A 141113-nucleotide genomic window follows, 5' to 3' on the forward strand; every position below is an offset into this window, starting at 1 on the left:
TAATCTGTTATGGCTCCCCTTTCCTATTTTCCTTGCTGTTTGTTTATTGATGAGGCTGAATGGTACTGAACGCTATTTGGGTCCACTTGCCTGCGCACAGTAAAGGCAATTTGCTGCCACCAGTTGCGGTGAAAAAAAGTTCAGCGTTTCTTGCAGGTGCCAAACAAGCGGTGTGGGCAGCTAATGCTCAAAAGACCTGAAGTTCTTGTTTGGCACCCGCAATAAAAGCTGCACTTTCTTTCACTGCAAGCCAGTGTCAGTAGATTGGCCTTACTGTGCGTGGGTGAGTGGACCCAAATTTGGGTGAGTGGACCCATCATCTCGGCCCCCCGCGTGCCTGCATGCCTTGCTTACAGCCGCCCTTTGAGCCAAATTCCCAAAGGAAGACAGGCACAAACTCACCTCCCACCCAACACGACGCCCTCCTCGCCACTGTCCCCGCCCCCAGGAGAGGGGACCGGACCTCCCGTCACTTCTGGGCGGGCTTCCCGGTCCTGCAGACCATGGGAATAAGGCCGGCCATTCCCGTCGCATCCTACGTGACCAGGGACGAGCAAGGAGGAGAAAACAAAAGCGTGCGGTGGATAAACACGCGGGCACGTTTCCATCAGAAGCAGGACGAGGCGCGGCTGTCACAGCCGTCACTCCACGACCCTCCTCCATGAACCCGTCCACGCTCCCTGGGCCCCCGAGCAGCTGCTGGGAGTTCGTGGCCTGGTGGGTGACCCAAACCTTTGCTTCTGCCGGGTCTGAGCCTCAGCCGTCGGGCCCGAGGGCATCGGTGTGGCAGTCCACCAGCCTGGAGGACGAAGAGGACCTGGGTTCTCCGGCTCCTCACGCTGGACAGTCGGGCACTGCCACCCCTGCTTTGGGCCTGAAGAGTCCCAAGTGGCCAGGCCACAGCCTCCACCGACAGCCCCAGGAAGCCTCACTGCGTGCCCGCGAGGAAGCTCTCTTCCCCTCGGGACTGAGCCCTCTAGAACCGAGAGTCCCAGGACAGGAAGCACAGATTCTGCGGGGCATCAGGAGAGGTAATAGGGAGAGGGGCCACCCCCTTCGCACCCCTTGATTCCAGATCCAGCAATCCTGGAGCAAGAGCACCACTGGTTGCGGAGCCCAGACCGTGTCCCGGGAGACATCGCCCCCGCCCTGGCCCGCACGGGGTTGCCACCTAGCCGGCACAGTAACTGAGTCTTCCAAAGGCCGTCAAGCACACCTCGTAGACTGCCCAAAGCATGCAGCCCTGACAACACCAGATGGGGCTGGGGATGCGGAATGACAGGAGCTCTCGTTCACGCCAGTGGGAATTCAGAATGGCGCAGCCTCTTTGGAAGATGGTTTGATTATTTCTTACAAAACTAAGCATCCGCTTACCATACGCTCCAGGAGCACACTCCCTGGTACCTACCCAAAGGAGCTAAAACCCATGTCCACACAAAAGCCTGCACAGGGATGTTTACAGCAGCTGTATTCATAGTTGCCAAAACTTGGAAGCAACCAAGATGTCCTTCAGCAGGTGACGGATAAATAAACGGTGTCCCACACAGACAATGGAATGTGATTCAGCACTAAGTGAAATCAGCTATCAAACCACGAAAAGACACAGAGGAACCTGAAATGCATTTAACTAAGTGAAAGAAGCCAATCAGAAAAGGCCTCATGATGCCACCTCTATGACACTCTGGAAAAGGCAGAACTATGGAGACAGTAAGAGGATCGGTAGCTGCCAGGGGGCAAAGGGGCAGAGGGTTGGGTAGGCAGAGCACGGGATTTTTAGGGCAGTGAAAGCACCCCGTATGCTATTCAACATGCATGTCCTATACGTATTCTGTGAAACTCACACCTCGGTGTGCGCTTGAGTGATGGTAGGCGCTACTGTACTTTAATTGCAGGGTCTGCATGTCCACCGCTATTGTATAGGAACATGACTGGTATTAGGATGTTGTTATGTTCTCCGACCTCGCTGAACTCACTGGCTTTTGTGTAGGTTCTGTAGGAGTTTCTCCCTAGGTCACCGTGCTGCCTAGGGAGAAAGTAGACAGTTCCACTTCTGGTCTTCCCACCTGCATGCTCTTCTTTCTCTTGCCCTGTCACGCCGAGCAGACCCTCCAGCACAAGGCTGAATAGAAGTGGCGACAGTGGGTATCTTTCCTTTTTCCTCATCGAGAGGGAAAACATTCCGTCTTTTGCCATTTAAGTATGATGTGAAGTGTGGTAATTTCATGTACGCCCTTTATCAGGTTGAGGAACTTGCCCTCCATGCTTGGTTTGCCGAATTTTTATCGGGAAAGGATGTTAGATTTGCCAGCCACTTTTTTGTTTTCATTTTTGAGGTAATCATATGGGTTTTCACTTTGCTCTATGAATATAGTAATTTACATTGGTTGATTTTCCAATGTAAACAAAACTTGCATCCCTGGAATAAACACCACTTGGTTACGATGAGTTATTCCTTTTAAGAAATCTTGTTGGATTCAATTTGCTAAGCTTTTGTTAAGAATGTGTGCCTATCTGTTCATGTCCATTATTGCCTGTAGTTTTAATTTCCTGTAAGGTCTCTATTCTCTATCTGGTTTTGCTATCCAGCCCTGCTGGTTCCACCGAATGCATGTATTTGTACAGCGGTGTCATGTCCGACGCTTGCCCACATTCCTTGAGGCTCACATGGATGCTGTGCTTGGGTCTCTGGCCGTTAGTCCGGAGCCACTAAACTGACTTTGCCACCCACTGGGGGTCTCCCCCTGCACGATGGCCTGTCCACAGAGCAGCTCCTCCTGTTCTCGAAAGCCAGCCCTTCGCATCGGTCCATGATGCTGTTTACTTATTCATTGATTTATTGTTCTGCATGTTTAGTTCTTAGCTCAGGGGAGCCCCGGTGGGGCCTTTCTCCCGCCCTGACCTGCTCCGCCGGGCTCTGCCTGACCCTACAGCCAGGGTCCTCAGCTAAGGAGGGCTACCCCTGGAGGGCTACACCAGAACCACTTGGAGCCACGTTTAGAGTTTGAAAAAAACATGTTTTATATTTTCTTCACATTTTATTTATAAAATAAGTCCCACTAAAGCCAGATCATTCTCACGTTTCATGTCTAAATAAAAGAGGGCTCAAAAACTGTTATCTGCAAGGGATCCGCCCAAATCAAGAAACACAGAAAACAATGTAGGTGCCAAAGGTCTTTATTTCCAATAAGCGAAAAACCAAGTCGCATATAATCTTGATTTTATTTTCTTTTGGAAACATTGTAAATTTCACCATACTGCGTGATTTTGCTGCTCAAAGTGGGGTCAACTGATCAGCTGCACACACGTCAGCTGGGGCCTCCTTAGAAAGGTGGCATTCCGGGTCCCACCTAGGCCTGCTGAATTAGAATCTGCTTTTAAACAAGATCCCCAGGGCGAGCCTGTGCACATTACGGTCTGTGTTGATGTCACGCTTAGAATCTTCTCAAAGATTTTATCGATATCATTCTATATATTTAGTAGTTGTATAATTTTCTTTTTAAATGTAGGTATTTCGATGACCTGAAACTACTTTTTATGTTAGGTGTGAGAAAAAGTGCTCTTTCCCCCCCCCCCACACCTGATACCTTTTCTTGAGTAAGTGGTCCATCGTTATCCTACTGGGGACATATTAAGTCGACAAAAAGAAAAGCAAATTTATATATATTTTGTCTTTTTACTTTTTTTTGTGTGAAAGTTTTTTGGCTGTGCCACGTGGCACGTGAGATCTTCGTTCCCCTACCAGGGATTGAACCTGCACCCCCTGCAGCGGAAGCACGGAGTCTTAACCACTGGTCCTCCAGGGAAGTGCAGGATGATCTTACATTGTTCAAAGAAAAGATACTGCAGAAGAAATGAATAGCACTCCATAGATGTCTGAGCTCTGACAGAATGAGCGATTCAGAGCCTGATGGAAGAAAACTGTGCCTAAATCACAGGCCTTTCTTTAAAGCACGTGGTTCCCATACAGAAAACAGCCAGTGGTTGAGATGGGGGTAAGGGTGAGAGGTGGGTACAGTCATCATTTTGAGCCTGCAAAAATAATTCTTCTACAGACCACCTCTTCTATGCTACCATTTATAGGACGTACCCAGGGTTGGCAAACCCATAGGGACAAAAAGAAGGTTAGTGTTTAGGGAGTGCTAATGGGTATGGGATTCTTTGGGGTGATGAAAATGTTCGAAAACTGGTTGTGGTGATGGCATGTGAACACACTACCACTGAAGAGCGCACTTTAAAAGGATGAACCCACATGGCACGTGCATTCCAGCTCATCAGTGGCCAGTGTTTGTCCAGTGCATTGATTACACGAGCCCTGCCGGTTCTAGGAGGAACCGTGCACCACGTGTATTGATTTACCTGCCTGAGTTTTCACCTCCGTACAGCCTGCCTTGTCACACCTGTATTTGGGGCCGCTGTCTCAGCTGTCTACTGTTCGGGCTTACTGCAGGCCTCGTGTCCCGAGAAGGGGGGGACCGCAGGGCACCCCGTGGATACGTGGACTGGTGGTGAAGCGTTACCTAGAGAGGTGTCTCTTGCGTGCGCCCTGATACCCGGCCAGGCCCCGGGCGGCCCCGCGGACACTCGACCCAGGTGTGTCTGACCCTCGGACACTGGACTCGGGCGTCTGGCCCCTTGGACATTGGGATCCGGGCGGCCCGGCCCTGCGGACACTCGACCCGGGTGGTCTGGCCCCTCAGGCACTGGACTTGGACGGCCTGGACCCGCGCGCCGCGCCCCCGCCAGCAGAACGCCGCGCCCCCTACATGTGCGCGCAGCTCGGGACGGGGCGCCGCGGCGGGGGCGGGGCGGGCGGTGGGTGTGGGCCGCCCTCGGGGTGGGGCCTCCGGGCGGGGTGGGGCCTCCGGGCGGGGCGGGGCGGGGCGGGGCGAGGTGGGGCCGGGGAGGGTCCGCCATTGCGGGCGGGCGGCGCAGGCCCGCCGCGGCCGTCGGTGTCTGCGTACCCGGCCGCCCGGCCTGGCCCGGCCTGACCCAGCCGGCCCGCCCGCGCGCCACACGCCTTTGGCGCAGGCCTGTCGGGCCCCGGGCAGCAGGAGGCGCCGCAGGCGGGCGGGCCGGCGGGCCCCGAGGGCGCGGACGCGGCGCTCGGCGAGGCGGGGCTGAGTTTCTGGACCAGCGACCTGAGCCTTGTGGAGATGACGGAGATCGAGTACATGCAGCTGCAGCACATCCTCTACTCGCACATGGAGGCGGCGGCGGCCGCCGGCGAGCCTGAGACGCGCGTCAACTCTTGCTTCCTGGCGGCGGCGGCGCCGGGCGCAGCGGCGGGGGGCTTCGCTGCGGCCGTGGGCGCGGCGGCGGGGTCGCGCCGCCCGTGTACCCGGTGCTGTGCCGCCTGCGCTGGCCGATGGTGGCTTCGCGGGCGCCAACCAGTGCCTGGGCCACATCGACTTCCAGGAGCTGCGCATGATGCTGCTGAGCGAGGCGGGCGCGCCCCGCGCCGCCGAGAAGACGCCGGGCGCCGACGGGCCGGGCGCCGGCGCACCCCGGCCCAAGGCGCCCGACGGCGCCGGCAAGGAGAACGTGGAGGGCGCGACCGAGGTGCGGGCCAAGTCGGCGGTGCGCGTCCGCCTGGAGGACGGCTTCAACAGCATAGCAGCCGAGCCCCCGCCAGCCCCGCGCGGTGCGGATCCCCCCGAGCCTGGCATGGCGCTCAACCAGTGGGTGCATCCCCCAGGGAGCGAGCCCGGCTGGATCAGGGTGTAGACCAGGGTCCTGTGCAGAGAAGCACCAGCCTCGGTCTGGATGTAGACCAGGGTTTTCTGCAGAGGCCAGCGGCGTCACTGCAGCTTGCATCTTAACAGGGAGCAGACCTCAGTGGGTCTGGAGGCTGAGCTGAAAGTTTGTGTGCTCTGTGCAGGCACAGCAAGCAGATATCAAGTGCACAGCCTGCAGCATTACCTTTGCGGCGTGCGCTCTGCGTGTGCATGTGGAAGAGAGAGGAGTTGAGGTGAGTGCACACATGTTCCTGAGGAAGAAAGGTTTTGTCCCCAAATCGCCCACCTAAATGTCAGGAGAGACCTCTGCTTCCCGGTCTGTTGACTCAGGTTGAGGCTGACCTGATCTTGCACAGATGCATCCCCTGGGAGGACAGACGTCATGTTGTGAGGCTTTGAGTGTAAAATGCAGCTTCATCCTTGAGCCAGACTGCCAGCCCATAAGTGATCTCGCAGCAACAACTATCGGAGAGGAGTAGCCTGTCTGCTAGGGTGTCTCCTCAGCTTTCTGTGTGTCCCCACCCTGTAGTTTTCCCCATTTTGCCCATAGTCGTCAGATTTTGGAGGATGGCCAAAAAAAAGCAGAGATGGGTGTCAGAAGTGTAATGGGAAGGGAGGTGTAACTAAAAGATGACACACAGCCACACCTTCCAATGTGAGGAAGAAAGTTTGAACTTGTCCCCTACAACACTAGCTGATAATTGTTTTGTAGAGATTTCCGTGATGGGGGGCATTCATGGTAACAGCTTCGAGTTCCTATCCAGAAAATCAAGTGTTAGTGATTGTGGTGTTTCAGGAAACTTACCTGCCACATACTCTTCATGTGCTTCTGGGTTTCTCTTGTCTTGGCAGTTTGGTAACTCTTACTCGCCATCCCTCCGAATTAATGAATGTTCCACTTCATCAGCCACAAAAGAACTGTAGAAGATTAGTGAACAACAAAACCGCTGCTGCAGCTACTGCTCTTCAATCTACAGGCCCTCTGTTTACTGCAAAGAGTTGCTCTACTAGTGGAAATTCTAATCTTTCACAAACACAGGTAGGGAGAAAGATTTGCGAAGCTTTGCTCTTTTGTGTTAAATGGAGAAATTGTATTTTAGTTAGGTCCCAAGGATGTTTCTTTCTTTCATTGAGCTCGATAACTTGTTAAAATCGAGAGTATTTATGTGGTTCGGGGATATTTAAAAATCCGTCGTGCACCTAAAGTTCTTCAAGTTCATGTGAATAACTTTGACGTTACTTCTATTTAAGTGCCTTTTATTTGTGCGTAGAGAGGAGATTGTCACCTGTTGATAACGTTGCTGTTGCTTCATTGTTTTCCAGAGTTCTAGTAACTCACGTTGTGTACTTGAAGCTACCAAGCATCAGGATATTGGATTGCCGAGAGCATTTTCTTTCTGTTATCAGAAGTAAATTGAATCCACTAAACAGACTTTGGGTAGTAGAAACAAAGCTTTGCCTGAGCAGGTTCGGATTAAAGTAGGAGGTAAGCGATAAAACAGAAGCTGGCAGGTGCTTTCTCCTCCTGCCTGATGTCTCTGTCCCCCCCTTTTTTTTTGGCCACGGGTGTGGGAGGGGAGAGCGGTGGTTTATAAACCAATGAAAGGATCTGGGAAGCCTGCTTGCATCTTAGGAATCCTTCTGTCCCTCTGCCCAGTCACCTCACTTGGAACATCCTTGCGAATTTTGAACATCACTTTTATCCTTGGCCTGGAAACGTTGAGTTTAGGGGCTGCTTTTTCTTAACAGTAACCTCCTTAAACAGAAACATGATAGACTTAGGTACATTTTCGATACTGACTGCAAATTTAGGGTTTTTTTTTTTTTTTCTCTCATTTCATACTTCATGAGTGAGGCAGGAGTCTGAAATCCGCTCAGAGCTTTAGGGGACCATCTGCAGATGGGCAAAGGATTGAGTTGGGAGCAAGAGGCCATAAGGTGATACAGAAAGTCTTAGAAAGAAAGAAACTTCTGAAGGCAAACTTTGCTTACCCCTGATGTTAACCCTCAATCCGTTTTTCCCGGAAAACATTCTTTTTCGAGTTATCCAACAATAACACAGCTTACACTCAGCTTTTCAAGAGCTGATAAAGACAGGGTAGGGATGGAGCTCTCCTTCTTTCTCCCACGCCAGTGATTAATTTTCCATTGTTCTTACGACATTGCTCGTGAAAGTATATGTGAGCATTTGTAAGGTATAAAGGTTAAAATTAAAGTAGTCCCTGTACTGACTACTCAGCTGAGGAACCAAAATATTACCAATACTTGTGAATTCCTCTCTATGTCTTTTGAAAAGCTATCACCATTCTGAAATGTGTGTTAAGTGATTCTTTCACCGTAGAGGGTTTGGCTTTGTACGGTACCTCGGGAATGCACATCACCACAGGTACTTATTAGACGCCTGCTGTACTGTGATGGAAATTTGACATATTTCTGTAGCACAGGTCAAAGCTATGACGTGATTACTCCTTTTGTGGGGGGAATCTCACTTGTAAGGTGAGGGCGTGTTTAATCCTAAACCACTTAGGTTCAGTCCTCTTCTGAGCATTGCAGTTAGAATATCAGTTGTCATCTTAGAATAATTGCATCTCAAGAAAATCTTTTGGAGAAAATATTTCTAGGTTTGTTTTTTTTTTTCCCATTCTGAGTATCAGAAAAATCAAACAACTTCTTGTTTTTTTTATTCATAGATGACAGTTAAAATGGCTCTTGATTTAAAAGGGGGACTTTTGATTGTATTGCTGTATAAGCTGCATTGATTACATAATACCTGGGGTGTTTTTTTTTTTTGCGGTACGTGGGCCTCTCACTGTTGTGGCCTCTCCCGTTGCGGCACACAGGCTCCGGACTCGCAGGCTCATTGGCCATGGCTCAAGTGCCCGGCCGCTCCACGGCACGTGGGATCTTCCCGGACCGCGGCATGAACCCGTGTCCCCTGCATCAGCAGGCGGACTCTCAGCCACTGCGCCACCAGGAAAGCCCTCTGGGGTGTTTTAATTTAGTTTATGTTCAGTTGTATAGTTTGAAACCTAGAGCCTTGTGCCGGATGTTTCTATGGAATTTTGGAGCGCTTCTTGTTTGGTTCTGTGTGCTCCTTACCCATTCATGTTTATATCTTGGATCGAAAATACCAAAAGATATATTCAGCATTCACGAGGGTAAGTTTAGAAGAACCGAACAATTAAAATACCACTTTTTCCTTCTTTTGCAAAGAAGAAGCGCTATGTAAACAAGCAAGAAATAAGAGGAGTCGGAGTAGGATACATCAGTTGGACACAAACATAGAACGAAGAACCCTTGGAGAGCTCCGGAATGTGGGTGAAGGCTCCACAGCAGCGCAGGGTGCTTGGCCGTCGGTGGAGTCGCCCCAGGCCGCCCTCGGGGAGCAGAGGCAGAGCGGGCCCCCGCGGGGCAGGTCCCAGTGGAGGGAGAGGCACAACCGCATGGAAAGAGATAGAAGGTAATGCGTGCTGTCGGTGGTATACAGTTGTCCTAGACGCCAAGCTGATGAGAGTCAGTGCTGGTAACAGGCACCTTTTTGTAGAAAACAATGGTGCAGGCACTTCTGTGTTCAAGGGAGGGAAAGCTGGCAAGAGTCAGTGGTCACCTTGCTTTGCTAGGTGGATGGGGGTAGCCAAGACCACCCCCAGGTTTGAAGATTCGTTAAGAGGACTCATGGCTTTGATTTATTTTGGGCAAAGAACCCAGCAAAGTCAGCAGAGGCGCATGGGGAGAGGTCTAGGGGCCCCAGGCGCCAGCTCCCCAGAACACCTCTCAGTGGAGCCACTCAGGATGCCTGTCACCCCCCAGCACTGGTGACATGTTCCCGGACAGCAAAGCTCCTTAGAGACTCGGGGCCATGGATCCTACTGGGGGCTGGTTGTGGGGGGTATTCCCTAGGTGGCACGCGGCCAAATCCCAGACGCCCAGAAGGAAAGCTGGTGTTTAGCATAAGCCAGTGACCAATGGTGGTGGGAACCCCCCCGAAATCTAAGTTCCCAGGTGCTGGCCGGGGCCCCCTTCCTGGGAGGGAGTCCGCCTGCACACTGGGTTACTCCGTTTTGCTTGGTTCTTTTAAGGATATTGAAGAAGGAGGAAGTTACAGCTTATATAAGTTGTTTTATCTGTGGATTTTATTTGTGCTGTTCTGTGTAGAAGCAACAGGTGGTTACTTTTTCTGTTATAGCTGGGTACGGGATGATTCCCTAACATAGAGTTAATTAACTTAGTCATTTATTGAGTACTTTGTACCGGTTTCTGTTTTAGGCTCAGGAAATAGAGCATTGAGCAAGACAAATATTCATCTCTGAACCTACAGTGTGGAGCGGTGGAAATTTATTTCTTTAAAGGGATATATTAAAGCTAGGCATCTAGATCCCTTTCCTAAGGGTGTGTCCGCACATACACGCCAAGTGATGGGCATCACTGAACTCACCGTGAATCATAATGGGCATGGTTTATATTTATTTAATAAACACTTGCTGAGCACCTACCGTCTGAAGAAAAGCCTTATATGTACTACGTGTTGACGGTAAAAGTTTAAATTCTTGCTCTGCTCTTCTCTAGTTTAACAACTTCCTACACATTCTTTACCTCTCCACCTGAGTCTCTCGTCTGTAAGATAGGTATATTACCTAGTGCGTAGATGGGACACAGGAAGTAAAGGAGCTGAAATGTAGTGTCTGGCCCAGTGCCTGCAGTTACAGAGCATCTAGTGAATTCCTGCTGTTGTTGTTACCTTAGAAAGTTGCTCTAAAGTTCTGAGCGTACAGGTGGGGAAATAGAAACAAGGGCCGTATTATCTGAAGGTAATACGTAAAAGTTAAAGATGGTCTAAGACTCCAGTTGTGATGTAAATCATCCCTAAAAAGACCAGGTTTGGGGATATTAACCGGCTGGTAGCCTGTGGTCCTTTATGAACCGGGACCCCTGGAGGATCAAAGCTGTGAATCCTAGCTTCTGTGACTTTCTTGGCACCTGGAGGGCAGGTGAGTGAAAGAATGTCCTGCCCAGAAGAAACGCACACACAATTTTGCGTCCAGTTTCAGGGGGTTTGGGTCCATCCTTGGTCTAGAGACTTGGACCTGGTCCTTGCTCCTGGCCCAGGAGAAGTAAACAGGAAACTTTCCAGGGAGCGCAACTGGGCTTAGTGGGCCACTGAAGTGGGGCTGGCCGCTGTAGATGAGGCCTTAGTGAAGAGCGTCCGGGTTTTGCTGCTGGTCCTGGCTGTCGTGTAGTCGCTGCCATTGACCGCAGCACGGGCCTGGTTAGAGAACCGAGCTGAGGCTGGCACTGTAAACGTGGAACCTTTTGCAAAAGAGCCTTCCGTATCTAGATCCTGGGGCAGCGGCCGGCCGAGCGCCCCAGGCCGCCTGGAGTGAGGCCCCTGGGGCTGAGTGCTAAGAGTTTGTCTTCTCCGTTTCCCTTTTCTGTGCCTATGGGCATTTCCATCTTGTGTATTTCGTAAGTTCGTCAAGTTCCTTATTTTCCTTGTATATTTAGTTGCCTTTGAAAGCGATCCCTGTGTGCAGTTTGTGCTGATTGGATCATTTCTGGTTATTTATAGTGTGGTTACTCTTTAACATTAATTTTTAGCGATAGACTTGGTTTATTGTAAAAAAATAAAGCTTTTCTTTTTAAAACAATGATTTAATGGTTGGCTGTGTGTACGTAATAGTGGTAAACTCTTATTTATATGATTCCTTCAAATATGCTGAAGGTGTTTACAGCAATAAAAAAACTTAACTGTCACTATCTCTACTCAAAGATTAAATGGGTTAAAAACTTCCGGCCATTAATTTTTATGTGTCTTAGGCTTCCTGAATATTTGTGAAATTTAGTTACATTGAAGTTGTAGATTGTTTCTGGGTCGGATTACAAGACCCATCAGGAAACAGGCTGAAGTGACGTCAGTAGCAATTTGGGGGGGAATTAGAATGTAGGTAGCTTAAACCCTTGTGTCCTTCCTGTTTCCTTAGTGACTTTCCCCCTCTTCCTTGCATGAACATTTTGAAAGATGTGATACACAAAAGTCTTCCGTGATTTTCCTAAATTATTTCAGTACACATGTCATCCCACAGGTCTGTTCCGACTCTACCCAGGCTTGTGTCCCAGACACTGGGGGCACCTTGAATAAGACAGAGACCCCGTGGGCTGGAGGGAAGCGGCTAAGAGGTCGAGGGTGAATGGACCACCTCCATCCCGGTGTGGGGTCTGGTTGACAGGCTGCAAAGATGGCTCTCCCTGCTGTGCAAAAGGGAGACGGGACTCCAGGAGGAGAGGTTGGGGGTGGGCAGGAGTGGAGAGACAGAGCCTGGTCAGAGGCCGCAGCCGCTCTGCTGAGACTGGCCAGGGCCCGCGGTGCTGGATGTAGGGCTGCTGGGCAGAGGAAGTGGGGATCACGGAGGGGCGTGTGGCTGGAGCAGGGGGGCGGGTGGCGCCGTTTCCTGAGATGGGAAGACGTGTGGACGAGCAGGATGGGGTGGGGCGGAATCCACGTTCTGTGTCCGACGGGCTAGGATTTCAGTGCCCAGGAGGCGTCAGGTGGAGAAGTTGAGAATGAGTAAACGAGTCTGCTAGCAGGTGGTTCGCTTTGTTTTATTTTTCTAATGAGCACAGAGTTCACTGAACACCTGCCCTCCCCTCACCTAGTCTGAGCCGTCAACATTTACCATGTTTAACACACACGTGCACGCGCACAGCACAGTTTCAAAGACAATGACAGATGCCATGACCCGTCACCTCTAAATATTTACGCCTGCGTCGCCCACGTAACGCCAGTGCCGTTTTCACACCTCACAAGGTCGATAGTCATTGTCTCGTACCATCTACTACCCAGTCCGTATTCCCATGTCCCCCAGATGTTCTAAAGGTGACTTTTATGGCTGCGTGTTTTTCCAAACCAGCACCCAGCCATGCTCCTGTGTTGCCTTCAGTGACGTTTTTCTGTCTCTAAGCTATAGCAGTCCTTCCTACCCCACAGTTTCTACTACGGCACTGAGATTGTGAAGAGATTGGGCCAGACAGGTGCCTGTAGAACCCAGGATTTAGATGATTCGTTGTATTTATTTATGGTAATTAAAATTTTTATAGAATTTTAAACTTGCAGGAAAATTCCAAGATGAGTGCTAAGAGCTCCTTGTGTGCCCACCCAGCTTTACCCAGAACCCCCAGTTGTTCACATTTTGCCCCATTTGTTCTGTCTCTCGCAGTCTCAACCATTTGATGGTAAACTGTGGGCACCATGCCCCTTGATACCCAAACACTTCAGTGTGTGATTTTCAAGAATATTACATTATCTTACATAACCAGAATACAATGGCCCAAATCGGGACACTTCACATTGCTGTAATACTCTTATGTAATTCAAATTTTGCCTCGTGTCCCAATAACATCCTCTACACCATTTTCCCCCGTCCAGCCCCAATCCAGGATCACTGGTGACACAGTTGTTGTGAGGTGACATTTTGGGTTCATGACCTTGAACCCTAGCCAGGCTCTGGGGCTGTGGGGCAGTCTCTCACTCTCTGGGGCAGTGCTCCCCTCTCCTCTGTCGTGTCACCATCAGAGTCATTGGGCAGGACGGTGGCGCTGCCCCCCTGCTTTGTCTTCCCTCCTCCACCTGAAGAGGGGCTGGGGGCCGCCCCGCACCCACTTGTCCTTGCGCACCAGCCCCAGTTACCAGGTGCAGCCGTACTATTGCTTCTCCCTTTCCTGTGCAGTAGGAATTCTGTCCTTTTTATTTTAAATTTATTTTATTGAAGTATAGTTGATTCACAATGTTGTGTTAATTTCTGCTGTAGAGCCAAGTGACTCAGGTGTATATATATGTATATACACATATATATACACACACGTATATATATATATATATATATATATATATGTATATACATACATACATTCTTTTTCATATTCTTTTCCATTATGGTCTATCACAGGATACTGAATATAGTTCCCTGTGCTATAGAGGGAACTGTAACCCTATATAGGGTTAGGACCTTGTTTATCCATCCTATATGTAATAGTTTGCATCTGCTAACCCCAAGCTCCCACTCCATCAATCCCCCACCCCCACCCCCTTGACAACCACCAGTCTGTTCTCTATGTCTGTGAGTCTGTTTCCGTTTTGCAGATAAGACTGTTCTTTGTAAGGACAGCATTTTATCTATTCCTCCCATTTATTTATCACATTGTGATCAGTGAAGATGGCAGTTTTTTAAATCTTGTTGAGACTTCCATTGTGACCTCTTATGTGGTCAATTTTTTAAAATTCTGTGTTTATTTGGAAAGGATGTGCATTCTCTGTTTGGCGAATTCTGTATGTTTATTAGGTTGAGGTTACGAATTGTGGTTCAGGCCTTTCCTGTCCTCTCTTGTCTGTCAGACCTGTGGTTCTGAGAGCCCCCGTGGCATCTCCCGCCGTGACTGGCCTTGTCCCATCTCTGTGGGGCTCTCAGCGTGGCTGAGTGTCGGGGGCACACCCTCCCACCTGGGCCCCGAAGTTTGTCACCCCTCTTGGTTTCATTAACCCTTTTCCTTTAAGTCTCTCGTCTCTCTGTACAGATGACACCAGTTTTCTTCCTCTTCCTGACTTCCTGGTATAATTTCTTGACATGTAATTGGAACAGTCTTTCTTTTTCCTACGAAAAATAGTTTTTATTATTGACCTTCTCCTATTTACAAATTTAATGTGAATATCCAACTTTGACCAGAGGTCATCTCAGGGTGTCTGATGAGTTGTAAAAATCCCTTCAAACTCAGCTATTTCACTTAAGTTTCATTGAAATAGACGCTACTTGAGAGAGCAGAGTAACAATTAGTAGCTTCCCTTTGAGGCAGTCAAGGGCGGGAGGTGTCCACTTGTCTCCCTCTTTCACGGTCACCCCAAGTTCCCATGAACTGAGTCGCAGGGACCTCGTGAGAGTCTAGATTGAGCCACACCTTAACCCCACTGCTGGCAGAAGTATTCAAAATAAAGACGGGTGCCCAGGGCTATCCACCTCATTTTATGACGATTGTTTAGAAAATCTCTTGAAGTACTTTCTTACATCTGAGAGATGATTCTTGTCTTCCTTCGGACTTCTATTTAGGTATTCTCAAAGGTAAATTCTACCTTCTCCAATATAGGCAAATATTTTATAGTTGGGCTTTGGGTGTCAGAATATAGACACCAATATATCAAACCATGGTTCATCTTACATTGCATTAAGACCCGTTGAAAATCTTTTAAATTTGGGGAAGGAAATTAGAATGTATTCATGTGCAGATATAGCTTCTGAGCATAGACAGTTGTTGCAAATGGCAGATGGCCTTGGTTGGGATGCCACTTAGCGTGTGGACAGGTGGAGTGCTCCAGCCGTTCCAGATGACTCAGAAGTCAGCGCAGTGGCAGCAGAGAGAGCGCTTATACTTCCCTTCCTGGACACAAATTAAATATAAACCTATTGTAGTCCAGCAACAAAGAGGCAGCACAATTCAAAAATGGGCAAAGGACTTGAATAGACATTTCTCCACAGAAGATAAGCACATGGCCAATAAGCACATGAAAAGATGCTCAACATCACTAATGATCAGGGAAATGCAAATCAAAAGCACGTTAATGGATGTGAGATAGCAGTTCACACCCATTGGCTGTGGCTCTTAGAAAAGAAAATAACAAGTGTTGGTGAGGATGTGGAGAAATTGCAGCCCTCGGGATTGCTGGTGGGAATGTAAAATGGTGCAGCTGGTGGGTCCTCAAAAAGTGAAACACAGAATTACCATATGACCCAAAAGAATAGGAATTACCCAGAAGAATAGAAAGCAGGGACTGAAACAGATATTTGTATACCAGTGTTCGTAGCCGCTTTATTCATAGTCACCAAAAGGTGGAAACAATCCAAGTGGTGGAAACAATCCAATCAACAGACGAATGGATAAGCAGAATGTCTGTATAGCCAATGGATTACTATTCAGCCATGAAAAGGAATGAAGTTCTGACACATGCCTCACACTATAGATGGACCTCCAAAACAGGATGCTGACTGGGAAAAGGCAGACACAAAAAGACAAATACTGTATGATTCCACTTACATGAAGTACCTAGAGTCATCAGATTCATAATATCAAAAAGTGGAATGAGGGGGGCCAGAGACTGGGGGAGGCAGATGGATGGAGGGAACATGTTTCACAGGGACAGAGTTTGAGTTTGGGGAGATGAGAAAGTGCTGCAAATAGATAACGGTGATGTTTACACAACATTGTGAATGTACTTAAGCCACTGAATTGTACACTTCCAAATGGTAAAAAATGGCAAATTTTATGTTATATATATTTTACCGCAATAAAAACATATAAACTTAGACTTAATTGTGTAGGAATGCTGTGCTTAAAAACAAAAACTTACAGAAATGTATACATGCACAAAAACGGAGAGACTAGAATAATGAACTCCCGTGTGCAATAACTCAGCTTCAGGCATAACTTTGTTTCACCTATACATCGCCATCCTCCCACCGTCACTGAGTTCTTTTAAAGCATTTCCAGATGTCATATCATTTTGATTCACAAATGTATCTCTAAAAAGAAAAGGGCTGTTTAAAAGCACAATCACGTCATTATCATCTTCCTTAATCTCCATCCCTGTCCAGATTTCTCTGATTGGCTCACAAGTGTCTTTTTACTGTTGACTTACTTAAATCAGTATCCAAAGACTGCATTGGGTTCATAGCTCTTAAATACCTTTTAATCTGTTATGGCTCCCCTTTCCTATTTTCCTTGCTGTTTGTTTATTGATGAGGCTGAATGGTACTGAACGCTATTTGGGTCCACTTGCCTGCGCACAGTAAAGGCAATTTGCTGCCACCAGTTGCGGTGAAAAAAAGTTCAGCGTTTCTTGCAGGTGCCAAACAAGCGGTGTGGGCAGCTAATGCTCAAAAGACCTGAAGTTCTTGTTTGGCACCCGCAATAAAAGCTGCACTTTCTTTCACTGCAAGCCAGTGTCAGTAGATTGGCCTTACTGTGCGTGGGTGAGTGGACCCAAATTTGGGTGAGTGGACCCATCATCTCGGCCCCCCGCGTGCCTGCATGCCTTGCTTACAGCCGCCCTTTGAGCCAAATTCCCAAAGGAAGACAGGCACAAACTCACCTCCCACCCAACACGACGCCCTCCTCGCCACTGTCCCCGCCCCCAGGAGAGGGGACCGGACCTCCCGTCACTTCTGGGCGGGCTTCCCGGTCCTGCAGACCATGGGAATAAGGCCGGCCATTCCCGTCGCATCCTACGCGACCAGGGACGAGCAAGGAGGAGAAAACAAAAGCGTGCGGTGGATAAACACGTGGGCACGTTTCCATCAGAAGCAGGACGAGGCGCGGCTGTCACAGCCGTCACTCCACGACCCTCCTCCATGAACCCGTCCACGCTCCCTGGGCCCCCGAGCAGCTGCTGGGAGTTCGTGGCCTGGTGGGTGACCCAAACCTTTGCTTCTGCCGGGTCTGAGCCTCAGCCGTCGGGCCCGAGGGCATCGGTGTGGCAGTCCACCAGCCTGGAGGACGAAGAGGACCTGGGTTCTCCGGCTCCTCACGCTGGACAGTCGGGCACTGCCACCCCTGCTTTGGGCCTGAAGAGTCCCAAGTGGCCAGGCCACAGCCTCCACCGACAGCCCCAGGAAGCCTCACTGCGTGCCCGCGAGGAAGCTCTCTTCCCCTCGGGACTGAGCCCTCTAGAACCGAGAGTCCCAGGACAGGAAGCACAGATTCTGCGGGGCATCAGGAGAGGTAATAGGGAGAGGGGCCACCCCCTTCGCACCCCTTGATTCCAGATCCAGCAATCCTGGAGCAAGAGCACCACTGGTTGCGGAGCCCAGACCGTGTCCCGGGAGACATCGCCCCCGCCCTGGCCCGCACGGGGTTGCCACCTAGCCGGCACAGTAACTGAGTCTTCCAAAGGCCGTCAAGCACACCTCGTAGACTGCCCAAAGCATGCAGCCCTGACAACACCAGATGGGGCTGGGGATGCGGAATGACAGGAGCTCTCGTTCACGCCAGTGGGAATTCAGAATGGCGCAGCCTCTTTGGAAGATGGTTTGATTATTTCTTACAAAACTAAGCATCCGCTTACCATACGCTCCAGGAGCACACTCCCTGGTACCTACCCAAAGGAGCTAAAACCCATGTCCACACAAAAGCCTGCACAGGGATGTTTACAGCAGCTGTATTCATAGTTGCCAAAACTTGGAAGCAACCAAGATGTCCTTCAGCAGGTGACGGATAAATAAACGGTGTCCCACACAGACAATGGAATGTGATTCAGCACTAAGTGAAATCAGCTATCAAACCACGAAAAGACACAGAGGAACCTGAAATGCATTTAACTAAGTGAAAGAAGCCAATCAGAAAAGGCCTCATGATGCCACCTCTATGACACTCTGGAAAAGGCAGAACTATGGAGACAGTAAGAGGATCGGTAGCTGCCAGGGGGCAAAGGGGCAGAGGGTTGGGTAGGCAGAGCACGGGATTTTTAGGGCAGTGAAAGCACCCCGTATGCTATTCAACATGCATGTCCTATACGTATTCTGTGAAACTCACACCTCGGTGTGCGCTTGAGTGATGGTAGGCGCTACTGTACTTTAATTGCAGGGTCTGCATGTCCACCGCTATTGTATAGGAACATGACTGGTATTAGGATGTTGTTATGTTCTCCGACCTCGCTGAACTCACTGGCTTTTGTGTAGGTGCTGTAGGAGTTTCTCCCTAGGTCATCGTGCTGCCTAGGGAGAAAGTAGACAGTTCCACTTCTGGTCTTCCCACCTGCATGCTCTTCTTTCTCTTGCCCTGTCACGCCGAGCAGACCCTCCAGCACAAGGCTGAATAGAAGTGGCGACAGTGGGTATCTTTCCTTTTTCCTCATCGAGAGGGAAAACATTCCGTCTTTTGCCATTTAAGTATGATGTGAAGTGTGGTAATTTCATGTACGCCCTTTATCAGGTTGAGGAACTTGCCCTCCATGCTTGGTTTGCCGAATTTTTATCGGGAATGGATGTTAGATTTGCCAGCCACTTTTTTTTTTTTCATTTTTGAGGTAATCATATGGGTTTTCACTTTGCTCTATGAATATCGTAATTTACATTGGTTGATTTTCAAATGTAAACAAAACTTGCATCCCTGGAATAAACACCACTTGGTTACGATGAGTTATTCCTTTTAAGAAATCTTGTTGGATTCAATTTGCTAAGCTTTTGTTAAGAATGTGTGCCTATCTGTTCATGTCCATTATTGCCTGTAGTTTTAATTTCCTGTAAGGTCTCTATTCTCTATCTGGTTTTGCTATCCAGCCCTGCTGGTTCCACCGAATGCATATATTTGTACAGCGGTGTCATGTCCGACGCTTGCCCACATTCCTTGAGGCTCACATGGATGCTGTGCTTGGGTCTCTGGCCGTTAGTCCGGAGCCACTAAACTGACTTTGCCACCCACTGGGGGTCTCCCCCTGCACGATGGCCTGTCCACAGAGCAGCTCCTCCTGTTCTCGAAAGCCAGCCCTTCGCATCGGTCCATGATGCTGTTTACTTATTCATTGATTCATTGTTCTGCATGTTTAGTTCTTAGCTCAGGGGAGCCCCGGTGGGGCCTTTCTCCCGCCCTGACCTGCTCCGCCGGGCTCTGCCTGACCCTACAGCCAGGGTCCTCAGCTAAGGAGGGCTACCCCTGGAGGGCTACACCAGAACCACTTGGAGCCACGTTTAGAGTTTGAAAAAAACATGTTTTATATTTTCTTCACATTTTATTTATAAAATAAGTCCCACTAAAGCCAGATCATTCTCACGTTTCATGTCTAAATAAAAGAGGGCTCAAAAACTGTTATCTGCAAGGGATCCGCCCAAATCAAGAAACACAGAAAACAATGTAGGTGCCAAAGGTCTTTATTTCCAATAAGCGAAAAACCAAGTCGCATATAATCTTGATTTTATTTTCTTTTGGAAACATTGTAAATTTCACCATACTGCGTGATTTTGCTGCTCAAAGTGGGGTCAACTGATCAGCTGCACACACGTCAGCTGGGGCCTCCTTAGAAAGGTGGCATTCCGGGTCCCACCTAGGCCTGCTGAATTAGAATCTGCTTTTAAACAAGATCCCCAGGGCGAGCCTGTGCACATTACGGTCTGTGTTGATGTCACGCTTAGAATCTTCTCAAAGATTTTATCGATATCATTCTATATATTTAGTAGTTGTATAATTTTCTTTTTAAATGTAGGTATTTCGATGACCTGAAACTACTTTTTATGTTAGGTGTGAGAAAAAGTGCTCTTTTTCCCCCCCCCACACCTGATACCTTTTCTTGAGTAAGTGGTCCATCGTTATCCTACTGGGGACATATTAAGTCGACAAAAAGAAAAGCAAATTTATATATATTTTGTCTTTTTACTTTTTTGTGTGTGAAAGTTTTTTGGCTGTGCCACGTGGCACGTGAGATCTTCGTTCCCCTACCAGGGATTGAACCTGCACCCCCTGCAGCGGAAGCACGGAGTCTTAACCACTGGTCCTCCAGGGAAGTGCAGGATGATCTTACATTGTTCAAAGAAAAGATACTGCAGAAGAAATGAATAGCACTCCATAGATGTCTGAGCTCTGACAGAATGAGCGATTCAGAGCCTGATGGAAGAAAACTGTGCCTAAATCACAGGCCTTTCTTTAAAGCACGTGGTTCCCATACAGAAAACAGCCAGTGGTTGAGATGGGGGTAAGGGTGAGAGGTGGGTACAGTCATCATTTTGAGCCTGCAAAAATAATTCTTCTACAGACCACCTCTTCTATGCTACCATTTATAGGACGTACCCAGGGTTGGCAAACCCATAGGGACAAAAAGAAGGTTAGTGTTTAGGGAGTGCTAATGGGTATGGGATTCTTTGGGGTGATGAAAATGTTCGAAAACTGGTTGTGGTGATGGCATGTGAACACACTACCACTGAAGAGCGCACTTTAAAAGGATGAACCCACATGGCACGTGCATTCCAGCTCATCAGTGGCCAGTGTTTGTCCAGTGCATTGATTACACGAGCCCTGCCGGTTCTAGGAGGAACCGTGCACCACGTGTATTGATTTACCTGCCTGAGTTTTCACCTCCGTACAGCCTGCCTTGTCACACCTGTATTTGGGGCCGCTGTCTCAGCTGTCTACTGTTCGGGCTTACTGCAGGCCTCGTGTCCCGAGAAGGGGGGGACCGCAGGGCACCCCGTGGATACGTGGACTGGTGGTGAAGCGTTACCTAGAGAGGTGTCTCTTGCGTGCGCCCTGATACCCGGCCAGGCCCCGGGCGGCCCCGCGGACACTCGACCCAGGTGTGTCTGACCCTCGGACACTGGACTCGGGCGTCTGGCCCCTTGGACATTGGGATCCGGGCGGCCCGGCCCTGCGGACACTCGACCCGGGTGGTCTGGCCCCTCAGGCACTGGACTTGGACGGCCTGGACCCGCGCGCCGCGCCCCCGCCAGCAGAACGCCGCGCCCCCTACACGTGCGCGCAGCTCGGGACGGGGCGCCGCGGCGGGGGCGGGGCGGGCGGTGGGTGTGGGCCGCCCTCGGGGTGGGGCCTCCGGGCGGGGCGGGGCGGGGCGGGGCGGGGCGGGGCGGGGCGAGGTGGGGCCGGGGAGGGTCCGCCATTGCGGGCGGGCGGGCGGCGCAGGCCCGCCGCGGCCGTCGGTGTCTGCGTACCCGACCGCCCGGCCTGGCCCGGCCTGGCCCAGCCGGCCCGCCCGCGCGCCACACGCCTTTGGCGCAGGCCTGTCGGGCCCCGGGCAGCAGGAGGCGCCGCAGGCGGGCGGGCCGGCGGGCCCCGAGGGCGCGGACGCGGCGCTCGGCGAGGCGGGGCTGAGTTTCAGGACCAGCGACCTGAGCCTTGTGGAGATGACGGAGATCGAGTACATGCAGCTGCAGCACATCCTCTACTCGCACATGGAGGCGGCGGCGGCCGCCGGCGAGCCTGAGACGCGCGTCAACTCTTGCTTCCTGGCGGCGGCGGCGCCGGGCGCAGCGGCGGGGGGCTTCGCTGCGGCCGTGGGCGCGGCGGCGGGGTCGCGCCGCCCGTGTACCCGGTGCTGTGCCGCCTGCGCTGGCCGATGGTGGCTTCGCGGGCGCCAACCAGTGCCTGGGCCACATCGACTTCCAGGAGCTGCGCATGATGCTGCTGAGCGAGGCGGGCGCGCCCCGCGCCGCCGAGAAGACGCCGGGCGCCGACGGGCCGGGCGCCGGCGCACCCCGGCCCAAGGCGCCCGACGGCGCCGGCAAGGAGAACGTGGAGGGCGCGACCGAGGTGCGGGCCAAGTCGGCGGTGCGCGTCCGCCTGGAGGACGGCTTCAACAGCATAGCAGCCGAGCCCCCGCCAGCCCCGCGCGGTGCGGATCCCCCCGAGCCTGGCATGGCGCTCAACCAGTGGGTGCATCCCCCAGGGAGCGGGCCCGGCTGGATCAGGGTGTAGACCAGGGTCCTGTGCAGAGAAGCACCAGCCTCGGTGTGGATGTAGACCAGGGTTTTCTGCAGAGGCCAGCGGCCTCACTGCAGCTTGCATCTTAACAGGGAGCAGACCTCAGTGGGTCTGGAGGCTGAGCTGAAAGTTTGTGTGCTCTGTGCAGGCACAGCAAGCAGATATCAAGTGCACAGCCTGCAGCATTACCTTTGCGGCGTGCGCTCTGCGTGTGCATGTGGAAGAGAGAGGAGTTGAGGTAAGTGCACACATGTTCCTGAGGAAGAAAGGTTTTGTCCCCAAATCACCCACCTAAATGTCAGGAGAGACCTCTGCTTCCCCGTCTGTTGACTCAGGTTGAGGCTGACCTGATCTTGCACAGATGCATCCCCTGGGAGGACAGACGTCATGTTGTGAGGCTTTGAGTGTAAAATGCAGCTTCATCCTTGAGCCAGACTGCCAGCCCATAAGTGATCTCGCAGCAACAACTATCGGGGAGGAGGAGCCTGTCTGCTAGGGTGTCTCCTCAGCTTTCTGTGTGTCCCCACCCTGTAGTTTTCCCCACTTTGCCCATAGTCGTCAGATTTTGGAGGATGGCCAAAAAAAAGCAGAGATGGGTGTCAGAAGTGTAATGGGAAGGGAGGTGTAACTAAAAGATGACACACAGCCACACCTTCCAATGTGAGGAAGAAAGTTTGAACTTGTCCCCTACAACACTAGCTGATAATTGTTTTGTAGAGATTTCCGTGATGGGGGGCATTCGTGGTAACAGCTTCGAGTTCCTATCCAGAAAATCAAGTGTTAGTGATTGTGGTGTTTCAGGAAACTTACCTGCCACATACTCTTCATGTGTTTCTGGGTTTCTCTTGTCTTGGCAGTTTGGTAACTCTTACTCGCCATCCCTCCGAATTAATGAATGTTCCACTTCATCAGCCACAAAACAACTGTAGAACATTAGTGAACAACAAAACCGCTGCTGCAGCTACTGCTCTTCAATCTACATGCCCTCTGTTTACTGCAAAGAGTTGCTCTACTAGTGGAAATTGTAATCTTTCACAAACACAGGTAGGGAGAAAGATTTGCGAAGCTTTGCTCTTTTGTGTTAAATGGAGAAATTGTATTTTAGTTAGGTCCCAAGGATGCTTCTTTCTTTCACTGAGCTCGATAACTTGTTAAAATCGAGAGTATTTATGTGGTTCGGGGATATTTAAAAATCCTTCGTGCACCTAAAGTTCTTCAAGTTCATGTGAATAACTTTGACGTTACTTCTGTTAAAGTGCCTTTTACTTGTGCGTAGAGAGGAGATTGTCACCTGTTGATAACGTTGCTGTTGCTTCATTGTTTTCCAGAGTTCTAGTAACTCACGTTGTGTACTTGAAGCTACCAAGCATCAGGATATTGGATTGCCGAGAGCATTTTCTTTCTGTTATCAGAAGTAAATTGAATCCACTAAACAGACTTTGGGTAGTAGAAACAAAGCTTTGCCTGAGCAGGTTCGGATTAAAGTAGGAGGTAAGCGATAAAACAGAAGCTGGCAGGTGCTTTCTCCTCCTGCCTGATGTCTCTGCCCCCCCCTTTTTTTTTTTGGCCACTGGTCGGGGAGGGGAGAGCGGTGGTTTATAAACCAATGAAAGGATCTGGGAAGCCTGCTTGCATCTTAGGAATCCTTCTGTCCCTCTGCCCAGTCACCTCACTTGGAACATCCTTGCGAAGTTTGAACATCACTTTTATCCTTGGCCTGGAAACGTTGAGTTTAGGGGCTGCTTTTTCTTAACAGTAACCTCCTTAAACAGAAACATGATAGACTTAGGTACATTTTCGATACTGACAGCAAATTTAGGGTTTTTTTGTTTGTTTGTTTCTTATTTCATACTTCATGAGTGAGGCAGGAGTCTGAAATCCGCTCAGAGCTTTAGGGGACCATCTGCAGATGGGCAAAGGATTGAGTTGGGAGCAAGAGGCCACAAGGTGATACAGAAAGTCTTAGAAAGAAAGAAACTTCTGAAGGCAAACTTTGCTTACCCCTGATGTTAACCCTCAATCCGTTTTTCCTGGAAAACATTCTTTTTCGAGTTATCCAACAATAACACAGCTTACACTCAGCTTTTCAAGAGCTGATAAAGACAGGGTAGGGATGGAGCTCTCCTTCTTTCTCCCACGCCAGTGATTAATTTTCCATTGTTCTTATGACATTGCTCGTGAAAGTATATGTGAGCATTTGTAAGGTATAAAGGTTAAAATTAAAATAGTCCCTGTACTGACTACTCAGCTGAGGAACCAAAATATTACCAATACTTGTGAATTCCTCTCTATGTCTTTTGAGAAGTTATCACCATTCTGAAATGTGTGTTAAGTGATTCTTTCACCGTAGAGGGTTTGGCTTTGTACGGTACCTCGGGAATGCACATCACCACAGGTACTTATTAGACGCCTGCTGTACTGTGATGGAAATTTGACATATTTCTGTAGCACAGGTCAAAGCTATGACGTGATTACTCCTTTTGTGGGGGGGAATCTCACTTGTAAGGTGAGGGCGTGTTTATTTTATTTTTTTTTATTTTTATTTTTTTTAAATATTTTTTTTTTATTGCAGTATAGTTGCTTTACAATGTTGTGTTAGCCTCCACTGCACAACAAAATGCATCAGCCATGCACATACAGATATCCCTTCCCTTTTTTTTTTTTTTTGCGGGCCTCTTCACTGTTGTGGCCTCTCCCGTTGGGGAGCACAGGCTCCGGACGTGCAGGCTCAGCGGCCATGGCTCACGGGCCCGGCCGCTCTGCGGCATGTGGGATCTTCCCGGACCGGGGCACGAACCCGTGTCCCCTGCATCGGCAGGCGGACTCTCAACCACTGCACCACCAGGGAAGCCGAAGGGCGTGTTTAATCCTAAACCACTTAGGTTCTGTCCTCTTCTGAGCATTGCAGTTAGAATATCAGTTGTCATCTTAGAATAATTGCATCTCAAGAAAATCTTTTGGAGAAAATATTTCTAGGTTTGTTTTTTTTTTTCCCATTCTGAGTATCAGAAAAATCAAACAACTTCTTGTTTTTTTTATTCATAGATGACAGTTAAAATGGCTCTTGATTTAAAAGGGGGACTTTTGATTGTATTGCTGTATAAGCTGTATTGATTACATAATACCTGGGGTGTTTTTTTTTTTTGCGGTACGTGGGCCTCTCACTGTTGTGGCCTCTCCCGTTGCGGCACACAGGCTCCGGACTCGCAGGCTCATTGGCCATGGCTCAAGTGCCCGGCCGCTCCACGGCACGTGGGATCTTCCCGGACCGCGGCATGAACCCGTGTCCCCTGCATCAGCAGGCGGACTCTCAGCCACTGCGCCACCAGGAAAGCCCTCTGGGGTGTTTTAATTTAGTTTATGTTCAGTTGTATAGTTTGAAACCTAGAGCCTTGTGCCGGATGTTTCTATGGAATTTTGGAGCGCTTCTTGTTTGGTTCTGTGTGCTCCTTACCCATTCATGTTTATATCTTGGATCGAAAATACCAAAAGATATATTCAGCATTCACGAGGGTAAGTTTAGAAGAACCGAACAATTAAAATACCACTTTTTCCTTCTTTTGCAAAGAAGAAGCGCTATGTAAACAAGCAAGAAATAAGAGGAGTCGGAGTAGGATACGTCAGTTGGACACAAACATAGAACGAAGAACCCTTGGAGAGCTCCGGAATGTGGGTGAAGGCTCCACAGCAGCGCAGGGTGCTTGGCCGTCGGTGGAGTCGCCCCAGGCCGCCCTCGGGGAGCAGAGGCAGAGCGGGCCCCCGCGGGGCAGGTCCCAGTGGAGGGAGAGGCACAACCGCATGGAAAGAGATAGAAGGTAATGCGTGCTGTCGGTGGTATACAGTTGTCCTAGACGCCAAGCTGATGAGAGTCAGTGCTGGTAACAGGCACCTTTTTGTAGAAAACAATGGTGCAGGCGCTTCTGTGTTCAAGGGAGGGAAAGCTGGCAAGAGTCAGTGGTCACCTTGCTTTGCTAGGTGGATGGGGGTAGCCAAGACCACCCCCAGGTTTGAAGATTCGTTAAGAGGACTCATGGCTTTGATTTATTTTGGGCAAAGAACCCAGCAAAGTCAGCAGAGGCGCATGGGGAGAGGTCTAGGGGCCCCAGGCGCCAGCTCCCCAGAACACCTCTCAGTGGAGCCACTCAGGATGCCTGTCACCCCCCAGCACTGGTGACATGTTCCCGGACAGCAAAGCTCCTTAGAGACTCGGGGCCATGGATCCTACTGGGGGCTGGTTGTGGGGGGTATTCCCTAGGTGGCACGCGGCCAAATCCCAGACGCCCAGAAGGAAAGCTGGTGTTTAGCATAAGCCAGTGACCAATGGTGGTGGGAACCCCCCCGAAATCTAAGTTCCCAGGTGCTGGCCGGGGCCCCCTTCCTGGGAGGGAGTCCGCCTGCACACTGGGTTACTCCGTTTTGCTTGGTTCTTTTAAGGATATTGAAGAAGGAGGAAGTTACAGCTTATATAAGTTGTTTTATCTGTGGATTTTATTTGTGCTGTTCTGTGTAGAAGCAACAGGTGGTTACTTTTTCTGTTATAGCTGGGTACGGGATGATTCCCTAACATAGAGTTAATTAACTTAGTCATTTATTGAGTACTTTGTACCGGTTTCTGTTTTAGGCTCAGGAAATAGAGCATTGAGCAAGACAAATATTCATCTCTGAACCTACAGTGTGGAGCGGTGGAAATTTATTTCTTTAAAGGGATATATTAAAGCTAGGCATCTAGATCCCTTTCCTAAGGGTGTGTCCGCACATACACGCCAAATGATGGGCATCACTGAACTCACCGTGAATCATAATGGGCATGGTTTATATTTATTTAATAAACACTTGCTGAGCACCTACCGTCTGAAGAAAAGCCTTATATGTACTACGTGTTGACGGTAAAAGTTTAAATTCTTGCTCTGCTCTTCTCTAGTTTAACAACTTCCTACACATTCTTTACCTCTCCACCTGAGTCTCTCGTCTGTAAGATAGGTATATTACCTAGTGCGTAGATGGGACACAGGAAGTAAAGGAGCTGAAATGTAGTGTCTGGCCCAGTGCCTGCAGTTACAGAGCATCTAGTGAATTCCTGCTGTTGTTGTTACCTTAGAAAGTTGCTCTAAAGTTCTGAGCGTACAGGTGGGGAAATAGAAACAAGGGCCGTATTATCTGAAGGTAATACGTAAAAGTTAAAGATGGTCTAAGACTCCAGTTGTGATGTAAATCATCCCTAAAAAGACCAGGTTTGGGGATATTAACCGGCTGGTAGCCTGTGGTCCTTTATGAACCGGGACCCCTGGAGGATCAAAGCTGTGAATCCTAGCTTCTGTGACTTTCTTGGCACCTGGAGGGCAGGTGAGTGAAAGAATGTCCTGCCCAGAAGAAACGCACACACAATTTTGCGTCCAGTTTCAGGGGGTTTGGGTCCATCCTTGGTCTAGAGACTTGGACCTGGTCCTTGCTCCTGGCCCAGGAGAAGTAAACAGGAAACTTTCCAGGGAGCGCAACTGGGCTTAGTGGGCCACTGAAGTGGGGCTGGCCGCTGTAGATGAGGCCTTAGTGAAGAGCGTCCGGGTTTTGCTGCTGGTCCTGGCTGTCGTGTAGTCGCTGCCATTGACCGCAGCACGGGCCTGGTTAGAGAACCGAGCTGAGGCTGGCACTGTAAACGTGGAACCTTTTGCAAAAGAGCCTTCCGTATCTAGATCCTGGGGCAGCGGCCGGCCGAGCGCCCCAGGCCGCCTGGAGTGAGGCCCCTGGGGCTGAGTGCTAAGAGTTTGTCTTCTCCGTTTCCCTTTTCTGTGCCTATGGGCATTTCCATCTTGTGTATTTCGTAAGTTCGTCAAGTTCCTTATTTTCCTTGTATATTTAGTTGCCTTTGAAAGCGATCCCTGTGTGCAGTTTGTGCTGATTGGATCATTTCTGGTTATTTATAGTGTGGTTACTCTTTAACATTAATTTTTAGCGATAGACTTGGTTTATTGTAAAAAAATAAAGCTTTTCTTTTTAAAACAATGATTTAATGGTTGGCTGTGTGTACGTAATAGTGGTAAACTCTTATTTATATGATTCCTTCAAATATGCTGAAGGTGTTTACAGCAATAAAAAAACTTAACTGTCACTATCTCTACTCAAAGATTAAATGGGTTAAAAACTTCCGGCCATTAATTTTTATGTGTCTTAGGCTTCCTGAATATTTGTGAAATTTAGTTACATTGAAGTTGTAGATTGTTTCTGGGTCGGATTACAAGACCCATCAGGAAACAGGCTGAAGTGACGTCAGTAGCAATTTGGGGGGGAATTAGAATGTAGGTAGCTTAAACCCTTGTGTCCTTCCTGTTTCCTTAGTGACTTTCCCCCTCTTCCTTGCATGAACATTTTGAAAGATGTGATACGCAAAAGTCTTCCGTGATTTTCCTAAATTATTTCAGTACACATGTCATCCCACAGGTCTGTTCCGACTCTACCCAGGCTTGTGTCCCAGACACTGGGGGCACCTTGAATAAGACAGAGACCCCGTGGGCTGGAGGGAAGCGGCTAAGAGGTCGAGGGTGAATGGACCACCTCCATCCCGGTGTGGGGTCTGGTTGACAGGCTGCAAAGATGGCTCTCCCTGCTGTGCAAAAGGGAGACGGGACTCCAGGAGGAGAGGTTGGGGGTGGGCAGGAGTGGAGAGACAGAGCCTGGTCAGAGGCCGCAGCCGCTCTGCTGAGACTGGCCAGGGCCCGCGGTGCTGGATGTAGGGCTGCTGGGCAGAGGAAGTGGGGATCACGGAGGGGCGTGTGGCTGGAGCAGGTGGGCGGGTGGCGCCGTTTCCTGAGATGGGAAGACGTGTGGACGAGCAGGATGGGGTGGGGCGGAATCCACGTTCTGTGTCCGACGGGCTAGGTTTTCAGTGCCCAGGAGGCGTCAGGTGGAGAAGTTGAGAATGAGTAAACGAGTCTGCTAGCAGGTGGTTCGCTTTGTTTTATTTTTCTAATGAGCACAGAGTTCACTGAACACCTGCCCTCCCCTCACCTAGTGTGAGCCGTCAACATTTACCATGTTTAACACACACGTGCACGCGCACAGCACAGTTTCAAAGACAATGACAGATGCCATGACCCGTCACCTCTAAATATTTACGCCTGCGTCGCCCACGTAACGCCAGTGCCGTTTTCACACCTCACAAGGTCGATAGTCATTGTCTCGTACCATCTACTACCCAGTCCGTATTCCCATGTCCCCCAGATGTTCTAAAGGTGACTTTTATGGCTGCGTGTTTTTCCAAACCAGCACCCAGCCATGCTCCTGTGTTGCCTTCAGTGACGTTTTTCTGTCTCTAAGCTATAGCAGTCCTTCCTACCCCACAGTTTCTACTACGGCACTGAGATTGTGAAGAGATTGGGCCAGACAGGTGCCTGTAGAACCCAGGATTTAGATGATTCGTTGTATTTATTTATGGTAATTAAAATTTTTATAGAATTTTAAACTTGCAGGAAAATTCCAAGATGAGTGCTAAGAGCTCCTTGTGTGCCCACCCAGCTTTACCCAGAACCCCCAGTTGTTCACATTTTGCCCCATTTGTTCTGTCTCTCGCAGTCTCAACCATTTGATGGTAAACTGTGGGCACCATGCCCCTTGATACCCAAACACTTCAGTGTGTGATTTTCAAGAATATTACATTATCTTACATAACCAGAATACAGTGGCCCAAATCGGGACACTTCACATTGCTGTAATACTCTTATGTAATTCAAATTTTGCCTCGTGTCCCAATAACATCCTCTACACCATTTTCCCCCGTCCAGCCCCAATCCAGGATCACTGGTGACACAGTTGTTGTGAGGTGACATTTTGGGTTCATGACCTTGAACCCTAGCCAGGCTCTGGGGCTGTGGGGCAGTCTCTCACTCTCTGGGGCAGTGCTCCCCTCTCCTCTGTCGTGTCACCATCAGAGTCATTGGGCAGGACGGTGGCGCTGCCCCCCTGCTTTGTCTTCCCTCCTCCACCTGAAGAGGGGCTGGGGGCCGCCCCGCACCCACTTGTCCTTGCGCACCAGCCCCAGTTACCAGGTGCAGCTGTACTATTGCTTCTCCCTTTCCTGTGCAGTAGGAATTCTGTCCTTTTTATTTTAAATTTATTTTATTGAAGTATAGTTGATTCACAATGTTGTGTTAATTTCTGCTGTAGAGCCAAGTGACTCAGGTATATATATATGGATATACACATATATATACACACACGTATATATATATATATATATATATATATATATATATATATATATATGTATATACATACATACATTCTTTTTCATATTCTTTTCCATTATGGTCTATCACAGGATACTGAATATAGTTCCCTGTGCTATAGAGGGAACTGTAACCCTATATAGGGTTAGGACCTTGTTTATCCATCCTATATGTAATAGTTTGCATCTGCTAACCCCAAGCTCCCACTCCATCAATCCCCCACCCCCACCCCCTTGACAACCACCAGTCTGTTCTCTATGTCTGTGAGTCTGTTTCTGTTTTGCAGATAAGACTGTTCTTTGTAAGGACAGCATTTTATCTATTCCTCCCATTTATTTATCACATTGTGATCAGTGAAGATGGCAGTTTTTAAAATCTTGTTGAGACTTCCATTGTGACCTCTTATGTGGTCAATTTTTTAAAATTCTGTGTTTATTTGGAAAGGATGTGCATTCTCTGTTAGGCGAATTCTGTATGTTTATTAGGTTGAGGTTACGAATTGTGGTTCAGGCCTTTCCTGTCCTCTCTTGTCTGTCAGACCTGTGGTTCTGAGAGCCCCCGTGGCATCTCCCGCCGTGACTGGCCTTGTCCCATCTCTGTGGGGCTCTCAGCGTGGCTGAGTGTCGGGGGCACACCCTCCCACCTGGGCCCCGAAGTTTGTCACCCCTCTTGGTTTCATTAACCCTTTTCCTTTAAGTCTCTCGTCTCTCTGTACAGATGACACCAGTTTTCTTCCTCTTCCTGACTTCCTGGTATAATTTCTTGACATGTAATTGGAACAGTCTTTCTTTTTCCTACGAAAAATAGTTTTTATTATTGACCTTCTCCTATTTCCAAATTTAATGTGAATATCCAACTTTGACCAGAGGTCATCTCAGGGTGTCTGATGAGTTGTAAAAATCCCTTCAAACTCAGCTATTTCACTTAAGTTTCATTGAAATAGACGCTACTTGAGAGAGCAGAGTAACAATTACCAGCTTCCCTTTGAGGCAGTCAAGGGCGGGAGGTGTCCACTTGTCTCCCTCTTTCACGGTCACCCCAAGTTCCCATGAACTGAGTCGCAGGGACCTCGTGAGAGTCTAGACTGAGCCACACCTTAACCCCACTGCTGGCAGAAGTATTCAAAATAAAGACGGGTGCCCAGGGCTATCCACCTCATTTTATGACGATTGTTTAGAAAATCTCTTGAAGTACTTTCTTACATCTGAGAGATGATTCTTGTCTTCCTTCGGACTTCTATTTAGGTATTCTCAAAGGTAAATTCTACCTTCTCCAATATAGGCAAATATTTTATAGTTGGGCTTTGGGTGTCAGAATATAGACACCAATATATCAAACCATGGTTCATCTTACATTGCATTAAGACCCGTTGAAAATCTTTTATTTATTTATTTTTTTTTTCCTATTCTTTTTGCGGTATGCGGGCCTCTCACTGTTGTGGCCTCTCCCGTTGCGGAGCACAGGCTCCGGATGCGCAGGCCCAGCGGCCGTGGCTCACGGGCCCAGCCGCTCCGCGGCATATGGGATCCTCCCAGACCGGGGCACGAACCCGTATCCCCTGCATCGGCAGGCGGACTCTCAACCACTGCGCCACCAGGGAGGCCCGAAAATCTTTTAAATTTGGGGAAGGAAATTAGAATGTATTTATGTGCAGATATAGCTTCTGAGCATAGACAGTTGTTGCAAATGGCAGATGGCCTTGGTTGGGATGCCACTTAGCGTGTGGACAGGTGGAGTGCTCCAGCCGTTCCAGATGACTCAGAAGTCAGTGCAGTGGCAGCAGAGAGAGCGCTTATACTTCCCTTCCTGGACACAAATTAAATATAAACCTATTGTAGTCCAGCAACAAAGAGGCAGCACAATTCAAAAATGGGCAAAGGACTTGAATAGACATTTCTCCACAGAAGATAAGCACATGGCCAATAAGCACATGAAAAGATGCTCAACATCACTAATGATCAGGGAAATGCAAATCAAAAGCACTTTAATGGATGTGAGATAGCAGTTCACACCCATTGGCTGTGGCTCTTAGAAAAGAAAATAACAAGTGTTGGTGAGGATGTGGAGAAATTGCAGCCCTCGGGATTGCTGGTGGGAATGTAAAATGGTGCAGCTGGTGGTTCCTCAAAAAGTGAAACACAGAATTACCATATGACCCAAAAGAATAGGAATTACCCAGAAGAATAGAAAGCAGGGACTGAAACAGATATTTGTATACCAGTGTTCGTAGCCGCTTTATTCATAGTCACCAAAAGGTGGAAACAATCCAATCAACAGACGAATGGATAAGCAGAATGTCTGTACAGCCAATGGATTACTATTCAGCCATGAAAAGGAATGAAGTTCTGACACATGCCTCACAATATAGATGGACCTCCAAAACAGGCTGCTGACCGGGAAAAGGCAGACACAAAAAGACAAATACTGTATGATTCCACTTACATGAAGTACCTAGAGTCATCAGATTCATAACGTCAAAAAGTGGAATGAGGGGGGCCAGAGACTGGGGGAGGCAGATGGATGGAGGGAACATGTTTCACAGGGACAGAGTTTCCGTTTGGGGAGATGAGAAAGTGCTGCAAATAGATAACGGTGATGTTTACACAACATTGTGAATGTACTTAAGCCACTGAATTGTACACTTCCAAATGGTAAAAAATGGCAAATTTTATGTTATATATATTTTACCGCAATAAAAACATATAAACTTAGACTTAATTGTGTAGGAATGCTGTGCTTAAAAACAAAAACTTACAGAAATGTATACATGCACAAAAACGGAGAGGCTAGAATAATGAACTCCTGTGTGCAATAACTCAGCTTCAGGCATAACTTTGTTTCACCTATACATCGCCATCCTCCCACCGTCACTGAGTTCTTTTAAAGCATTTCCAGATGTCATATCATTTTCCTTCACAAATGTATCTCTAAAAAGAAAAGGGCTGTTTAAAAGCACAATCACGTCATCATCATCTTCCTTAATCTCCATCCCTGTCCAGATTTCTCTGATTGGCTCACAAGTGTCTTTTTACTGTTGACTTACTTAAATCAGTATCCAAAGACTGCATTTGGTTCATAGCTCTTAAATACCTTTTAATCTGTTATGGCTCCCCTTTCCTATTTTCCTTGCTGTTTGTTTATTGATGAGGCTGAATGGTACTGAACCAGTTGTGGGTCCACTTGCCTGCACACAGTAAAGCCAATTTGCTGCCACCAGTTGCGGTGAAAATAAGTTCAGCGTTTCTTGCAGGTGCCAAACAAGCAGTGTGGGCAGCTATTGCTCAAAAGACCTGAAGTTCTTGTTTGGCACCCGCAATAAAAGCTGCACTTTCTTTCACTGCAAGCCAGTGTCTCTAGATTGGCCTTACTGTGCGTGGGTGAGTGGACCCATCATCTCGGCCCCCCGCGTGCCTGCATGCCTTGCTTTTAGCCGCCCTTTGAGCCAAATTCCCAAAGGAAGACAGGCACAAACTCACCTCCCACCCAACACGACGCCCACCTCGCCACTGTCCCCGCCCCCAGGAGAGGGGACCGGACCCTCCATCACTTCTGGGCGGGCTGCCCGGTCCTGCAGACCATGGGAATAAGGCCGGCCATTCCCGTCGCATCCAACGCGACCAGGGACGAGCAAGGAGGAGAAAACAAAAGCGTGCGGTGGATAAACACGCAGGCATGTTTCCATCAGAAGCAGGATGAGGCGCGGCTGTCACAGCCGTCACTCCTGGTGGCAGCCGCTGCGCTGGTACCGACGACGACCCTCCTCCATGAACCCGTCCACGCTCCCTGGGCCCCCGAGCAGCTGCTGGGAGTCCGTGGCCTGGTGGGTGACCCAAACCTTTGCTTCTGCCGGGTCTGAGCCTCAGCCGTCGGGCCCGAGGGCATCGCTGTGGCTGTCCACCGGCCTGGAGGACGAAGAGGACCTGGGTTCTCCGGCTCCTCACCCTGGACAGTCGGGCCCTGCCACCCCTGCTTTGGGCCTGAAGAGTCCCAAGTGGCCAGGCCACAGCCTCCCGCGACGGCCCCAGGAAGCCTCACTGCGTCCCTGCGAGGAAGCTCTCTTCCCCTCGGGACTGAGCCCTCTAGATCCGAGAGTCACAGAACAGGAAACACAGATTCTGCGGGGCATCAGGAGAGGTAATAGATAGAGGGGCCACCGCATTCGCACCCCTTGATTGCAGATCCAGCAATCCAGATCGCAGAGCTGGGTTCTAACTGGGCCGTTGGGCCAACCCCAAACAAATGTTCCATGATTTCCCCAGAGCTACGTAGTCCCTGCCTTCATGTTTCCAAGAAAGGTGCTTTAGCCCTGGATTTTTTTTTCCAACCTCTTTATTGGAGTATAGTTGCTTAAAATGGTTTGTTAGTTTCTCTTTTATAACAAAGTGAATCAGCTATCCACATGCACATATCCCCATATCTTAGTCATGGATTTTAAGGAAATAAGATCTGTGACCTTTAGAACGATTTCTTGTTGTATTCAACAAACATTTATTGCATCCTGTGTGCCAAGCACCCTGGTTGTAGCAGGGACCAGAAGGGTGGCCTTCCCAGCCCTGGAGACGTGTGTAATGGGGTCCTGTGAGGGTCGGCAGCCATGTCCCTGGAGCCTGGGGCCCCTTGTTGGCACTTGAGGGTGGCGTGTATTGACCATACACGTCTCCACGTCTAGTCCTCTGCTCTCCCATCTTAACACGGCAGAGACGTCTCAGGGGTCGCCTGGGGAGGCCCAGCCCCAACCCTGTTGTGAAGCGTTCTGCCTAATGCATTTCCTGAGCACCTTCTGTTTGCTAGCTGCCCGTGTTCTTGCAGACTTAGGTTAGCAGTGAGTTTAGGAATAAGGTGTATCTTTAATTTCCTTCTGATTTTCCACCGAGAACTGTCTTCTATTAGTATTCGATTAAAGTCAGGCTGTTCCAGGCGAAGCGAGTTATGCTCTGATAAGAAAGGGCAGAATTAAAAGTTGGGCAGTGGGCCCCTCCCCTGATTGTCTGCTGTTACCGGGGGTCACCATTTCTTTCTGGCGAGCAGTGCCCCTCCCAGCATGTATGCGTGTGTGAGCATCACCATGGCTTGTGGAGGAAATGCGTCACTGGAACCTGGACACGGGGCGACGCCCAGTGCTTCAGGTGGCCCTTCGTGTGGGTGGGGTTTATCTTCTTGGTGAGGCGGGGAGGGTTTGGAGTGGGGACTCGGCTCCCGTTTTCTTCTTGGCGGTGGAGTTGTGGGTCCTGCTGTTGACACAGGAAGTCTCTCCGTGACTGAGCACAGGGTGCCTTATAGGCGCGGAGCCCCTTCCCTGGCAGCCCGCGGACTGGGTCTTTTTTGTGTGTGTTTTCCAGATGTTCCAGGTACTGATTGTTTTTTATTTCTGTTAACATGACGTGTTTTACCTTTTTTATACACGTGTTGCAAGCTACCAAGTGACTTCCGTTTGGCTCTTACAGAGCGAAGATTGAATGTTTACAGGTCAGTTCACTGTTGTCCTTGGGTCCCTGCAGTTGGCACTGTGTCCAGTAGAGGCCTGATTTCTCATACAACTGGTGGCTTCGGGAAGTCCTTTAAGAAACACTTTCCTTAAAGAGTCCCTTTTGCATTTCTTCTTACTTAAATGGTGGCGTCAGGTACAGTGGAAACCTAATGTTACTCTCTTTAAGGCCAGCATCAAATGATGTGTGTTAATTCCACTGCAAAGGCTGTGTGACTAAAAGCTAATGGACATGTACTATTTGGGAAGGAGGAGGCCTAACGGTCTACATTGAGCTCCGTTGATCTTAAGCTCCCACACTTCCTGGAGTCTCTCGCTTAGGCCTTTTTTTAAAAAAATTCCAAACTCTAATTTATCCCCCTGCCCGAGCATGCGGGCCGTGGGATACACTTTGTTTTCTATGTCTGAGTCTATTTCTGTTTTGTAATAAGTAAGTTTATTTATGTCAGGTTTTTTAGATTCCACATATAAGTGATATATATTCGTCTTTCTCGGATTTCATTTAGTATAATAATCTCTGGGTCCATGTATGTTGCTGCAAATGGCATTTCATTATAGCTGAGTAATGTTTTGATGTATACATTAACCACATCTTCTTTATCCATTGCATCCATCAGTGGACATCTAGGTTGATACATGCCCAGGACTGGGATTGCTGGATCATACAGCAACTCTAGTTTTTAAAGGAACCTCCGTACTGTTCTCTTCATTTTATTTTTTTGAGTAGTGTAGTTGACCCTTGAACAACATGGGTTTGAACGGTCCGGGTGCACTTACACAGGGACTTTTTCCAATAGTAAATAGTACGGTACTGCACAGTCTGCTGTATACGGAGGCCAAGTATAAGTTATACACGGGAAATGGATGGGAGTCCAGTTCCTGCATTGTTGAAAGGTCACCTCTAATTTTGAGGGTAAGTAGTTGCGTGAAGTTGAATAGGTAATTGTACGCATTTTAATAAGAATTGTTGTAGCCGTGATTGTACAACCTACTTAGTCGGTGTGATTATCTTGGTTGTAATTTGTGAAGCAGAAGTTTCTCTCTTGAGTGTCAAACTTAGGTGCTATGGTTTTGTTTTTCATATGCTGATAGAGACACTCAAGAGGTATTTAATACACCTTTACTACAGGAAGGGAAGTGAGGTTCTCCCCCAATGTAAAGAGAGCTATACTGTGTATAGGTTGCAAAGATAACTTTATATATAGAGAAAATTAGGATATAAAGAAAGGATATAAAATATGAAAGGATATAAAGAAAGCAGAAACCCCAGAAATGGCACCATTTGGAAGCCCAGTTACAGCTGTGGATGTGTTTGTGAACTTGGTTGGGGCAGGGTGGGGGTGGGGGTCAAGATGTGCTGGGAACTGTTACCTGCTGGCTTCGCTCAAGGGTGTGGGGCTCTTTCCATGGCAGGGGCTGTGGAGTTCATCATCCTTTAATTACAGTCTTAAAGAATTGCATCATATGGCTGTTTCTGGGTTTTTCTCAAGCTGGTCGCCTGGTGATGGACATTGGTTTGTGTCCCTTAATTTTTTAAAAAAAAAAGGCATGCTGGGAGCCCCCTTACAAATGACACAGGCTATTTATCATACTCTGACTGGCACTTGACACGATGGAGTTTCACAGTTGTCCCCATTTCCCTGGGCAGCACACCTAGCTGTTAGGTTTGCAGTTGGGGTTGAAGGCAGGGACACCCTGGTGTGAAGCCTGCCTTCTTCCGTGGTGCTGCCCCTTGAGCCTCCCAGCCCCCTCTCTGCTTATCAGAGGACTTACCCTACTTGTTAGTGTGTGGGTGTGGTCATGCTGTGGTCAGCGGAGGAGGACGCTGGGGGCTGCCTTGGTCAGGACTTGGCATGCTGAGCCGGCACAAGGAGTGGTCCCCCTGAAATGCCCCCAGTGCCCCATGGAGACAGGGCTAGGTCAGTGCTAGCCATTGACTCTTTCGGTTTGTTAGATTGTAATTTAAACAGTATTTGTGTTTTTAGTAGTAAGGTGGCTTTCTTCTGCACTTTCGCGACCCGGGCAGTGGTGGCAGGAGTCGGAGAAGTTGCCTCAAGTTGAGCTCTGCGTGGATCTGTAAAATCCTGTTTTTATTTAATAACTGCTTTATTTAAGCTTGGACCTTCCCCACTGCCCCCCAAAGGTAGACATTGGCCTCTTCTAATCTCAGAGAAAGAAAGGAAGATTCCGGCTCAAGTATACAGTTGAATTCTTGACGTTTGCATTTCCACGGTCTCCAAGCATTACTTTTGCCCCTTGGCCTGTGGCATGAGATGCAGCTCCACTCATGAAGCACGTACTTGTGAGAAGCAGCAGGCCTTTGGTTTCTTCCTCCAGCCATTTTCTCTTTGGACTTGAGTGGCCGTCCTTCTGAATGCTGCCGTTTCATAACCGGTGCCTTCTCAGTCATCCGAGGAGAGGTGGGGAGGGTCTGGGAGAGCAGCCTCCTGGAGCGTCACTGTCACGGCCCTTCCGTCTCACTGGCCCATCAAGAGCAGCCCTTTGAAGTAGCCAGTAGTGTCAAGTCTGTGCCGTTGGCCATACTCAGACTGACCCCTTTGCACCTAAAATTAACAAGGACCCTAGAGGGCTTTTGTTTATGTTGTGTCTATTGATATTTTCCATATTTGGCATTAAAAATGAGACATTTAAATATACTTAAAAATAATAACGTAAATAACACTTTATGGAAACTGTGTTCCAAAAGAAAAACAATTTAATGAGAAAGGTAGTGTTGTCCTAGGGTTTTGCAGGTCTCCTGAACGTCTGGCTTAAGCGACAGTAGCCGGATTCTCTGGTCTCCTTCGTCCTATCTCTGTCATTTGGCTTCTGAGAAACCACCACGTCTCTGCCCTTAGTGTTGTGCAAAGAGTTTGACCTTGGGGGGGGCTCTCCTGAAAGGCCCGGGGGCCACACTTTGAGAACCTCTGCTGTAGGTCATGGTTAGAAATGCTCTTGTTGTTGAGAAATGGGAATTTCAAAAGGCAGTTGACTCTGAACTTTAACACCTGGGGAAATGGGTTACCTTTAAGAAGATAGGCAATGTTTTCAGGGGGCCCTCCACCACGTTCTCGCTTTTTGGGAAAAGCGTGGACTATCTGGCTAGTTTGTGGTCCCCAGTGAAGAGGGTTCAGTGCACACGTCCCCCTCAAAGTGGACCGGCGGGAACCAGAGCCCCAGAGTACAGCCGGGGTGCGCTGTGGGTGAGGAGGCCCCAGGGGTCTTTGGGCCTGAGGGAACGGTGGCATTTTGCCTTTATCGTAGGCTGTCTCACCCACAGCCTCTCACCGCATCCTTACCAACAGCTCTTGCCGCAGCGAGACACGGTGCACCAGGCCTGCACTGGGTGCTACGGGTGACACGGGGATCTGGCAGCAGTGCCCCCGTGGGTGCTGGAAGGGAGTAGCCAGCCCGGGTGCACTCGGGGCCCAGACAGACCACTGCGGACATGAAAGCGGTAGGGTGGGTGGTTAGGGGGGCGGAGCTGGAGGATCAGGGTCCCTAGGAAGCAACCCCTGAGGTGCCCAGCAGGGCTGACTGTCCTGGGGAGCGACTTACTGTGCCCAGGTCCCGTCTGTGACCCTCCCTCCCCCCCACCTCACAGTCACACCCTCTGTCTTGGTTGGGGAAGGATGGGGGAGGCTCCCGTTTGGGGGCCCATCCCAGTGTTGTCCTGGGCATTTAGCCAGACCTGCCCCATCTTGCAGACTCGGTGAGGACAGGAGCCTGTGCAGTTCAGAGGGTCCCTAAGACCCTGGCGGGGGCCTTGTCTTACAAGCACCAACCCCCAGGGTGTAGGATTCAGAGAGTCCCTTGCCAGTGTTTGAAGCCATGTCTTCTTGTTCCTTGAGAGACAAGAGGGAGCTGCCTCAGTGCCCTCGGGCTGCCGTGGCAAGGACCACAGGCTAGGAGCTTTGACACAGTGGACTTGATTTCTTGCAGCTCTGAAGGCGGGAGGCCCGAGGTCAAGATGCCGGGGCAGTTGGGTCCCGGTGGCAGGGCCAGGCGGGCTCTGGGGCCTCTTTTCCAGGGCAGATATCCCATTCAGGAGGGCTCCGGGGACACAAACGTGCAGACCCCAGCAGGAGTCCATCCAAGGGAGCAAGCGGTTCCGTAGAGGACAGGGAAAGCCTCGTTGCCTCCACCTTAACCCTGGACGCATTCAGGTGGCTCTGCTGGTTGTTCCTGAGGCGCTTTTGGAGAGCTGCCCACCGAGGTCACAAGCCTGTGTTTTCACTAGGAAGTGGATAGAGAGAAACCAGAGTGCCCGCTGCCCGCCCGCCAAGGGGGAGCTGGGGTCCCGGCCTCACCAGAGCTTTGCCGAGGCACCAGTCGTGGCGAGCTTTTCAGCCACAAGGTTGACTTTTTGTCTGCACAGACCCGTGAAGCAAAAACACCTAAGAAATTTTGAACAGCAGGTGGTTCCTAGATTTCTCTCTGTAGTTACCACTTGAGAAGCTTATCGTGCTGTGGGTCCTTTTGCTTCAGTGGAATTTGAATGACAGTGTTACCTGGCAAGCAGCAGACTTTGGATTGGCCACCTAAAGGACTGCAGTGCCACTGGGGCAGTCGAGTCAGGATGAGCGTGGGGTCGCTGAGAGGGACCGCTGCCAGGGCGGCAGGATGTCGCATGTCCTCTCAAATTCCTGGGCGTGGCCTCGTTAGTGACTGTCCCATTAATAAAAACGGAATTGTGCAAGAGGCTTGTGAACTTGTGAAAGCTTGCTGTTTTCAGTACTTCATAGAACTTTCAGCACCTTCTCAATGCCTCCTCATCCCCAGCAAAGGATTCGTCATGAGACGGACGACTCTTAACGTGAAATATCAGTAACTGTGAACTTTGGCCCAGCCTGTTAGAACCATAAGTTGAGTTAGCAGAGTCCGAAATAATGAGGTTACGTTGTAGCATTGGATATAATTTGTGACCGAAATAATGAGGTTCTGTTGTAGCACTGGATATAATTTGTGACCCGCAGGTTAGAATTGTTTCAAAATTAAAAGTGTTAGCCTTGAATGTTGTTTCGGGGTGTGAGATTCGGAGGACCACCTTGTTTTGCCGCTAGGTGGGCAGGGCAGGTGCACGCTTGTGTGTTATGTTTTTGAGAAGCCGCAACTGTTTTCTCGTGTTTGTTGTGCTGTGAAAATAGGAGCTTCATTGTGGTTCTGTATGACATTTTAAAGTATCTCAGAGAAATGAGTCTCCAGTCCATAGAACTAAGCATCTTCAGAGGGGTAAGATGCGGTTACTTACCTGTGGCGAGCTTTGTAGTAGTGGAGCCTTCAGATTTACGTGCTTGTAGAGTCGGGCAGCACCCACGTTGTTTGTTTGGGGAGCGTATTTTGGGTTTTGCTCGAAAGAAAATCACTTCTGGCAGCTTAACGTTTTCCAAGGGTTGTATAGTCTGAAGGGAAGACGAAGTGGGGCTTTAGAACAGTTTTGTGGAAGCAAATGTGTCCTCTCCTCGGACACTGGAGTGCGGAGTCGTGTGAGTGCTTGGCGTGTATCCAGAATGTTCTTGAGCTACCGGAAATGGGGTGTTTTGAAACCCTTTGGAGGCGAAGAGCTCAGAAGCCCTGTCCAGGGTCACAGTCGGCCTCGTGAGCCAGCCCTGCCGGGTCGGCGTTTGCACTGCTGGCACAGAGGTTCCCGGTAGTGCCCCTGAGGGGCCAGAGGCGCCCGCAGCCAGGGGCCGCAGAGCAGTGCCGATGGACTGCATTTTTCAGGTGGTGTGTGTCAGGCGTTACCTCGAAGATGCACAGTGTGAGACTCGAGGAAATCAGCTGACTATATTTGTTACTGATGACAAAATTCCGGTGTTAAAGGAAAATTAGCATTTGGAAAAGCTTTTATCTGCCACCCTGAGCTTGATGGCTTCCCAGTAATGAAAGACATTTCAGGAGATGGGCGCTCACATTAAGAGATGCGTCTCACGTCGTCTAATGAAATGTGCCAGCGTGTGGACTCTGCATGTGTCCAACTGGCCACCGTGCACATAGGCAAAAGATGTTTTCAGAGTGCGTTACGACGCAGGAAGGTGCGGAGCATTCATGGCTGTGGTTGCAGATTCGTGTCACAAGTGGTTTTCACGGCACTGCGGCCCGTCGAGGTTTGATGTGGTATCAGGGAACATCCACAATTCTGAAAGCCTTTCTCAGGATTAATTTTGGACATACATATCCCACATGAGCAACCGCTCTTTGGGGTCCTCAGTTTTTAGGGGTATAAAGGGACCTTGACAGCAAAACGTTGGAGAGCTGCCTGGGAGGTGGTGGGCTGCTTCCTGCCCTTGGGTGGCCTGGGGGAACCTAAGGTTTCGTGTTGGTGTTCCTAGGTCTGCTTAGGAAGTGGAGCCGTTTTCAGCTGAGAGGACATTTGCACTTAGAAATGTAAAGATACAAAACTATCTCAGTGCATCATGTTCGCCTCCAGGTTTTCTTTTTCCCAGTTTCAGGGATGACCGCCCACCGTTCTTTTCCTCTGGGGAAAAGTTGTTACTAGTACGGTGTGACCACCGTTTGGTGACCTGCCGTTGTGTGTGGACCCACATTTTAAGTTGTGTTGGGAACAGAACACAATTCTTCTCTTTTAACTTTTGCCTTGATCATAGGGGTTTGTTTTTGTTTCGTGACGTGAAATTTTACCTTAGAATTTCTGGGAAGAAATTATGGAAGCGATCTTGCAAATGTAAAATCAAAAAAAAGAACCAAAACGAACCAGATGATCTAAAATGATATGATCTATTCTGAATAAAGTACTTCATTCCACTTAACAGAGATAGCTGGAGTTTCCTTTTCTGACGATTCAGAAGTCAAATCCAGAGGCATGGGTTTCTTCTTGGGTGGGTGGTTCAGATTAACACAAACCTTAAAAACTTGTAAATTCCTGAGACCATCGTACTTTCTTTGCTTTTATAAATGTTCACTGTTTTGAACAGTTTCTCCTGAGAAGTTTCTCATTTTGAGATGGGTTGACCATATGTGAGAGAGGTGGTGGCCGGCCATGGGGGGCCGGGGGTGACCAGAGTGAGATGGTCGCTATCTCTTTAAAAGGAGGTGGGACGGAATGTTTGCTCTGAGGTCACCCAAGGAGACCACAGTTACAGGGGAGGCAGTTGGTGTGAGGTGAGGAAGAGGTGAGTTGCGGGCAGGGAGTCCTGGGTCTAGAAAGCAAAATGTGTTAAAATGTTAACACTGCGGACTTACCTAGAAACAGAGACACATTTGTGGAGCAAACTAGGTATCGTGATTGAATGAGGGCACAGGAGGAGAAACGTTCTTTAAATATGTCAATACACATAGATGAGCTGTACCCTGGTGATGTTCAATCATCATCACATTAGTCCTCTGAAATCTTCCTTAGATTTTTAACTAAAAGGCTGACATAGGTATAGTGTTCTAGGGCTTCCCTGGTGGCACAGTGGTTAAGAATCCGCCTGCCAAGGCAGGGGACACGAGTTTGATAGGTTTGTAGTTGGGACTGAAGGCAGGGACACCCTGGTGTGAAGCCTGCCTTCTTCCGTGGTGCTGCCCCTTGAGCCTCCCAGCCCCCTCTCTGCTTATCAGAGGACTTACCCTACTTGTTGGTGTGTGGGTGTGGTCATGCTGTGGTCAGCGGAGGAGGACACTGGGGGCTGCCTTGGTCAGGACTTGGCATGCTGAGCCGGCACAAGGAGTGGTCCCCCTGAAATGCCCCCAGTGCCCCATGGAGACAGGGCTAGGTCAGTGCTAGCCATTGACTCTTTCGGTTTGTTAGATTGTAATTTAAACAGTATTTGTGTTTTTAGTAGTAAGGTGGCTTTCTTCTGCACTTTCGCGACCCGGGCAGTGGTGGCAGGAGTCGGAGAAGTTGCCTCAAGTTGAGCTCTGCGTGGATCTGTAAAATCCTGTTTTTATTTAATAACTGCTTTATTTAAGCTTGGACCTTCCCCACTGCCCCCCAAAGGTAGACATTGGCCTCTTCTAATCTCAGAGAAAGAAAGGAAGATTCCGGCTCAAGTATACAGTTGAATTCTTGACGTTTGCATTTCCACGGTCTCCAAGCATTACTTTTGCCCCTTGGCCTGTGGCATGAGATGCAGCTCCACTCATGAAGCACGTACTTGTGAGAAGCAGCAGGCCTTTGGTTTCTTCCTCCAGCCATTTTCTCTTTGGACTTGGGTGGCCGTCCCTCTGAATGCTGCCGTTTCATAACCGGTGGCTTCTCAGTCATCCGAGGAGAGGTGGGGAGGGTCTGGGAGAGCAGCCTCCTGGAGCGTCACTGTCACGGCCCTTCCGTCTCACTGGCCCATCAAGAGCAGCCCTTTGAAGTAGCCAGTAGTGTCAAGTCTGTGCCGTTGGCCATACTCAGACCGACCCCTTTACACCTAAAATTAACAAGGACCCCGGAGGGCTTTTGTTTATGTTGTGTCTATTGATATTTTCCATATGTGGCATTAAAAATGAGACATTTAAATATACTTAAAAATAATAACGTAAATAACACTTTATGGCAACTATGTTCCAAAAGAAAAACAATTTAATGGGAAAGGTAGTGTTGTCCTAGGGTTTTGCAGGCCTCCTGAACGTCTGGCTTAAGCGACAGTAGCCGGATTCTCTGGTCTCCTTCGTCCTATCTCTGTCATTTGGCTTCTGAGAAACCACCACGTCTGTGCCCTTAGTGTTGTGCAAATAGTTTGACCTTGGGGGGCCCCTCCTGAAAGGCCCGGGGGCCACACTTTGAGAACCTCTGCTGTAGGTCATGGTTAGAAATGCTCTTGTTGTTGAGAAATGGGAATTTCAAAAGGCAGTTGACTCTGAACTTTAACACCTGGGGAAATGGGTTACCTTTAAGAAGATAGGCAATGTTTTCAGGGGGCCCTCCACCACGTTCTCGCTTTTTGGGAAAAGCGTGGACTATCTGGCTAGTTTGTGGTCCCCAGTGAAGAGGGTTCAGTGCACACGTCCCCCTCAAAGTGGACCGGCGGGAACCAGAGCCCCAGAGTACAGCCGGGGTGCGCTGTGGGTGAGGAGGCCCCAGGGGTCTTTGGGCCTGAGGGAACGGTGGCATTTTGCCTTTACCGTAGGCTGTCCTCACCCACAGCCTCTCACCGGATCCTTAGCAACGGCTCTTGCCGCAGCGAGACACGGTGCACCGGGCCTGCACTGGGTGCTACGGGTGACACGGGGATCTGGCAGCAGTGCCCCCGTGGGTGCTGGAAGGGAGTAGCCAGCCCGGGTGCACTCGGGGCCCAGACAGACCACTGCGGACATGAAAGCGGTAGGGTGGGTGGTTAGGGGGGCGGAGCTGGAGGATCAGGGTCCCTAGGAAGCAACCCCTGAGGTGCCCAGCAGGGCTGACTGTCCTGGGGAGCGACTTACTGTGCCCAGGTCCCGTCTGTGACCCTCCCTCCCCCCCACCTCACAGTCACACCCTCTGTCTTGGTTGGGGAAGGATGGGGGAGGCTCCCGTTTGGGGGCCCATCCCAGTGTTGTCCTGGGCGTTTAGCCAGACCTGCCCCATCTTGCAGACTCGGTGAGGACAGGAGCCTGTGCAGTTCAGAGGGTCCCTAAGACCCTGGCGGGGGCCTTGTCTTACAAGCACCAACCCCCAGGGTGTAGGATTCAGAGAGTCCCTTGCCAGTGTTTGAAGCCATGTCTTCTTGTTCCTTGAGAGACAAGAGGGAGCTGCCTCAGTGCCCTCGGGCTGCCGTGGCAAGGACCACAGGCTAGGAGCTTTGACACAGTGGACTTGATTTCTTGCAGCTCTGAAGGCGGGAGGCCCGAGGTCAAGATGCCGGGGCAGTTGGGTCCCGGTGGCAGGGCCAGGCGGGCTCTGGGGCCTCTTTTCCAGGGCAGATATCCCATTCAGGAGGGCTCCGGGGACACAAACGTGCAGACCCCAGCAGGAGTCCATCCAAGGTAGCAAGCGGTTCCGTAGAGGACAGGGAAAGCCTCGTTGCCTCCACCTTAACCCTGGACGCATTCAGGTGGCTCTGCTGGTTGTTCCTGAAGCGCTTTTGGAGAGCTGCCCACCGAGGTCACAAGCCTGTGTTTTCACTAGGAAGTGGATAGAGAGAAACCAGAGTGCCCGCTGCCCGCCCGCCAAGGGGGAGCTGGGGTCCCGGCCTCACCAGAGCTTTGCCGAGGCACCAGTCGTGGCGAGCTTTTCAGCCACAAGGTTGACTTTTTGTCTGCACAGACCCGTGAAGCAAAAACACCTAAGAAATTTTGGACAGCAGGTGGTTCCTAGATTTCTCTCTGTAGTTACCGCTTGAGAAGCTTATCGTGCTGTGGGTCCTTTTGCTTCAGTGGAATTTGAATGACAGTGTTACTTGGCAAGCAGCAGACTTTGGATTGGCCACCTAAAGGACTGCAGTGCCACTAGGGCAGTCGAGTCAGGATGAGCGTGGGGTCGCTGAGAGGGACCGCTGCCAGGGCGGCAGGATGTCGCATGTCCTCTCAAATTCCTGGGCGTGGCCTCGTTAGTGACTGTCCCATTAATAAAAACGGAATTGTGCAAGAGGCTTGTGAACTTGTGAAAGCTTGCTGTTTTCAGTACTTCATAGAACTTTCAGCACCTTCTCAATGCCTCCTCATCCCCAGCAAAGGATTCGTCATGAGACGGACGACTCTTAACGTGAAATATCAGTAACTGTGAACTTTGGCCCAGCCTGTTAGAACCATAAGTTGAGTTAGCAGAGTCCGAAATAATGAGGTTACGTTGTAGCATTGGATATAATTTGTGACCGAAATAATGAGGTTCTGTTGTAGCACTGGATATAATTTGTGACCCGCAGGTTAGAATTGTTTCAAAATTAAAAGTGTTAGCCTTGAATGTTGTTTCGGGGTGTGAGATTCGGAGGACCACCTTGTTTTGCCGCTAGGTGGGCAGGGCAGGTGCACGCTTGTGTGTTATGTTTTTGAGAAGCCGCAACTGTTTTCTCGTGTTTGTTGTGCTGTGAAAATAGGAGCTTCATTGTGGTTCTGTATGACATTTTAAAGTATCTCAGAGAAATGAGTCTCCAGTCCATAGAACTAAGCATCTTCAGAGGGGTAAGATGCGGTTACTTACCTGTGGCGAGCTTTGTAGAAGTGGAGCCTTCAGATTTACGTGCTTGTAGAGTCGGGCAGCACCCACGTTGTTTGTTTGGGGAGCGTATTTTGGGTTTTGCTCGAAAGAAAATCACTTCTGGCAGCTTAACGTTTTCCAAGGGTTGTATAGTCTGAAGGGAAGACGAAGTGGGGCTTTAGAACAGTTTTGTGGAAGCAAATGTTTCCTCTCCTCGGACACTGGAGTGTGAGTGCTTGGCGTGTATCCAGAATGTTCTTGAGCTACCGGAAATGGGGTGTTTTGAAACCCTTTGGAGGCGAAGAGCTCAGAAGCCCTGTCCAGGGTCACAGTCGGCCTCGTGAGCCAGCCCTGCCGGGTCGGCGTTTGCACTGCTGGCACAGAGGTTCCCGGTAGTGCCCCTGAGGGGCCAGAGGCGCCCGCAGCCAGGGGCCGCAGAGCAGTGCCGATGGACTGCATTTTTCAGGTGGTGTGTGTCAGGCGTTACCTCGAAGATGCACAGTGTGAGACTCGAGGAAATCAGCTGACTATATTTGTTACTGATGACAAAATTCCGGTGTTAAAGGAAAATTAGCATTTGGAAAAGCTTTTATCTGCCACCCTGAGCTTGATGGCTTCCCAGTAATGAAAGACATTTCAGGAGATGGGCGCTCACATTAAGAGATGCGTCTCACGTCGTCTAATGAAATGTGCCAGCGTGTGGACTCTGCATGTGTCCAACTGGCCACCGTGCACATAGGCAAAAGATGTTTTCAGAGTGCGTTACGACGCAGGAAGGTGCGGAGCATTCATGGCTGTGGTTGCAGATTCGTGTCACAAGTGGTTTTCACGGCACTGCGGCCCGTCGAGGTTTGATGTGGTATCAGGGAACATCCACAATTCTGAAAGCCTTTCTCAGGTTTAATTTTGCAAATACATATCCCACATGAGCAACCAACCGCTCTTTGGAGTCCTCAGTTTTTAAGGGTATAAAGGGACCTTGACAGCAAAACGTTGGAGAGCTGCCTGGGAGGTGGTGGGCTGCTTCCTGCCCTTGGGTGGCCTGGGGGAACCTCAGGTTTCGTGTTGGTATTCCTAGGTCTGCTTAGGAAGTGGAGCCGTTTTCAGCTGAGAGGACATTTGCACTTAGAAACGTAAAGATACAAAACTATCTCAGTGCATCATGTTCGCCTCCAGGTTTTCTTTTTCCCAGTTTCAGGGATGACCGCCCACCGTTCTTTTCCTCTGGGGAAAAGTTGTTACTAGTACGGTGTGACCACCGTTTGGTGACCTGCTGTTGTGTGTGGACCCACATTTTAAGTTGTGTTAGGAACAGAACACAATTCTTCTCTTTTAACTTTTGCCTTGATCATAGGGGTTTGTTTTTGTTTCGTGACGTGAAATTTTACCTTAGAATTTCTGGGAAGAAATTATGGAAGCGATCTTGCAAATGTAAAATCAAAAAAAAGAACCAAAACGAACCAGATGATCTAAAATGATATGATCTATTCTGAATAAAGTACTTCGTTCCACTTAACAGAGATAGCTGGATTTTCCTTTTCTGACGATTCAGAAGTCAAATCCAGAGGCATGGGTTTTTTCTTGGGTGGGTGGTTCAGATTAACACAAACCTTAAAAACTTGTAAATTCCTGAGACCATCGTACTTTCTTTGCTTTTATAAATGTTCACTGTTTTGAACAGTTTCTCCTGAGCAAGTTTCTCATTTTGAGATGGGTTGACCATATGTGAGAGAGGTGGTGGCCGGCCATGGGGGGCCGGGGGTGACCAGAGTGAGATGGTCGCTATCTCTTTAAAAGGAGGTGGGACGGAATGTTTGCTCTGAGGTCACCCAAGGAGACCACAGTTACAGGGGAGGCAGTTGGTGTGAGGTGAGGAAGAGGTGAGTTGCGGGCAGGGAGTCCTGGGTCTAGAAAGCAAAATGTGTTAAAATGTTAACACTGCGGACTTACCTAGAAACAGAGACACATTTGTGGAGCAAACTAGGTTTCGTGATTGAATGAGGGCACAGGAGGAGAAACGTTCTTTAAATATGTCAATACACATAGATGAGCTGTACCCTGGTGATGTTCAATCATCATCACATTAGTCCTCTGAAATCTTCCTTAGATTTTTAACTAAAAGGCTGACATAGGTATAGTGTTCTAGGGCTTCCCTGGTGGCACAGTGGTTCAGAATCCGCCTGCCGAGGCAGGGGACACGAGTTTGATCCCTGGTCAGGGAACTTAAGATCCCACATGCAGCAGAGCAACTAAGCCCGTGTACGACAACTACTGAGCCTGTGCTCTAGAGCCCACGAGCCACAACTACTGAGCCCGCGTGCCACAACTACTGAAGCCATGCGCCTAGAGCCCGTGCTCCACAACAAGAGCAGCCACCGCAATGAGAAGCCCATGCACCACAATGAAGAGTAGCCCCCGCTCACTGCAACTAGAGAAAACCCACGCACAGCAACAGAGACCAACACAGCCAAAACTTAAATAAATAGATTTAAAAAGAAAAGAATTTCTAAATAATGACTTTCATGTGTAATTTTTTTGTTCATCTTTTCATGTTTTGTTCCTTTCTCTCTGTCTCTGGGTTTTTACTGACCTGGGTCCGTCTTAAAAGTACGATTGTAATTGGAAAGCAGCTGGTACCAATGATCAGTTTTGAAACCCTCCTTCCCACTGAGGCCTCTGCCCTCTGCCCACCAGCTTCCTCCCCACCAGTGCGCAAGCGGAGGCCTTTCCGGCCCCCTGCTTTCAGAGTGTAGTCAAAGTATCTTCCCTTCTTTAAAAGTCCTTAAGGAAGCAGGGGACTTTGTTTTGTGGATATTGTTTGTCGACTCGCCCAGTGTCTTTGTGGGTCATGTAATGTACATTCAAATAAGAGATTGTTTGGAAAGCTTCATGCCTTTTTTTTCTTAAACATGATTTTAGTTATAGTTGCTTTAAATCTTTAAGCGGTTTTGTTGTCTTCTTTTAGGAGCTTACTCCGTGGTGACTGTCTCGAGATAATCTGCATTGTAATCTGTGAATAGTGACCGGCAGCAGCAGGGTTTCGGGGCTTGGCGCTTCCCTTGGACCCCACAGTTGCATCGGCCAGGTTTTCATTGTTTCTGGGAAGTCGGAAGAAGCGCCCAAGCTTCCGTGTGGGGCAGGTAACGTGGCAATAGTGTTAAACGCCAGCAACACAATTTTAAGTTTTAATGTCATGTTTTCTATTTCAAAAGCGGCATTATATGTAAAGAAACTGATGTGACATTAGTATTTGTTTGCAGTGGTTTAAGCTTTAGCCCAAGATTTCTTGAAGAGTGTCTAATTGTGTGTTAAGAATCTGATTCGGAGTACTACTTTATTTTTACATGGGTGGTTTCTTTAGTGCATTTACGATGACGTTGTATGTTGTCTCTGGTGAGAACTGTGTTTTGTAGAGGAGAGTCCTTCCTGCAGAAAGACTTGGGTGACCAGGACAGTGGCGTGGTCCTTGGTGGCACAGGTGCTGATGTCACAGCTACTCCTGCAAGCTTCCAAGTGGCCTGGGAGAGTGTGGGTCCAGGCCCAGGGTGGGGGAGTTGCAGGCCTGGACATGGAAATGGGAGGTGACCATACTTAGTGGGAACCAAAAAGAGAGTTCAGTTACGTGTGATTTTTAATTTTGTATGTTTTCTGTTTGAAGGTTTCCATTCTGTACTAGTCCTTCCCCTGGGATGGCTCATGGCATAAAACCTGAGTCATCGTTAGCATTTAAATGTAATTGAAGCCCGCGCAGCTTGGGAAAAACTTCCCAAGGTCTATACTATCTTTTTCAGGCTTTTTCATTTTAAACAGGAGTGAAGTTTTCACAAACACGACCGTTTAAACAGTCTGTTAGAAAGAGGAGAGAAGAAATAAATACCACCGGTGCTGCGTGGGTCAGAATTTTCTCAGTGTCCTGATCGTCTGCTGCTGCAGACCCTGCGTGCAGAGCTGGATGGGCCCATCTTGTGTCAACACAGTCGTGGCTCGGGAATCTGGGCAGGGCTCAGCGGGGGCTGGGTGTGGGTGTTCAGGGTCCGAATCCCCCATCTCCACGTGATCCCTCCAGCAACGTGGTCAGACGTCTCACACGCAGCTCGGGGCTTCCAAGCACTAGGCCCAGAGCCAGCACGGCGTTCTGTCCACCGAGCTCTGCGGGCAGAGCCAGGTGGGCCCCGCGTCTCTGTGCGGGCGAGGCCGAGGCACCCGCCACCCTGTCCTGTCCTGGCAGCACTGCTGCTCGCTTCCTCTTTCCCCGCTACCTCTTGTCCAAATCCTCGTCCTCAGCAGTTGACAGATGCACAGATTTGGTTTGTTAGCTGTGTGTTTCTGCTGAACATTAGCTCCGTAACTGTTACACTTTTCTTCAGAGATCACCTTGAATCCTCTCCGCGCACTTTAGGAAAAGCCTTCGGTTTTTGTAGGTGGAGAATTCTTGCGATTCACTGTGTCTGGGTTTCCTCCGTGTGGGTGGTGCCCCTTCTGGTGCACTCTCGTGGCTGGTGGGTGCCGGTCCTGGGCCTGGACCGCGGCCCTGGCTGACGCCTGGCGTGGTTTGGTTGCATTTCCCTGTTAGGTATGGACGAGGAGGATGACCCGAGTGGTGAGGACGCGCCCAAGGCCATCAAGCCCACCAGCAAAGTGTTCAGGAAGACGTGGAGGTTCCGGAGGAGCACCATCGGCAAGCGCGAGGGCGCCGGGGATGCGGAGGTGGATGCCCTGGAGCCGCTGCCCCGGCAGCAGCAGAGCCCGTCGCTGCGTCGCAGCGGAAGGCAGCCGAAGCGTACGGAGCGGGTGGAGGAGTTCCCGACCACGGTCCGGCGCCGGGGCCGGAGGGGCACCTCCGTGTCCCTAGAGGCCTCAGAGGAGCCGGCGTCCTGTCCAGTGACAGAAGCGGAGAGCGCCTCCGAGGGGAGCATGGAGAGCACCTCGGACGGGAATAGCGGTCCCAGGTCTGGCTGCACGGGTGCTAAGGAACGAACGGCCTCCTCGGTAAAGGCCAGAGGGCGTGGCGACGAGATTGACACCTCCAATAGCCACAGTGACGGTTTGACTTTGAAAGAACTCCAGAATGGCCTGCGGAGAAAGCGCGAGCAGGAGCCCACCGACAGGCCCCCAAAGGGCATCCAGAACCGTCTGAGGAAGAAGCATCGGGAGGAGGACCCGGTGGAGACCGTGGATGCTGAGGCAGGCGATGCGATGGAGGGTTCGCGGCCCGTCCCGCAGGAGCCGGAGGCCGACCTGGGGGCTGCGTCCCAGGTGGCGAAAATGGACAGAGAGAGCCAGCTGGAAGGGAGGGCGGCCCCAGGGGGGAATGCAGAGGAACCCGGAGACGCAGTCCGACACAAGCCCGCATGTGAGGTGTACGACCCCAATGCCCTGTACTGCCTGTGCCGCCAGCCTCACAACAACAGGTGGGTCGTGGGGGGATGAAGTGGCTGCCCAGGCTTCCGGGGGGGAGTCCGAGGTGTGGAAAGTGCCAGAGAGGGTTTTCCATTCGTCTTAGTTTAGAGAGTCCCAGGGTGGCCTGAATGAGGGACTTGTTCTCTTGGGAAAGACGAGCAAGTCATTGTCAAAAAACAAAAACAAATATGGCATGGGTGGGCACTGCCAAGAGCCACACCCTCCACCGAGGTGGGGGCTGGCGTGGGACATTGGCTGCCTCGGTCCCAGCAGCCACGGACAGGGCGGCCTGGACCAGAGAGGATCTGCTGTCCCAGAGAGCTCGCTGGGTGACGCTGCTCCAGAGCGGCTGCGACTGGGCTGTGGTGTGGACGTTGGGGCAGCTCAGGGAGGGGGCGGGTAAAGGCATGGCTGCCCTCCTGTGGACAAGAACTGTGGTGTCCAGGGCAGAGTGCTCCCCTGAAAGAAAAGAGGAAGCAAATTTGATTGAATGTTAGTAAAATTGAGAGGGGCACGTGGATGCTCTTTATTCTGTTCCGTCCACGTGTCTGTAATATTTTTGTTTTTTTCATAATAGAATGTTGAAATTTGACTTGTGTTTAAAATTGAGTTGGTCTCTCACTTTCCATTCGTAATACTAATAATAATCTCCATTCCTTATTTTATCATTCCAGGTTTATGATTTGCTGTGACCGATGTGAAGAATGGTTTCATGGCGACTGTGTGGGCATTTCTGAGGCTCGAGGGAGGCTCTTGGAAAGGAACGGGCAGGATTACATCTGCCCAAACTGCACCATCCTGCAAGTGCAGGACGAGCCCAGCTCCGAGACCACAGGCACGCAGGACTCGAGGTCGAGACCTGCAGATGCCGACGGCATGGACTGTACAAGTATAGGAATCGTGGAGCAGAAATCGAATGAAGACCAAGGAATTAAGGTTAGAATTGAGAAAGCTGCCAACCCAAGTTGCAAGAAAAAACTCAAGATACTCCAGCCCGTAAGTACCTGTCTCCCAAGGTCAGCGGTAGAGGTGACTGTGGAGCCCTCAGCTGCCGTTGGCAGAAACATCAAGACAGAAGCGTTTGTTTCCTGAGATAAGTTAGCTCTTCCCAGGAGTGGCATTGGGCGCGGGGCTGGGCTCTGCGAGCTCCCAGGTCCATGCACCTGCTTAAGGCTGGCACGCCTGTCTATTCTTTCTCTATGTTTGTTAATCATATCTATCTCCTATGCTGTTATTACTGACTTAACATTTTCCATAAGTGGACTCACTTTTGTAAGTCTTCCCTTAAGTTTTCTCATGAATGGATCCGGAGTTTGAAGTACATATGTGAACAAACAAAATTATTTTTGAGTCACAGGGGCACGTGTGCACCTATAGTACCCGTCAGCGCCTTGAGAGAACCAGTGGTCTAGTCCCTTCCTCGCAGCAAGATGCCAAGGCCAGCGGTGGTGACCGCACGGGTCCCCAGGCTGACAAGACAGCTGCGGCTGGCACGCCCTCTGTTATGGTGTTCTCCCACTCACCAGTGCTTGTGCAGCTGTGTTTTCTCCTTTCCCAACTCTGTTCACTCGTGTCTCCTGCCCAAGGGCAGGATTTTTTGTCATGGATTCCGTGGATCTTGAGAGCTGTCTGAGGCTCTCATGATCGTCCTACTCAGAGCATGTTTTCACCCCAGGCCTTCCTTGAATTGGGGGCCCATGCCGCCCCCACAGCCTGTGCTCTAGCCAGTGTTGGGCATGCAGACGCCCTTGCGGTGGCCGTGTCCTAGCTTCCCGCCGTCTCCCCCTTGCACTGAGGTAGCCTCGAGGGCTGGACCGTTTAAATTTTACCTATCATGGGCGTATGAGGAGGCATCGAGTGGAAGTATGATGAGAACTGGTAAGGAAGAGAATGAATGGAAATGGAAGTCAGTAGGAAACGTCCTGTGATTGCTGATGTGTTTGAGACTACCCAGAAACTTAAGTATTTCTCTGAGTAAAACTTGGATTCTGTGGAGGAAAAACAATTAAGTGCATAATTTGAGATTTAAGATTTTGCTCCAGTACATTGGAGGGGTATGTTCATGTATGTTATTAGTCTCGACCACCAGAACATGCTCTAGTGATCATGGACAGCTGTGTTCAGCCCTTGTAGTGAACCAGGTTCCTACCGCACGGCAGGCAACCACAGACTTGTTCAGCAGCTTAAACAACACACATTTATTAGCTCCGAAATCCAGGCCTGGCTTAGCTGGGCCCCCTCTGCTCTGGGTCTTCCAAGACTGCCCTCCAGGTGTCTGTGGGGCCTGAGGTATCAGAGGCTCGGCTGGGGAAAGATCCACTTCCAAAAGCTCTGACTTGGTTTAGCATGAAAAATATATCCCGGGCAATTTTTGTGGCCTGATAATAGCAAAAAGTGATCTGTTGTTTCTGAGAGCCACGTTTAACTGGGTGTCCTGGGTGTCATCTCCCAACCTTGCCCGCCGAGCCTAGGCATGGGCGCCCTCTCAGCAGAGGCAGCAGTGGAATCCTCTATCTTCTGGAGGCTCAGTTCCTCTTTGAAGGGTTTTCAGTTGATGAAGTTGGACCCTTTGGACTAACTCAGAATCCTCTCACTTGGGATCTTAATTCGTTGGTAAAATCCCTGCCCATTTGCCCGATAAGGGAACCTACTTGTGGTGTGAAACCCCATTGTGTTCAGAAGTGCGCAGCGTGAGCGCCGGGTCCGCTTAGGGTTCCGCCCTTCTTGCGTGGCTGAAGGGCAGGTAAGAACCCGAGGGCCTTCCTCAGGGGAGGTAGATTTGTGTGTTTTGAATAAACAAAGGTACATGTTTATTCATAGTTTTTTCATACATGATTAAAAGCAGTCATCTCGGTACCATAAATAGTTATGTTACAAAGTGCCATACCCACCCAGTGGGTGAGTACACTGAAGCCACGTCTGATCCTGCAGGTCCTAGAGGCGCCTGGTGCCGCCAGATGCGTTGGCCCCGGGTGCTCGAGCGTGGCGCAGCCCGACTCTGTCTACTGCAGCAGCGAGTGTATCCGGAAACACGCCGCGGCCACCATGCGCTTCCTGAGTGCAGGGAAAGAGGAGAAACCAAAACCTAAAGAGAAACCCAAGACAAAGCCGGAAAAAATCATTCTTCAGAAATGGAGCGTTCAGGTAAGTTGACTGAAACCAACCATTTGTGTAGTTCAAACCATGAGCGTCTGGAGGTTACAGGCTCGGTGGGTTGATTTGGAGAGTGTAGGGCACACAGGCCCGGACGGGATGCAGGCACCTTCACACTGCCCTCCGCCTTGCCCACCAGTGTTCTTGTCGAAATGACAAATAGGCACGTGTTCTCATGTTTTCCTTCTCCGCCTCCTGCCGAGGGATTAACTGATAGAAACGTGGGAACCGGCTGCTGCGTGGAATAGCTCTCCACCCACACGCCAGCCCCGCTGGGAGGAGAGTGGTCCCTGCTGGAGTCTGTGCGGGGAGTTGACACACAGTCAGCGGGGTGGCCAGTGGGTTCTGGGGGCACCGCACTGAGTGGTGGGGTACAGGGATGTCGTTTGTACGCCTGTCCTTTCTCCACGTGCTGTTGTGTCTGCAGCTCCTGCCTGTCCGTGCTGCTTGGGCGCGTTCTCACACGGGGCCCCGGTCTGCCGTGCTCTCCGCCTTGCTTCACTGCCTCACTCCACGGCCCCTCGGATATCCTGGCGGCCTAGCGCCTCATCAGGATGCTAGGTTGACGGGTTGTTGTGTCAGGGACCTTCTCATCGTTCGGATGTTGATGCGGGCCTGCTGGATGTCGGGGAGTAGCCAAGCCCTCTGCTGAGCAGATGCAGTGCATTGGGCTTAGGATGGTCCAGGAGCTGATTGAGTCGTGACCCTCACTGCAGAGTGCAATGCGCAAAGGTTAATTTCTGACCTCGTTCATGATTGTTGCTTTACTGATTATCCAGGCAGGCATTAAAATCTCTTCTGTGCACAAGAGACCGGCTCCAGACAAGAAGGAGAACACAGCGAGGAAGGTGGCGGTAGTGCCTCCAAGGAGTGAGGTCCTCGCTAAGGAGCCGCCCTGTGAGAGCAGCACGCCGTCATGGGCCAGCGACCACAATTACAATGCAGTAAAGCCAGAAAAGACTGCCGCCCCCTGGCCGCCACTGTTGTATAAATGTATGTATCACCCGGTGGGGGGAGCTCTGGACCCTTCCCGGTCTTTCTGGACGGCCGTGCACTCGGGCCTGTCCAGAGCTAGGAGTTCTAGCCGTGTTTTCTGCTGCACCTGCAGAGATCAAAGCCCTTGCCCAAGTCCAGGAGGCCTCCTGAGCCCCGCGTGCCCATCCTTAGTCTGTCGGGACTTCCTGTCCGTGTTTCCAAAAAGCTGTACCAGCCCCGTTGCTGAATGTCTCACCTCCGACGACTGATGTCTTTAATCGCTTTTCTTTATTATCAGGCTCTGGTAAGTATGTGTAGTATCTTCAGCAGAATCTGACAAGGGGGCGCGCTGCCCGGCACTCAGGGTCCGCCGTCATCCAGGTGTTCACCACTGCGCCGTCACCGCCGTGGGCTCTCCACGCGGGGGCCTTTCCACACAGTCTGCTCCCAGCACACGTGACCCTCACTTCTTTGCATATTGTGGGAGCCTATTACTATCAGCACAGTAGGGTTGTAGCTGATTTTCAACTGAAGCATGATTTGCAGGAGTTATATTATTCTTGACCGAACCGGAATTTTTTTTATGTCCAATTCACATACTACACACAACATAAACACACATGCCAGTCTTGAAGGCTGTTTACCCTGCTTCCCGTGCTTGAAAGTAAGTGAGCACAATGTCTCTCCACTCTGAGCAGCACCCAGACCAGGAGTCTTGGCGTGCACTGCTGGGTCATGCCACCCAGGCTTCAAGTTCAGACAGACCTTTGCAATCCCAGATGAGATCATGCAGCTTGAATCTTTTCTCTTTCTTCTTTTTCTCAGCTCATTCTCCAAAATTAAATTTTAGAAATTTAAATTGCTCTGGGGCACATCTTATTCTTATTTTTCTATGATTAAGGTCATTTTGTGTTTTTATTTATGCTATCTTTTATACTCTTGCAACTTTTTTAAAAAGCACAAGAGGTTAAATGGCCCTAAATTCCAGGATTATAGCCACGTGCTGCTTCCTCCTCTCAGCCGGCTGTTTAGGCCAGTGGCCTGAGGGAAGGCCTCGTGGATGTAGTGCGGTTAGAAGACTGCATAACTAGATGCATTTTGAGAATGTAAATGACCCAAGACCTAAGAAATGGCGTTGCAAGTAAACTGCCAAGCAATACTGTGTGTGTGTATGTCTATATACAGATTTATTTGTGTATTTATTTTTGGATTTTTGGAGTGAGTGGTTAAATATAGAATTAACCAGTTGCTGTATTAAAATGAGTCTCAGTACACCTCAGGTTGTTTGAACCAAGAACTTCATGCTAACAACGTGTCGCAAACATCCATCAAGTTATAGCACCTCTACACCGTAGCGCCTCTACAGGGGTTACGAGTGGACCTAAATATAAGCATCGCCCAGCTGTGAATGGGTGGGGAGCCGTCATGTTGGAATCCTGGGCTGAATGTTCTCAGTCGGTTATAGGCCCGTGACAGAATGAAAGGGAAACCGAGGTGTAGCCACAAAACCCTGGGTGATTGATTTCAATTCAGTTGATTTCCATCTCTGTCGACCAGAATCGGGAGACTGCCCCCAGGCTCGGAGTGTGGAGTCAGATGTAGGGCGCACAGTGAGAAAGGAAAGCTGGCGGGGTTTGGGGGAGGGGTGGGTGCTTACTTATCCCCAGTTCTGACTTCCCGGTTTTTGAGGGAAGATTGGGGTGGAGGGGCGGGGAGCCCGGCCTCAAGGAGGTGGTGGCTCTGCTCACAGGCCGGGTTTCTCTTCCCTCTGTCCCACCCCCCTCCTCTGCACATCACCTCCTCACTGACCACCTTCCCAGCGCATTTTTTTAAATTAGTTTCTGCTTTATAACAAAGCGAATCAGTTATACATATACGTCTGTTCCCATATCCCTTCCCTCTTGCGTCTCCCTCCCTCCCACCCTCCCTATCCCTCCCCTCTAGGTGGTCACAGAGCACCGAGCTGATCTCCCTTTGCTATGTGGCTGCTTCCCACTAGCTATCTACCTTACGTTCGGTAGTGTATGTGTGTCCATGCCTCTCTCTCGCCTTGTCACAGCTTACCCTTCCCCCTCCCCATATCCTCCATTCTCAAGTAGGTCTGTGTCTTTATTCCTGTTGTACCCCTAGGTTCTTCATGACGTTTTCTTTTCTTAAATTCCATATCTATGTGTTAGCATACGGTATTTGTCTTTCTCTTTCTGACTTACGTCACTCTGTATGACAGACTCTAGGTCCATCCACCTCATGACAAATAGCTCAATTTCGTTTCTTTTTATGGCCGAGTAGTATTCCATTGTATATATGTGCCGCATCTTCTTTATCCATTCATTGGATGATGGACACTTAGGTTGTTTCCATCTCCGGGCTACTGTAAATAGAGCTGCAATGAACATTTTGGTACGTGACTCCTTTTGAATTATGATTTTCTCAGGGTATATGCCCAGTAGTGGGATTGCTGGGTCATCTGGTAGTTCTATTTGTAGTTTTTTAAGGAACCTCCATACCGTTCTCCATAGTGGCTCTACCAATTCACATTCCCACCAGCAGTGCAAGAGTGTTCCCTTTTCTCCACACCCTCTCCAGCATGTATTGTTTCTAGGTTTTTGGATGATGGCCATTCTGACTGGTGTGAGATGATATCTCATTGTAGTTTTGATTTGCATGTCTCTAAGGATTAATGATGTTGAGCATTCTTTCATGTGTTTGTTGGCAATCTGTATATCTTCTTTGGAGAAATGTCTATTTAGGTCTTCTGCCCATTTTTGGATTGGGTTGTTTGTTTTTTTTTTTGCTATTGAGCTGCATAAGCTGCTTATAAATTTTGGAGATGAATCCTTTGTCAGTTGCTTCATTTGCAAATATTTTCTCCCATTCTGAGGGTTGTGTTTTGGTCTTGTTTATGGTTTCCTTTGCTGTGCAAAAGCTTTGAAGTTTCATTAGGTCCCATGTGTTTATTTTTGTTTTTATTTCCATTTCTGTAGGAGGTGGGTCCAAAAGGATCTTGCTGTGATTTATGTCATAGAGTGTTCCGCCTATGTTTTCCTCTAAGAGTTTGATAGTTTCTGGCCTTACATTTCTGTCTTTAGGCCAGTTTGAGCTTATTTTTGTGTATGGTGTTAGGGAGTGATCTAATCTCATACTTTTACATGGACCTGTCCAGTTTTCCCAGCACCACTTACTGAAGAGGCTGTCCTTTCTCCACTGTACATTCCTGCCTCCTTTATCAAAGATAAGGTGACCATATGTGCGTGGGTTTATCTCTGGGCTTTCTATCCTGTTCCATTGATCTATCTTTCTGTTTTTGTGCCAGTACCACACTGTCTTGATGACTGTAGCACATTTACGTCTCAGAAGTACGTGGATGGATAGCCACAGCTTGTAGCCTGCATAAGGGACATGCTGTTGAGCTAGTTGCTTCTGATCATTTTCTGTTATCCCAGAAATGTCATCTTCCCAAAAGATGATTGGGAGGAGTGTAAAAGGTCGAAGGTAAACACCGGACTTGAGCCTCGGTGAGCAGCAGCTGTGCCTCTGCCTCTTCCCCAAACCATTACTTGACAGTGGCAGTGGCTGTGGACCTTCCGCGGGTCCCCACACACAGGCACAATGGGAGGGGGCCCCCCGCACACACTCAGCAGAGCCCTGCATCCCCACCACGCCCCCACCCGCCTCCCTGGCTGCAGAGCGTGATATGTTTCTGGGTGCAGGTGATGCCGGGACCGCTCTTCGGAGGGGGCGTTTCCCATGTTGCCCTGGACTCGGGTCAGGGCTTGGGTGGATCCTTAGGCAGCCAGTGTGCGGCCCCTGGAGGTGCTCTGCCCCCACCCCACTTCTCCCAGGCCATTGGCACTGGCCTTGGGTTGTGGGTTCAGGGCAGCCTTGCATGAGCATCGTGGGCAAGACCTTGCTACACAGAGGCTCTGACCTGCTTCTCTCGTGGGGCAGTCAGTAGATCTTAAGGTCCTCACAGTGATGGGATTAACACCCACTTGTTCTCTGATGAGTTTTTTAAATTGTTTTTCAGACTTTCTGAAAACAAAAACAGTGTAACTTAGGGAAACAGTTGCCATTGTATTTCCCCCCAGGTCCCTGTGTCTCGTAGTCCTCCTCATGGTTTCTCTTCATTTCCTCTTCATCGCCTCTCGTTACTGTCCAGGCACAGGCACGAAGAGGGCTGAAGATGTTCTTCTAAAGTGGCCCTGGTTGCTTAGGGTTTGGAAGTGGAATTGTGTTAGGCATAGGTACATGTTCCCATGTTTGGGGCTCCCTAAATGGCTCCGAGATGACTTGGAACTCTGGGGACCTGAATAAATTTTGACTAGAAAATCCGATTTCTGCAGTTCCGTGTAGGTTTGAGAATTGAAATGGGGACCCCTGGCAGAACCTGTGCACCCAGGTCCAGTGATGTGTTAGCATCCTGCCCTGACGTAAGCGTTGCCCCGTGGTCTCCGTGTGCCACACGTCCGGTTCCTGTGCTGTGGCGAAGTGGATCTGGGGGCACGGGTTTCACAGGGATCGGTGGTGTGAGTTCCGGGAGCACGCTTCACAGGTAGTAAGAGAAGACAGGTCCCCATGGTGACATAGATGGGGGGCGCTGCCTGGACCAAGGGGTGTTTGGTAGGAATGGAACGGTGGGAGAGGCATGTTTTATCAGCTACACGAGCTGTTTTTCTCTGTCTCTTCCAGATCTGCAGTGGCAAAAAAATGTGGGTGGGGACAAAGCAGCCTTGTACATCTCACCAATTTCCTCCCCCCATTTGGAGAGAGAACCAAAACTTGTCCTGATGAGGATTTACCTTGACAGCTGTTTTTAATGTTATCCAAATACCTGGAATTTTCTTGGTCATTGGCATTCTCTCGTATTTTTAAGTGTTTTACTTTTTACAGGTTTTTTTTTTTTTAATAGACAACTGTTCAGAAAGTTAGTGCAGGGAAGGTTTTGCATGTACATGTACTTTTTCTGACAGAGACCCTCAGATGTATCCTGGCTGCCCCCCTTAGTTCTTGTGCTTTAGCGGGGGGTCGGGGTAGAAGTTTCTAGCAGGATTGGTCCTGCTCACCTCACCTGCCCTTTGGCCTTCATGTGGCCTCTGGGGCTCTGCATCTCCTGTGGCACTGTTCACAGACGGTCCCGCGGCAGAGTCCCTTAGGTGGCATCGAGTCCCATGGGATCTTTCTGAAGATGCAACTGTAAACCCTCCCACACGGTGTAGGAGTCTCAGGTATACTTGAAGCTGTAAAGTAATGTTTTTGATTTTTTGCGTGTTGCACCTCACCGTGCACATAGTCGTAGTCTTACCTTCTGAAAGTTAAAGAAGTAAACCTGGAAGATCGATAAGAAGGGTTTCCACTTTGATTTCTGTCAACGAAGGTCGGGGCGTTGCCATGCACCTGGGGGCGACAGCAAGACGAGCACAAAGGTAACGGCCGCTAAACCCGCCGGGGTCAGCAGGTGCCGCGGGCTCTGTGCCCCAGAGTCTTATCACGCCCTCGACCCCCTCATGTTGCTTGAAGTAGCAGATGGCGCAGGCACAGATAACAGTTACAGTTGAACCTTGTCAAAGTGGTGACAGTGCCTGTTGGCGGGTCTTGGAGATGAGGGAAAGCAGCAGCTCTACTTGCAGCTGAGCGTCAGGTCTGGCGGCCAGTCCCCGCCAGTGCAGTTGGCGTAGACAGGAGAGCGGAACGCCTGCCTCACACACAGCCTCGGCCCCGTTTCCTTCTCGTGGTTCGTGCTGGAGGATGATGTGACCATTTTTTTCATATATTACCAGTCCAGCGTGAATTGGGTTTTGGTTTTCAAAATCTGTGAAACTCTGAAAAGAAGGAAGGGTCCATTTGCCTCCGGAGGCGTACTTGGTTTTTTGCAAGCTTGTTACGGCCAGTTCTGTGCACCTCTCTTGAGGTGTAAGTCGCTCACATACTGCACATCAGTAAGAAGAAGTCAATCTGGACAAGCTTTGTGTAGCCCCAGATCATGGCAGTTTGGCTGTGGACTCACATACAGACCCCTAGCGATGGAGGGCAGCTGGCGTGAGGGCCCCAGAGATGGAGATCAGGCCTCCCAAGTCTTCGGTGGGGATTGTCTCTGTTTCTGTGTAAGCATAACTTCTACAGGAATAATTCACTGCAAACTATTTAAGCAAAGGCACAAAAGTAAAATGGTTCTCTCTTGCTACTTGACTTTTCACACTAAAGTCTTGACAGCCAAGAAACAAAGTTGTAATGAGAAACGTCTTCGTACACGTGTCAGGCTGAGCTGAAATTAGAACTGATGTCACAGTGAGCAGAGTCCACTCCCCCCAACCCCTGCCGCTGGTCCACTGTGTCCTCTGAGCCCTGGCTGGTCCCGTTACGTTACCCGGGCCTTGTGGCGGTAGCTGCCTCGGCCTCACCACTGAGCCTGGGTGGATCTGGGGCCCTGTGGGAATGGCGGGGGGGAGGGGACGCTCCGACCTGCACCACGTGGGCTTGCTTGGCACCTGGTCACATCCGAAGCTCTTCGATTCCTTTGGCATTTACAGCCAATCATTCTGAGTAGTGTCTCCCCCCCTGCCCCCCACCGTGTCAGTGTGACTGAAAGCCTCATATCTGGGGATTTTTAGGGTAACTTGGCACCTCTTTGGGGCAGGACGAAAGGTATAAAGCAGTGACCGTCCCTCAGGGTTTCTCACTGGTCCCTGTGAGGGCCCACCCCGGCAACGGCTGTCCCTGAGCTGTGACTGGGCGGGAGCCACGCGATGCTGTGCTGTGCGGTGCGACTCGGCTCTTGCCAGGCGCCGGTTCCTTGTGCTGCTGCACAGCACTGGCTGCTCCCAGTAACACAGCTTCCACTCCCTTTTCCTCCTGTCCCCTCGAAGGCCCACCAGTGCCACCCAGTGGCCAGCAATGCCATAGCAGCATGGCCCACCTTGCCGTGTGGCAAGGCCCCCAGTTTCATGCTTCCTGGGAAGTTAGCCAATTAGATTGTTGCTGGTCCCTGAGCGCACCGGCCTGCCTGGTTCCTGCCGGGCTTCACCACAAACAACTCGTTTCCAGTAGAAACCAATGGCCAGACGCAGCAGAAACGACGTCATCTGGGGCGGTGGCCTGGCCACCGGCCAGCCTTTCCTCCTGTATCTGCTCCCCGAGACAGCACCTGGCCTGGAACTTGGGCCACTCTTTTCCCCATCGGCAGCCCCCGGGATGGCCCAGACTGGGTGTACATTCCGAGGAGGCCGTCTCTGTCCGGCACGTGGGCAGGTGGTCACCCTGCCTCGAGCTGGCAGCACTGGGGGCCCTGCCACTGCTGGAGCCACTCTGCCGGGGGTGGGTGGGCTGCTGTCCTGTTCTAGAACTGGCGCTTCGAGGTCGGTTGGTTACGCCTTGCTCTTCTGTGAATGTATACACATAATACAGTTAAAAGGGAATTTGGATGAAGAATTTGCAGATGTGATTTTAGCTCTACTCAGAAGTAATGCTTCTGTCGCTGTCAGACGCTTTGGCACGACATGGTGTCACTGCCATTCCAGCAGCAGCTAACCCGCATCCAGCTGACGGTGGGACCACATGCACCTGTTTTCTGTTTTGAGCATTTTTCCTCAAAGTAGAAGAGGGATAGAGCTGACTTGTTGGGGTCCACCAGTTTCCACATTTTACCAACTTTTTATTTATGTAATCATACTCACATACGCTCTGAGACGCAGGTGAGGGATAATGAAAGTTGACTTTTAAAAGCCAGAAGCAGGGGCTTCCCTGGTGGCGCAGTGGTTGAGAGTCCGCCTGCCGATGCAGGGGACACAGGTTCGTGCCCCGGTCCGAGAAGATCTCACGTGCCGCGGAGCGTCTGGGCCCGTGAGCCATGGCCGCTGAGCCTGCGCGTCCGGAGCCTGTGCTCCGCAACGGGAGAGGCCACAGCAGTGAGAGGCCCGCGTACCGCAAAAAAAAATAAAACAAAACAAAAAAATAAAAAATAAAAATAAAAGCCAGAAGCAGCTAATCTTCTAGAAGAGCAGCACAATGGTTAAGGAAAGCCATCCCCTGCTTTTTAAATAGAGTACGTTCATTTGCCGTTACCACTCTTGGATAGCAGGTCACTTTAATCACCTGTACCGTGAATGTCCTAAAATTAAGCTCCTGGCTTCTGTTTTCCCTGAATGAGACAAAACACCGGTTAGACCAGTAGGAGCGTTGATCTTAGGGAGTGAATGTGTTCGGAGTCAACAGGAATTCTCACTTGAAACAATGTAAATGTCACATGGTAAGATGTGTTTGAGGCCCCATCATGGGTGCCTCATTGAGAATTCTGGAAGCACCTTAGGCCAGCTTTTTAGAGTTGCTTAAAAGTGTGCTACTAAAATAATCGCAGCAAAGTTTGTATAAAGTCAGTGAGTGAGCTGGTTTTAGGACTCGATTTTAATCCTGACGGGTTTGTTCCTTCATCCCCTGCTGGCAGTCACAGCTGGCACCGCGTCCCGCTCCACTCCACTCTCGTTCCTTCCCCCAAGAAGAGGGGCCTCTGTCCATTTCATTTAACTTAAGCTCTAGCAGTCTCTCCCCCCACCCCCCGCCTAGATGAGGTGCTGTGGACCCCGTTAGCCGAGGCTGAGCTGGTAAAGATAAGTTTCCGTGTACTGAGGTATGGTAGCGCCTTAGGAATATGGATTTGAGCTGATGAATAATATACGTAGAAACATAGTTCTTAGCTCCTATGACGTGGCCAGTTCCTCCTTTGTCAGACAGCTGTGACTTGCTGACGGGACGTGGGTGACAGCCAGCAGGGTGGATGTCGAGCACAAGCGTGCTGCTCAGCGGGGAGCGGGTGGTCTTGGGAAAGCCTGGACAGCATAGCCCGGGGGTGCCGGCACACGTGGGGCCAGTGATTGGGACACCGTGGACAAGGGGACATAAGGTTGGGGGGGGTGCTCTGTGAGATGAAAATAGGAGATTTGCAGTCAGGATTGTTGCTTGATGACAATGAAGTACTTCTGACAGGGTTCTAAGTTTTGGATGTGTGTAGCGCTGTTGCAAAGTTTCTAAAAATAGGTAATTTCACCTGTACTATGCAATGGAAAAATCTTGCGGTCCCTGGGCTTTTAACACCTGTGGCTGAACTGGCCTGACCAGTGCTGGAGGAAGGCAGTCCTGAGGGCAGCGCTCGGCCCTTCGCCAGGATGGTCACGCAGGGTGTAGGCTGTGAACGCCTTGGGGGCTCTTGTGGGGTCAGGCCTTATTTGTAGACAGGGTCTCACCTCTGTCCCCGGACTTCAGATTTTCTCCCTGCTTCACTAGGACAGTTGCAAGAAGCACCGGCAGCCGACTGGCATTGGTGGGTGTTCAACCCCTGCGTAAAATCGGAAGGCTGCTAGAGCATCTCGAAGTCTCCTGTTTAGGGGGCTCATTGCGCTGTGGGTAGTTTGAGAAAAGCCTGCGCCTGGGGAGGCGGCTTCTCCGTCGGTCCTGTGTGACGTAGCCCTAGGTGGTGTCCCTGTGCTCTCCTGGCTTGCTCCCTGGACCTGCCTGCCCCCCCCGCACCCCGTTCTGCCCTGGGTCCCAGACGTTCTGGGCGGTGGGCCTGAGCGGGGCCATCTGGGAACACGCCCCAGCTCTCCGTCACGGCTCCCCATGGACGTCTGCTGGGCCGCTCGCCCCTAAGACCGAGGGACTGGTCTTAGGATGAACCTCCTTGCTTGCCTCTGACTGTAATTCTGATGGTCTGATACAGGATTAAGCGGAATCAGTCCATGCGAAGTACTGGCATAAAGATTCTCATTTTAGCTTTGGGCTGTAATCCTTGTTTGCATTAAAAGTGCTAACCTACTGTCTTACCCCATAGCGAGCTACTACTAGAGGGGTGTGAATGGGAACGTGAATGACCGCAGGTGGCGTTCCTGCCACCCAGCTCCTAGTGTAAAAGTAACTGGTCTCCCCCCATGTTGCAGTTTTCTGCCAACATTCTATATATTTATTAACCGTGTCCAGTTGACTCTTGTCCAAGAGGACGATGAGCACCTGTGAGCCCCTAACCCCAGGGTGGACTCTCGCTAGTCCTTCCAGTGCCCCAAGGGCCCCCGAGGTGGGGCTTGGATATGCATTCGAAGAGAATGTGTCTGATCCACCCTGGAAAGAGTTTCTAAGCCCCTGTTCACCAAAAACTGCACTGGGACTCTCCATGCGAGTGGTCTTTGAAATCTATGCCTTCTCTTGATACAGCGAAATTTGGCCTTGGAGTTCCAAGCTAAGCTAACGGTTCAGATCAAGCCTTTGATCGCTTACTGGTTTATCGGTTGAAGTAAAAGTTTTAATACTAAAGCATTTCTCTCTGAAACAAAGTATATTCAGTAACGTAAATGTTGCTGGTAGCCCTGTTTACACCCCTTTTCTGAATTTAACAGTTACTTTAAAAATCCTCTTTAAATCTGTCTCACAGTGATGCCTGGTTACTAGCTTTGCTGGTTTCGGGTGCACATGCTGTGTGGGGTCCCCTGCACCCCTGCCTCACTAAGCGGCCCCTCTCCTTTCAGCCGTGAAGGAGGACAGACGCGCAGAGGCCAAGGCGGCGGTGGCGGCGGTGCCGAAGAAGGTGGCTCCTCCAGGCTCCTCGGGGGGCCTCAAGCAACCCTCGCCCAGAAGTCTCCTTCCAAAGAAGTCCCCTCCTTTTGCAAATGCGGCGGCAGCCAAACCGGCCATCAAAAAGTTGCCACCGGGGTTCAAGGGCACCATCCCCAAGAGGCCGTGGCTCTCGGCTGCCCCCTCCCCCTCGGGCAGCACTCCCTCGGCCAAGCAGGCAAGGCTGGCGCCTGTTGCTGCCACGTCTGCTTCCAGAAAGTTCCCCAGCTCCGCTGCTTCGGTGGGCGCCATCAGGAAGCCTGGGACCACCTCGGTTCCCCTGGCCTCTGCAGCCCCGGGACGCCTGGGCCCCGCGCGCCCCGCCTCGTCACAGCCAAATTCTCAAATTCGGCAAAACGTACGACGCTCCTTGAAGGAGATCTTGTGGAAAAGGTGGGCTGTTCCACTTTGTTTCTTATCTGTTGAAGTGGAAAATTTTCCACGTAAAGGGTGGTTGTTTCACGATGGCCCTGCTGTTTAAGAAAAATGTCACATGTGGGACTTCCCTGGCGTCCAGTGGTTAAGACTCCGTGCTTCCACTGCAGGGGGCACCGGGGTTCCATCCCTGGTTGGGGAGCTGAGATCCCATGTGGCATGGTAAGTGCAGCAGTTACCGTGGGGCTTTTTTCATTCCATCTAGAGTCACTGACAGCGATGACTTAATCATGACAGAAAATGAAGTAGGAAAAATTGCACTGCACCTCGAGAAGGAGATGTTTAACTTGTTCCGAGTCACAGACAGTCGGTACAAGAGCAAGTACCGCAGCCTCATGTTCAGCCTCAAGGACCCCAACGACCAGGTGCGTGTCCGACCGTCGGGAATGGGGGCAGTCCTGGCCAGGGGCTGCCCAGGCCTGGGTTAGGGCACTGGGTCCCCCTGCGGCTGCGGGTGAGTGGCATGCTGTTCCCGTGGGGCCAGGCGCTCGCCAGCTGAGGTTCTTGCCACCTGCGCGCCTGTGTGCCTGCCGGGGCCCACGCTGTCTGGACCGTCCTCTTGACCTCTTGCCTGTGTTTAGAAGCAGGGCACATACTCTGACTTTCCATTTCGCCTTGTTAACCCGCTGGCAGAAGGGATTTCTTCTACCTTTGTCCCTAACACTGTACCTTCTTCAGTCAATTGTGTTTTCTGTGAAGTGGTCTTTGTAGCAGGGTTAGTGCGGTGGGATACTGGAGATCAGCTGCCCGAATTCAGGGCCCTTGTTCTCCAAGCTTCGATGGGAGGCTCTGGGCCCTCGTCCTGCCGCGGGGCAGGGGCTTGCCTTGCTGCCCACATCCTCTCCAGTATCTTAGAGGGTTTTGAACGAGTGAACAAGAGATGTTTGTTTACAGGGGCTCTTCCATCGTGTTCTGCGTGAAGAAATCTCTTTGGCAAAACTTGTGAGAATGAAGCCAGAAGAACTTGTCTCCAAAGGGCTTTCCATGTGGAAAGAGAGATCGTCAAATCCTGTGTGTGCCGACGGGAGAGGCGGCTGCGGATGCCAGAAGCCTGACACCAACGCTGCCCCCAACCCCACCCCCGAGTGAATTAATAGCCTATTGGCATGAGAGAGTCCCCTTGGGAAAGAAGGGCTAAGGGTTCACGTTTGTCTGTCTTTTTCATCTTAGGTGATGGAGTCCGGAACTAACTTGCATAATGAGACTAAGAAGCCGACCGTTAAACCGGAAACTATTCCCGATATGGAAGATTCTCCGCCAGTATCAGATTGTGATGTAAGCGTTTAGGATTTCCAGTGCTCACGAGAATTGACAAAGATGATCCCGTTCCAGACGTTGTTAGGTGCCTGAATTACTGGGCAAGACACTGAGCTGACACAAGTGTGTGTGGTTGTATTGCTTCTCAAGTACTTGTGTTCAGTAGTCCTTTTCCTCTTTTTTCAGTGGTTCTTCATCACGTGAGATGTTTTTTCCATGGGTGCTGCTAATTTGGAGAGGGGGTGGGAAAGAGATGACCTCCTCTGCTTCTTGTGCTTTAGGAACAGCAAGAATCGGTGCGGGCGGCCCCCGAGAGGAGCGCGGTACCGCTGCTGGGCCTTGGCGGCGGCATGCTGCAGGACACGACCGGGCAGCACCGCACACACCTCTTTGACCGGAACTGTAAGATCTGCACAGGTGAGCAGATCCGGGGGGAGACTGTGGAGACCCTTCTCAGGACGGCTGCATTCATACCAAGTTACACAGTGGAAAGGCTAGAATTGTTTCTTCAAGCTTAGGAAGTGAGCCCCTACCTTTATAGTGTTGTTGTTTTAAAGCAGTGATCGTCTGTCTGCCCATGGGAAGGCTTTGCTCTCGAATGTGTGGGACTTCTCACGAAGGCCTGCCTTCTGTTCTCCAGGTCAGGTTCCATCGTCGGAAGATGAGCCAGCTCCGCAAAGACGAAAGTGGTCAACTTCTGCCAAGAAGGAGGACTCAAGGTCCAAGCGTGACAGCTCTGCCTCTGAGCCCGCTCTCAGCTCAGCCGATGATGCGGCCCCAGAAACTCTGCCTGAAAACACCTTGGAGCCAGACCTGGAAAGCGCTGCTCGCGCCCATTTGGAGGGAAAGTCCCTCCCGGTGCCTCCAGCGGACGGCCACCCCGAGCCCTCCGCCCTGGAAGGCGCCCCCTGCCCGGCCCCTGGTGGCGGCGCAGTGCTCACCACAGTCACGGTGTCCGGCCGAGACCCCAGGACTGCACCAGGCAGGCCGAGCACGGGCACGGCTCCCTCGGCAGCCCGCCCAGGCAGCGCCCACCCAGCAGAGCCCCGACAGGATGTCCCGAAGCCTCTGCCGACCTCCGTGACGGTGCCCAAGTCCATCTTGGTCAAGCCGTCCACGTTGCCCGAGCCCAGATACCTCCTGTCGGTCCCGCCGTCGCCAAGCATCAGGTGCTGCCCCCGTGTGTGTGGTCTGAGCAGCTGAGCTGTGGCCTTTCTTTCAGATGAACAAAGGAGCAGTAATGAGTGATTCAGTCGTTTGGCTCTGAAATCCACCCAGATATACAACTCTCCTCAATTTTCTATTTTAGAAAGGCATTTTTTTAAAGCTTCAGTTTTAGGATGACTAATTATCACCTTAGACATATAGTTGTTGAAAACTGGAATTTGAATTTACAGCCATCCAGTTGATTGCCTATATAGTTTATATTTCTTTGACCAGAATGTTCATATCATTATGATGAAGGTAATTAATTTGAAAAAGTAAGCTATCAAAACTTGCAGGAATTCACTTTGCTTTTATAAACACGTTAAATGAATAAATAAATAAATAAATCTTGGGGATTCTTTGGGCAGAGAAAGATTCACGTATTTTCTGTGGTTTTGTTTTACAGCATCTCGGAGTCCCAGTCCCCTCCAGAAGGAGATACCACCCTCTTTTTGTCTCAACTCAGCACCATTTGGAAAGGATTCATTAACATGCAGAGTGTAGCGAAGTTTGTCACTAAGGCGTTTCCTGTCTCTGGATATTTTGATTATCTCAGTGAGGTTAGAACCAGGAGGGAGAGAAGTGTGTGTGTGTGCATGTGCGTGCACGCGCGCGTTTTCCAAAGGCAGTCTGATCCCGCGCTGGAGTCAGGCGTGTGACCACCTTCCTGCTGAGTGTCTGGACGCACAAGCACCTCTGAAGGCAAAATAGGGGTTGCCGGGCCGAGTCAGCAGGTTACGCAGTTTGGACAGTGGCGAAAATTCAAATGAGAAATCAGACCCTCCCTCTTTTCTGAAAAAGCTGAAGCTTGTCTTCCTTCTCCCTCTGTTCCGCTAGAGCTTGTGCAAAAGCTGGGTGTGCATGTGCCCACTGCAGGTGTGGCCAGGCACGGGTGACCTGCCCTGGTGTGGAGGGGTGCACATGACAGGTCTTTTATTTTTCAAAATTAACGAAACAGCGCTAGCGTTTCAGACTTAACAAAGAGTGCTCAGTCTCTTCTGAGACATACCTGGATCTTTCCTGTATGTGTATGTTCATAAAAGACAACAGTAACACACTTTGCTAAATGTCATCCTATTTAGCAGAAGGTTATCCTCCTACCACCCTTGGGTTTGGTCACTCATAATCCCGGATGTTAGTCAACTAAGCAACATTTGACACAGTTATTGCCGCTGTGTTTGGGATAGTTGCAGTTGTCTTAGTTGTGAATCTCGGGTAGTTTGGGGTGTGTCTCTCTGTGACGGCCACGGTTCCACCGGCCATTGAATCAGAGCTCATTTCACTTAGGACCTGCCCGACACAATTCACATCGGCGGACGGATTGCCCCGAAGACAGTCTGGGATTACGTCGGCAAACTCAGGTCTTCGGTGTCTAAGGTACCTGCCCACAGTCTGACCTCTGCACCCAAGGGAGAAGGGGTTTGTTTACACACGGCTCTTTCTTTGACATCTCGTCTTGCGCGTTACTACTTAAACTGTCTGTAGTTGGTGAGATGTTTGCAGCTGGACGTTGAAGTTGACAGCTGGCTAACCTGTGAAGGGGGGTCTGAGTAGCACGACGGTGGAAGCTTTGTGAGAGCGCATGTGCGGTTCAGAGTTAGAAATACAGATGCTGTGTCCCTTGTTGTCTGAGCTGATGGAGGAGAGGTCGGGGGAGGCGGCTGGGCTGGAGTCTGAACCGCTGAGATGCGGACGCAGCTGTGTGTCTGCGTGTGCAGTGCTCTTTGGGGGAGGGGCTCTGGTTTTCACTGGGGTCACAGAAGGGTTACGACCCTGGTCTAGTTCAGCCCTCCCGTTTCGGAGGTGCGGGCAGCTCATCGCACGCTTAGTGGTCACTTAGCTCTGTGTCAGACGCTGCCCCAGACTGGCCCTGCACACAGAGTACCCCATCAGTACGAGAGCCCCAGGAGGTGGGCTCTGTGTTGAGGACAGTGGGGCTAAGTAGTTTTAAAGCAGGTCCTCCGAAACCAAGATCAAACCCAGCAGTCTTGAGACTCGGGCCTGTGTCCTCTTCAGCAGCTCATTGTTCTGATGTGTTGGGCAGCAGGGCTGTGACAGTCAGAATCAGGGCTGGTCGCTTCTCTCCTCGCTTCCCTCCTGCTTTTGGGGCTTAGGTGCAAGGAGAAGTGGCTGCCTTTCCGAGTGGCCGCAGGTCAATGCTCCCCGCCCTCTGTTTGTTGCAGGAGCTGTGTCTGATCCGCTTCCACCCCGCGACGGAGGAGGAGGAGGTGGCCTACGTCTCTCTGTACTCCTATTTCAGTAGCTGCGGCCGCTTTGGCGTCGTGGTAAACAACAGCAGGCACGTCAAGGACTTCTACCTGATCCCGCTGAGCGCCGCGGACCCCGTCCCCTCCAAACTCCTGCCCTTTGAGGGACCAGGTAGGCCCCAGGCTTCCGCCCACACGTCCCCCCCACGCCCTGCGGAGTCCGTCCCAGCGAGCTGCGTGCCTCACCTAGACCCGGCCTTTGGCAGCGGAACTTGGGAACAGGGGTGAAGCAGCGGATAGTGGAGGGTGGCACGGGAGGTCCCCTGAGGAAGGTGTGCATTGTCTTAGAAAAGTCCTGTGAAGAGGGACAACCCTGTCCGGAGCCCGCCCGCCTGGCATGAGCAGGGTGTTGCTGGCAGGGGCTGGGCAGTGCCGGGAGGGCGGGGCCTGGGCCTGGCCTGCGGGCTTGGCTCCTTGCAGGCGTCAGGCAGAGCCTCTTCGCTGCAGGCATTCGTTTTGAGGAGAAACGAAAAATAGCGTTGAGAGACAGGAGCTAGTTCTAGAAATAGTCACTTTGAAATCTGCTGCTCGAATTCTTGTCTTTGGCAGACCACGTTTTGTTCACTCATTCCTTAGAAAGTGCTGCTTCTAAAGAATTATTTCCAGGCTGACCAGAAAGAAAGTTCAGGCTTCTCAAGGGAGCTAAGGGTGATTCCAAGGGGGGGCGTGGTCTCTGGGGACCCAACTCCCCTTAACCCTGAGAAGTTGACGGGACTTAAGTCTCGCCTAAATGGGAGCGTCTCCTTGTCCATGGCGCCCCCAAAACGGCTAAGCCTAAAAGATGCTGAGTGTAACCCGCGGTGAGGGCTCTTGAAGCACCTGCTTCTAGAGGCAGTAGCTACGCCCACGCCCGGCGCCTCCATGTCCATGGCCAGCGCCCCTGCCGCGGCCAGGCACTTACGCGCCCCGGCGGCTCTGCGGCTGGGCCCAGCGTCCTGGTCGGTCCCCGTGACCGCAGGGCTCGTGTCCCCTGACACAACACACGGAACTGTCTCAGTGCCAAACACGTTAGAAGCCAAGCTCTCCGGGGGGCTGTCCCATTCCTCGCGCTAAAGCGGTGCCGCCTGACGGGCAGCAGGGAGGGCTGTGGCCGAGGTTCTTGGCGGGCAGCTCCTGGGGCGCTGGCCGGCTCCCTGGACGCCGGCCGGCTCCCTGGACGCCGTGTTCCTGACGCAGCGGTGACGGTGGTGAAGCCGACTTTCCGATACCGTGAAGAGCCTCCGGTCAGTCACAAGGGCGGAAGCCTGTGCGGGGCCTAGTGTGAGCGTAGATCCTGTGACACGCACACTCTGCGTGTCTGTAGCAGCGGGACCTGGGAGGTGACGAAGCCCTGTTTCACCCGTGTTGGAGCCCCTCTCAACGGCTCCACCTGCAGAGCCCGCGATGGGGTCTTGCCTGACACCGTCCCGGTGCACCTGGTCACACGAGCAGGGGGCTGCCAGGTTCGGGGCCACAGACAGACCCTGAGCGGGGCAGAGGTGGATGAGGTCAGGCGTGGTGAGGAGGCAGGGGCGCGGGGGCCACCGAGGAAATCCCCAGTCGGAGCCGCGGCGGGAGCTGGTGCAGTGCTGGGTTGGGGCCCGGCTGGCAGAGGGAGGGGGCCGCGCTGGGTGTTCCGGGGTGACACGGGGACGAGGAAGGCTGGGCAGGGCGCCCACCTCGTCTGCTAAGTGACCACACTTGATGACCAGCAGAGTGGACATCACTCCTCCACCTGCATTGCCAAGGCTGTCACTTCCTGAAGGGGATGCTCAAAAGCCTGCAGGTGTTCATCCACAATAGAGAACGAATGTTTCATTAAAATAAAGTAGTAGGAGGGGTTTTGGAAACGTGATTGTACGGGAAATTTTACCATAAACGTTTAAAGACTTTTTTTTTCAATCGAAGGGCTTCTAAATCTCAGCTTGTTTAATTTAGTATATATGTTTTTAATTCTAAGGGCTTTATTCACGGAAGGAAGAGCAGTCAGATGGGACGCTGGGCCTAGGCCAGGGTGCCCGGCCCTCCCGAGGGGGTGGGGGGCGCCTGTCGAGGGCCCTCGGGCATCTAAGGTGTGGACCACCCTGAGCAGAGGACAGGGACCTGCCTTCCGAGGCACTGCCGGGAGAGGGCCATTCTCTTAGGCTGGCTCCATCCGTGGTGTCTGCCTTCTGTCCTCACTCTTAACTGCTTCCTGAATAGCAGACCGTTTCCGTGACTTGCAGTATTGTCAGATAAAAGCACGTCTTCAGTTTCTGCGTGTCTTCCTGCGTAGCTGTGTACAGATGTTGTAATCAAAGGCAAAATGGTGCTGAATGGAAAGTGCTTCTCTCTCCTTTGAAATCAATGAATATTTCATGGAAACTGGCCATCGTTTGTCTGAATTTGAACCATTTGGTAGCTCTTGGTGCCCATCCAGGTGCACTGTGACGGAGGAGTGTCTCCACCTGGCTTTGCCTCAGCCGACGCCAGTGTGCTTCTGGCTGTGCAGGCGGCGGTGCTGCGCTGGGGGCGCCTGGACACGGGCGGGCGGACGGACGGACGGATGGACGACGCTCTCCTCACTGGGACGCGGAGCCCTGGCTTTGCTCAGGTCTTAGGGACCCAAGAGTGGGAGCGGGCGAAGTCTGCATGGGAGCCGAGTGTGGCGGGCGGGCAGCTGCTTCTCCCTGTATTTGCTGGGTCTCTGCCCAAGTCCTCTTTGAGGATGGTTGCTGCTAACTCCAGCACAGTTTCTGTCCCCGCAGAGGTGGACGTTTTGTCTTGTCAGACTCAGACCATAAGAAGGTGTTCACTGTAAATACTGAATAGTGGAGCATGCCAGGTTGATTTAGGGGTAAAAGCCTCATTTGATAGTTGGGCAGCTTTCAGCTGGTTTCTTAATTAAAAGTAAACCTCGTCTCCCGCCGTGCCACGTCCAAGGTGCATGGGGGCTGCTTCCCCCGCGGCCCTGTTGCTGACACACCCGGACACAGATCCTGGTTTGGGTCTTGGCTCAGGAAATCCACACACACCTTTTCAGCTGTCCCTCGTCCCTGGGTTTGTCCACTTCTCTCTTTGTACGGGTGGTCTGGGGCTGACCCTTTCTTTCACCGTGAAGACTCGGGGACCTACATGCAGCTAGGAAGGCTCGTTTCATCCACACGGGACATTGTGGACACGTTTGCTCCCGCAATTTGGAGGGGGTCGGGCAGGGGTGCTGACGCCCCGGTGCTCAGTCTGACCAGTACCCCTTGTCTGGAAATGATAGTTCAGTGGCCTTCCACCTAGTTCTCATCTACTTGATGAGTCATAAGCCTCACCACTGCCCTCAAAGGGAGGTCGGTAAGTAAGCACCCCCCTTGTAACCATGGGACAGAGGCCCTGTGCGGAGCCGGGGGGGCGCCCCGGGCCCCCGGAGGGAGCCCTGTCTCTGCACGCAGGCAGCGTGCTCACTGCTGCTGCGCCGTCTCGGGGCGCCCTTTCCTCTCCAGGGGTCACACTCAACAGTGGGCGCGCCCACAGGGGCCCCAGGCAGAAAATGGGGCCTTCGGGGGAAAGCTGCCCCTGCCACCGCCCCAGTGGTAGTAGCCCTTTGACTGTGTCCAGCGTGCCGTTGCCAGGCGCCTGTCGTGAGGTTGCGGAGTGGGGTGGAGCCAGACGTGCCCTCACCTCCCTAAAGGTCACTGCCGAGACCCCGGTAGCACAGTGAATCATATTCTTCCACGAGTAAGTCATCTCCACGGTGCTAGTTACATTTCAGGTCTCCATGCAGCCATAACGTGCACAGGTGAAGTAGAGAAGGTTTGACTGCTTCAAAAACAGCCCAATTCAAATGTAAAATCCTGGGGAAGATTAGTGGGGAAATGCATAACTAACACTCCTCCAACTCTGGAGCTTTATTAGATCGCTTACGGGTGTGTGTAGATGAAGTAGTTGAGAGCTGAAAGCATTTAAAAATACTAGCTGCTTAGTTAGATGCTGGTCTCCAGGGAGTTTACTGTTTTCGAAACAAATGTAAATGTTAAGTAATTGAATCCTACCCTCACCTGTGATGCCTGTGACCGCAAAGGGTAGAGTCTAGAGAATTTTGCCAAGTCGGGGGTGTATCATTTTTGTTAGGAGGCATATAAAGCTGTTGCAAGTTGTAGGGCTGGCACACCTCCCGAGGACAGGACCCCATCTCCCTGGATTTAACGCAGTGCCTTAGCCTCCACACACAGCATCTTTGACCTGAAACGTGATTCATGCCGCAAGCCCTGGTGTTGGCACCTTAGAGGTTAAGCTCTTCACAGGTAGCATAGCCCATCTGCATTGAGGACAGCGAGGACAGTCGTGGGCCCTGGGCTGCTGAGAGGACGCCCCCGGCCAGGGCTCCCCAGCCCTCCCCGCCCCCGCCCGCGTGGCCGAGCACATTCCTCTGCTGCTCCTGCTCACGGGGCTGGCCAACGCTCCAGCTTGTGGCTCGGCTGGGGACCTGTTCTGCCAGCTCTGGGGCCGTGTCGGTGAGAGTCGGTCCAGAGAGGGCCACGAGAGCTAGTTGAGCTATTGACTATGCCCCAGACTGGATATTAGTGAGCTGTGAATTATTCAGTAAGTGGCTGTTACAGCGAGTGAGAGATTTACTATTTTAAGTTAAAATAATTCATTTTGATTAGAAAGCGAACTTGATAGAGTATCTTTCACATCTGAGCAGAACCATCTGGATGCCATGCTCAGTGCAGTGGGCCTGGCCTTCCTGTGTCCACGCCCTCCTTTGCCCAGCTCCTCCTTCCCCTGAGTCACCACTGTCATTAGAAGGGCAGGCAGAGGACATTCTGGAAGCCATTCCTCTTATCATGAGTGGGTGTCTTCATGGGCACCTCAGCCCTTGAATGTCAGCCTGTGAAACGAGGCGCTGAGCACAGTGGGGAGGGGGGCCAGCAGTACCTCGCCGATCCATGCGGATGCTGGGCCAGCCCAGCTCACTCTGGCATGCCAGGTCTTCCTCCTCCTCGGGGGCGGGATGGGACATCCGCCACCGTCGTGCTCGGCATGTCACCCCATCTCTGTTGGAATTTAGGAAGGGTGACAGGCGCTCAGAACTACACAATGGGTGTCTAGGGACAACTCTTTGATCTGTGATCAACTTCAAATCACAGAAAGAATAGGAAAAACAGTGCTGATTTTCTTTTTTAGTGAGTCAACCAAAAATATATAGCATGAATGTCTTTTACACAATAGTGATTTATGTGTAAATTGAGTTTATACAATTTGATTAATTCAAAATATGCTGTTGAAACAAAATTTTGGTGCCGTGTTTATCGTTTCTCCCTAACTTACTGATCTGTGACGTGGGCTTCTCTGTTCCCCTGTTGGTATTCCAGGTTTGTTATTACTGTGAGGGTGGCGGAGCCGTACAGAAACAGTAGCATTCCTGGTCCAGTGCACCACAATCCAGAATGTGTGGACCAAGAATGTGTTAAGAAATCATGATGTTTTAAGAACTGTGCAATGTTCTGAAATTCCCAGCGTGTTGTGCGCGAGATCTGACCTCTGTTGCCCCTGTCCTGAACACCTTTGGGCTTTAAGCCGCACGTCCTGTGTTGACAGAGACCTGAGCGTTCGGTAGCTTTTGAGAAGTTACTGGTCATTGAATGTCTTTCTAAACCTGCAAGAACATTTGTTTTAGGCATTTTGGTCAGCATCACTTTTCCCATCAATTGTCATTTTGACACCAGTGACTCATGAATTTATCGAAGGGCGTGTGCTATATCGATCCGTATAATTTTGTTGATCATTATAATTGAGTTGTAGAATTGGTCCTTAATTGAACCTTTAATTTTAGTATGAATAGCTTAATTTACATATTGCAGCTCATAAGTTAAAGTCGAAAGGGGGTGCTGCCTTCCTGATTTGTAGCAAGAGGCAAATGAAGGAACACAGCTAAGAGTTTGTTTAGAAAACATCCTGGTACATACAGGCTTCCTTCCCAGTAGGTGAACGTCCTGGAGTGTGTGCGTGCTGGCCTTCCCCACCTCCCCCAGCGCGCCTCTACCCTAGCGTTGTGTATAATTGAAAATCTGTAATAATTTTAGCACTGGGCAAACGCACGTGTGCATTGGGCCCTTGGTTTTGTGGTTTGTGGGCCCGTCAGGCTGGGCAGGTGCGCGGTGCAGTCTGCGTCTTTTGCAGCCGGTCTTCGAACACTTGGTTCTATTTTGCCACAGAATTTCCCCCTCCTCCTCCCTCTGGAAACCATCCCCCCGCTGCCCTTCACACCCAGAGTTGACCCCTGAAGGACAAAAGCTACAATTCGATTCTAAAATTTGCGCAACTGTTTTGCTTTTTAGGTCTTGAGTCACCGCGTCCAAACATAATACTGGGGTTAGTAATCTGCCAAAAAATACAGCGGCCTTCAAATGCTGGCGAATCAGACAAGACAGAGGAGAAGCGGCCCCGTATTCAGACACAAGAAGAAATGGATGCCGTCCACCCCAGAATGCCAGCAGCCCTGCTCCCTGAGAAGAAGCCCCGCAAGTACCCGCTGCGCCCAGGGGACGCGGCTGTCAGCAGCACACCCCCGGGGTCTCCCCCACCCCCATCCCCTCCTCCAGAAGCACCAGGTGCGCCGGCCTCATCTTCCGGGTTACGGATACTGTCGTCGCTCAAACCAGGAGCCACGAACACTGTCACAGCATCACCCGCGTCAGTGACGGTTGCGGTGGCCGCTCCCTCTGTCACTACTTCTTCTTCAAAAACAGCTTCACCCCTAGAATATATCCTGCAGACTCTCTTTGGGAAGAAGAAGGCGTTTGACACCCCCACCAAAGAGCCTGCCGAGTCGGCCCCAGCCCCCCACCAAGACTCGAGAGCCAAAGCCGGCGGCGGGGTGCCGTCGGCGCTTCTGCTGGACCCAATTGTCCAGCAGTTTGGTCAGCTCTCAAAAGACAGAGCTCTGGAGGAGGAGGAAGACGACAGGCCGTATGACCCCGAGGAAGAGTACGGTCCTGAGAGAGCCTTGGACACTCAGCTCGGAGACCGCGGGAGACGCCAGGACACGGACAAGGCCGCGGAGGCAGCTGAGCGGGAGGAGGTGGCCTATGACCCGGAGGACGAGACGATCCTAGAAGAAGCCAAAGTGACCGTCGACGACCTGCCCACCAGAATGTGTGTGGACGCGCACGGCGGGCCTGGCCTGCAGGCGCCCTCCCTGGCCGAGCGGCAGCAGATGATAGAGGAGCTCACCAAGCAGATCGAGGAGCAGCAGAAGCAGGTGGAGGAGCAGGAGGAGGCGCTCAGGCAGCAGAGGGCGGCCATCGGGGCCTCCATGGCCCACTTCTCCGTGTCGGACGCGCTCATGTCGCCGCCGCCGCCCAAGCCCGCGCTCCCCGCTGGCAGCCAGGCCCCGGGCCCGAGCGCCGAGGCGCGGCTGAGCCGGGACCCGCGGCAGGCCAGGCGGCTGGCCACGGAGGGCAACGAGAGTGAGGCCGCGCCCCGAGGCCCCCGCCGGCCGGAGTAGCGCCCGGAGGGGCCGCTGCTCCCCCGGGGCCACTTCCAGCCCAGGCGGAGCCAGAGTCAGCCCCTCCACCGTGGGCTCCGGGCGAAGAGGCCCCACTGCCGGCCAAGCAGGACGGCCCCCTGCGCGAGCCCACAGAAAGCCCGGGGCCTGAGGGCGCGGCCGGCGTGGAGGGCGCGGCCAGGCCTGCCCGGAAGGTGCTGCTGCCCACGCTGCAGGGCGCCTCCTTCCAGCCCCTCTTCCCTTGGCAGCACGACGGCCAGACCTTCCACCCTCCCGGAAGAAGGGATTCTTTCTCGGGTCCAGTGTACGCCTCTCAGGAAAAACCTCTGGGCTCTTGCCAGTACGAGGATCAGAGAAATGCGCAGTTTCCCGAAAAACGTGACTCCCTGGCAGCTGAAACCGCAGGAGACAGAGAGCCACAGCCCAGGCCGGGTGAGGGGGCCGGCACGTTCCCCACCGCAGCAGAGAAAGGGGGGCCTGTGCCCCAGTTCCAAGGCCAGCGGGAGCCTGCACCGCGCGTTCTCGGGATGTCGGGCCTTCACGGCCCCAATTTCACAGGCCCACGGGGGCCAGTCCCTCCGTTCTCGGAAGAGAATTCTAATAACGATGGGCCGAGAGGGGGGCCTCCACCAGGCAGATTCGGGCCCCCAAACGGGCCCATCCCTTCTTTGTTCTCAGGGCCACACGGGCCACCTCCCTACAGGGATGGGAGGGGCCCATCCGTTTCCCACGTGGACGGGCCCAGGGGAGCAGGGCCGCCTCCATTTGGAGACCGCAAGGACCCCCACGGGGAGAAGAGGGAGTTCCCGGAGGCCCCGTACGGTGAGGCCTCGGGCCCCCCTGGCCAGAGCGAGGGGCCCGAGCAGGCCCCGTTCCTGGGAAGCGGGCACCACGCCTTTGCAGTTCGGGGGCCAGAGGAGGCCTCTGCTGTCCCAGTTTAAAGGACCCCGAGGTGGCCCTCCTCCCCCTCAGTTCAGAGGTCAGAGAGGCCCCCCCGCGGGCCACTTTGTGGGCCGAGGGGGCCACACCCTGGGCAGTTTGAAGGCCCCCGGGGTCAAGCTCCTGGATCCGTGCCGGGACCCAGGGGGAGGCAGCCTCAGCGGTTCGAAGAGCAGAGGGTCCACTCGCCGCCCAGGTTCACCGGCCAGAGGGCACCGGCGCCCTTGCCCTTAGGGGGTCCCCGGGGGGCCACTCCCTTCCCCGAGAAGAGCGAATCGGTGCTTCCACACTTCCACTGCCAGGGCCCGGCCACCCCCGGAGCCAAGCCGGCGCCCCGGGCGCTGCTGGAGCTGCCCAGCCACCCGCCCGCGCCACCCACCGCGCCGGCCCCAGGCCCCGAGGCCGAATTCGGCGAGGTCAGGGGCCACGAGTACAGAGGCCCAGGCTGCAAGGGGCGGCCCCGGGACAAGGCCCCGGAGGAGCCCGAGGCCCCACCGCCCGACAGCCGCCTGGGCCAGGCCCTCGAGGACCGGCGGCGCGAGCGGGAGCGTGGGAAGCCATGGGAGGGGGAACGCGGCCGGACCTGGAGCCGCGAGCAGGACTGGGACCGAGGCCGAGAGTGGGACCAACCCCGCGACAAGGACACTGGCCGCGAGTGGGACCGCGGCCGCGAGCGCAACGCGGGCAGGGGCGAGCGGCGCGAGTGGCACTGGGCCCGAGGATGGAGCTGCCACCGCGACCGCAGACGTGACCGGGAGAGGTCCTGCAGCAGGGACCACGAAGGCGACAAGGTCCGCGAGCAGGAGCGCCGGAGGGACCGCAGTCGGAGCCCGGAGCGACCCCGGGACCCCAAGGCCGCGGCCCTGCGGGGCGCCGCCCCCGCCACCCAGACCTAGGGCCGCCCGTGAAGCCGCGCTCACGTGCTAAGTAGGTGGTCTTGGAAAGAGCTGGGAGCTGACGCACAGGACAGAACCTTCTGGACTTGAGAAATTACTGTAATTTTGTGTGTGATTATTTCTTAGCAAATTTCACACCTTTACAATTCTGACGCTTTTTAAGTAAAAACAAAAAACTAAGAACTCTTTAACATGTCCATTTGAATGTACTGAAATGGGAAAGTACCTACAAGAGCATATTGCTTTTCAGATTATAAAGTTATCTTTTCTCATAACTTGACTGTTGTAAATTTTAAGGGAGTTTAGTGGACCTCAGAGCCATACCTTTCCTGACATCTTCTCATCTGTGATACCTGTTTCCAGAAGCTAACTTCACAGGGTTCGGGGCAGGCGGCCGCGTGTTTCTGTGCATGGCTGTGTCGGCTCGTCTCTGGAATGTTGAGAAACACCAGACTTACAGGTGCATCTTTCTGTTGTCATGAAGAAATTTGAAATACAAATTTCAACCAGGAAACAAAAACACATTTCTTGGTTTTGCTCAGTGTTTAGGTATCGCCTTACATGTTCCCCCCAGCCCCAAACAGGATTAAAAGCAACATCTGAATAGAAATTGTGGAATTTTAAAGAACAATTTATTTTGAAAGGTGTAAATTTTACCAGCCTAAAGAAAGTGAGAAAAGAAAGCAATTAAGTGTACTTTAAAAGGCAGGGTGGGTGGAGGGAGTAGGTTTCTTTGATTTGGATAATGAGGAACAAACGTTTTTGTTTGTTGAACTTTACCATCTGAGCGGTTCGTTCTCTGTCCCGGGAAAGGTGCACGAGCTCTGCACTGTGGTACTTGTCAGGTGACAAATCTCGACGTTTGTCGTTGAAACGGAACAATATTTGTGTAAAGCCTGAGATGAAAATAGTGATACTAGCTTAAGAACTGCCAACTAGAAAGCTTTTCACTGTGAGACACAGGATACCGCTTCTCGTCATGTGTATTTTCCAAGTACTTCTGAAGTGCGAAAGAGAGAAAAAACTTGCTCATTTATTTGACTGTACAAGAAACTTTGATAATTTTTTTATATTTTCATAAAGTTACTTTTGCAAACATAAAATTAGAGAATTCCATTTTTTCTTTGGAGTCTGTTCCATTGAACATCACTACAGATTTTTCAGTTTCTAGCACAAACGTTTAAGTTATGAGAACATCGAGAACTTAGCAATTTGGAGTGATTGGTGTTAGAGACCCTGTCATTAGGTTACGTTAAAGTGGCGACGAGTTCCGACATCTAACGACATGTGAAGGCTTTTTTAGGTGTAAAACAAAATTTTTCTAATTTAAATACAACAAATGTAAAAAATCAAGTGTGTTTGTTTAGGTTTACTTGATAGAAATTTCTGTAAATTGTATTTTATATTGCAAAGTATTATATCACTGTACATTAAAACCTGGAGCTTCATAGCTTTGTTACTTGAAGTAGAATAAGCACCTACAGAAGGTTTTCTGTCTCGTGTGGCATCGCGTTGGAAAGTCGGGTCTGGAGAGGGATGCCTCAGCTCCCGCTTCTTGGCAGTCGGCGTGGTGTGGGCATCGGTGCCCTTTGGCCTGAAGACGCCTGCCGGATGCACCCCGTTCCCGGGATGGTTCCAGCACAGGACCCCATGTCGAGCAGGAAGCCCGAGGCCACGAAGGGAAGGACGGAGAAGCGCACGGTCGGGATGACAGAGACGTGGTCCCGGGTGGGGGTGGGGCTGGCGGTCGACAAAGGTACCGACAGGGTCGGCAGGCACCCAAAAGTCCCGGCCGCTGACTCGGGCCTTAAAGGAGCACCGGGCTGGTCACGAGCGTGTGGTGAGGCAGAGCTGGTGGCCCAGGCGCCTTGGCGGGTGGAATAAGGGGCAGGGGCTGGACCAGCAGATGCGGTGCCTTCAGGTCAGGGAAGCGGCCGCCGCTGGGAGGAGAAGAGAAGAAAGGTGTGGGCCTTGCCCTTGAACTTCAGGGCCACCGGTGACTGGCCCCAACGTGGTGGCCCTTGTGCCAGCATTTAGCTTCTCAACAAGTTTGTGCACCCAATGCCCACCGTGAGCCCAGACAGCCAGAAAACATCCCTCGGGCAGGACAGGCTCTACCCCTGTGGGCTGGAGAGTCAGTAACTTACGGTCTGGTTTACTCGGCTGAGCGCACAAACCAGGGGCAAGTGTCGCAAAGCAGGGGTCCCGCGAGGGGACGCCGCCATCACTGCCATCTCAGAAAGGCGTCGGGCCAGGCGAGGCCTGGAGGGTGGCCGCTCATCTACGGAGAACCCACCGCGCTAGCCTGACCTTGGCGAAGACCGCCCTACGGCGAGGTCCTGCGAAAGAGGAAATCCCGAATCCTGCAGGATAGACGCCGAGCAGGGCTGGGCACGGTGCCCGGCTCCAAAACGCGTGAGTCCCTCCGGCCTGCGGGCTGATGTCCAAGCAGTTTTCCCAAAACGTCGGGGAAAATATGCCCAAGTTTTAAAATCCTCCATCCCTGGAGTACAGCTGGGACATTTGCATCCTCCCCAACCCCTGCTTTATCTGCTGCAGAGAATATACTCCCGCGGCACCCGCAGCTCTGTCCTCACGCTGCCAGCTTCCCCTGCTCTCCTCCAGGACCAGCCCTGACGGCTCCAACCCGTGACCCCGTTTAGCCAAAGTCACTCACACGCAATCAGGTGCGCCGTGCAGAGCTTGGCTGTCCGGAAACCTGGCGTGAGGACTCCCTCCCGCTGGAGGCCTCGAGGGCCGCGGTGCCTGGCAGGGCCCCGTATCCCATCCAGCTCCGCAGAGGCAACGGTCGGGGAGGATGAAAGCAGCCTCCAAGGGAGGATCACACCCCAGGGGCCGGACCCTCCCCACCGGCGCACCAGCAGGGCCAGGGCCAGGGAGACAGCAGGGCGAGGGCACGGCGACGGGGACCAACTGGCTGTGCCCTTGAAGGGGCCTGAGCAAGGCTTGGGGAGGCCCCTCAGGGTGGGGGTGGGAGCTCCTGGCTTGGGATGGCTCTGACGCCTGCTTCCCATCAGACATTTAGGACAGGGGAGGCCCTCCAACACCACCCACGCTTTCCACCCAGCGGTCACCAAGGGCAGTCATCTGTATCTTTTCCCTTAATCTTTTTTCCCCTCTATTTTTCTTTTACAAAATTGGGATTCTATACATTCTTGTATCTTTTCTTCACTTCTTATAACCTGGGCAATTCCCAAAGTTATCAAGTATTCATCAAGAGCATCATTTAGGACTTCCTTCGTGTTTCAGTGGTTGAGAATCCCCCTGCCGGGCTTCCCCGGTGGCACAGTGGTTGAGAGTCCGCCTGCCGATGCAGGGGACATAGGTTCGTGCCCCGGTCTGGGATGATCCCACATGCCGTGGAGTGGCTGGGCCCGTGAGCTATGGCCGCTGAGCCTGCGCGTCCGGAGCCTGTGCTCCGCAGCGGGAGAGGCCACAACAGTGAGAGGCCCGCGTACCGCAAAAAAAAAGAAAAAAGGAAAGAATCCACCTGCCAGTGTAGGGAATACGGTTTCGAGCCCTGGTCCAGGAACATCCCATGTGCCGCAGAGCAACGAAGCCCGCGAGCCACAACTACTGAGGCTGCGCTCTGGAGCCCTAGAGCCCGTGCTCCGCAACAAGAGGAGCCACCGCAATGAGAAGCCCGCGCACCGCAACGAAGAGTAGCCCCCGCTCGCCGCAACTAGAGAAAGCCCGCGCGCAGCAACGAAGACCCAACGCGGCCAAAAATAAAAATATATAAATATATTTGTATATTAAAAAAGGCATTATTTACATTTTTCACATCGTTCAAAAGTTTCTAACTTCTACTTTCCAGAGAATGTGGGCTCCCTGGAGATTTGTGGGGTCCTGTGTGTTCCCAGAATGTGGGAAATGAAAGAGGTGTACCAAGAAAATCAAGATCTCCCAAATGCCGCCATCTGGAGACAACTGTTCTTAATGGTATTTCTGGCCCACTTTTCCTGTACCCATGTTGCTGGTGTTCAGGTGAGGGGGTCACCAAGGAAGCACAGAGACTTCCATCTTCGAGCTTCCCACGAGGGTGGGGCAGGCAGCCCTGGTGGCTGGAGCGGCTTGCAATGTCACTGAGGGTCCCCTGTGCTCTGCCAACCTCAGCTCATGACTCTTGTCCTCGTGTTTGCAAGGAGGCTGCCCCTGCAGCCATCACGTCATCACCTCACTGTTATAGGAGGAAGCCAGCAGGAGGGACAGAGCCTCTGTTCCCCTTTGAAATGTCTGGTTTGACCTCATTGGCCAGGTTGGCACACGGCCACCTCTGGCTACAAGGCAGCAAATCAGGGTATCGGGGTCTGCCAGAGAAAAAGAAGAGGAATACAGCCACTGTGGACCCCACCTCAGGGTGTCCCTTTACGTAAAGGGTCAGAAAAGTGACTGTAGCAAGCGCTGGCGAGGATGCGGGGTGGCGGGGAGGGAAGGTGGCACCGCCCTGGAGAAGAGCTGCGGGTTTCCAATCAGTGACTTGTCATTAAATTCCACACAAGCCGGCCACCACCCGCTAGACATTCACCCCAAAGCACGCATCATCAGTGAGGGCAATGTCACCCCAAGGGGATGAGAACCCAAGTACTTAGAGTGATTTATTCACAGTTGCCTACACCAGGAAACCACCCAGGTGCCCTTCAGTCAACACGGGGGTGGATCGTGGCCCAGCCACGGGGAGGAGGGAAGTGCATCCAGTGAGAGAGGCCCCAGACCAAGGCCACTGGCCGCAGGACCCCCTGAGGGACATGCTGGAGGGGGCAGGTTGCAGACAGGGTGGGGTGGGGGGGCCTCTAAGGGGCAGCACGAGGGAGGCATCTGGGGGACGGGGGCGTCCTGCCCGATGGCAGCGCCGCAGGCACAGCTGTTTGCACTTGTGACTTTGACCGTGAGCAACACCCAGACGCACAGGGAGACCAAGTGCTGGGCTGGCAGCTCCCAGGGATAAGCCCCAGCCCCCGTGCACACACATGCACACGGATACGCACACACGTGTGCACACACTGGCACACACACACAAGTGTCAGGAACGAAAAGGAAGCAGCTCAAGTGTGGAAGGCGAACCGGCCACGGTCACGCTTCTCTCCCTGGACGATGTGCACCTTTCATCTGTAGTGGCGCACTCTTGGTTTTCAGAAACAATCCCCACCCGTGTAATCAAGTGGTAAAGGAAAGCTTTCCTTTTCTTTGGAAAACAAGGAGTGGGGAGGGAGGAGGAGGGCAGAGGGAAGGAGAGGAGCCCCGTGCAGCGGCCTCGGGTCCCTCTGCCACTGCTTTTCTCAGCCACGCTATCACCCCCGTCAGGACGGCCCTGTGCATCCCTGGCTCTGGCGTCCTGCTGCATCGTGCCTTATTCTAGGCCAGTCCTGGAATCCCTCTACCCTGCTGGGCATTCGGACCCGATTCTCTCCAGCACAGGCTCCACCACTTGCTGCTCTTACTGTGTTGTGATTTTGCAGTTTTAACTGAAGACTCGACCCTTCCCTGCCTCTGCTGGCCTCTGACTCCTGCTGCCCTGCCCCTCGTCGCTGGAGTGTTCATCTCTTGACCCCGCGAGCTCAAACTCACGTTAATTTCCTTTGGAGTTCAAAAGCAGTTGCTCAAACTTTCCTTTAGTTTGTCTTTCCTTCTGTGCGTTGCGTGAGTGTGTGTGTGTGTGTGATTAATCAATACTTTATTAGCTGAGGAACTTCCGAGCAAGCAGCAGGAAACTTGTATTTTATTCAATGTCCTATTTCTCAGTCCTATAAATCTATTAAACAATACTTTTAGAGATATTTAAACACAATATCGAACACTTAAACACCAAATTAAATACTGAACAATTTTTCCAAATATTTAGAAATCGGTCACAAAGGTATTTTATCGAATTCTCCTAAGCCGCTGATTGAAATCACATCTCTAACAAAGGTTTCTCCGATTCTTTTACTCCTTAAGGAGCGAACAAAACTCACAAATCACAGCAATAACACGATGCGCAGCAAATGGTTTAGAGACGCCGGTGCCGTGGGTTTCACCGTCTCTTCGTTATCTGGATCAGAGAGAGACAGAGAGAAGAGGAGAGGGAGGGAGAGAAGAGGAGAGTGAGGGAGAGAAGAGGGAGACAGGGATGGGGGGACGCATCAGGGCCTGGTCTGCAGGCTTAGCCCCAGCTGTGGGAGCTGCTGCAGCCAGAGCTGGACGGGAAGGACGGGTAGACGGGAGGGCGTGGAGGGCGAGGTGAGGCCAGGCCGGGCCCCACGAGGATGGACTAGCCACTCTCACGTGTTTCTCTCTACATCCAGCCTGGACGGTGCGGACAGCCGGCCTGAGAAGCTGGCACAATCTGTCATAGAGGTTACAGGCACACCTGGCCCGAGGGAGGCTGAGCGGGCCCGGGAGGTGGCGTGGCCAGTGGGGACACTGCCCCCAACAAGGCGAATGCCACGCGCGTGACCCCAGGTCGACCGTCCGAGTTGAAATATCGGTGTGGCTGTTGCTTCCCTTCTGGTCTCCAGATCTCGTGCAGAACTGTCTCTGCTGATCCCCTCAACCGCGAACTCGCAGCAGAGGGGCTTCTAAGAAAAGGGGCCCGGCCAGCCACCCCACGCCCATCATCTCGGCCCCCGCGCGCCTGCTTGCCTTGCTTACAGCCGTCCTTTGAGACAAATTCCTAAAGGAAGACAGGCACAAACTCACCTCCCACCCAACGCGACGCCCCCATCGCCACTGTCCCCGCCCCCAGAAGAGGGGACCGGACCTCCCATCACTTCTGGGCGGGCTGCCCCATCCTGCAGGCCATGGGAATAATTCCGGCCATTCCCGTCACATCCTGCTCTACCAGGGAGGAGCAAGGAGGAGAAAACAAAAGCGTGCGGTGGATAAACAGGCAGGCACGTTTCCATCAGAAGCAGGACGAGGCGCGGCTGCCACAGCTGTCACTCCTGGTGGCAGCCGCGGCGCTGGTACCGACAACGATCCTCTTCCATGAACCCATCCAACTCCCTGGGACCCCGAGCAGCTGCTGGGGGTTCGTGGCCTGGTGGGTGACCCAAACCTTTGCTTCTAACGGGTCTGAGCCTCAGCCGTCGGGCCCGAGGGCATCGCTGTGGCCGTCCACCGGCCTGGAGGATGAAGAGGACCTGGGTTCTCTGGCTCCTCACCCTGCTGAGTCGGGCCCTGCCACCCCTGCTTTGGGCCTGAAGAGTCCCAAGTGGCCAGGCCACAGCCTCCACCCACGGCCCCAGGAAGCCTCACTGCGTCCCCGCAAGGAAGCTCTCTTCCCCTCGGGACTGAGCCCTCTAGAACCGAGAGTCACAGGACAAGAAGCACAGATTCTGCGGGGCATCAGGAGAGGTAATAGGGAGAGGGGCCACCCCCTTCGCACCCCTTGATTCCAGATCCAGCAATCCTGGAGCAAGAGCACCACTGGTTGCGGAGCCCAGACCGTGTCCCGGGAGACATCGCCCCCGCCCTGGCCCGCACGGGGTTGCCACCTAGCCGGCACAGTAACTGAGTCTTCCAAAGGCCGTCAAGCACACCTCGTAGACTGCCCAAAGCATGCAGCCCTGACAACACCAGATGGGGCTGGGGATGCGGAATGACAGGAGCTCTCGTTCACGCCAGTGGGAATTCAGAATGGTGCAGCCTCTTTGGAAGATGGTTTGATTATTTCTTACAAAACTAAGCATCCGCTTACCATACGCTCCAGGAGCACACTCCCTGGTACCTACCCAAAGGAGCTAAAACCCATGTCCACACAAAAGCCTGCACAGGGATGTTTACAGCAGCTGTATTCATAGTTGCCAAAACTTGGAAGCAACCAAGATGTCCTTCAGCAGGTGACGGATAAATAAACGGTGTCCCACACAGACAATGGAATGTGATTCAGCACTAAGTGAAATCAGCTATCAAACCACGAAAAGACACAGAGGAACCTGAAATGCATTTAACTAAGTGAAAGAAGCCAATCAGAAAAGGCCTCATGATGCCACCTCTATGACACTCTGGAAAAGGCAGAACTATGGAGACAGTAAGAGGATCGGTAGCTGCCAGGGGGCAAAGGGGCAGAGGGTTGGGTAGGCAGAGCACGGGATTTTTAGGGCAGTGAAAGCACCCCGTATGCTATTCAACATGCATGTCCTATACGTATTCTGTGAAACTCACACCTCGGTGTGCGCTTGAGTGATGGTAGGCGCTACTGTACTTTAATTGCAGGGTCTGCATGTCCACCGCTATTGTACAGGAACATGACTGGTATTAGGATGTTGTTATGTTCTCCGACCTCGCTGAACTCACTGGCTTTTGTGTAGGTTCTGTAGGAGTTTCTCCCTAGGTCATCGTGCTGCCTAGGGAGAAAGTAGACAGTTCCACTTCTGGTCTTCCCACCTGCATGCTCTTCTTTCTCTTGCCCTGTCACGCCGAGCAGACCCTCCAGCACAAGGCTGAATAGAAGTGGCGACAGTGGGTATCTTTCCTTTTTCCTCATCGAGAGGGAAACATTCTGTCTTTTGCCATTTAAGTATGATGTGAAGTGTGGTAATTTCATGTACGCCCTTTATCAGGTTGAGGAACTTGCCCTCCATGCTTGGTTTGCCGAATTTTTATTGGGAATGGATGTTAGATTTGCCAGCCACTTTTATTTTTTTGCATTTTTGAGGTAATCATATTGGTTTTCACTTTGCTCTATGAATATAGTAATTTACATTGGTTGATTTTCAAATGTAAACAAAACTTGCATCCCTGGAATAAACACCACTTGGTTACGATGAGTTATTCCTTTTAAGAAATCTTGTTGGATTCAATTTGCTAAGCTTTTGTTAAGAATGTCTGCCTATCTATTCATGTCCAATATTGCTTTGTAGTTTTATTTTCCTGTAATGTCTCTATTCTCTATCTGGTTTTGCTATCCAGCCCTGCTGGTTTCACCGAATCCATATATTTGTACAACCGTGTCATGTCTGACGCTTGCCCGCATTCCCTGAGGTTCACATGGATGCTGTGCTTGGGTCTCTGGCCGTTAGTCCGGAGCCACTAAACTCACTTTGCCACCCACTGGGGGTCTCCCCCTGCACGATGGCCTGTCCACAGAGCAGCTCCTCCTGTTCTCGAAAGCCAGCCCTTCGCATCGGTCCATGATGCTGTTTACTTATTCATTGATTTATTGTTCTGCATGTTTAGTTCTTAGCTCAGGGGAGCCCCGGTGGGGCCTTTCTCCCGCCCTGACCTGCTCCGCCGGGCTCTGCCTGACCCTACAGCCAGGGTCCTCAGCTAAGGAGGGCTACCCCTGGAGGGCTACACCAGAACCACTTGGAGCCACGTTTAGAGTTTGAAAAAAACATGTTTTATATTTTCTTCACATTTTATTTATAAAATAAGTCCCACTAAAGCCAGATCATTCTCACGTTTCATGTCTAAATAAAAGAGGGCTCAAAAACTGTTATCTGCAAGGAATCCGCCCAAATCAAGAAACACAGAAAACAATGTAGGTGCCAAAGGTCTTTATTTCCAATAAGCGAAAAACCAAGTCGCATATAATCTTGATTTTATTTTCTTCTTGAAACATTGTAAATTTCACCATACTGCGTGATTTTGCTGCTCAAAGTGGGGTCAACTGATCAGCTGCACACACGTCAGCTGGGGCCTCCTTAGAAAGGTGGCATTCCGGGTCCCACCTAGGCCTGCTGAATTAGAATCTGCTTTTAAACAAGATCCCCAGGGCGAACCTGTGCACATTATGCTCTGGGTTGATGTCACGCTTAGAATCTTCTCACAGATTTTATCAATATCATCCTATATATTTAGTAGTTGTATAATTTTCTTTTTAAATGTAGGTATTTCGATGATCTGAAACTAATTTTTATGTTAGGTGTGAGAAAAAGTGCTCTTTTTTCCCCCCCACACCTGATACCTTTTCTTGAGTAAGTGGTCCATCATTCTCCTACTGGGGACATATTAAGTCGACAAAAAGAAAAGCAAATTTATATATATTTTGTCTTTTTCCTTTTTAAAAAAAATTTTTTGGCTGTGCCACGTGGCATGTGGGTTCTTTGTTCCCCTACCAGGGATTGAACCTGCACCCCCTGCAGCGGAAGTACGGAGTCTTAACCACTGGTCCTCCAGGGAAGTGCAGGATGATCTTACATTGTTCAAAGAAAAGATACTGCAGAAGAAATGAATAGCACTCCATAGATGTCTGAGCTCTGACAGAATGAGCGATTCAGAGCCTGATGGAAGAAAACTGTGCCTAAATCACAGGCCTTTCTTTAAAGCACGTGGTTCCCATACAGAAAACAGCCAGTGGTTGAGATGGGGGTAAGGGTGAGAGGTGGGTACAGTCATTATTTTGAGCCTGCAAAAATAACTCTCCTAAAGACCACCTATTCTATGATACCATTTATAGGACGTACCCAGCGTTTGCAAACCCATAGGGACAGAAAGAAGGTTAGTGGGTAGGGAGTGCTAATGGGTATGGGATTCTTTGGGGTGATGAAAATGTTCGAAAATTGGTTGTGGTGATGGCATGTGAACACACTACCACTGAAGAGCGCACTTTAAAAGGATGAACCCACATGGCACGTGCATTCCAGCTCATCAGTGGCCAGTGTTTGTCCAGTGCATTGATTACACGAGCCCTGCCGGTTCTAGGAGGAACCGTGCACCACGTGCATTGATTTACCTGCCTGAGTTTTCACCTCCGTACAGCCTGCCTTGTCACACCTGTATTTGGGGCCGCTGTTTCACCTGTCTACTGTTCGGGCTTACTGTAGGCCTCGTGTCCTGAGAAGGGGGGGACTGCAGGGCACCCCGTGGATACGTGGACTCGTAGTGAAGCGTTACCTAGAGAGGCGCCTCTTGCATGCGCCCTGATACCTGGCCAGGTCCCGGGCGGCCCCGCGGACACGCGACCCAGGTGTCTAAACCTCGGACACTGGACTCGGGCGTTTGGCCCCTTGGATACTGGGATCCGGGCGGCCCGGCCCTGCGGACACTCGACCCGGGTGGTCTGGCCCCTCAGTCACAGGACTTGGACGGCCTGGACCCCCGCGCAGCAGCCTCAGCGCCCGAACACCGCGCCCCCAACATGGGCGCCCAGCTCAGGCCAGGGCGCCGCGGCAGGGGCGTGGCGGGCGGTGGGTGTGGCCGGGCCACGGGGCGCAGCCGTGGGGCGAGGCGGGGCGGGGCTTGGGAGAGTCTGCTATGGCAGGTGGGGGACGGTGCGGAAATCGCCGGCCGTAGCGCGCCTGCGCCGCCCGTCCGCAAAGGCAGACCCGCCATTGCCGGCGGGCGGCGCAGGCGCCCTTCGGCCGGCGGTTTCCGCAACCCCGCCTGCCCGACCTGGCCCAGCCCACCCGCCCGCGTGCCCCACGCCGCTGGCGGCGGCCTGTAGGGCCCCGGGAAGCGGGAGCCGCAGGCGGTGGGCCCGGCGGGCCCCGAGGGCGCGGACGCGGCGCTCGGCGAGGCGGGGCTGCGTTTCAGGACCACCGATCTGAGCCTTGTGGAGATGACGGAGATCGAGTACATGCAGCTGCAGCACATCCTCTACTCGCACATGGAGGCGGCGGCGGCCGCCGGCGAGCTAGAGACGCGCGTCAACTCTTGCTTCCTGGCGGCGGCGGCGCCGGGCGCAGCGGCGGGGGGCTTCGCTGCGGCCGTGGGCGCGGCGGCGGGGTCGCGCCGCCCGTGTACCCGGTGCTGTGCCGCCTGCGCTGGCCGATGGTGGCTTCGCGGGCGCCAGCCAGTGCCTGGGCCACATCGACTTCCAGGAGCTGCGCATGATGCTGCTGAGAGAGGCGGGAGCGCCCCCCGCCGCCGAGAAGTCGCCGGGCGCCGACGGTCCAGGCGCCGGCAAGGAGAACGTGGCGGGCGCGTCCGAGGCGCGGGCCAAGTCGGCGGTGCGCGTCCGCCTGGAGGACGGCTTCAGCAGCATAGCAGCCGAGCCCCCGCCAGCCCCGCGCGGCGCGGATTCCCCCGAGCCCGGCATGGCGCTCTACAAGTGGGTGCATCCCCCAGGGAGCGGGCCCAGCTGGGTCAGGGTGTAGACCAGGGTCCTGTGCAGAGAAGCACCAGGCTGTGTGCGGGTATAGACCAGGGTCCTTGCAGAGAAGCACCATCCTGGGTGTGGGTGTAGACCAGGGTCCTCAGCAGAGGCCACCGGCCTGTATCCGGGTGGAACCAGGGGCCTCTGCAGGGAAGCACTAGCCTGGGTCCGGGTGCAGACCAGGGACCTGTGCAGAGAAGCACCAGCCTCGGTCTGGATGTAGACCAGGGTTTTCTGCAGAGGCCAGCGGCGTCACTGCAGCTTGCATCTTAACAGGGAGCAGACCTCAGTGGGTCTGGAGGCTGAGCTGAAAGTTTGTGTGCTCTGTGCAGGCACAGGAAGCAGATATCAAGTGCACAGCCTGCAGCATTACCTTTGCGGCGTGCGCTCTGCGTGTGCATGTGGAAGAGAGAGGAGTTGAGGTAAGTCCACACATGTTCCTGAGGAAGAAAGGTTTTGTCCCCAAATCACCCACCTAAATGTCAGGAGAGACCTCTGCTTCCCCGTCTGTTGACTCAGGTTGAGGCTGACCTGATCTTGCACAGATGCATCCCCTGGGAGGACAGACGTCATGTTGTGAGGCTTTGAGTGTAAAATGCAGCTTCATCCTTGAGCCAGACTGCCAGCCCATAAGTGATCTCGCAGCAACAACTATCGGGGAGGAGGAGCCTGTCTGCTAGGGTGTCTCCTCAGCTTTCTGTGTGTCCCCACCCTGTAGTTTTCCCCATTTTGCCCATAGTCGTCAGATTTTGGAGGATGGCCAAAAAAACAGAGATTGGTGTCAGAAGTGTGATGGGAAGGGAGGTGTAACTAAAAGATGACACACAGCCACACCTTCCAATGTGAGGAAGAAAGTTTGAACTTGTCCCCTACAACACTAGCTGATAATTGTTTTGTAGAGATTTCCGTGATGGGGGGCATTCATGGTAACAGCTTCGAGTTCCATTCCAGAAAATCAAGTGTTAGTGATTGTGGTGTTTCAGGAAACTTACCTGCCACATACTCTTCATGTGTTTCTGGGTTTCTCTTGTCTTGGCAGTTTGGTAACTCTTACTCGCCATCCCTCCGAATTAATGAATGTTCCACTTCATCAGCCACAAAACAACTGTAGAACATTAGTGAACAACAAAACCGCTGCTGCAGCTACTGCTCTTCAATCTACAGGCCCTCTGTTTACTGCAAAGAGTTGCTCTACTAGTGGAAATTGTAATCTTTCACAAACACAGGTAGGGAGAAAGATTTGCGAAGCTTTGCTCTTTTGTGTTAAATGGAGAAATTGTATTTTAGTTAGGTCCCAAGGATGTTTCTTTCTTTCATTGAGCTCGATAACTTGTTAAAATCGAGAGTATTTATGTGGTTCGGGGATATTTAAAAATCCGTCGTGCACCTAAAGTTCTTCAAGTTCATGTGAATAACTTTGACGTTACTTCTGTTAAAGTGCCTTTTATTTGTGCGTAGAGAGGAGATTGTCACCTGTTGATAACGTTGCTGTTGCTTCATTGTTTTCCAGAGTTCTAGTAACTCACGTTGTGTACTTGAAGCTACCAAGCATCAGGATATTGGATTGCCGAGAGCATTTTCTTTCTGTTATCAGAAGTAAATTGAATCCACTAAACAGACTTTGGGTAGTAGAAACAAAGCTTTGCCTGAGCAGGTTCGGATTAAAGTAGGAGGTAAGCGATAAAATAGAAGCTGGCAGGTGCTTTCTCCTCCTGCCTGATGTCTCTGCCCCCCCCTTTTTTTTTTTTGGCCACGGGTGGGGGAGGGAAGAGAGGTGGTTTATAAACCAATGAAAGGATCTCGGAAGCCTGCTTGCATCTTAGGAATCCTTCTGTCCCTCTGCCCAGTCACCTCACTTGGAACATCCTTGCGAATTTTGAACATCACGTTTATCCTTGGCCTGGAAACGTTGAGTTTAGGGGCTGCTTTTTCTTAACAGTAACCTCCTTAAACAGAAACATAATAGACTTAGGTACATTTTCGATACTGACAGCAAATTTAGGGTTTTTTTTTTTTTTGTCTCTTATTTCATACTTCATGAGTGAGGCAGGAGTCTGAAATCCGCTCAGAGCTTTAGGGGACCATCTGCAGATGGGCAAAGGATTGAGTTGGGAGCAAGAGGCCATAAGTTGATACAGAAAGTCTTAGAAAAAAAGAAATTTCTGAAGGCAAACTTTGCTTACCCCTGATGTTAACACTCATGTTCCTGGAAAACATTCTTTTTCGAGTTATCCAACAATAACACAGCTTACACTCAGCTTTTCAAGAGCTGATAAAGACAGGGTAGGGATGGAGCTCTCCGTCTTTCTCCCACGCCAGTGATTAATTTTCCATTGTTCTTACGACATTGCTCGTGAAAGTGTATGTTAGCATTTGTAAGGTATAAAGGTTAAAATTAAAATAGTCCCTGTACTGACTACTCAGCTGAAGAACCAAAATATTACCAATACTTGTGAATTCCTCTCTATGTCTTTTGAAAAGCTATCACCATTCTGAAATGTGTGTTAAGTGATTCTTTCACCGTAGAGGGTTTGGCTTTGTACGGTACCTCGGGAATGCACATCACCACAGGTACTTATTAGACGCCTGCTGTACTGTCATAGAAATTTGACATATTTCTATGTCAAATATGTAGCACAGGTCAAAGCTATGACGTGATTACTCCTTTTGTGGGGGGAATCTCACTTGTAAGGTGAGGGCGTGTTTAATCCTAAACCACTTAGGTTCTGTCCTCTTCTGAGCATTGCAGTTAGAATATCAGTTGTCATCTTAGAATAATTGCATCTCAAGAAAATCTTTTGGAGAAAATATTTCTAGGTTTGTTTTTTTTTTCCCATTCTGAGTATCAGAAAAATCAAACAACTTCTTGGTTTTTTTATTCATAGATGACAGTTAAAATGGCTCTTGATTTAAAAGGGGGACTTTTGATTGTATTGCTGTATAAGCTGTATTGATTACATAATACCTGGGGTGGTTTTTTTTTTTGCGGTACGTGGGCCTCTCACTGTTGTGGCCTCTCGCGTTGCGGCACACAGGCTCCGGACTCGCAGGCTCATTGGCCATGGCTCACGGGCCCAGCCGCTCCGCGGCATGTGGGATCTTCCCGGACCGCGGCATGAACCCGTGTCCCCGGCATCAGCAGGCGGACTCTCAGCCACTGCGCCACCAGGAAAGCCCTCTGGGGTGTTTTAATTTAGTTTATGTTCAGTTGTATAGTTTGAAACTTAGAGCCTTGTGCCGGATGTTTCTATGGAATTTTGGAGCGCTTCTTGTTGGTTCTGTGTGCTCCTTACCCATTCATGTTTATATCTTGAATCGAAAATACCAAAATATATATTCAGCATTCACGAGGGTAAGTTTAGAAGAACCAAACAATTAAAATACCACTTTTTCCTTCTTTTGCAAAGAAGAAGCACTATGTAAACAAGCAAGAAATAAGAGGAGTTGGAGTAGGATACGTCAGTTGGACAGAAACAGAAACAAAGAACCCTAGGAGAGCTCCAGAATGTGGGTGAAGGCTCCACAGCAGCGCAGGGTGCTTGGCCGTCGGTGGAGTCGCCCCAGGCCGCCCTCGGGGAGCAGAGGCAGAGCGGGCCCCCACGGGGCAGGTCCCAGTGGAGGGAGAGGCCCAACCGAATGGAAAGAGATAGAAGGTAATGCGTGCCGTCGGTGGTATACAGTTGTCCTAGACGCCAAGCTGATGAGAGTCAGTGCTGGTAACAGGCACCTTTTTGTAGAAAACAATGGTGTAGGCACTTCTGTGTTCAAGGGAGGGAAAGCTGGCAAGAGTCAATGGTCACCTTGCTTTGCTAGGTGGATGGGGGTAGCCAAGACCACCCCCAGGTTTGAAGATGCATTAGGAGGACTCATGGCTTTGATTTATTTTGGGCAAAGAACCCAGCAAAGTCAGCAGAGGCGCATGGGGAGAGGTCTAGGGGCCCCAGGCGCCAGCTCCCCAGAACACCTATCAGTGGAGCCACTCAGGCTGCCTATAACCCCCCAGCACTGGTGACATGTTCCCGGACAGCAAAGCTCCTTAGAGACTCGGGGCCCTGGATCCCAATGGGGGCTGGTCGTGGAGGGCATTTCCTACGTGGCACGTGGCCAAATCCCAGACGCCCAGAAGGAAAGCTGGTGTTTAGCATAAGCCAGTGACCAGTGGTGGTGGGAACCCCCCCGAAATCTAAGTTCCCAGGTGCTGGCCGGGGCCCCCTTCCTGGGAGGGAGTCGGCCTGTATGCTGGGTTACTCCGTTTTGCTTGGTTCTTTTAAGGATATTGAAGAAGGAGGAAGTTACAGCTTATGTAAATTGTTTTATCTGTGGATTTTATTTGTGCTGTTCTGTGTAGAAGCAAAAGGTGGTTACTTTTTCTGTTATAGCTGGGTACGGGATGATTCCCTAACATAGAGTTAATTAACTTAGTCATTTATTGAGTACTTTGTACCGGTTTCTGTTTTAGGTTCAGGAAATAGAGCATTGAGCAAGACAAATATTCATCTCTGAACCTACAGTGTGGAGCGGTGGAAATTTATTTCTTTAAAGGGATATATTAAAGCTAGGCAGCTAGATCCCTTTCCTAAGGGTGTGTCCACACATACACGCCAAGTGATGGGCATCACTGAACTCACCGTGAATCATAATGGGCATGGTTTATATTTATTTAATAAACATTTGCTGAGCACCTACCGTCTGAAAAAAAGCCTTATGTGTACTACGTGTTGACGGTAAAAGTTTAAATTCTTGCTCTGCCATTCCCTAGTTTAACAACTTCCTACACATTCTTTACCTCTCCACCTGAGTCTCTCGTCTATAAGATAGGTATATTACCTAGTGCGTAGATGGGACACAGGAAGTAAAGGAGCTGAAATGTAGTGTCTGGCCCAGTGCCTGCAGTTACAGAGCATCTAGTGAATTCCTGCTGTTGTTGTTACCTTAGAAAGTTGCTCTAAAGTTCTGAGCGTACAGGTGGGGAAATAGAAACAAGGGCCGTATTATCTGAAGGTAATACGTAAAAGTTAAAGATGGTCTAAGACTCCAGTTGTGATGTAAATCATCCCTAAAAAGACCAGGTTTGGGGATATTAACCGGCTGGTAGCCTGTGGTCCTTTATGAACCGGGGACCCTTGGAGAATCAAAGCTGTGAATCCTAGCTTCTGTGACTTTCTTGGCACCTGGAGGGCAGGTGAGTGAAAGAATGTCCTGCCCAGAAGAAACGCACACACAATTTTGCTTCCAGTTTCAGGGGGTTTGGGTCCATCCTTGGTCTAGAGACTTGGACCTGGTCCTTGCTCCTGGCCCAGGAGAAGTAAACGGGAAATTTTCCAGGGAGCGTGACTGGGCTTAGTGGGCCACTGAGGGGTGTGTGGCCGCTGTAGAGGGGAGCCCCGAGGTGAGGGACTGCCCTTCCTGCGCTCTCAGTGGCCAGGCCGCGAGCTGATTCCTCAAGACACACAGACACCTGCTTTCTTCCTTTGTTCTGCTTCAGCTTCTCTATGTGATTCCTTTGGCTTTTGAGTGTAAGCGCAGAATCCGCATTTGTTGTGATGAGTTGAATCTTTTAGTCCCGTTCTGAAACGCCGAGACCGATAAGGCCACGACTCTGCAGTGGACTACAGCGTTCGTGAAATATATTCAGGAAAGACATGGCGATTCTCTTCAAAAGGTTAGTATCTAGGCCAGGAGATTTTCACAATCCTGTAAACGTATCAGTGTTGTTATTTATCCTTTTTCCTCTAAGATGTCCCAAACTGTCCTTTGTTTCCTGGAACCAAATGACAGATGCTGAGTCCAGTGTGAATAATGCCCAGCGCATCACTTATCAAGGTCCTAACCACAGCCCGGATTTGTGGTCAGCTGGCAGTTAGGCACCGGCTCTGTGCAGTGGATTGTTTGGGGGCTTAAAGGGCTTTCAGAGACGTGCCTGTAGGATATGATTTTTTCCCCCCTCAGAAGATGTTGTGAAAGGGATAAAGCACAAATAGAAAAAAGAAGAGGCAATTAAATGTCAAATAAATAATCTGGATTTCAAACGTGTTCAGAAGGCAGAGAAGAGCAACACTGTGGCCTGGGGGATTGGGGGGGGGACTCGGGGGCTCGAGCATCCCAGTTCCCTTAGGACAGCCAGCTCGACCTTGACCGTGTCTGTCTGGGCCGAGGAGCCGTTGATTCCCTGCAAGCCACCTGGGCTCCCGGTGGGAGCAGATGCTGGGTGTGACTGAGGGTCCCGCATTATTCACAGTCACCGAAAGGTGGAAGCAATCCAAGTGGTGGAAACAATCCAATCAACAGACGAATGGATAAGCAGAATGTCTGTATAGCCAATGGATTACTATTCAGCCATGAAAAGGAATGAAGTTCTGACACATGCCTCACAATATGGATGGACTTCCAAAACAGGATGCTGACTGGGAAAAGGCAGACACAAAAAGACAAATAGTGTATGATTGCACTTACGTGAAGTACCTAGAGCCATCAGATTCATAAATTCAAAAAGGGGAATGAGGGGGGCCAGAGACTGGGGGAGGCAGATAGATGGAGGGAACATGTTTCACAGGGACAGAGTTTGAGTTTGGGGAGATGAGAAAGTGCTGCAAATAGATAACGGTGATGTTTATACAACATCACTTACTTAAGCCACTGAATTATACACTTCCAAATGGTAAAAAATGGCAAATTTTATGTTACATATATTTTACCACAATAAAAACATATAAACTTAGACTTAATTGTGTAGCAATGCTATGCTTAAAGAACAAAAACTTACAGAAATGTATACATGCACAAAAACAGAGAGACTAGAATAATGAACTCTCGTGTGCAATAACTCAGCTTTAGGTATAACTTTGTTTCACCTATACATCGCCATCCTCCCACCGTCACTGAATTATTTTAAAGCATTTCCATATGTCATATCATTTTCATTCACAAATGTATCTCTAAAAAGAAAAGGGCTGTTTAAAAGCACAACCACGTCATCATCATCTTCCTTAATCTCCATCCCTGTCCAGATTTCTCTGATTGGCTCACAAGTGTCTTTTTACTGTTGAATTACTTAAATCAGTATCCAAAGACTGCATTTGGTTCATAGCTCTTAAATACCTTTTAATCTGTTATGGCTCCCCTTTCCTATTTTCCTTGCTGTTTGTTTATTGATGAGGCTGAATGTTACTGAACGCTATTTGGGTCCACTTGCCTGCGCACAGTAAAGGCAATTTGCTGCCACCAGTTGCGGTGAAAAAAAGTTCAGCGTTTCTTGCAGGCGCCAAACAAGCAGTTTGGGCAGCTAATGCTCAAAAGACCTGAAGTTCTTGTTTGGCACCCGCAATAAAAGCTGCACTTTCTTTTACTGCAAGCCAGTGTCAGTAGATTGGCCTTACTGTGCGCGGGTGAGTGGACACAAATTTGGGTGAGTGGACCCATCATCTCGGCCCCCCACGTGCCTGCCTGCCTTGCTTGCAGCTGCCCTTTGAGCCAAATTCCTAAAAGAAGACAGGCACAAACTCACCTCCCACCCAACACGACTCCCCCCATCGCCACTGTCCCTGCCCCCAGGAGAGGGGACCGGACCTCCCGTTACTTCTGGGCGGGCTGCCTGGTCCTGCAGACCATGGGAATAAGGCCAGCCTTTCCCATCGCATCCTACGCGACCAGGGATGAGCAAGGAGGAGAAAACAAAAGCGTGCGGTGGATGAACACGCAGGCACGTTTCCATCAGAAGCAGAACGAGGCGCGGCTGTCACAGCTGTCACTCCTGGTGGCAGCCGTGGCGCTGGTACCGACACCGACCCTCCTTGATGACCCTGGCCACGCTCCCTGGGCCCCCGAGCAGCTGCTGGGAGTTCGTGGCCTGGTGGGTGACCCAAACCTTTGCTTCTTCCGGATCTGAGCCTCAGCCGTCCGGCCCGAGGGCATCGCTGTGGCTGTCCACCGGCCTGGAGGATGAAGAGGACCTGGGTTCTCCGGCTCCTCACCCTGGATAGTCGGTCCCTGCCACCCCTGCTTTGGGCCTGAAGAGTCCCAAGTGGCCAGGCCACAGCCTCCACCGACGGCCCCAGGAAGCCTCACTGCGTCCTCGCGAGGAAGCTCTCTTCTCCTCAGGACTGAGCCCTCTAGAACCGAGAGTCCCAGAACAGGAAGCACAGATTCTGCAGGGCATCAGGAGAGGTAATAGGGAGAGGGGCCACCCCATTCGCACCCCTTGATTCCAGATCCAGCAATCCAGATCGCAGAGCTTGGTTCTAACTGGGCCGTTGGGCCAACCCCAAACAAATGTTCCATGATTTCCCCAGAGCTACGTAGTCCCTGCCTTCATGTTTCCAAGAAAGGTGCTTTAGCCCTGGATTTTTTTTTCCAACCTCTTTATTGGAGTATAGTTGCTTAAAATGGTTTGTTAGTTTCTCTTTTATAACAAAGTGAATCAGCTATCCACATGCACATATCCCCATATCTTAGTCATGGATTTTAAGGAAATAAGATCTGTGACCTTTAGAACGATTTCTTGTTGTATTCAACAAACATTTATTGCATCCTGTGTGCCAAGCACCCTGGTTGTAGCAGGGACCAGAAGGGTGGCCTTCCCAGCCCTGGAGACGTGTGTAATGGGGTCCTGTGAGGGTCGGCAGCCATGTCCCTGGAGCCTGGGGCCCCTTGTTGGCACTTGAGGGTGGCGTGTATTGACCATACACGTCTCCACGTCTAGTCCTCTGCTCTCCCATCTTAACACGGCAGAGACGTCTCAGGGGTCGCCTGGGGAGGCCCAGCCCCAACCCTGTTGTGAAGCGTTCTGCCTAATGCATTTCCTGAGCACCTTCTGTTTGCTAGCTGCCCGTGTTCTTGCAGACTTAGGTTAGCAGTGAGTTTAGGAATAAGGTGTATCTTTAATTTCCTTCTGATTTTCCACCGAGAACTGTCTTCTATTAGTATTCGATTAAATTCAGGCTGTTCCAGGCGAAGCGAGTTATGCTCTGATAAGAAAGGGCAGAATTAAAAGTTGGGCAGTGGGCCCCTCCCCTGATTGTCTGCTGTTACCGGGGGTCACCATTTCTTTCTGGCGAGCAGTGCCCCTCCCAGCATGTATGCGTGTGTGAGCATCACCATGGCTTGTGGAGGAAATGCGTCACTGGAACCTGGACACGGGGCGACGCCCAGTGCTTCAGGTGGCCCTTCGTGTGGGTGGGGTTTATCTTCTTGGTGAGGCGGGGAGGGTTTGGAGTGGGGACTCGGCTCCCGTTTTCTTCTTGGCGGTGGAGTTGTGGGTCCTGCTGTTGACACTGGAAGTCTCTCCGTGACTGAGCACAGGGTGCCTTATTGGCGCGGAGCCCCTTCCCTGGCAGCCCGCGGACTGGGTCTTTTTTGTGTGTGTTTTCCAGATGTTCCAGGTACTGATTGTTTTTTATTTCTGTTAACATGACGTGTTTTACCTTTTTTATACACGTGTTGCAAGCTACCAAGTGACTTCCATTTGGCTCTTACAGAGCGAAGATTGAATGTTTACAGGTCAGTTCACTGTTGTCCTTGGGTCCCTGCAGTTGGCACTGTGTCCAGTAGAGGCCTGATTTCTCATACAACTGGTGGCTTCGGGAAGTCCTTTAAGAAACACTTTCCTTAAAGAGTCCCTTTTGCATTTCTTCTTACTTAAATGGTGGCGTCAGGTACAGTGGAAACCTAATGTTACTCTCTTTAAGGCCAGCATCAAATGATGTGTGTTAATTCCACTGCAAAGGCTGTGTGACTAAAAGCTAATGGACATGTACTATTTGGGAAGGAGGAGGCCTAACGGTCTACATTGAGCTCCGTTGATCTTAAGCTCCCACACTTCCTGGAGTCTCTCGCTTAGGCCTTTTTTTAAAAAAATTCCAAACTCTAATTTATCCCCCTGCCCGAGCATGCGGGCCGTGGGATACACTTTGTTTTCTATGTCTGAGTCTATTTCTGTTTTGTAATAAGTAAGTTCATTTATGTCAATTTTTTTAGATTCCACATATAAGTGATATATATTCGTCTTTCTCTGATTTCATTTAGTATAATAATCTCTGTGTCCATCTATGTTGCTGCAAATGGCGTTTCATTCTTTTTCATAGCTGAGTAATGTTTTGATGTATACATTAACCACATCTTCTTTATCCATTTCATCCATCAGTGGACATTTAGATTGCTTCCACATCTTTGCTATTGTGAATAGTGCTGCAGTGAACAGTGAGGTGCATTTCTCTTTTCAAATTAGAGTCTTCTGCAGATACATGCCCAGGAGTGGGACTGCTGGATCCTATGGCAACTCTAGTTTTTAATGGAACCTCCATACTGTTCTCTTCATTTTATTTTTTGAGTATAGTTGACCCTTGAAGAACATGGGTTTGAACTGTCCAGGTGCACTTACCCAGGGACTTTTTCCAGTTGTAAATACTATGGTACTGCACAGTCTGCTGTATACATAGGTCAAGTACAAGTTATACCCAGGAACTGGATGGGAGTCCAGTTCATGCGTTGTTCAAAGGTCACCTCTAATTTTGAGGGTAAGTTGTTCCGTAATTTTGAATAGGTAATTGTATGCGTTTTAATAAGAATTGTTGTAGCCCTGATTATAAAACTTACTTAGTAGATGTGATTATCTTGTTTGTAATTTGTAAAGCAGATGTTTCTCTCTTGAGTGTCAAACTTAGGTGCTATGGTTTTGTTTCTCATATGCTGATAGAGACACTCAAGAGGTATTCAATACACCTTTACTACAGGAAGGGAAATGACGTTCCCCCCCAGTGTAAAGAGAGCTGTACTGTGTTTGGGTTGCAAAGATAACTTTATATAGAGAGAAAATTAGGATATAAAGAAAGGATATAAAATATGAAAGGATATAAAGAAAGCAGAAACCCCAGAAATGGCACCATTTGGAAGCCCAGTTACAGCTGTGGATGTGTTTGTGAACTTGGTTGGGGCGGGGTGGGGTTGGGGGTCAAGATGTGCTGGGAACTGTTACCTGCTGGCTTCGCTCAAGGGTGCGGGGCTCTTTCCATGGCAGGGGCTGTAGAGTTCATCATCCTTTAATTACAGTCTTAAAGAATTGCATCATACAGCTGTTTCTGGGTTTTTCTCAAACTGGTCTCCTGGTGATGGACACTGGTTTGTGTCCCTTAGTTTACAAAAAAAAAGGCATGCTGGGAGCCCCCTTACAAATGACACAGGTTATTTATCATATTCTGACTGGCACTTGACACGATGGAGTTTCACAGTTGTCCCCATTTCCCTGGGCAGCACACCGAGCTGTTAGGTTTGCAGTTGGGGTTGAAGGCAGGGACACCCTGGTGTGCAGCCTGCCTTCTTCCGTGGTGCTGCCCCTTGAGCCTCCCAGCCCCCTCTCTGCTTATCAGAGGACTTACCCTACTTGTTAGTGTGTGGGTGTGGTCATGCTGTGGTCAGCGGAGGAGGACACTGGGGGCTGCCTTGGTCAGGACTTGGCATGCTGAGCCGGCACAAGGAGTGGTCCCCCTGAAATGCCCCCAGTGCCCCATGGAGACAGGGCTAGGTCAGTGCTAGCCATTGACTCTTTCGGTTTGTTAGATTGTAATTTAAACAGTATTTGTGTTTTTAGTAGTAAGGTGGCTTTCTTCTGCACTTTCGCGACCCGGGCAGTGGTGGCAGGAGTCGGAGAAGTTGCCTCAAGTTGAGCTCTGCGTGGATCTGTAAAATCCTGTTTTTATTTAATAACTGCTTTATTTAAGCTTGGACCTTCCCCACTGCCCCCCAAAGGTAGACATTGGCCTCTTCTAATCTCAGAGAAAGAAAGGAAGATTCCGGCTCAAGTATACAGTTGAATTCTTGACGTTTGCATTTCCAAGGTCTCCAAGCATTACTTTTGCCCCTTGGCCTGTGGCATGAGATGCAGCTCCACTCATGAAGCACGTACTTGTGAGAAGCAGCAGGCCTTTGGTTTCTTCCTCCAGCCATTTTCTCTTTGGACTTGGGTGGCCGTCCCTCTGAATGCTGCCGTTTCATAACCGGTGGCTTCTCAGTCATCCGAGGAGAGGTGGGGAGGGTCTGGGAGAGCAGCCTCCTGGAGCATCACTGTCACGGCCCTTCAGTCTCACTGGCCCATCAAGAGCAGCCCTTTGAAGTAGCCAGTAGTGTCAAGTCTGTGCCGTTGGCCATACTCAGACTGACCCCTTTACACCTAAAATTAACAAGGACCCCAGAGGGCTTTTGTTTATGTTGTGTCTATTGATATTTTCCATATTTGGCATTAAAAATGAGACATTTAAATATACTTAAAGATAATAACGTAAATAACACTTTATGGCAACTATGTTCCAAAAGAAAAACAATTTAATGAGAAAGGTAGTGTTGTCCTAGGGTTTTGCAGGTCTCCTGAACGTCTGGCTTAAGCGACAGTAGCCGGATTCTCTGGTCTCCTTCGTCCTATCTCTGTCATTTGGCTTCTGAGAAACCACCACGTCTGTGCCCTTAGTGTTGTGCAAATAGTTTGACCTTGGGGGGGCCCTCCTGAAAGGCCCGGGGGCCACACTTTGAGAACCTCTGCTGTAGGTCATGGTTAGAAATGCTCTTGTTGTTGAGAAATGGGAATTTCGAAAGGCAGTTGACTCTGAACCTTAACACCTGGGGAAATGGGTTACTTTTAAGAAGACAGGCAATGTTTTCAGGGGGCCCTCAACCACGTTCTTGCTTTTTGGGAAAAGCGTGGACTATCTGGCTAGTTTGTGGTCCCCAGTGAAGAGGGTTCAGTGCACATGTCCCCCTCAAAGTGGACCGGCGGGAACCAGAGCCCCAGAGTACAGCCGGGGTGCGCTGTGGGTGAGGAGGCCCCAGGGGTCTTTGGGCCTGAGGGAACGGCGGCATTTTGCCTTTATCGTAGGCTGTCCTCACCCACAGCCTCTCACCGGATCCTTACCAACAGCTCTTGCTGCAGCGAGACATGGTGCGCCGGGCCTGCACTGGGTGCTACGGGTGACACGGGGATCTGGCAGCAGTGCCCCCGTGGGTGCTGGAAGGGAGTAGCCAGCCCGGGTGCACTCGGGGCCCAGACAGACCACTGCGGACATGAAAGCGATAGGGTGGGTGGTTAGGGGGGCGGAGCTGGAGGATCAGGGTCCCTAGGAAGCAACCCCTGAGGTGCCCAGCAGGGCTGACTGTCCTGGGGAGCGACTTACTGTGCCCAGGTCCCGTCTGTGACCCTCCCTCCCCCCCACCTCACAGTCACACCCTCTGTCTTGGTTGGGGAAGGATGGGGGAGGCTCCCGTTTGGGGGCCCATCCCAGTGTTGTCCTGGGCGTTTAGCCAGACCTGCCCCATCTTGCAGACTCGGTGAGGACAGGAGCCTGTGCAGTTCAGAGGGTCCCTAAGACCCTGGCGGGGGCCTTGTCTTACAAGCACCAACCCCCAGGGTGTAGGATTCAGAGAGTCCCTTGCCAGTGTTTGAAGCCATGTCTTCTTGTTCCTTGAGAGACAAGAGGGAGCTGCCTCAGTGCACTCGGGCTGCCGTGGCAAGGACCACAGGCTAGGAGCTTTGACACAGTGGACTTGATTTCTTGCAGCTCTGAAGGCGGGAGGCCCGAGGTCAAGATGCCGGGGCAGTTGGGTCCCGGTGGCAGGGCCAGGTGGGCTCTGGGGCCTCTTTTCCAGGGCAGATATCCCATTCAGGTGGGCCCCGGGGGCACAAACGTGCAGACCCCAGCAGGAGTCCATCCAAGGTAGCAAGCGGTTCCTTAGAGGACAGGGAAAGCCTCGTTTCTTCCACCTTAACCTGGATGCATTCAGGTGGCTCTGCTGGTTGTTCCTGAAGTGCTTTTGGAGAGCTGCACACCGAGGTCACAAGCCTGTGTTTTCACTAGGAAGTGGATAGAGAGAAACCAGAGTGCCCGCTGCCCGCCCGCCAAGGGGGAGCTGGGGTCCCGGCCTCACCAGAGCTTTGCCGAGGCACCAGTCGTGGCGAGCTTTTCAGCCACAAGGTTGACTTTTTGTCTGCACAGACCCGTGAAGCAAAAACACCTAAGAAATTTTGGACAGCAGGTGGTTCCTAGATTTCTCTCTGTAGTTACCGCTTGAGAAGCTTATCGTGCTGTGGGTCCTTTTGCTTCAGTGGAATTTGAATGACAGTGTTACCTGGCAAGCAGCAAACTTTGGATTGGCCACCTAAAGGACTGCAGTGCCACTAGGGCAGTCGAGTCAGGATGAGCGTGGGGTCGCTGAGAGGGACCGCTGCCAGGGCGGCAGGATGTCGCATGTCCTCTCAAATTCCTGGGCGTGGCCTCGTTAGTGACTGTCCCATTAATAAAAACGGAATTGTGCAAGAGGCTTGTGAACTTGTGAAAGCTTGCTGTTTTCAGTACTTCATAGAACTTTCAGCACCTTCTCAATGCCTCCTCATCCCCAGCAAAGGATTCGTCATGAGACGGACGACTCTTAACGTGAAATATCAGTAACTGTGAACTTTGGCCCAGCCTGTTAGAACCATAAGTTGAGTTAGCAGAGTCCGAAATACTGAGGTTACGTTGTAGCATTGGATATAATTTGTGACCGAAATAATGAGGTTCTGTTGTAGCACTGGATATAATTTGTGACCCGCAGGTTAGAATTGTTTCAAAATTAAAAGTGTTAGCCTTGAATGTTGTTTCGGGGTGTGAGATTCGGAGGACCACCTTGTTTTGCCGCTGGGTGGGCAGGGCAGGTGCACGCTTGTGTGTTATGTTTTTGAGAAGCCGCAACTGTTTTCTCGTGTTTGTTGTGCTGTGAAAATAGGAGCTTCATTGTGGTTCTGTATGACATTTTAAAGTATCTCAGAGAAATGAGTCTCCAGTCCATAGAACTAAGCATCTTCAGAGGGGTAAGATGCGGTTACTTACCTGTGGCGAGCTTTGTAGAAGTGGAGCCTTCAGATTTACGTGCTTGTAGAGTCGGGCAGCACCCACGTTGTTTGTTTGGGGAGCGTATTTTGGGTTTTGCTCGAAAGAAAATCACTTCTGGCAGCTTAACGTTTTCCAAGGGTTGTATAGTCTGAAGGGAAGACGAAGTGGGGCTTTAGAACAGTTTTGTGGAAGCAAATGTTTCCTCTCCTCGGACACTGGAGTGTGAGTGCTTGGCGTGTATCCAGAATGTTCTTGAGCTACCGGAAATGGGGTGTTTTGAAACCCTTTGGAGGCGAAGAGCTCAGAAGCCCTGTCCAGGGTCACAGTCGGCCTCGTGAGCCAGCCCTGCCGGGTCGGCGTTTGCACTGCTGGCACAGAGGTTCCCGGTAGTGCCCCTGAGGGGCCAGAGGCGCCCGCAGCCAGGGGCCGCAGAGCAGTGCCGATGGACTGCATTTTTCAGGTGGTGTGTGTCAGGCGTTACCTCGAAGATGCACAGTGTGAGACTCGAGGAAATCAGCTGACTATATTTGTTACTGATGACAAAATTCCGGTGTTAAAGGAAAATTAGCATTTGGAAAAGCTTTTATCTGCCACCCTGAGCTTGATGGCTTCCCAGTAATGAAAGACATTTCAGGAGATGGGCGCTCACATTAAGAGATGCGTCTCACGTCGTCTAATGAAATGTGCCAGCGTGTGGACTCTGCATGTGTCCAACTGGCCACCGTGCACATAGGCAAAAGATGTTTTCAGAGTGCGTTACGACGCAGGAAGGTGCGGAGCATTCATGGCTGTGGTTGCAGATTCGTGTCACAAGTGGTTTTCACGGCACTGCGGCCCGTCGAGGTTTGATGTGGTATCAGGGAACATCCACAATTCTGAAAGCCTTTCTCAGGATTAATTTTGGACATACATATCCCACATGAGCAACCGCTCTTTGGGGTCCTCAGTTTTTAGGGGTATAAAGGGACCTTGACAGCAAAACGTTGGAGAGCTGCCTGGGAGGTGGTGGGCTGCTTCCTGCCCTTGGGTGGCCTGGGGCAACCTAAGGTTTCGTGTTGGTATTTGTAGGTCTGCTTAGGAAGTGGAGCTGTTTCCAGCTGAGAGGACATTTGCACTTAGAAATGTAAAGATATAAAACTATCTCAGTGCATCATGTTCGCCTCCAGGTTTTCTTTTTCCCAGTTTCAGGGATGCCCACCCACCGTTCTTTTTCCTCTGTGGAAAAGTTGTTACTAGTACGGTGTGAGCACCTTTTGGTGACCTGCCGTTGTGTGTGGACCCACATTTTAAGTTGTGTTAGGAACATGACACAATTTTTCTATTTTAACTTTTGCCTTGATCAGTTGAGCCCACGAGCCACAACTACTGAGCCCGCGTACCACAACTACTGAAGCCATGTGCCTAGAGCCCGTGCTCCACAACAAGAGCAGCTACTGCAATGAGAAGCCCATGCACCACAATGAAGAGTAGCCCCCGCTCACTGCAACTAGAGAAAACCCACGCACAGCAACAGAGACCAACACAGCCAAAACTTAAATAAATAGATTTAAAAAGAAAAGAATTTCTAAATAATGACTTTCATGTGTAATTTTTTTGTTCATCTTTTCATGTTTTGTTCCTTTCTCTCTGTCTCTGGGTTTTTACTGACCTGGGTCCGTCTTAAAAGTACGATTGTAATTGGAAAGCAGCTGGTACCAATGATCAGTTTTGAAACCCTCCTTCCCACTGAGGCCTCTGCCCTCTGCCCACCAGCTTCCTCCCCACCAGTGCGCAAGCGGAGGCCTTTCCGGCCCCCTGCTTTCAGAGTGTAGTCAAAGTATCTTCCCTTCTTTAAAAGTCCTTAAGGAAGCAGGGGACTTTGTTTTGTGGATATTGTTTGTCGACTCGCCCAGTGTCTTTGTGGGTCATGTAATGTACATTCAAATAAGAGATTGTTTGGAAAGCTTCATGCCTTTTTTTTCTTAAACATGATTTTAGTTATAGTTGCTTTAAATCTTTAAGCGGTTTTGTTGTCTTCTTTTAGGAGCTTACTCCGTGGTGACTGTCTCGAGATAATCTGCATTGTAATCTGTGAATAGTGACCGGCAGCAGCAGGGTTTCGGGGCTTGGCGCTTCCCTTGGACCCCACAGTTGCATCGGCCAGGTTTTCATTGTTTCTGGGAAGTCGGAAGAAGCGCCCAAGCTTCCGTGTGGGGCAGGTAACGTGGCAATAGTGTTAAACGCCAGCAACACAATTTTAAGTTTTAATGTCATGTTTTCTATTTCAAAAGCGGCATTATATGTAAAGAAACTGATGTGACATTAGTATTTGTTTGCAGTGGTTTAAGCTTTAGCCCAAGATTTCTTGAAGAGTGTCTAATTGTGTGTTAAGAATCTGATTCGGAGTACTACTTTATTTTTACATGGGTGGTTTCTTTAGTGCATTTACGATGACGTTGTATGTTGTCTCTGGTGAGAACTGTGTTTTGTAGAGGAGAGTCCTTCCTGCAGAAAGACTTGGGTGACCAGGACAGTGGCGTGGTCCTTGGTGGCACAGGTGCTGATGTCACAGCTACTCCTGCAAGCTTCCAAGTGGCCTGGGAGAGTGTGGGCCCAGGCCCAGGTTGGGGGAGTTGCAGGCCTGGACATGGAAATGGGAGGTGACCATACTTAGTGGGAACTAAAAAGCGAGTTCAGTTTCGTGTGATTTTTAATTTTGTGTATTTTCTGTTTGAAGGTTTCCATTCTGTACTAGTCCTTCCCCTGGGATGGCTCATGGCATAAAACCTGAGTCATCGTTAGCATTTAAATGTAATTGAAGCCCGCGCAGCTTGGGAAAAACTTCCCAAGGTCTATACTGTCTTTTTCAGGCTTTTTCATTTTAAACAGGAGTGAAGTTTTCACAAACACGACCGTTTAAACAGTCTGTTAGAAAGAGGAGAGAAGAAATAAATACCACCGGTGCTGCGTGGGTCAGAATTTTCTCAGTGTCCTGATCGTCTGCTGCTGCAGACCCTGCGTGCAGAGCTGGATGGGCCCATCTTGTGTCAACACAGTCGTGGCTCGGGAATCTGGGCAGGGCTCAGCGGGGGCTGGGTGTGGGTGTTCAGGGTCCGAATCCCCCATCTCCACGTGATCCCTCCAGCAACGTGGTCAGACGTCTCACACGCAGCTCGGGGCTTCCAAGCACTAGGCCCAGAGCCAGCACGGCGTTCTGTCCACCGAGCTCTGCGGGCAGAGCCAGGTGGGCCCCGCGTCTCTGTGCGGGCGAGGCCGAGGCACCCGCCACCCTGTCCTGTCCTGGCAGCACTGCTGCTCGCTTCCTCTTTCCCCGCTACCTCTTGTCCAAATCCTCGTCCTCAGCAGTTGACAGATGCACAGATTTGGTTTGTTAGCTGTGTGTTTCTGCTGAACATTAGCTCCGTAACTGTTACACTTTTCTTCAGAGATCACCTTGAATCCTCTCCGCGCACTTTAGGAAAAGCCTTCGGTTTTTGTAGGTGGAGAATTCTTGCGATTCACTGTGTCTGGGTTTCCTCCGTGTGGGTGGTGCCCCTTCTGGTGCACTCTCGTGGCTGGTGGGTGCCGGTCCTGGGCCTGGACCGCGGCCCTGGCTGACGCCTGGCGTGGTTTGGTTGCATTTCCCTGTTAGGTATGGACGAGGAGGATGACCCGAGTGGTGAGGACGCGCCCAAGGCCATCAAGCCCACCAGCAAAGTGTTCAGGAAGACGTGGAGGTTCCGGAGGAGCACCATCGGCAAGCGCGAGGGCGCCGGGGATGCGGAGGTGGATGCCCTGGAGCCGCTGCCCCGGCAGCAGCAGAGCCCGTCGCTGCGTCGCAGCGGAAGGCAGCCGAAGCGTACGGAGCGGGTGGAGGAGTTCCCGACCACGGTCCGGCGCCAGGGCCGGAGGGGCACCTCCGTGTCCCTAGAGGCCTCAGGGGAGCCGGCGTCCTGTCCAGTGACAGAAGCGGAGAGCGCCTCCGAGGGGAGCATGGAGAGCACCTCGGACGGGAATAGCGGTCCCAGGTCTGGCTGCACGGGTGCTAAGGAACGAACGGCCTCCTCGGCAAAGGCCAGAGGGCGTGGCGACGAGATTGACACCTCCAATAGCCACAGTGACGGTTTGACTTTGAAAGAACTCCAGAATGGCCTGCGGAGAAAGCGCGGGCAGGAGCCCACCGACAGGCCCCCAAAGGGCATCCAGAACCGCCTGAGGAAGAAGCATCAGGAGGAGGACCTGGTGGAGACCGTGGATGCTGAGGCAGGCGATGCGATGGAGGGTTCGCGGCCCGTCCCGCAGGAGCCGGAGGCCGACCTGGGGGCTGCGTCCCAGGCGGCGAAAATGGACAGAGACAGCCAGCTGGAAGGGAGGGTGGCCGCGGGGTGAATGCAGAGGAACCCGGAGACGCAGTCCGACACAAGCCCGCATGTGAGGTGTACGACCCCAATGCCCTGTACTGCCTGTGCCGCCAGCCTCACAACAACAGGTGGGTTGTAGCAGGATGGTGTGGCTGCCCAGGCTTCCAGGGGGCAGTCCAAGCTGTGGAAAGTGCCAGAGAGTGATTTCCATTCGTCTTGGTTTAGAGAGTCCCAGGGTGGCCTGAATGAGGGACTTGTTCTCTTGGGAAAGACGAGCAAGTGATTGTCAAAAAACAAACAAATATGTCATGGGTGGGCACTGCCAAGAGCCACACCCTCCACCAAGGTGGGGGCTGGCGTGGGACATTGGCTGCCTCGGTCCCACCAGCCACGGACTGGGCGGCCTGGACTAGAGGGGATCTGCTGTCCCAGAGAGCTCGCTAGGTGACCCTGCTCCAGACCGGCAGAGATTGGGCTGTGGTGTGGACATTGGGGCAGCTCAGGGAGGGGGCGGGTAAAGGCATGGCTGCCCTCCTGTGGACAAGAACTGTGGTGTCCAGGGCAGGGTGCTCCCCTCAAAGAAAAGATGAAGCAAATTTGATTGAATGTTAGTAAAATTGAGAAGGGCACGTGGATGCTCTTTATTCTGTTCTGTCCACGTGTCTGTAATATTTTTGTTTTTTCATAATAGAATGTTGAAATTTGACTTGTGTTTAAAATTGAGTTGGTCTCTCACTTTCCATTCGTAATACTAATAATAATCTCCATTCCTTATTTTATCATTCCAGGTTTATGATTCGCTGTGACCAATGTGAAGAATGGTTTCATGGCGACTGTGTGGGCATTTCTGAGGCTCGAGGGAGGCTCTTGGAAAGGAACGGGCAGGATTACATCTGCCCAAACTGCACCATCCTGCAAGTGCAGGACGAGCCCAGCTCCGAGACCACAGGCACGCAGGACTCGAGGTCGAGACCTGCAGATGCCGACGGCATGTACTGTACAAGTATAGGAACCGTGGAGCAGAAATCGAGTGAAGACCAAGGAATTAAGGTTAGAATTGAGAAAGCTGCAAACGCAAGTTGCAAGAAAAAACTCAAGATATTCCAGCCCGTAAGTAACTGTCTCCCAAGGTCAGCGGTAGAGGTGACTGTGGAGCCCTCAGCTGTCGTTGGCAGAAACATCAAGACAGAAGCTTTTGTCTCCTGAGATAAGTTAGCTTTTCCCAGGAGTGGCATTGGGTGCGGGGCTGGGCTCTGCGAGCTCCCAGGTCCATGCACCTGCTTAAGGCTGGCACGCCTGTCTATTCTTTCTCTATGTTTGTTAATCATATCTATCTCCTATGCTGTTATTACTGACTTAACATTTTCCATAAGTGGACTCACTTTTGTAAGTCTTCCCTTAAGTTTTCTCATGAATGGATCCGGAGTTTGAAGTACATATGTGAACAAACAAAATTATTTTTGAGTCACAGGGGCACGTGTGCACCTATATTACCCGTCAGCGCCTTGAGAGAACCAGTGGTCTTGTCCCTTCCTCGCAGCAAGATGCCAAGGCTAGTGTTGGTGACCGCACGGGTCCCCAGGCTGACAAGACAGCTGCGGCTGGCACGCCCTCTGTTATGGTGTTCTCCCACTCACCAGTGCTTGTGCAGCTCTATTTTCTCCTTTCCCAGCTCTGTTCACTCATGTCCTTTGCCCAAGGGCTGTGATTCTTTGTCATGGATTCCGTGCATCTTGAGAGCTGTCTGAGGCACTCATGATCATCCTACTCAGAGCATGTTTTCACCCCAGGCCTTCCTTGAATTGGGGGCCCATGCCGCCCCCACAGCCCGTGCTCTAGCCAGTGTTGGGCATGCAGACGACCTTGCGGTGGCCGTGTCCTAGCTTCCCGCCGTCTCCCCCTTGCACTGAGGTAGCCTCGAGGGCTGGACCGTTTAAATTTTACCTGTCATGGGCGTATGAGGAGGCATCGAGTGGAAGTATGATGAGAACTGGTAAGGAAGAGAATGAATGGAAATGGAAGTCAGTAGGAAACGTCCTGTGATTGCTGATGTGTTTGAGACTACCCAGAAACTTAAGTATTTCTCTGAGTAAAACTTGGATTCTGTGGAGGAAAAACAATTAAGTGCATAATTTGAGATTTAAGATTTTGCTCCAGTACATTGGAGGGGTATGTTCATGTATGTATTAGTCTCGACCATCAGAACATGCTCTAGTGATCATGGACAGCTGTGTTCAGCCCTTGTAGTGAACCAGGCTCCTACTGCACGGCAGGCAACCACAGACTTGTTTAGCAGCTTAAACAACACACATTTATTAGCTCCGAACTCCAGGCCTGGCTTAGCTGGGCCCCCTCTGCTCTGGGTCTTACAAGACTGCCCTGCCCTCCAGGTGTCTGTGGGGCCTGAGGTATCAGAGGCTCGGCTGGGGAAAGATCCACTTCCAAAAGCTCTGACTTGGTTTAGCATGAAAAATATATCCCGGGCAATTTTTGTGGCCTGATAATAGCAAAAAGTGATCTGTTGTTTCTGAGAGCCACGTTTAACTGGGTGTCCTGGGTGTCGTCTCCCAACCTTGCCCGCCGAGCCTAGGCATGGGCGCCCTCTCAGCAGAGGCAGCAGTGGAATCCTCTATCTTCTGGAGGCTCAGTTCCTCTTTGAAGGGTTTTCAGTTGATGAAGTTGGACCCTTTGGACTAACTCAGAATCCTCTCACTTGGGATCTTAATTCGTTGGTAAAATCCCTGCCCATTTGCCCGATAAGGGAACCTACTTGTGGTGTGAAACCCCATTGTGTTCAGAAGTGTGCAGCATGAGCGCCGGGTCCGCTTAGGGTTCCGCCCTTCTTGCATGGCTGAAGGGCAGGTAAGAACCCGAGGGCCTTCCTCAGGGGAGGTAGATTTGTGTGTTTTGAATAAACAAAGGTACGTTTTTATTCATAATTTTTTCATACATGATTAAAAGCAGTCATCTTGGTATCATAAATAGTTATGTTACAAAGTGCCATACCCACCTAGTGGGTGAGTACACTGAAGCCACATCTGATCCTGCAGGTCCTAGAGGTGCCTGGTGCCACCAGATGCATTGGCCCCGGGTGCTCGAGCGTGGCGCAGCCCGACTCTGTCTACTGCAGCAGCGAGTGTATCCGGAAACACGCCACGGCCACCATGCGCTTCCTGAGTGCAGGGAAAGAGGAGAAACCAAAACCTAAAGAGAAACCCAAGACAAAGCCAGAAAAAATCATTCTTCAGAAATGGAGCGTTCAAGTAAGTTGACTGAAACCAACCATTTGTGTAGTTCAAACCAAGAGCGTCTGGAGGTTACAGGCTCGTTGGGTTGATTTGGAGAGTGCAGGGCACACAGGCCCGGACGGGATGCAGGCACCTTCACACTGCCCTCCGCCTTGCCCACCAGTGTTCTCGTCAAAATGACAAATAGGCACGTGTTCTCATGTTTTCCTTCTCCGCCTCCTGCCGAGGGATTAACTGATAGAAACGTGGGAACCGGCTGCTGCGTGGAATAGCTCTCCACCCACACGCCAGCCCCGCTGGGAGGAGAGTGGTCCCTGCTGGAGTCTGTGCGGGGAGTTGACGCGCAGGCAGCGGGGTGGCCAGTGGGTTCTGGGGGCACCGCACTGAGTGTCTGGTGGGGTACAGAGATGTTCTTTGTACGCCTGTCCTTTCTCCACGTGCTGTTGTGTCTGCAGCTCCTGCCTGTCAGTGCTGCTTGGGCGCATTCTCACACGGGGCCCCGGTCTGCCGTGCTCTCCGCCTTGCTTCACTGCCTCACTCCACGGCCCCTCGGATATCCTGGCGGCCTAGCGCCTCATCAGGATGCTAGGTTGACGGGTTGTTGTGTCAGGGACCTTCTCATCGTTCGGATGTTGATGCGGGCCTGCTGGATGTGGGGGAGTAGCCAAGCCCTCTGCTGAGCAGATGCAGTGCATTGGGCTTAGGATGGTCCAGGAGCTGATTGAGTCGTGACCCTCACTGCAGAGTGCAATGCGCAAAGGTTAATTTCTGACCTCGTTCATGATTGTTGCTTTACTGATTATCCAGGCAGGCATTAAAATCTCTTCTGTGCACAAGAGACCGGCTCCAGACAAGAAGGAGAACACAGCGAGGAAGGTGGCGGTAGTGCCTCCAAGGAGTGAGGTCCTCGCTAAGGAGCCGCCCTGTGAGAGCAGCACGCCGTCGTGGGCCAGCGACCACAATTACAATGCAGTAAAGCCAGAAAAGACTGCCGCCCCCTGGCCGCCACTGTTGTATAAATGTATGTATCACCCTGGGGGGGAGCTCTGGACCCTTCCCGGTCTTTCTGGACGGCCGTGCACTCGGGCCTGTCCAGAGCTAGGAGTTCTAGCCGTGTTTTCTGCTGCACCTGCAGAGATCAAAGCCCTTGCCCAAGTCCAGGAGGCCTCCTGAGCCCCGCGTGCCCATCCTTAGTCTGTCGGGACTTCCTGTCCGTGTTTCCAAAAAGCTGTACCAGCCCCGTTGCTGAATGTCTCACCTCCGACGACTGATGTCTTTAATCGCTTTTCTTTATTACCAGGCTCTGGTAAGTATGTGTAGTATCTTCAGCAGAATCTGACAAGGGGGCGCGCTGCCCGGCACTCAGGGTCCGCCGTCATCCAGGTGTTCACCACTGCGCCGTCACCGCCGTGGGCTCTCCACGCGGGGGCCTTTCCACACAGTCTGCTCCCAGCACACGTGACCCTCACTTCTTTGCATATTGTGGGAGCCTATTACTATCAGCACAGTAGCTGATTTTCAACTGAAGCATGATTTGCAGGAGTTATATTATTCTTGACCGAACCGGAATTTTTTTTATGTCTAATTCACATACTACACACAACATAAACACACATGCCAGTCTTGAAGGCTGTTTACCCTGCTTCCCGTGCTTGAAAGTAAGTGAGCACAATGTCTCTCCACTCTGAGAAGCACCCAGACCAGGAGTCTTGGCGTGCACTGCTGGGTCATGCCACCCAGGCTTCAAGTTCAGACAGACCTTTGCAATCCCAGATGAGATCATGCAGCTTGAATCTTTTCTCTTTCTTCTTTTTCTCAGCTCATTCTCCAAAATTAAATTTTAGAAATTTAAATTGCTCTGGGGCACATCTTCCTATTATTTTTCTATGATTAAGGTCATTTTGTGTTTTTATTTATGCTATCTTTTATACTCTTGCAACTTGTTTTAAAAGCACAAGAGGTTAAATGGCCCTAAATTCCAGGATTATGGCCACGTGCTGCTTCCTCCTCTCAGCCGGCTGTTTAGGCCAGTGGCCTGAGGGAAGGCCTCGTGGATGTAGTGTGGTTAGAAGACTGCATAACTAGATGCATTTTGAGAATGTAAATGACCCAAGACCTAAGAAATGGAGTTGCAAGTAAACTGCCAAGCAATACTGTGTGTGTATATGTCTATATACAGATTTATTTGTGTATTTATTTTTGGATTTTTGGAGTGAGTGGTTAAATATAGAATTAACCAGTTGCTGTATTAAAATGAGTCTCAGTACACCTCAGGTTGTTTGAACCAAGAACTTCATGCTAACAACGTGTCGCAAACATCCATCAAGTTATAGCACCTCTACACCGTAGCGCCTCTACAGGGGTTACGAGTGGACCTAAATATAAACATCGCCCAGCTGTGAATGGGTGGGGAGCCGTCATGTTGGAATCCTGGGCTGAATGTTCTCAGTCGGTTATAGGCACGTGACAGAATGAAAGGGAAACTGAGGTGTAGCCACAAAACCCTGGGTGATTGATTTCAATTCAGTTGATTTCCATCTCTGTCGACCAGAATCGGGAGACTGCCCCCAGGCTCGGAGTGTGGAGTCAGATGTAGGGCGCACAGTGAGAAAGGAAAGCTGGCGGGGTTTGGGGGAGGGGTGGGTGCTTACTTATCCCCAGTTCTGACTTCCCGGTTTTTGAGGGAAGATTGGGGTGGAGGGGCGGGGAGCCCGGCCTCAAGGAGGTGGTGGCTCTGCTCACAGGCCGGGTTTCTCTTCCCTCTGCCCCACCCCGCTCCTCTGCACATCACCTCCTCACTGACCACCTTCCCAGCGCATTTTTTTAAATTAGTTTCTGCTTTATAACAAAGCGAATCAGTTATACATATACGTCTGTTCCCATATCCCTTCCCTCTTGCGTCTCCCTCCCTCCCACCCTCCCTATCCCTCCCCTCTAGGTGGTCACAGAGCACCGAGCTGATCTCCCTTTGCTATGTGGCTGCTTCCCAGTAGCTATCTACCTTACGTTTGGTAGTGTATATGTGTCCATGCCTCTCTCTCGCCTTGTCACAGCTTACCCTTCCCCCTCCCCATATCCTCAAGTCCATTCTCAAGTAGGTCTGTGTCTTTATTCCTGTTGTACCCCTAGGTTCTTCATGACGTTTTCTTTTCTTAAATTCCATATCTATGTGTTAGCATACGGTATTTGTCTTTCTCCTTCTGACTTACGTCACTCTGTATGACAGACTCTAGGTCCATCCACCTCATGACAAATAGCTCAATTTCGTTTCTTTTTATGGCCGAGTAGTATTCCATTGTATATATGTGCCGCATCTTCTTTATCCATTCATTGGATGATGGACACTTAGGTTGTTTCCATCTCCGGGCTATTGTAAATAGAGCTGCAATGAACATTTTCGTACGTGACTCCTTTTGAATTATGATTTTCTCAGGGTATATGCCCAGTAGTGGAATTGCTGGGTCATCTGGTAGTTCTATTTGTAGTTTTTTAAGGAACCTCCATACCGTTCTCCATAGTGGCTCTACCAATTCACATTCCCACCATCAGTGCAAGAGTGTTCCCTTTTCTCCACACCCTCTCCAGCATGTATTGTTTCTAGGTTTTTGGATGATGGCCATTCTGACTGGTGTGAGATGATATCTCATTGTAGTTTTGATGTGCATGTCTCTAATGATTAATGATGTTGAGCATTCTTTCATGTGTTTCTTGTCAGTCTGTATATCTTCTTTGGAGAAATGTCTATTTAGGTCTTCTGCCCATTTTTGGATTGGGTTGTTTGTTTTTTTTTTTGCTATTGAGCTGCATAAGCTGCTTATAAATTTTGGAGATGAATCCTTTGTCAGTTGCTTCATTTGCAAATATTTTCTCCCATTCTGAGGGTTGTCTTTTGGTCTTGTTTATGGTTTCCTTTACTGTGCAAAAGCTTTGAAGTTTCATTAGGTCCCATGTGTTTATTTTTGTTTTTATTTCCATTTCTGTAGGAGGTGGGTCCAAAAGGATCTTGCTGTGATTTATGTCATAGAGTGTTCTACCTATGTTTTCCTCTAAGAGTTTGATAGTTTCTGGCCTTACATTTCTGTCTTTAGGCCATTTTGAGCTTATTTTTGTGTATGGTGTTAGGGAGTGATCTAATCTCATACTTTTACATGGACCTGTCCAGTTTTCCCAGCACCACTTACTGAAGAGGCTGTCCTTTCTCCACTGTACATTCCTGCCTCCTTTATCAAAGATAAGGTGACCATATGTGCGTGGGTTTATCTCTGGGCTTTCTATCCTGTTCCATTGATCTATCTTTCTGTTTTTGTGCCAGTACCACACTGTCTTGATGACTGTAGCACATTTACGTCTCAGAAGTACGTGGATGGATAGCCACAGCTTGTAGCCTGCGTAAGGGACATGCTGTTGAGCTAGTTGCTTCTGATCATTTTCTGTTATCCCAGAAATGTCATCTTCCCAAACGATGATTGGGAGGAGTGTAAAAGGTCGAAGGTAAACACCGGACTTGAGCCTCGGTGAGCAGCAGCTGTGCCTCTGCCTCTTCCCCAAACCATTACTTGACAGTGGCAGTGGCTGTGGACCTTCCGCGGGTCCCCACACACAGGCACAATGGGAGGGGGCCCCCCGCACACACTCAGCAGAGCCCTGCATCCCCACCACGCCCCCACCCGCCTCCCTGGCTGCAGAGCGTGATATGTTTCTGGGTGCAGGTGATGCCGGGACCGCTCTTCGGAGGGGCCGTTTCCCATGTTGCCCTGGACTCGGGTCAGGGCTTGGGTGGATCCTTAGGCAGCCAGTGTGCGGCCCCTGGAGGTGCTCTGCCCCCACCCCACTTCTCCCAGGCCATTGGCACTGGCCTTGGGTTGTGGGTTCAGGGCAGCCTTGCATGAGCATCGTGGGCAAGACCTTGCTACACAGAGGCTCTGACCTGCTTCTCTCGTGGCGCAGTCAGTAGATCCTAAGGTCCTCACAGTGATGGGATTAACACCCACTTGTTCTCTGATGAGTTTTTTAAATTGTTTTTCAGACTTTCTGAAAACAAAAACAGTGTAACTTAGGGAAACAGTTGCCATTGTATTTCCCCCCAGGTCCCTGTGTCTCGTAGTCCTCCTCATGGTTTCTCTTCATTTCCTCTTCATCGCCTCTCGTTACTGTCCAGGCACAGGCACGAAGAGGGCTGAAGATGTTCTTCTAAAGTGGCCCTGGTTGCTTAGGGTTTGGAAGTGGAATTGTGTTAGGCATAGGCACATGTTCCCATGTTTGGGGCTCCCTAAATGGCTCCGAGATGACTTGAAACTCTGGGGACCTGAATAAATTTTGACTAGAAAATCAGATTTCTGCAGTTTCATGTAGGTTTGAGAATTGAAGTGGGGACCCCTGGCAGAACCTGTGCACCCAGGTCCAGTGATGTGTTAGCATCCTGCCCTGACGTAAGCGTTGCCCCGTGGTCTCCGTGTGCCACACGTCCGGTTCCTGTGCTGTGGCGAAGTGGATCTGGGGGCGCGGGTTTCACAGGGATCGGTGGTGTGAGTTCCGGGAGCACGCTTCACAGGTAGTAAGAGAAGACAGGTCCCCATGGTGACATAGATGGGGGGCGCTGCCTGGACCAAGGGGTGTTTGGTAGGAATGGAACGGTGGGAGAGGCATGTTTTATCAGCTACACGAGCTGTTTTTCTCTGTCTCTTCCAGATCTGCAGTGGCAAAAAAATGTGGGTGGGGACAAAGCAGCCTTGTACATCTCACCAATTTCCTCCCCCCATTTGGAGAGAGAACCAAAACTTGTCCTGATAAGGATTTACCTTGACAGCTGTTTTTAATGTTATCCAAATACCTGGAATTTTCTTGATCATTGGCATTCTCTCGTATTTTTAAGTGTTTTACTTTTTACAGGTTTTTTTTTTTTTTAATAGCCAACTGTTCAGAAAATTAGTGCAGGGAAGGTTTTGCATGTACATGTACTTTTTCTGACAGAGACCCTCAGATGTATCCTGGCTGCCCCCCTTAGTTCTTGTGCTTTAGCGGGGGGTCGGGGTAGAAGTTTCTAGCAGGATTGGTCCTGCTCACCTCACCTGCCCTTTGGCCTTCATGTGGCCTCTGGGGCTCTGCATCTCCTGTGGCACTGTTCACAGACGGTCCCGCGGCAGAGTCCCTTAGGTGGCATCGGGTCCCAAGGGATCTTTCTGAAGATGCAGCTGTAAACCCTCCCACACGGTGTAGGAGTCTCAGGTATACTTGAAGCTGTAAAGTAATGTTTTTGATTTTTTGCGTGTTGCACCTCACCGTGCACATAGTCGTAGTCTTACCTTCTGAAAGTTAAAGAAGTAAACCTGGAAGATCGATAAGAAGGGTTTCCACTTTGATTTCTGTCAACGAAGGTCGGGGCGTTGCCATGCACCTGGGGGCGACAGCAAGACGAGCACAAAGGTAACGGCCGCTAAACCCGCCGGGGTCAGCAGGTGCCGCGGGCTCTGTGCCCCAGAGTCTTATCACGCCCTCGGCCCCATCATGTTGCTTGAAGTAGCAGATGGCGCAGGCACAGATAACAGTTACAGTTGAACCTTGTCAAAGTGGTGACAGTGCCTGTTGGCGGGTCTTGGAGATGAGGGAAAGCAGCAGCTCTACTTGCAGCTGAGCGTCAGGTCTGGCGGCCAGTCCCCGCCAGTGCAGTTGGCGTAGACAGGAGAGCGGAACGCCTGCCTCACACACAGCCTCGGCCCCGTTTCCTTCTCGTGGTTCGTGCTGGAGGATGATGTGACCATTGTTTTCATGTATTACCAGTCCAGCGTGAATTGGGTTTTGGTTTTCAAAATCTGTGAAACTCTGAAAAGAAGGAAGGGTCCATTTGCCTCCGGAGGCGTACTTGGTTTTTTGCAAGCTTGTTACGGCCAGTTCTGTGCACCTCTCTTGAGGTGTAAGTCGCTCACATACTGCACATCAGTAAGAAAAAGTCAATCTGGACAAGCTTTGTGTAGCCCCAGATCATGGCAGTTTGGCTGTGGACCCACATACAGACCCCTAGCGATGGAGGGCAGCTGGCGTGAGGGCCCCAGAGATGGAGATCAGGCCTCCCAAGTCTTCGGTGGGGATTGTCTCTGTTTCTGTGTAAGCATAACTTCTACAGGAATAATTCACTGCAAACTATTTAAGCAAAGGCACAAAAGTAAAATGGTTCTCTCTTGCTACTTGACTTTTCACACTAAAGTCTTGACAGCCAAGAAACAAAGTTGTAATGAGAAACGTCTTCGTACACGTGTCAGGCTGAGCTGAAATTAGAACTGATGTCACAGTGAGCAGAGTCCACTCCCCCCAACCCCTGCCGCTGGTCCACTGTGTCCTCTGAGCCCTGGCTGGTCCCGTTACGTTACCCGGGCCTTGTGGCGGTAGCTGCCTCGGCCTCACCACTGAGCCTGGGTGGATCTGGGGCCCTGTGGGAATGGCGGGGGGGAGGGGACGCTCCGACCTGCACCACGTGGGCTTGCTTGGCACCTGGTCACATCCGAAGCTCTTCGATTCCTTTGGCATTTACAGCCAATCATTCTGAGTAGTGTCTCCCCCCCTGCCCCCCACCGTGTCAGTGTGACTGAAAGCCTCATATCTGGGGATTTTTAGGGTAACTTGGCACCTCTTTGGGGCAGGACGAAAGGTATAAAGCAGTGACCGTCCCTCAGGGTTTCTCACTGGTCCCTGTGAGGGCCCACCCCGGCAACGGCTGTCCCTGAGCTGTGACTGGGCGGGAGCCACGCGATGCTGTGCTGTGCGGTGCGACTCGGCTCTTGCCAGGCGCCGGTTCCTTGTGCTGCTGCACAGCACTGGCTGCTCCCAGTAACACAGCTTCCACTCCCTTTTCCTCCTGTCCCCTCGAAGGCCCACCAGTGCCACCCAGTGGCCAGCAATGCCATAGCAGCATGGCCCACCTTGCCGTGTGGCAAGGCCCCCAGTTTCATGCTTCCTGGGAAGTTAGCCAATTAGATTGTTGCTGGTCCCTGAGCGCACCGGCCTGCCTGGTTCCTGCCGGGCTTCACCACAAACAACTCGTTTCCAGTAGAAACCAATGGCCAGACGCAGCAGAAACGACGTCATCTGGGGCGGTGGCCTGGCCACCGGCCAGCCTTTCCTCCTGTATCTGCTCCCCGAGACAGCACCTGGCCTGGAACTTGGGCCACTCTTTTCCCCATCGGCAGCCCCCGGGATGGCCCAGACTGGGTGTACATTCCGAGGAGGCCGTCTCTGTCCGGCACGTGGGCAGGTGGTCACCCTGCCTCGAGCTGGCAGCACTGGGGGCCCTGCCACTGCTGGAGCCACTCTGCCGGGGGTGGGTGGGCTGCTGTCCTGTTCTAGAACTGGCGCTTCGAGGTCGGTTGGTTACGCCTTGCTCTTCTGTGAATGTATACACATAATACAGTTAAAAGGGAATTTGGATGAAGAATTTGCAGATGTGATTTTAGCTCTACTCAGAAGTAATGCTTCTGTCGCTGTCAGACGCTTTGGCACGACATGGTGTCACTGCCATTCCAGCAGCAGCTAACCCGCATCCACCTGACGGTGGGACCACATGCACCTGTTTTCTGTTTTGAGCATTTTTCCTCAAAGTAGAAGAGGGATAGAGCTGACTTCCTGTTGGGGTCCACCAGTTTCCACATTTTACCAACTTTTTATTTATGTAATAATACATACGCTCTGAGACGCAGGTGAGGGATAATGAAAGTTGACTTTTAAAAGCCAGAAGCAGCTAATCTTCTAGAAGAGCAGCACAATGGTTAAGGAAAGCCATCCCCTGCTTTTTAAATAGAGTACGTTCATTTGCCGTTACCACTCTTGAATAGCAGGTCACTTAAATCACCTGCACTATGAATGTCCTAAAAATGAGCTCCTGGCTTCTGTTTTCCCTGAATGAGACAAAACACCGGTTAGACCAGTAAAAGCGTTGATCTTAGGGAGTGAATGTGTTCGAAGTCAACAGACATTGTCACTTAAAACAATGTAAATGTCACATGATAAGGTTTATTTGAGGCCCCATCATGGGTGCCTCATTGAGAATTCTGGAAGCCCCTTAGGCCAGCTTTTTAGAGTTGCTTAAAAGTGTGCTACTAAAATAATCGCAGCAAAGTTTGTATAAAGTCAGTGAGTGAGCTGGTTTTAGGACTCGATTTTAATCCTGACGGGTTTGTTCCTTCATCCCCTGCTGGCAGTCACAGCTGGCACCGCGTCCCGCTCCACTCCACTCTCGTTCCTTCCCCCAAGAAGAGGGGCCTCTGTCCATGTCATTTAACTTAAGCTCTAGCAGTCTCTCCCCCCACCCCCCGCCCATATTAGGTGCTGTGGACCCCGTTAGCCGAGGCTAAGCTGGTAAAGATAAGTTTCCACGTACCAAGGTATGGTAGCGCCTTAGGAATGTGGATTTGAGCTGATGAATAATATACGTAGAAACGTAGTTCTGAGTTCCTATGACGTCCCCAGTTCCTCCTTTGTTAGACAGCTGTGACTTGCTGACGGGACGTGGGTGACAGCCAGCAGGGTGGATGTAGAGCACAAGCGTGCTGCTCAGTAGGGAGCGGGTGGTCTTGGGAAAGCCTGGACAGCATAGCCCGGGGGTGCCGGCACACGTGGGGCCAGTGATTGGGACACCGTGGACAAGGGGACATAAGGTTGGGGGGGTGCTCTGTGAGATGAAAATAGGAGATTTGCAGTCAGGATTGTTGCTTGATGACAATGAAGTACTTCTGACAGGGTTCTAAGTTTTGGATGTGTGTAGCGCTGTTGCAAAGTTTCTAAAAATAGGTAATTTCACCTGTACTATGCAATGGAAAAATCTTGCGGTCCCTGGGCTTTTAACACCTGTGGCTGAACTGGCCTGACCAGTGCTGGAGGAAGGCAGTCCTGAGGGCAGCGCTCGGCCCTTCACCAGGATGGTCACGCAGGGTATATGCTGTGAACGCCTAGAGGGCTCTTGTGGGGTCAGGCCGTATTTGTAGACAGGGTCTCACCTCTGTCCCCGGACTTCAGATTTTCTCCCTGCTTCACTAGGACAGTTGCAAGAAGCACCGGCAGCCGACTGGCATTGGTGGGTGTTCAACCCCTGCGTAAAATCGGAAGGCTGCTAGAGCATCTCGAAGTCTCCTGTTTAGCATGTGGGGGCTCATTGCGCTGTGGGTAGTTTGAGAAAAGCCTGCGCCTGGAGAGGCGGCTTCTCCGTCGGTCCTGTGTGACGTAGCCCTAGGTGGTGTCCCTGTGTTCTCCTGGCTTGCTCCCTGGACCTGCCTGCCCCCCCCCACCCCGTTCTGCCCTGGGTCCCAGACGTTCTGGGCGGTGGGCCTGAGCGGGGCCATCTGGGAACACGCTCCAGCTCTCCGTCACGGCTCCCCATGGACGTCTGCTGGGCCGCTCGCCCCTAAGACTGAGGGACTGGTCTTAGGATGAACCTCCTTGCTTGCCTCTGACTGTAATTCTGATGGTCTGATACAGGATTAAGCGGAATCAGTCCATGCGAAGTACTGGCATAAAGATTCTCATTTTAGCTTTGGGCTGTAATCCTTGTTTGCATTAAAAGTGCTAACCTACTGTCTTACCCCATAGCGAGCTACTACTAGAGGGGTGTGAATGGGAACGTGAATGACCGCAGGTGGCGTTCCTGCCACCCAGCTCCTAGTGTAAAAGTAACTGGTCTCCCCCCATGTTGCAGTTTTCTGCCAACATTCTATATATTTATTAACCGTGTCCAGTTGACTCTTGTCCAAGAGGACGATGAGCACCTGTGAGCCCCTAACCCCAGGGTGGACTCTCGCTAGTCCTTCCAGTGCCCCAAGGGCCCCCGAGGTGGGGCTTGGATATGCATTCGAAGAGAATGTGTCTGATCCACCCTGGAAAGAGTTTCTAAGCCCCTGTTCACCAAAAACTGCACTGGGACTCTCCATGCGAGTGGTCTTTGAAATCTATGCCTTCTCTTGATACAGCGAAATTTGGCCTTGGAGTTCCAAGCTAAGCTAACGGTTCAAATCAAGCCTTTTATAGCTTACTGGTTTATTGGTTGAAGTAAAAGTTTTAATACTAAAGCATTTCTCTCTGAAACAAAGTATATTCAGTATCGTAAATGTTGCTGGTAGCCCTGTTTACACTCCTTTTCTGAATTTAACAGTTACTTTAAAAATCCTCTTTAAATCTGTCTCACAGTGATGCCTGGTTATTAGCTTTGCTGGTTTCGGGTGCACATGCTGTGTGGGGTCCCCTGCACCCCTGCCTCACTAAGCGGCCCCTCTCCTTTCAGCCGTGAAGGAGGACAGACGCGCAGAGGCCCAGGCGGCGGTGGCGGTGGTGCCGAAGAAGGTGGCTCCTCCAGGCTCCTCGGGGGGCCTCAAGCAACCCTCGCCCAGAAGTCTCCTTCCAAAGAAGTCCCCTCCTTTTGCAAATGCGGCGGCAGCCAAACTGGCCATCAAAAAGTTGCCACCGGGGATCAAGGGCACCATCCCCAAGAGGCCGTGGCTCTCGGCTGCCCCCTCCCCCTCGGGCAGCACTCCCTCGGCCAAGCAGGCAAGGCTGGCGCCTGTTGCTGCCACGTCTGCTTCCAGAAAGTTCCCCAGCTTCGCTGCTTCGGTGGGCGCCATCAGGAAGCCTGGGACCACCTCGGTTCCCCTGGCCCCTGCAGCCCCAGGACGCCTGGGCCCCGCGCGCCCCGCCTCGTCACAGCCAAATTCTCAAATTCGGCAAAACGTACGACGCTCCTTGAAGGAGATCTTGTGGAAAAGGTGGGCTGTTCCACTTTGTTTCTTATCTGTTGAAGTGGAAAATTTTCCACATAAAGGGTGGTGGTTTCATGGTGGCCCCGCTGTTTAAGAATAATGTCACATGTGGGACTTCCCTGGCATCCAGTGGTTAAGACTCTGCGCTTCCACTGCAAGGGGCACCAGGGATCCATCCCTGGTAGGGGAGCTGAGATCCCATGTGGCATGGTAAGTGCAGCAGTTACCTTGGGTCTTTTTTCACTCCATCTAGAGTCACTGACAGCGATGACTTAATCATGACAGAAAATGAAGTAGGAAAAATTGCACTGCACCTTGAGAAGGAGATGTTTAACTTGTTCCGAGTCACAGACAGTCGGTACAAGAGCAAGTACCGCAGCCTCATGTTCAACCTCAAGGACCCCAACAACCAGGTGCGTGTCCGACCGTCAGGAGCGGGGGGCAGTCCTGGCCAGGGGCTGCCCAGGCCTGGGTTAGGGCACTGGGTCCCCATGCGGCTGCGGGTGAGTGGCATGCTGTTCCCGTGGGGCCAGGCGCTCGCCAGCTGAGGTTCTTGCCACCTGCGCGCCTGTGTGCCTGCCGGGGCCCACGCTGTCTGGATCGTCCTCTTGACCTCTTGCCTGTGTTTAGAAGCAGGGCACATACTCTGACTTTCCATTTCGCCTTGTTAACCCCCTGGCAGAAGGGATTTCTCCTACCTTTGCCCCTAACACTGTACCTTCTTCAGTCAATTGTGTTTTCTGTGAAGTGGTCTTTGTAGCAGGGTTAGTGCGGTGGGATACTGGAGATCAGCTGCCCGAATTCAGGGCCCTTGTTCTCCAAGCATCGATGGGAGGCTCTGGACCCTCGTCCTGCCGCGGGGCAGGGGCTTGCCTTGCTGCCCACCTCCACATCCTCTCTAGTATCTTAGAGGGTTTTGAACGAGTGAACAAGAGATGTTTGTTTACAGGGGCTCTTCCATCGTGTTCTGCGTGAAGAAATCTCTTTGGCAAAACTTGTGAGAATGAAGCCAGAAGAACTTGTCTCCAAAGGGCTTTCCATGTGGAAAGAGAGATCGTCAAATCCTGTGTGTGCCGACGGGAGAGGCGGCTGCGGATGCCAGAAGCCTGACACCAACGCCGCCCCCAACCCCACCCCAGAGTGAATTAATAGCCTGTTGGCATGAGAGAGTCCCCTTGGAAAGGAAGGGCTAAGGGTTCACGTTTGTCTGTCTTTTTCGTCTTAGTGATGGAGTCCAGACCTAAATTGCATAATGAGACTAAGAAGCCGACCGTTAAACGGGAAACTATTCCCGTTATGGAAGATTATTCGCCAGTATCAGATTGTGATGTAAGCGTTTAGGATTTCCAGTGCTCACGAGAATTGACTAAGTTGATCCCATTCCAGACGTTGTTAGGTGCCTGAATTACTGGGCAAGACACTGAGCTGACACAAGTGTGTGTAGTTGTATTGCTTCTCAAGTACTTGTATTCAGTAGTCTTTTTCCTCTTTTTTCAGTGGTTCTTAATCACGTGAGATGTTTTTTCCATGGGTGCTGCTAATTTGGAGAGGGGGTGGGAAAGAGATGACCTCCTCTGCTTCTTGTGCTTTAGGAACAGCAAGAATCGGTGCGGGCGGCCCCCGAGAGGAGCGCGGTACCGCTGCTGGGCCTTGGCGGCGGCATGCTGCAGGACACGACCGGGCAGCACCGCACACACCTCTTTGACTGGAACTGTAAGATCTGCACAGGTGAGCAGATCTGGGGGGAGACTGTGGAGACCCTTCTCAGGACGGCTGCATTCATACCAAGTTACACAGTGGAAAGGCTAGAATTGTTTCTTCAAGCTTAGGAAGTGAGCCCCTACCTTTATAGTGTTGTTGTTTTAAAGCAGTGATCGTCTGTCTGCCCATGGGAAGGCTTTGCTCTCGAATGTGTGGGACTTCTCACGAAGGCCTGCCTTCTGTTCTCCAGGTCAGGTTCCATCGTCGGAAGATGAGCCAGCTCCGCAAAGACGAAAGTGGTCAACTTCTGCCAAGAAGGAGGACTCAAGGTCCAAGCGTGACAGCTCTGCCTCTGAGCCCGCTCTCAGCTCAGCCGATGATGCGGCCCCAGAAACTCTGCCTGAAAACACCTTGGAGCCAGACCTGGAAAGCGCTGCTCGCGCCCATTTGGAGGGAAAGTCCCTCCCGGTGCCTCCAGCGGACGGCCACCCCGAGCCCTCCGCCCTGGAAGGCGCCCCCTGCCCGGCCCCTGGTGGCGGCGCAGTGCTCACCACAGTCACGGTGTCCGGCCGAGACCCCAGGACTGCACCAGGCAGGCCGAGCATGGGCACGGCTCCCTCGGCAGCCCGCGCAGACAGCGCCCACCCAGCGGAGCCCTGACAGGACGTCCCGAAGCCTGTGCCGACCTCCGTGACGGTGCCCAAGTCCATCCTGGTCAAGCCGTCCACGTTGCCCGAGCCCAGATACCTCCTGTCGGTCCCGCCGTCGCCAAGCATCAGGTTCGGCCCCCGTGTGTGGTCTGAACAGCTGAGCTGTGGCCTTTCTTTCAGATGAACAAAGGAGCAGTAATGAGTGATTCAGTCATTCGGCTCTGAAATCCACCCAGATATACAACTCTCCTCAATTTTCTATTTTAGAAAGGCGTTTTTTTAAAGCTTCAGTTTTAGGATGACTAATTATCACCTTAGACATATAGTTGTTGAAAACTGGAATTTGAATTTACAGCCATCCAGTTGATTGCCTATATAGTTTATATTTCTTTGACGAGAATGTGTTCATATCATTATGATGGAGGTAATTAATTTGATAAAGTAAGCTATCAAAACTTGCAGGAATTCACTTTGCTTTTATAAACACGTTAAATGAATAAATAAATAAATAAATCTTGGGGATTCTTTGGGCAGAGAAAGATTCACGTATTTTCTGTGGTTTTGTTTTACAGCATCTCGGAGTCCCAGTCCCCTCCAGAAGGAGATACCACCCTCTTTGTCTCAACTCAGCACCATTTGGAAAGGATTCATTAACATGCAGAGTGTAGCGAAGTTTGTCACTAAGGCGTTTCCTGTCTCTGGATATTTTGATTATCTCAGTGAGGTTAGAACCAGGAGGGAGAGAAGTGTGTGTGTGTGCATGTGCGTGCACGCGCGCGTTTTCCAAAGGCAGTCTGATCCCGCGCTGGAGTCAGGCGTGTGACCACCTTCCTGCTGAGTGTCTGGACGCACAAGCACCTCTGAAGGCAAAATAGGGGTTGCCGGGCCGAGTCAGCAGGTTACGCAGTTTGGACAGTGGCGAAAATTCAAATGAGAAATCAGACCCTCCCTCTTTTCTGAAAAAGCTGAAGCTTGTCTTCCTTCTCCCTCTGTTCCGCTAGAGCTTGTGCAAAAGCTGGGTGTGCATGTGCCCACTGCAGGTGTGGCCAGGCACGGGTGACCTGCCCTGGTGTGGAGGGGTGCACATGACAGGTCTTTTATTTTTCAAAATTAACGAAACAGCGCTAGCGTTTCAGACTTAACAAAGAGTGCTCAGTCTCTTCTGAGACATACCTGGATCTTTCCTGTATGTGTATGTTCATAAAAGACAACAGTAACACACTTTGCTAAATGTCATCCTATTTAGCAGAAGGTTATCCTCCTACCACCCTTGGGTTTGGTCACTCATAATCCCGGATGTTAGTCAACTAAGCAACATTTGACACAGTTATTGCCGCTGTGTTTGGGATAGTTGCAGTTGTCTTAGTTGTGAATCTCGGGTAGTTTGGGGTGTGTCTCTCTGTGACGGCCACGGTTCCACCGGCCATTGAATCAGAGCTCATTTCACTTAGGACCTGCCCGACACAATTCACATCGGCGGACGGATTGCCCCGAAGACAGTCTGGGATTACGTCGGCAAACTCAGGTCTTCGGTGTCTAAGGTACCTGCCCACAGTCTGACCTCTGCACCCAAGGAAGAAGGGGTTTGTTTACACACGGCTCTTTCTTTGACGTCTCGTCTTGCGCGTTAATACTTGAAATGTCTCTAGTTGGTGAGATGTTTGCAGGTGGACGTTGAAGTTGACAGCTGACTAACCTGTGAAGGGGGGTCTGAGTAGCACGACGGTGGAAGCTTTGTGAAAGCGCATGTGTGGTTCAGAGTTAGAAATACAGATGCTGTGTCCCTTCTTTTTTTTTTTTTTTTTTTTTTGCTGTACGCGGGCCTCTCACTGCTGTGGCCTCTCCCGTTGCGGAGCACAGGCTCCGGACACACAGGCTCCGCGGCCATGGCTCGCGGGCCCAGCCACTCCGCGGCATGTGGGATCTTCCGGGATCGGGGCACGAACCCGTGTCCCCTGCATCGGCAGGCGGACTCTCAACCACTGCGCCACCAGGGAAGCCCGCTGTGTCCCTTCTTGTCTGAGCTGATGGAGGAGAGGTCGGGGGAGGCGGCTGGGCTGGAGTCTGAACCGCTGAGATGCGGACGCAGCTGTGTGTCTGCGTGTGCAGTGCTCTTTGGGGGAGGGGCTCTGGTTTTCACTGGGGTCACAGAAGGGTTACGACCCTGGTCTAGTTCAGCCCTCCCGTTTCGGAGCTGCGGGCAGCTCATCGCACGCTTAGTGGTCACTTAGCTCTGTGTCAGACGCTGCCCCAGACTGGCACTGCACACAGAGTACCCCATCAGTACGAGAGCCCCAGGAGGTGGGCTCTGTGTTGAGGACAGTGGGGCTAAGTAGTTTTAAAGCAGGTCCTCCGAAACCAAGATCAAACCCAGCAGTCTTGAGACTCGGGCCTGTGTCCTCTTCAGCAGCTCATTGTTCTGATGTGTTGGGCAGCAGGGCTGTGACAGTCAGAATCAGGGCTGGTCGCTTCTCTCCTCGCTTCCCTCCTGCTTTTGGGGCTTAGGTGCAAGGAGAAGTGGCTGCCTTTCCGAGTGGCCGCAGGTCAATGCTCCCCGCCCTCTGTTTGTTGCAGGAGCTGTGTCTGATCCGCTTCCACCCCGCGACGGAGGAGGAGGAGGTGGCCTACGTCTCTCTGTACTCCTATTTCAGTAGCCACGGCCGCTTCGGCGTCGTGGTAAACAACAGCAGGCATGTCAAGAACCTCTACCTGATCCCGCTGAGCGCCGCCGACCCCGTCCCCTCCAAACTCCTGCCCTTCGAGAGACCAGGTCTGCCCCAGCCTTGCGCCCACACGTCCCCCCCCACACCCTGTGGAGTCCGTCCCAGCGAGCTGCGTGCCTCACCCAGACCTGGCGTTTGGCAGCGGAACTTGGGAGAAGGGGTAAAGCAGCATCAAGCTGTAGGGCTTCCCGGATAGTGGAGGGTGGCACCTGAGGTCCCCTGAGGAAAGTTTGAATTGTCTTAGAAAAGTCCTGTGAAGTGGGACAACCCTGCCTAGAGCCCACCTGCCTGGCATGAGCAGGGTGTTGCTGGCAGGGGCTGGGCAGTGCTGGGAGGGCGGGGCCTGTGCCTGGCCTGTGGGCTTGGCTCCTTGCAGGCCTCAGGCTGAGCCTCTTCGCTGCAGGCATTCGTTTTGAGGAGAAACGAAAAATAGCGTTGAGAGACAGGAGCTAGTTCTAGAAATAGTCACTTTGAAATCTGCTGCTCGAATTCTTGTCTTTGGCAGACCACTTTCTGTTCACTCATTCCTTAGAAAGTGCTGCTTCTAAAGAATTATTTCCAGGCTGACCAGAAAGAAAGTTCAGGCTTCTCAAGGGAGCTAAGGGTGACTCCAAGGGGGGGCGTGGTCTCTGGGGACCCAACTCCCCTTAACCCTGAGAAGTTGACGGGACTTAAGTCTCGCCTAAATGGGAGTGTCTCCTTGTCCATGGCGCCCCCAAAACGGCTAAGCCTAAAAGATGCTGAGTGTAACCCGCGGTGAAGGCTCTTGAAGCACTTGCTTCTACAGGCAGTAGCTACGCCCGCGCCCGACGCCTCCGTGTCCATGGCCAGCGCCCCTGCCGCGGCCAGGCACTTACGCCCCCCGGCGGCTCTGCGGCTGGGCCCAGAGGTCCAGCAGGGCTCGTGTCCCCTGACACAACACACGGAACTGTCTCAGTGCCAAACACGTTAGAAGCCAAGCTCTCCGGGGGGCTGTCCCACTCCTCGCGCTAAAGCGGTGCCCCCTGACGGGCAGCAGGGAGGGCTGTGGCCGAGGTTCTTGGCGGGCAGCTCCTGGGGCACCGGCCGGCTCCCTGGACGCCGTGTTCCTGACGCAGCGGTGACGGTGGCAAAACTGACTTCCCGATACCGTGAGGAGCCTCCGGTCAGTCACAAGGGCGGAAGCCTGTGCGGGGCCTAATGTGAGCGTAGATCCTGTGACACGCACACTCTGCGTGTCTGTAGCAGCGGGACCTGGGAGGTGACGAAGCCCTGTTTCACCCGTGTTGGAGCCCCTCTCACGGCTCCACCTGTAGAGCCCGCGGTGGGGTCTTGTCTGACTCCGTCCCGGTGCACCTTGTCACACGAGCAGGGGGCTGCCGGGTTCGGGTCCACAGACAGACCCTGAGGGGGGCAGAGGTGGACGAGGTCAGGCATGGTGAGGAGGCAGGGGCGTGGGGGCCACCGAGGAAACCCCCAGTTGGAGCCGCGGTGGGAACTGGTGCAGTGCTGGGTTGGGGCCTGGCTGGCAGACGGAGGGGGCCGCGCTGGGTGTTCCGGGGTGACACGGGGACAAGGAAGGCTGGGCAGGGCGCCCACCTCATCTGCTAAGTGACCACACTTGATGACCAGCGGAGTGGACATCACTCCTCCACCTGCATTGCCAAGGCTGTCACTTCCTGAAGGGAATGCTCAAAACCCTGCAGGATTTTATCCACAATAGAGAACGAATGTTTCATTAAATAAAATAATAGGAGGGGTTTTGGAAACGTGATTGTACGGGAAATTTTACCATAAACGTTTAAAGACTTTTTTTTTCCAATCGAAGGGCTTCTAAATCTCAGCTTGTTTAATTTAGTATATATGTTTTTAATTCTAGGGGCTTTATTCACGGAAGGAAGAGCAGTCAGATGGGACGCTGGGCCTAGGCCAGGGTGCCCGGCCCTCCCGAGGGGGTGGGGGGCGCCTGTCGAGGGCCCTCGGGCATCTAAGGTGTGGACCACCCTGAGCAGAGGACAGGGACCTGCCTTCCGAGGCACTGCCGGGAGAGGGCCATTCTCTTAGGCTGGCTCCATCCGTGGTGTCTGCCTTCTGTCCTCACTCTTAACTGCTTCCTGAACAGCAGACCGTTTCCGTGACTTGCAGTATTGTCAGATAAAAGCACGTCTTCAGTTTCTGCTTGTCTTCCTGCGTAGCTGTGTACAGATGTTGTAATCAAAGGCAAAATGGTGCTGAATGGAAAGTGCTTCTCTCTCCTTTGAAATCAATGAATATTTCATGGAAACTGGCCATCGTTTGTCTGAATTTGAACCATTTGGTAGCTCTTGGTGCCCATCCAGGTGCACTGTGACGGAGGAGTGTCTCCACCTGGCTTTGCCTCAGCCGACGCCAGTGTGCTTCTGGCTGTGCAGGCGGCGGTGCTGCGCTGGGGGCGCCTGGACACGGGCGGGCGGACGGACGGACGGATGGACGACGCTCTCCTCACTGGGACGCGGAGCCCTGGCTTTGCTCAGGTCTTAGGGACCCAAGAGTGGGAGCGGGCGAAGTCTGCATGGGAGCCGAGTGTGGCGGGCGGGCAGCTGCTTCTCCCTGTATTTGCTGGGTCTCTGCCCAAGTCCTCTTTGAGGATGGTTGCTGCTAACTCCAGCACAGTTTCTGTCCCCGCAGAGGTGGACGTTTTGTCTTGTCAGACTCAGACCATAAGAAGGTGTTCACTGTAAATACTGAATAGTGGAGCATGCCAGGTTGATTTAGGGGTAAAAGCCTCATTTGATAGTTGGGCAGCTTTCAGCTGGTTTCTTAATTAAAAGTAAACCTCGTCTCCCGCCGTGCCACGTCCAAGGTGCATGGGGGCTGCTTCCCCCGCGGCCCTGTTGCTGACACACCCGGACACAGATCCTGGTTTGGGTCTTGGCTCAGGAAATCCACACACACCTTTTCAGCTGTCCCTCGTCCCTGGGTTTGTCCACTTCTCTCTTTGTACGGGTGGTCTGGGGCTGACCCTTTCTTTCACCGTGAAGACTCGGGGACCTACATGCAGCTAGGAAGGCTCGTTTCATCCACACGGGACATTGTGGACACGTTTGCTCCCGCAGTTTGGAGGGGGTCGGGCAGGGGTGCCGACACCCCGGTGCTCAGTCTGACCAGCACCCCTTGTCTGGAAATGATAGTTCAGTGGCCTCCCACCTAGTTCTCATCTACTTGATGAGTCATAAGCCTCACCACTACCCTCAAAGGGAGGTCGGTAAGTAAGCACCCCCCTTGTAACCATGGGACAGAGGCCCTGTGCGGAGCCGGTGGGGCGCCCCGGGCCCCCGGAGGGAGCCCTGTCTCTGCACGCAGGCAGCGTGCTCACTGCTGCTGCGCCGTCTCGGGGCGCCCTTTCCTCTCCAGGGGTCACACTCAACAGTGGGCGCGCCCACAGGGGCCCCAGGCAGAAAATGGGGCCTTCGGGGGAAAGCTGCCCCTGCCACCGCCCCAGTGGTAGTAGCCCTTTGACTGTGTCCAGCGTGCCGTTGCCAGGCGCCTGTCGTGAGGTTGCGGAGTGGGGTGGAGCCAGACGTGCCCTCACCTCCCTAAAGGTCACTGCCGAGACCCCGGTAGCACAGTGAATCATATTCTTCCACGAGTAAGTCATTTCCACGGTGCTAGTTACATTTCAAGTCTCCATGCAGCCATAACGTGCACAGGTGAAGTAGAGAAGGTTTGACTGCTTCAAAAACAGCCCAATTCAAATGTAAAATCCTGGGGAAGATTAGTGGGGAAATGCATAACTAACACTCCTCCAACTCTGGAGCTTTATTAGATCGCTTACGGGTGTGTGTAGATGAAGTAGTTGAGAGCTGAAAGCATTTAAAAATACTAGCTGCTTAGTTAGATGCTGGTCTCCAGGGAGTTTACTGTTTTCGAAACAAATGTAAATGTTAAGTAATTGAATCCTACCCTCACCTGTGATGCCTGTGACCGCAAAGGGTAGAGTCTAGAGAATTTTGCCAAGTCGGGGGTGTATCATTTTTGTTAGGAGGCATATAAAGCTGTTGCAAGTTGTAGGGCTGGCACACCTCCCGAGGACAGGACCCCATCTCCCTGGATTTAACGCAGTGCCTTAGCCTCCACACACAGCATCTTTGACCTGAAACGTGATTCATGCCGCAAGCCCTGGTGTTGGCACCTTAGAGGTTAAGCTCTTCACAGGTAGCATAGCCCATCTGCATTGAGGACAGTGAGGACAGTCGTGGGCCCTGGGCTGCTGAGAGGACGCCCCCGGCCAGGGCTCCCCAGCCCTCCCCGCCCCCGCCCGCGTGGCTGAGCACATTCCTCTGCTGCTCCTGCTCACGGGGCTGGCCAACGCTCCAGCTTGTGGCTCGGCTGGGGACCTGTTCTGCCAGCTCTGGGGCCGTGTCGGTGAGAGTCGGTCCAGAGAGGGCCACGAGAGCCAGTTGAGCTATTGACTATGCCCCAGACTGGATATTAGTGAGCTGTGAATTATTCAGTAAGTGGCTGTTACAGCGAGTGAGAGATTTACTATTTTAAGTTAAAATAATTCATTTTGATTAGAAAGCGAACTTGATAAGAGTATCTTTCACATCTGAGCAGAACCATCTGGATGCCATGCTCAGTGCAGTGGGCCTGGCCTTCCTGTGTCCACGCCCTCCTTTGCCCAGCTCCTCCTTCCCCTGAGTCACCACTGTCATTAGAAGGGCAGGCAGAGGACATTCTGGAAGCCATTCCTCTTATCATGAGTGGGTGTCTTCATGGGCACCTCAGCCCTTGAATGTCAGCCTGTGAAACGAGGCGCTGAGCACAGTGGGGAGGGGGGCCAGCAGTACCTCGCCGATCCATGCGGATGCTGGGCCAGCCCAGCTCACTCTGGCATGCCAGGTCTTCCTCCTCCTCGGGCGCGGGATGGGACATCCGCCACCGTCGTGCTCGGCATGTCACCCCATCTCTGTTGGAATTTAGGAAGGGTGACAGGCACTCAGAACTACACAATGGGTGTCTAGGGACAACTCTTTGATCTGTGATCAACTTCAAATCACAGAAAGAATAGGAAAAACAGTGATTTTCTTTTTTAGTGAGTCAACCAAAAATATATAGCATGAATGTCTTTTACACAATAGTGATTTATGTGTAAATTGAGTTTATACAATTTGATTAATTCAAAATATGCTGTTGAAACAAAATTTTGGTGCCGTGTTTATCGTTTCTCCCTAACTTACTGATCTGTGACGTGGGCTTCTCTGTTGCCCTGTTGGTATTCCAGGTTTGTTATTACTGTGAGGGTGGCGGAGCCGTACAGAAACAGTAGCATTCCTGGTCCAGTGCACCACAATCCAGAATGTGTGGACCAAGAATGTGTTAAGAAATCATGATGTTTTAAGAACTGTGCAATGTTCTGAAATTCCCAGCGTGTTGTGCGCGAGATCTGACCTCTGTTGCCCCTGTCCTGAACACCTTTGGGCTTTAAGCCGCACGTCCTGTGTTGACAGAGACCTGAGCGTTCGGTAGCTTTTGAGAAGTTACTGGTCATTGAATGTCTTTCTAAACCTGCAAGAACATTTGTTTTAGGCATTTTGGTCAGCATCACTTTTCCCATCAATTGTCATTTTGACACCAGTGACTCATGAATTTATCGAAGGGCGTGTGCTATATCGATCCGTATAATTTTGTTGATCATTATAATTGAGTTGTAGAATTGGTCCTTAATTGAACCTTTAATTTTAGTATGAATAGCTTAATTTACATATTGCAGCTCATAAGTTAAAGTCGAAAGGGGGTGCTGCCTTCCTGATTTGTAGCAAGAGGCAAATGAAGGAACACAGCTAAGAGTTTGTTTAGAAAACATCCAGGTACATACAGGCTTCATTCCCAGTAGGTGAACGGCCTGGAGTGTGTGCGTGCTGGCCTTCCCCACCTCCCCCAGCGCGCCTCTACCCTAGCGTTGTGTATAATTGAAAATCTGTAATAATTTTAGCACTGGGCAAATGCGCGTGTGCATTGGGCCCTTGGTTTTGTGGTTTGTGGGCCCGTCAGGCTGGGCAGGTGCGCGGTGCAGTCTGCGTCTTTTGCAGCCGGTCTTCGAACACTTGGTTCTATTTTGCCACAGAATTTCCCCCTCCTCCTCCCTCTGGAAACCATCCCCCCGCTGCCCTTCACACCCAGAGTTGACCCCTGAAGGACAAAAGCTACAATTCGATTCTAAAATTTGCACAACTGTTTTGCTTTTTAGGTCTTGAGTCACCGCGTCCAAACATAATACTAGGGTTAGTAATCTGCCAAAAAATACAGTGGCCTTCAAATGCTGGCGAATCAGACAAAGCAGAGGAGAAGCGGCCCCGTATTCAGACACAAGAAGAAATGGATGCCGTCCACCCCAGAATGCCAGCAGCCCTGCTCCCTGAGAAGAAGCCCCGCAAGTACCCGCTGCGCCCAGGGGACGCGGCTGTCAGCACCACACCCCCGGGGTCTCCCCTACCCCCAACCCCTCCTCCAGAAGCACCAGGTGCGCCGGCCTCATCTTCCGGGTTACAGATACTGTCGTCGCTCAAACCAGGAGCCACGAACACGGTCATAGCGTCACCCGCGTCAGTGACTGTTGCGGTGGCCGCTTCCTCTGTCACTTCCTCTTCTTCAAAAACAGCTTCACCCCTAGAATATATCCTGCAGACTCTCTCTGGGAAGAAGAAGGCGTTTGACACCCCCACCAAAGAGCCTGCCGAGTCGACCCCAGCCCCCCACCAGGACTCGAGAGCCAAAGCCGGCGGCGAGCTGCCGGCGGCGCCTCTGCTGGACCCAATTGTCCAGCAGTTTGGTCAGCTCTCAAAAGACAGAGCTCTGGAGGAGGAGGAAGACGACAGGTCGTATGACCCCGAGGAAGAGTACGGTCCTTAGAGAGCCTTGGACACTCAGCTCGGAGACCGCGGGAGACGCCAGGAGGCGGACAAGGCCGTGGAGGCAGCTGAGCGGGAGGAGGTGGCCTATGACCCGGATGACGACACGATCCTAGAAGAAGCCAAAGTGACCGTCGACGACCTGCCCACCAGAATGTGTGTGGACGCGCACGGCGGGCCTGACTTGCAGGCGCCCTCCCTGGCCGAGCGGCAGCAGATGATAGAGGAGCTCACCAAGCAGATCGAGGAGCAGCAGAAGCAAGTGGAGGAGCAGGAGGAGGCGCTCAGGCAACAGAGGGCGGCCATCGGGGCCTCCATGGCCCACTTCTCCTTGTCGGACGCGCTCATGTCGCCACCGCCGCCCAAGGGAGCAGGGCTGCCTCCATTTGAAGACCACGAGGACCCCCACGGGGCAAAGAGGGAGTTTCCGGAGGCCCCATACGGTGAGGCCTCGGGCCCCCCTGGGCAGTGCGAGGGGCCCGAGCAGGCCCCGTTACTGGGAAGCGGGCACCGCGCCTTTCCAGTTCGGGGGCCAGAGGAGGCCTCTGCTGTCCCAGTTTAAAGGACCCCGAGGTGGCCCTCCTCTCCCTCAGTTCAGAGGTCAGAGAGGCTCCCCCGCGGGCCACTTTGTGGGCCCGAGGGGGCCACACCCTGGGCAGTTTGAAGGCCCCCGGGGCCAAGCTCCTGGATTCGTGCCGGGACCCAGGGGGAGACAGCCTCAGCGGTTCGAAGAGCAGAGGGTCCACTCGCCGCCCAGGTTCACCGGCCAGAGGGCACCGGCGCCCTTGCCCTTTGGGGGGCCTCGGGGGGCCACTCCCTTCCCCAAGAAGAGCGAGTCAGCGCCTCCGCGCTTCCACTTCCAGGGCCCGGGCGCTGCTGGAGCTGCCCAGCCAACCGCCCGCACCACCCGCCGCGCCGGTCCCAGGCCCCGAGGCCGAATTCCGCGAGGGCAGGGGCCACGAGTACAGAGGCCCAGGCTTCGAGGGGCGGCCCTGAGACAAGGCCCCGGAGGAGCCCGAGGCCCCGCCGCCCAACAGCCGCCCGGGCCAGGCCCTCGAGGACCGGCGGCGCGAGCGGGAGCGTGGGAAGCCATGGGAGGGGGAACGCGGCCGGACCTGGAGCCGCGAGCAGGACTGGGACCGAGGCCGAGAGTGGGACCAACCCCGCGACAAGGACACTGGCCGCGAGTGGGACGGGGCCGCGAGCGCAACGCGGGCAGGGACAAGCGTCACGAGTGGCCCTTGGCCCGAGAATGGAGCTGCAACCGCGACCAAAGACGTGACTGGGAGAGGTCCTGCAGCAGGGACCACGAACGCGACAAGGCCCGCGAGCAGGAGCACTGCAGGGACCGCAGTCGGAGCCCGGAGCGACCCCGGGACACCAAGGCCGAGGCCCCTCGCGCCGCCGCCCCCGCCGCCCAGACCTAGGGACGCCCTGAAG

The 141113-nt window shown here is 51.6% G+C and overlaps 2 protein-coding genes and 2 pseudogenes across 4 annotated transcripts in view; all 4 read left to right on the forward strand.

Annotated features, from left to right (window-relative positions):
* The first annotated feature begins 661 nt into the window (after positions 1-661).
* Positions 662-9199, forward strand: LOC309805985 (transcription factor-like 5 protein; annotated as a pseudogene). The gene is made up of 7 exons: positions 662-1031; positions 1076-1183; positions 4591-4812; positions 5029-5678; positions 6588-6774; positions 7059-7221; positions 8949-9199. The product of its transcript is annotated as a transcription factor-like 5 protein (transcript).
* A 16609-nt stretch (positions 9200-25808) lies between these two features.
* Positions 25809-82957, forward strand: LOC309806867 (death-inducer obliterator 1-like). Its single transcript, XM_082625881.1, is given in 19 exon segments — positions 25809-26008; positions 49910-50084; positions 51518-52355; positions 53019-53340; positions 55276-55488; positions 56277-56490; positions 66978-67455; positions 67703-67862; positions 68392-68508; positions 68668-68772; positions 69036-69171; positions 69395-69923; positions 70367-70520; positions 71248-71337; positions 72144-72339; positions 78518-79663; positions 79666-80569; positions 80571-80692; positions 80695-82957. Coding segments are annotated over 17 exon segments (6549 nt in total). The 5' UTR covers positions 25809-26008; positions 49910-50084; positions 51518-51519; the 3' UTR covers positions 81522-82957.
* Positions 82958-88321: 5364 nt separating this feature from the next.
* On the forward strand, positions 88322-101446 carry LOC309805987 (annotated as a pseudogene). Its single transcript has 9 exons — positions 88322-88877; positions 88922-89029; positions 92402-92727; positions 92911-93516; positions 94601-94787; positions 95072-95234; positions 96969-97214; positions 99088-99223; positions 101165-101446. The product of its transcript is annotated as an uncharacterized misc_RNA (transcript).
* The window catches only part of LOC309805988 (death-inducer obliterator 1-like), a 43335-nt gene continuing 1335 nt past the window's right edge, over positions 99114-141113 (forward strand). The window contains 25 exon segments of the mRNA XM_082624355.1: positions 99114-99223; positions 110434-110608; positions 111127-111239; positions 112042-112767; positions 112770-112878; positions 113539-113860; positions 115801-116013; positions 116806-117019; positions 127259-127736; positions 127984-128143; positions 128680-128800; positions 128956-129059; positions 129323-129458; positions 129682-130088; positions 130092-130210; positions 130654-130698; positions 130700-130805; positions 131533-131622; positions 132656-132851; positions 139013-139671; positions 139675-140177; positions 140179-140541; positions 140543-140666; positions 140670-140865; positions 140868-141113. The exon segment at positions 140868-141113 is cut by the window's right edge and continues 1335 nt beyond it. Of these exon segments, the coding sequence (XP_082480481.1) occupies positions 112044-112767; positions 112770-112878; positions 113539-113860; positions 115801-116013; positions 116806-117019; positions 127259-127736; positions 127984-128143; positions 128680-128800; positions 128956-129059; positions 129323-129458; positions 129682-130088; positions 130092-130210; positions 130654-130698; positions 130700-130805; positions 131533-131622; positions 132656-132851; positions 139013-139671; positions 139675-140177; positions 140179-140541; positions 140543-140666; positions 140670-140865; positions 140868-141100 (5622 nt within the window). The 5' untranslated portion in view covers positions 99114-99223; positions 110434-110608; positions 111127-111239; positions 112042-112043 and the 3' untranslated portion in view covers positions 141101-141113.

This window comes from Mesoplodon mirus (assembly GCF_964341445.2).
Source record: "Mesoplodon mirus genome assembly, chromosome: 6".
Classification (NCBI taxonomy): domain Eukaryota; kingdom Metazoa; phylum Chordata; class Mammalia; order Artiodactyla; family Ziphiidae; genus Mesoplodon; species Mesoplodon mirus.